This window comes from Pan paniscus, chromosome 17 (genome assembly GCF_029289425.2).
Source record: "Pan paniscus chromosome 17, NHGRI_mPanPan1-v2.0_pri, whole genome shotgun sequence".
Classification (NCBI taxonomy): Eukaryota; Metazoa; Chordata; class Mammalia; order Primates; family Hominidae; genus Pan; species Pan paniscus.
This window is the reverse complement of record NC_073266.2, coordinates 75041508-75173212: the sequence shown is the minus strand read 5'-3', so window position 1 is coordinate 75173212 and position 131705 is coordinate 75041508. Positions and strand designations below refer to the sequence as shown.

Genomic DNA, 131705 nt, shown 5'->3' with positions numbered 1-131705 from the left:
GCATGGTGGCGCATGCCTATAGTCCCAGCTACGGGGAGGCTGAGGCAGGAGAATCGCTTGAACCCAGGAGGCGGAGGTTGCAGTGAGCCAAGATCACATCACTGCCCTCCAGCCTGGGCGACAGAGCAAGACTCCGTCAAAAAAAAAAAAAAAAAAATCCAAGGTGCTCTGGCCAAGTTTAAGATATAGATTGTCTCACTCCAGATAACCGGTTTATGATTTCCAGTTGGAAAGATGTCAATATTCCTTTGGCCCCTGATGCTGTGAGACTATTGCAATTATTCTGGAAGGCTGTTGTAAGCCCTGAAATGTCTCCTTGTTTCTTTTCCATAAGAGGATTAAAGATATTGGATCTGGCTTGTGAAGTGAATGTGGGAGGGTTTTTTAGTCTAGCATTTCTCATCAGGAATCAATTCTCCCAGTTGATAAGAATCAACCTTTAGAATAGAGGTTGATTTGCCCACTGGGAGTCATCTTGCAGTTTCATTATAAAATGGTTCTGCTGAGCCAAGCTGCATAATGAATAAACCAGTCTATGGAAATGCTATAGGAGGTTTTCTATTACCATCCATTTGGGGGTTCCCACCTACCTTCAGCTTCCTTATTTAAATTTTGTGTGAACAACATAAAAACTTTGTGTTCATTGAAGAGTTTAATAAAAACAACACAAAGGACTGTTTCTAAAGGAGCTTTGAAAGTTCAAGATTCTAGAAAACTTATATCAAGATTTTATCACTGCAAACATCTTGAGTAAATAGAAACTCAAAAGGGCTCTTTTATATTTACTGTATTTGTCAAAGACTGAGCTATTTTATAGGATTTTGTGGCTTGGGGTGAAAGTATTTTTATGACCTGTTCTAACAGAAAAAAAAAAAAAACCCCAAACCTGATTAAGATATCATCAGCTGAGCTTCTGAGACCCCCCGAGACCCCTTAGGAGTCTCAACTCCGGCCGGGCATGGTGGCTCACGCCTGTAACCCCAGCACTTTGGGGGACCAATGCAGGCGGATCACTTGAGGTCAGGAGTTCAAGACCAGCCTGTCCAACATGGTGAAACCCCATCTCTACTAAAAATACAAAAATTAGCCAGACGTGGTGGCAGGCGCCTGTAATCCCAGGTACTTGGGAGGCTGAGACAGGAGAATTGCTTGAACCTGGGAGGTGGAGGTTGCAGTGAGCTGAGATCATGCCATTGCACCCCAGCCTGGGGGACAGAGAAAGACTTCATCTCAAAAAAAAAAAAAAGTCTCAATTCCTATAAACTGATACATGATCGTTCTTCAAACTAACCAAGAGGACTTCATTGCTTTTAGAGGACACAATTAATTCTGCTCTGAAAGTTTCCCCACCTCTATAGAGAAAATGTTTTTCTCTGTTTGACTCTGTCTTCACCTTTCTTAACAGCTATCCCAAATCCCACATCGTACCCAGATCAATTCAGTGAAAAAGCTAGCCTGGGCTAAAGTTAATTGTACCTTTAAAAAGCAATAGGGCTGGGCGCAGTGGCTCACACCTGTAATCCTAACACTTTGAGAGGTTAAGGTGGGCATATCCCTTGAGCCCAGGAGTTCGAGACCAACCTGGGCAACAAGGCAAAACCCCCAAACCCCGTCTCCACAAAAAAAAAAAAAAAAAATTAGCCAGGTGTGATGGTGTGTGCCTGTAGTCCCAGCTACTTTTGAGGCTGAGGTGGGAGGATCACCCCTGTCTCAAAAGAACAAATAAAAAATAGTCGGGTGTGGTGGTTCACGCCTGTAATCCCAGCACTTTGGGAAGCCGAGGCAGGCGGATCACCTGAGGTCGAGAGTTCAAGACCAGCCTGACCAACATGGAGAAGCCCCATCTCTACTAAAAATACAAAATTAGCTGGGCATGGTGGCGCATGCCTGTAGTCCCAGCTACTTGGGAGACTGAGGCAGGAGAATCACTTGAACCTAGGAGGCGGAGGTTGCGGTGAGCCGAGATCGCTCCATTGCACTCCAGCCTGGGCAACAAGAGCAAAACTCCGTCTCAAAAAAATAATAATAATAAATAAATAAAATAAATAAAAATAAGAAGCAGTGGTAAGCCAGAGCATACACAGCCTGGAAAGCCTGTAAGGATGTTGAGGTGAACCCTGAGAGCAAAAGGAAGTCCATGGAAGGTTGCTAGATAGAGAATGAAATGACTGTGTTTATATTTGTAAGTGTTCGCCCTGGCTGGAGTGTGAAGATTAGATTGGAGAGGTGTGGGGAATCCAGAAGATGGGTGGAGAGGTTAGCCAGAGGGAGGATGTGACTTGCATTGCACTAGAGGGAAAGGATGGATGCCAAAGCACGAGAGTTTGCAGGTTTCAAGGGAGGGCTGTCAGACAGCATCCATTTAATAGCTTGAAGCAAGAGACTGGTCATTTGCTGAGATTTGGGGCTGTGGGAAGGACCTACGGTTTGAGACATTCTGAAATGCTGACCAGAAAGCCCACTGTTGAGGGAAGACGGGTTTAGTGGGAAGGGCAAATTGAGAGACGAGGTCCACCAAGCAGCTCTCAGCAGTTTGAAGGCTTCAAGTTGTTACTCATGCATATCATGGAACAAAAGAATAACAATGATTAACCATTAATGCCATTTATATCCTAATTCAGAAAGCTTACTGGATGTCAAGTACATGTTAGGCATATTTTGGTATAGTTGATCTCATATTATCCTCACAATAACCTTCCCAGTGAAGGGTTATTATCACTTTATAATTGAAACATCTGTGGCTCAGAAAGGTTAAGAAACTTGACCAGGCTCACCAAGCCAGAAAATGAGTTCTGTGATCTATGGAACGTATCTGGCTTCATTCAGAGCTCTAACTGTACAGGAGTTACCATTGTTCACCCTCCTTAAAGAATGAGCATCCAGCGGGACTTTAAAATAATTGTAATTTTTTTTAGTGAGAGACAAGGTGCTTACAAGCAAGCAGCTTGCAATCACGAAGCCTGGGAATCACTGAAGCAAATCTAAGTGCTTAAACTTAACTACAGGAAAAGGAAAGTTAAGTTTTCGGTTCCTCAAATTAATATTTTCATTGTAATGATAATTTCCACTTTTAGTTTGCCGTTTACAAGCCAATTTTATTTTTTATTGCATCTATCTATAATTTATTTATTAATTAGAGACAGGGTCTCTCTCCGTAGCCTCAGGCTGGAGTGCAGTGGCGTGATCACAGCTCAGTGCAGCCTCGACCTCCATGGCTCAAGCGACCTCCCACCTCAGCCTCCTAAGTAGCTGGGACCACAGTCCCATGCCAATAAGCCCGGCTAATTCTTGTATTTTTTATAGAGGGGCGGGGGCGGGGGTGGCTCACCACGTTGCCCAGGCTGGTCTCGAACTCCTGGCCTCAAGCGACCCTCCACCTCCGCTTCGGCCTCCCAAAGTGCTGGGATTACAGGCGTGAGTCACCGCCCTCGATCTCATTTAAAATATAACTGAGATTTTCCAACTGCTTCACTGATTTGTTAACTAAGTGAACTCTGCTTGGACCCCTCCCCGATTCCCGGTACTGGGACAGGGAAACGAGCCCTAGAGGCGCCCGCAGTGATGTTTGCCTGTTCTCTTTCCGAAGCCTGTTATGAGGAGCAAAAAGCAGAATGTCCAAGAAGCCTCTTTGAAGATGTCTGTGAGTTTGCCTGGTGACAGCTCCTGGAAGGCGGTGTCCCCGCGACTAGGGCGAGCCCTGGATTCCCCATCATCCCGGACTCCCCAACACCCGGAGGCGCGGCGCCACGAACAGGACCAAGTAGGAAATGCAAGACCACGCGCCAGAAACGCGGAAGTGGCCCGGAGACAACATGGCGGCGCCGGCGTCAAGTGCCCTAACCCCCGGACCGGCGGCCTGGTACGGTGGCCTGTGGGGGACGCCACATTAAAAGAACAGAGACGCTCATCCTGCGCCTGGTAGAGCGATGTGGGGTCCGGTAAAGCGACCTTCAGCGCAAAGCTGAGGGGGCGCAGGGACCTAACAGCAAGGACCGCAGGGGGAGGCCACCCCTTGCTGGCCAGTATCAGAATGAAGAGACAGACGAACAATGCCGTTCATTCTGGCCGTCCCGAGTAGCTGGGACTACAGGCGTGCGCCCACCACGCCAGGCTAATTTTTTTAAAATTTTATGGAGACGGGGGTCCCACTATGTTGCCCGGGCTGGTCTTGAACTCCTGGCCTCATGTGATCCTCCCACCATGGCCTCCCAAAATGTTGAGATTACAGGCCTGAGCCACCGCACCTGGTCATTCAACTATTATTTTAAGCCACACACTTCTGGATAATAGAGCATGTATTATTAGTCAACTATTGCCACACTAAAGAGGTGTAACAAAATGCCTCCCAAACTCAGAGGCGTAACCCAACAATCGTTTATTCTCACTTATGCATCTGCAGGTCACTGATGTGGGCTGAGTTCAGCTGGACGTGTCTCCAAGCTGAAGATTGGGTCCCTGTCTTCTCCATGTCTCAGCTTCCTTGGACCAGTGGGTCAGTCAGGGCGTGTTCTTCTCATGGTGGTTGTTCACAGAAAAAGCGGTCTTGATCCAGACCCCAAGAGAGGCCTCCTGAATTACACGCAGGAAGGAATTCAAGACAAGTTGCAGGGTACGGTGAGAGTTTATTGAAAGCGCCTCCATTACAGAGTAGGGCGTCCTTAGGAAGCAAGCAAAGGAATGCCCCGTCTTTGTTTTAGCTTTTTCTTTTCTTTCTTTTTTTTTTTTTTTGAGATGGACTCTTGCTCTATTGCCCAGGCTGGAGTGCAATGGCACAATCTCAGTTCACTGCAACCTCTGCCTCCTGGGTTCAAGCAATTCTCCTGCCTCAGCCTCCTGAGTAGCTGGGATTACAGGCGCCCGCCACCACGCCTGGCGAATTTTTGTAGTTTTAGTAGAGACAGGGCTTCGCCATGTTGGCCAGGCTGGTCTCAAACTCCTGACCTCAGGTGATCCACCCGCCTCGGCCTCCCAAAGTGCTGGGCCACTGCGCCCGGCCATTTTAAATTTTTCATATATAGGCCGGGTGCGGTGGCTCACGCCTAATCCCAGCACTTTGGGAAGCCGAGGCGGGCAGATCACGAGGTCAGGAGATCGAGACCATCCTAGCTAACACGGTAAAACCCCCATCTTTACTAAAAATACAAAAAATTAGCCGGCTGTGGTGGTGGGCACCTGTAGTCCCAGCTACTTGGGAGGCTGAGGCAGGAGAATGGGTGAACCCGGGAGGTGGAGCTTGCAGTGAGCCGAGATTGCGCCACAGCACTCCAGCCTGGGAGACAGAGCGAGACTCTGTCTGAAAAAAAAAAAATTTTGATATATAGGGGTTTTGTCTATGTAAAGGCTAAACTAAGCTGTGTCTTTGTGCATGTGGGCTGACAGCATGACAAAATTTATTATTTTATTGATTTAAAGAAAACTCTCCTTGACATTTTAGTGTATAAGTACATTAAAGCATAACTATAATTATCTTGAAAGCATATATTACGGGTATTGGGACATCTGGTCTTTCTGTTGTTACAGGATTGTGTCCTTGCAGGTATCTTTAGGCTGTTTTCTCAACTGTAAACATCTTATGACCATGGGTTGTGACTGGCAAGGAGTGTGCCTTGTTAGTCTCAAGATGGAGCTGAACTTAAAATGGTGTCACTCTGGCCCTCCTAGGCCCCGGCTTCTCTAACAATGGCAGAAGCAAGAACACAAGTCCAACTGCACAAACACATTATAAACCTTTGCTTGCATCACACCTGCCAATATCCTATGGCCAAAATAAATGCACATGGCTAAGCCCAGCAGAAATGAAGCAGGGAAGTATATTCCTTCTGTATGGGAGAAGGGAGTGTGAAAGGAAAATATCTTGGACCCCCAAAATATTTTCCTTTTTACGAAGGAAAACTCAAGCTGGAAACTGCTTAAGACAAACCTGCCTCTCATTCTATTCAAAGTTATCCCTCTGCTCACTGAGAGAGATGCACATCTTATTTGCCTCCTTTGGAAAGCCTAATCAGAAACTCAAAAGAATGCAACCATTTGTGTCTCACTTATCTGTGACCTGGAAACCCCCTCCCTGCTTCAAGTCTTCCTGCCTTTGCTTCAAATTGTCCTGCCTTCCCAGACCTAACCAATGTAATTCTTCTACTGATTGATGTCTCGTGTCTCCCTAAAATGTATACAAGCAAGCTGTGCCCGACTACCTTGGGCACATGTCGTCAGGACTTCCTGAGGCGGTGTCATGGATGCATCCTCAATCTTGGCAAAATAAACTTTCTAAATTAACTGAGACCTGTCTCTGATTTTCTGGGTTCACAGAAGCATGTCTGATTATTTTAAATAATAATCTAACACAAAGAACATGGTTAGACCACTGAATTCCATAGGTATGAGCTCACTGTCACACTTCCTTTACTGAAAATGTGTCCTGGGGTGAGAGATGCTGAATACCATAAAGACACATGCAGCGTTCTGTAAGTCCATAGATGTGGGTGCTGCAGGCAGAGAAGGCGCATCCCTGTGTGGACTGAGTCTATACCTGGGAGGCATATTACTGCCTCCTCCAGGAGTCTGATCTAATTTACTTGCCATCAAGTGGCCAGCTGGTCTCCCTAAAGAATCGTGTCCTGGCCAGGTGCGGTGGCTCACGCCTATAATCCCAGCACTTTGGGAGGCCGAGGCGGGGGGATCACAAGGTCAGGAATTAGAGACCAGCCTGGCCAATATGGTGAAACCCTGTCTCTACTAAAAGTACAAATATTAGCTGGGTGTGGTGGCGGGCGCCTATAGTCCCAGCTACTCAGGAGGCTGAGGCAGGAGAATTGCTTGAACACAGGAGGCAGAGGTTGCAGTGAGCCAAGATCGCGCCACTGCACTCCACCCTGGGCAACAGAGCAAGACTCTGTCTCAAAAAAAAAAAAAAAAAAAAAAAGAGAAGAATAGAGAAAAAAGGAAAAAAAAGAATCGTGTCCTGTCAGTTTCTCAAAGTTGGCTTCTGCTGTTGGCAGGTTGGGTACTTAACAGTGACAGTGGCCAGCAAAATCAGCCAGGACGAAGGGCAGTTTATGAGGCTGAACACATGCATAGCCTCTATCCTGTTACTATAGCCACTTCACATATGGGCTCTTTGAGCAAGAACTGAGATGTTTTGGGAGGAAAAGTCCAACATCCACAGATGACATACCGAATGCCTTCTGATAGATGTTTGCAGAGGACAATAAATCTTCACATTCAGTGCCCATTCAAAAAGGTCCATCCACATCCCCAGCAGACCTCCTGTACCTAATCTTTAATCTTGTTCTTTCTTAGTCCCTGATCAACTGGCCAACCCGTGAGCCAGTGTCCATCAGTCCTTTTTTTGTTTGTTTTTTGTTTTTTTTTGAGATGGAGTTTTGCTCTTGTTGTGTAGGCCGGAGTGCAATGGTGCAATCTTGGCTCACTGCAACCTCTGCCTCCCAGGTTCAAGCGATTCTTGTGCCTCAGCCTCCTGAGTAGCTGGGATTACAGGTATGCCCCACCACACCCAGCTAATTTTTGTATTATTAGTAGAGACGGAGTTTCTCCTTGTTGGTCAGGCTGGTCTTGAACTTCCAACCTCAGGTGATCCACTTGCCTAGGCCTCCCAAAGTGCTGGGATTACAGGCGTGAGCCACTGTTGCCAGCCTGGTCCTTCAGGCCATCCCTACTTAGCTGAGAAGTGGAAGACCAGGCACAGTGCTCAGAGTTCCACCATCTGAGATGACTTCCCTTCACCACTTCTTTTTTTTTCTTTTTTTTCTTTTTTTCTTTTTCTTTTCTTTTTTTTTTTTTTTGTGACGGAGTCTCCTTCATGTCGCCCAGGCTGGAATGCAGTGGCGTGATCTCGGCTCACTACAACCTCCGCCTCCTGGGTTCAAGCGATTCTCCTGCTTCAGCCCCCTGAGTAGCTGGGATTACAGGCGCCTGCCACCATGCCCAGCTAATTTTTGTACTTTTAGTAGAGATGCGGTTTCGCCATGTTGGCCAGGCTGCTCTCAAACTCCTGACCTCAGGTGATCAGCCCGCCTCGGCCTCCCAAAGTGCTGGGATCACAGGTGTGAGCCACCTTGCCCACCCTCCCCACTGTCTTTTTAGGGCTTCTCCTAAGTAAGGCTAGAGTAGAATGGCTGTTCATGTCTGGCATGTGCCAGCATATTATGCAGATGTCAACTAGGCCCATTTTTTCCATCCTGCACTAACTTGACATAGAGAAATCCTATGAGTCTATAGGTGTAGACTGAGGCGGGGGTAGGAATTTAAATGACCCTCTTGTACAACCTGCTTGCACAGTCCTATATACACTTTTTATTTCACAACAGAATGTTGCTTTGTAAATTCAATTTTTTTTTTTTCTTTGAGACAGAATCTCACTCTGTCACCAAGGCTGGAATGCAGTGGCCTGATCTTGGCTCACTGGAACTTCCACCTCCCAGGTTCAAGCAACTCTCCTGCCTCAGCTTCCTGAGTAGCTAGATTACAGGAGCATGCCACCACACCCAGATAATTTTTGTATTTTTAATAGAGACGGGGTTTTGCCATGTTGCCTAGGCTGGTCTCGAACTCCTGGCCTCAAGTGATCTGCCCGCCTCAGCCTCCCAAAGTGCTGGGATTACAAAGGTGAGCCACCGTGCCTGGCCCGTAAATTCAGTTTTAACGATCAGATGAAACTAAATTCCCGAAGGGCAGTTCAGATGAATCTCTCAGTGCAACCTGGCAGGAGCGATGGCCCTCAAGTGAGGATGCAGCCAGCCTACAATGAGGAGCTACGGAAATAAGGACCCCAACCTCACATCCCACCTCTGTTCTTCCACAAGTGTTCCCCATTGGCTGCAGCTGACCAGGAGTCAGAGAACGAGGGAGTCCATTGATGTGGTTCACATGGGTCAGCCTCTGGGGCAGAGCAGGATGAAGTGGAGAAATTCATCTGGACAGGCTATGGTGGGCAGCCTCTAAGATGGTACCCAGTGAGCAACACCTCCTGGCATTCACCTCCAGGGCTGGTCTGTGTGACCAGTAGAATATGGCAGAGACAATGACATTTCACCTAACAAGTCAGGTTAGAAAAGGTACTGCAGCCTCAGTTTTGGTCACTGCAGTAGGGAGCTTTCTAAGACGGCCCATGATTCCCAGCTGCTGGCATCCATGCCAGTGTGTAATACCCTTCCTTTGAGTGTATGCTGGACCAAGTGACTTGATCCTAATTAATCGAATATGGCAAAAGTATTGGGATATATCCCTTGTGAGATTAGGCAACTAAAGGTTCTAATTTCCATCTTGGTTGCTGGCTTTAGCCAAGCAAGAGGCCCGTGTGGAAAGAATTGAGGGAGACCTCTGGCCAACACCCACCTGAGTGTGTGTGGAAGGGGATCCACTCCAGGTGAGACTTAAGAATCTCAAGTTAAGCTGACTGCAGCCTCCGGAAGGACTCAGCTCTGAGTCCTCAGCTAAACCGTGCCCAGATACCTATTCCACAGAAATGTGAGATAACAAATGCCATTTGATGTTTTGGGGTAATTTATTATAAAATAAAAGGTAACTAATATTCTCTCTCTCTGATCACTTGCTTTAGGTGAAGTCAGCGGCTGTGTCATTAGCAGCTCTATCGGGAGCCCACCTGGCAAGGAAAGGTTTTCTGACCACAGCTTGTGAGTGAGCCTGGAGGCAGATACCCACCCACCCAAGCCTTCAGATGACTACAGACCCTGCCCTCAGCATGATTCATGAGAGACCTGAGCCAGGACCTCCAGCTAACCCACTACCTTATTCCTGACCATCAGAAACTGTGCAAGGTAGGGCCTGGCGTGGTGGCTCAGGCCTGTAATCCCAGCATTTTGGGAGGCCGAGGCAAGCAGATCACTTGAGGTCAGGAGTTCAAGACCAGCCTGGCCAACATGGTGAAACCTCATGTCTACTCAAAATACAAAAATTAGCTGGGCGTAGTGGCACACGTCTGTAATCCCAGCTCCTCGGGAGGCTGAGGCAGGAGAATCTCTTGAATCCTGTAGGCGGAGGTTGCAGTGAGCTGAGATCGCGCCACTGCACTCCAGCCTGGGCGACAGAACTGAGACAGTCTCAAAAGAAACTGCTAAGGTAATAAATGTTCGGGGTTTTAAGCTGCTAAGATTTGGGAAAATTTGCTTTGTAGCAATTGATACTAATCCATGAGCCAACAGAAAACATTCAGCAAAGAGGAAAAGGGAAAGTTCATAAAATTGGGTGAAATATTCCTTAGGAATAGTATTTGGTACTTTTTTTTTTTTTTTGAGATGGAGTCTCACTCTGTTACCCAGACTGGAGTGCAGTGGCGCGATCTCAGCTCACTGCAACCTCCGCCTCCCGGGTTCAAGTGATTTTCTTGCCTCAGCCTCCTGAGCAACCGGGATTACTGGCGCGTGCCACCACATCCGGCTAATTTTTGTATTTTGAGTAGACACGGGGTTTCACCATGTTGGCCAGACTGGTCTCCAACTCCTGACCTCAAGTGATCCACCCGCCTCAGCCTCCCAAAGTGCTGGGATTGATAACAAGCATGAGCCACTGTGCCCGGACTTGGTTCATATTCTTGATGGGCCCTGAACCTATATATAGAGTTATTTTTTTGAGGACCTCTCATAAAAAAAAAGGGTTTTCTTTTGCTTCAGGGACAAACTCTGGTATTCCACTAAATTGAGAATGGGCTGGGCGTGGTGGCTCACGCCTGTAAGACCAGCACTTTGGGAGGCTGAGGCAGGAGGATCACTTGATCCCAGAAGTTGGAGACCAGCCTGGGCGACACAGGGAGACCCCTCCCCCATCTCCACAAAAATAAAAAGAAAATAAGCCCGGCGTGGTGGCGTGCACCTATAGTCCCAGCTACTTGGGAGGCTTAAGTGGGAGGCTCACTTGAGCCCAGGAGTTGGAGGCTGCAGTGAGCTATATGATAGCACCACTGCACTCCAGCCTGAGCAACAGAGAAGACCCAGTCTCCAAAAAAAAAAAAAGCCCACCAAAAAAGTAAAAAAAAGTTGAAAATGATGACAGACCCTTTATTAGCACCTCTTACATGCCCGGGCAGTGAATTTATATCATCTTTCACAAATAGAAAAACTGAAGCTCATTCAGATTAGGTACTTTATCTGAAGACACAGATAAACCCCTCTCAGCGCCTGACTCTCGGCGCAATCGGGATGTTTCGCAGCGGGGCAGGGGCAGGGCCCGGAGCCACCGCCATCGCAGCCCGGGGAACAACGGACTCGGGGAAGCCCAGCCTAGCCCTTCAAGTCTCGGGCCCAGCAAGGGCCAGGACCCTCCCTCCCTCCCTGCAATCGGTCCCCAAACTCGCTGAATGAAGCTCATTCAGTTTAGGTAATTTATCTGAAGACACACGGTTAGTAAAAGGCAGAACCCAGGTTTGTATTCCGAAGCCCTCGTTCTTTCCACCACATTATTATGGCCTTCCTAACGGTAATCCTTACAATTTTAAATGAACATATATACCAAAGCTCCTCTCCTGAACACCGAGGGACGTTGGCTCACGGAGGTTAGAAAGTTAACGTATCTGGCCGGGCGCGATGGCTCACGCCTGTAATCCCAGCACTTTGGGAGGCCGAGGTGGGCGGATCACAAGGTCAGGAGTTCGAGACCAGCCTGACTAACATGGTGAAACCCCGTCTTTACTAAAAATACAAAAATTAGCTGGGCATGGTGGCACAGGCCTGTAATCCCAGCTACTCGGGAGGCTGAGGCAGAAGAATCGCTTGAACCCGGGAGGTGGAGGTTGCGGTGAGCCGAGATCGCGCCACTGCACTCCAGCCTGGGTGACAGAGCGAGACTCTGTCTCAAAAAAAAAAAAAAAAAAGGAAGTTAACGCAACCCGCTGCGTCCCCTCCACCGCCGCGCACCCCGTCTCGCAGCTGGCGCGGTGTTTGCTGGTGACATGAACTCAACCAGCCTCCAGCATCTGGGGATCGGGGCGACATCGTTGGTCTGGTTTGCAAGAGGACCCGCACGCCTCCAGCTGGGGCGGAATTGGAAGATTCAGAAAGGAAAGCTGGGGAGGCGGGGAAGGAAGGGTGCAAAAGTGACACTGTGCTAGGGTCTCCAGGGCCGCGGAGCTCCGGGACAGGCGGCGCCTTCCGAGCTGCACAAACGCGTGGGGCGGGGCGTCTCTGGATCCGGAAGTTGCCTCTGCCCTCACCAAAGATGGCGGCCCCGGCGCCGCTCGCCCACCTCTCGTAACCAATGGAACCGCGGCGCTCGGCCGATTCTCGCGGGCGCCCTCAGATCTACGCTCTCTGATGCAACGCCGGAATCGGGGAAACCGCCGGTGCACGTTGGAGTCATAAGACGGCGTCGGTGTTGCAGTCTGTGTCCTTGGAGGTGACCAGGGCCACTGCAGGCATGGTGCTAGGTGGGTGAGACTCAGTGTGTGGCGCGGTGTTCCCTGCCTGGGGCAGGAACTCTGCTCCAGCCGGGTTCCGGCGCTTTCCTTAGTGCCTACCAGAGTGGGCGCCCCGCGAATGTTTGGGGACCGATTGCAGGGAGGGAGGGAGGGTCCTGGCCTTTGCTGAGCCTGGGACTTGAAGGGCCAGGCCGGGCTTCCCCGAGTCCGTTGTTCCCCCGGGCTACGATGGCGGTGGCTCCGGGCCCTTCCCCTGCCCCGCTGCGAAACCTCCCGATTGCGCTGAGACTCAGGCGCTGGGACGGGTTCAGACACAGGGTAGCCCCTACTCCTGCAGTTCTTCAAAGTGATCGTCAGGAAGGGGCTTTAGGATTCCAGTTGTTTTTCTCCCAGCCTCATTTTTTTATTGAGGTTTCCGGGGAGACCATACTGTGCAGTAGGAGAAAAAAAAAAAGAGAGACCTGGATGGATGTTAACTGTTCAGACCTACTAGTTGTGAGGCCTTCTGAAATTTTCCAACCTCAGAGCTTCTGTTTCCTTTAAAGACCAGAGGGAGCTGGTGTTTATTTGCCATCTCTACAAAAACTGGCACTGGGATATCTGATTTTTATGTGTTATTTTATTTCATCCTCAGTACAGCCTTTCAAGATGGGGATTGTTTTTCCTATTTTATAGGTAAAGAAATAAGCTCAGAAAGGTTAAGTAAATTCTCCAGAGTCACCCTGCCTTTTAAGGTACAAAATCCAACATTCCAGCGTATGTCTGATCAACTTCAAAGCCCATGTTTTATTTTTGGGTGCCCAATTAGATAGAATAAATATCACAAATTAAAATGATCAGAGTTCATTTTGAAAACCTGGATTATTAACTAATGTTTTTATGAGATGGATGTTATTGAAATGGAGTGGGGAAATAACTAGGATATTAATTACTTATGGACCTCAATAATTTTTATTAATCGATGCTTGTTCTGTTTACAAAGGTAAGGCATGAATAAAGTAGTAAGGTGACTAATAGTTAATGGCCAGACCATAACTTACCCTCATTTTGTCAAACAGCAGAGCTGTACGTCTCTGACCGAGAGGGAAGCGATGCCACGGGAGATGGAACCAAGGAGAAACCATTTAAAACAGGTCTAAAGGTAGAGTCTCTTCTCATTAGGAAAATGAGACTGCATTTATTAATGACTTATGTCAATTATCGTGTGACTTGCCAAGAATTTAATTTCAAACACTAGGTTCCAAAGAGAATTTTCAGAAAAGGGAAAGTAAGGAATGCATACAGATATGTGACTTTAAGATTGTTAGATGATCAAAGTCTAAACTGACTTTTTAACATTTTGAAAAAAGGTATCTTCTTTCTTACCACATGGCTTTGCTTCTTGGAATTTTTCTCTCCATTGAGTCAGATTGCTGGGTTTTCAATTCTTGTAAAGATAAAAGTTACCTTTCCTCAGTTACAGTGAGCTCATGACCAGGGGGCTCCTGAGAGGGCTTTTGGTGAATTTACCACAATCCAGAGTGTGATCCTGAGATTTGACTCCCAAGACCACCAAGAATGGATTCATTTGTCAGAGCTGACTCATGAGTCTGGAGCTTGAAGCTAGAATGCCAATTTATTAACATTCTGTTAATGAATTAACAGTGCTGTTATTTCTCAGGATCTAGAATCCTTGAATGAGTTCAGCTCATTCTCAAAGGGATTTGTCAAGAGCTCGGACTCAGGCCAGGTGTGGTGGCTCACGCCTATAATCTCAACACTTTGGGAGGCTGGGGCAGGTGGATTGCTTCAGCCCAGGAGTTTGAGACCAGCTTGGGCAACTTGGTGAAATCCTGTCTCTACAAAAAACATAAAACTTAGCCCAGCATGGTGGTGCGTGCCTGTGGTCCCAGCTACTCCGGAGACTGAGGTGAGAGGATTGCTTTAGCCTGGAAGGTGGAGGTTGCAGTGAGCCATCATTGCGCCACTGCACTCTAGCCTGAGACCCTGTCTCAGAAGAAAAAACAAAAAAAGGGCTTGGACTCATAACATGGGTGTTAGGTAGTTGATTATATCAGAGTAAAGTGTGGCCTAAGACAACCTTCTTAAAATAGACCATGGACTTAGCTGTTGAACTCATATGCTAGAATCCATTGGCTATAACTGCCACATAAGGAAGATGGTTAAAGGTTCCTTCCTTTGGTCTGGGCTTTGGTGCCTCACGTCTGTAATCCCAGCACTTTGGGAGGCTGAGGCTGGAGGACTGCTTGAGCCCAGGAGTTTGAGAACAGCCTGGGCAACATGATAAGACCCTCATCTCTACAAAAAATTTAACTTCTTAAAAACTTTTTAATAAATTTAATTTAAAAAATAAATAGAGACAGGATATTAACCCTCCCAAAGTGCTGGGATTATAGGAGTGAGCCATCACACTCAGCCAACTACCAAAAAAAAAAAAAAAAAAAAAAAAAATTAGCCAGGCATGGTGGTATGGTATGCACCTGTGGCCCCAGCTACTCGGGAGACTGAGATAGGGGGATTACTTGAGCCCAGGAGGTTGAGGCTGCAGTGAGCCATGATTGCATCACTGCTCTGCAGCCTGGACGACAACAACAAAAAAGTTCCTTCTTTGAACTGTATTAGGAAAAGCAGTGCCTTGACACTCCTTTTTCTGTGCATCCCCTTTTTTTGTTAACTGTGTTACAACATTTATAGTTACTATCAAGTCCTCCTAATCTGGGAGCATTCTCCTCTCTTTTAGGTCATACCATATGGTTATACTTTGGTGTGTCATACATGGGTACTTGTTTTTAATTTAACTTATCTATTTATTTTTTTTTCTGAGACAGGATCTTACTTTGTTGCCCAGGCTGGAGTGCAGTAGCGCATTCATGGCTCACTGCAGCTTCAACCTCCTGGGCTTAAGGGATCCTCCCACCTCAGCCTTCCAAGTAGCTCGGACCACAGGGGCATGTCACCACACACAGTTAATTTGTTTCTTATTTGTAGATACGAGATCTCATTATGTTGCCCAGGCTGGTCTTAAACTCCTGGGCTTAAGCAATCCTGCTGCCTTGGCCTCCCAAAGTGCTGGGGCTGCAGGTGTGAGCCACCACTCCTGGCTGGGTTTTACTTGTTAACCACTCTTAAGGGGAAATCTTTCATTTCTGGATTATCGGGTGCCTCATTTTGCAGCTCCTGAAAACTGACAACACCGTTTAGATGAACGTTTGCAGAATGTCACTGTTAACAACAGAATGTCACTGTTAACAAAAGTGTAGCATTCTGATTTGGGAACTGATAGTTTGGCTCTTTCAATTTCAGTGATACAAAAGGAGGGATCAGTACAGACTGTCAGGTAGTAAGTGAATTCCAAATGACCTACATGTATTCATGGGACCTTCTCTCTTGGTTTTGCATTTTCATCAATGGCTGTCTTTTTTTTTTTTTTTTTTTGAGACAGAGTGTTGTTCTTGTTGCCCAGGCTGGAGTGCAGTGGCATGATCTCGGCTCACTGCAACCTCTGCCTTCTGGGTTCAAGCAATTCTCCCTGCCTCAGCCTCCTGAGTAGCTGGGATTATAGGCACTCGCCACCATGCCTGGTTAATTTCTTTTCTTTTTTTTTTATTTCTAGTAGAGATGGTGTTTCACCGTATTGGCCAGGCTGGTCTCGAATTCTTGAGCTCAGATGATCCACTCACCTCAGCCTCCTAAAGTGCTGGGATTACAGGCGTGTGCCACTGCGCCTGGCCCCTACATGTATTCTTACAATGTCTAGTTGTTAAAAGGATGAACTATTGAATGTTTTCTTTTTTTTCTTTTTTTTTTTTTGAAAAGGAGTCTCACACTGTCACTCAGGCTGGAGTGCAGTGGTGCCATCTCAGCTCACTGCAAGCTCTACAGGCGCCCGCCACCACACCCGGCTAATTTTTTGTATTTTTAGTAGAGACAGGGTTTCACTGTGTTAGCCAGGATGGTCTCGATCTCCTGACCTGGTGATCCTCCCTCCTCGGCCCCCCAGAATGCTGGGATTACAGGCATGAGCCACCGCACCCGGCCGCTTTTTGTGTTCTTAACCATTGTTTTGTTGAAAGTTTCAAAAATGTCTGACACTTCTCTGATTTCTCACAGAGAACTAACCTTTTAGATGTCACTTGCAGTTGAGTTTTGCTGTCAGGTGTCTCTTCTGTTGTCCTTGTACCTGTGCTGGTTGCTACAGCCACTTAAGATCTGTTGCTTATAGTCTGCTTTTCCTGGGAACTGTATAGTGTATACCCGAACTTGCTGTAATTGTTTGTGAGAGGACCTCAGAGCTTCAGCTTTAACCAGTGTGCTTCTTTTTTTTTTTTTTTTCTCTTGAGACAGAGTCTCGCTCTGTTGCCCAGGCTGGAGTGCAGTGGCATGATCTTGGCTCACTGCAAGCTCCGCCTCCCGGGTTCACGCCATTCTCCTGCCTCAGCCTCCCGAGTAGCTGGGACTACAGGCGCCTGCCACCAAGCCTGGCTAATTTTTTTGTATTTTTAGTAGAGACGGGGTTTCACTGTGTTAGCCAGGATGGTCTCGATCTCCTGACCTCACCCACCTCGGCCTTCCAAAGTGCTGGGATTACAGGCGTGAGCCACCGCGCCCAGCCAACCAGTGTGCTTCTTAAATGTTCAACCAGTCACTGCGCCAATATCAGCTTTTGGCTGTTGGGGTCTTTATGCTTAGATTGTTCCACTTGCCTTATACTTGAGATGTTATTTTGATTTTAAGTATTGTACAATGTTCAAGAACTGTCTTTTTTCTCCTCCCTACCCAAGGCTTTGATGACAGTAGGGAAAGAACCATTTCCTACCATTTACGTGGATTCACAAAAAGAAAATGAGAGGTGGAATGTTATTTCTAAATCACAGTTGAAGAACATTAAAAAGATGTGGCATAGGGAACAAATGAAGAATGAATCCCGGGAAAAGAAAGAGGTGAGTCCTGACCTTGCCATCATGAACGTTGTTAAAGTTAGAACTCTGGAAACCATGTTAACAGACTGCTTCATCATTAAAATTAGGCAGAAGATAGTTTACGAAGAGAAAAGAACCTGGAAGAAGCAAAGAAGATTACCATTAAAAACGATCCAAGTCTCCCAGAGCCAAAATGTGTAAGTTTGTTTATCTTTTCAAATACCGTGGACTTGTCTACATCAGATCATTATTTCTGTGTATGAGGGGCATGTCACATGGTTTGTTTCTTTACATTTTGTTTTTACTTTCCTTTTATTTATTTGTTTGTTTATTTATTTTTGAGACGGAGTCTTGCTCTGTCGCCCAGGCTGGAGTGCAATGGTTCAATCTCAGCTCACTGCAAGCTCCGCCTCCTGGGTTCACGCCATTCTCCTGCCTCAGCCTCCCGAGTAGCTGGGACTACAGGTGCCTGCCACCATGCCTGGCTAATGTTTTGTATTTTTGGTAGAGACGGGGTTTCACCGTGTTAACCAGGATGGTCTCGATCGCCTGATCTCGTGATCCGCCCACCTCGGCCTCCCAAAGTGCTGGGATTACAGGCGTGAACCACTGCGCCCGGCCTACTTTCCTTTTATTTTTTATTTCTTAATTTTAAATTTTAATTTATTTATTTTGAGACAGGGTCTTGCTCTGTTGCTCAGGCTGGAGTGCAGTAGTGCAGTTTCTGCTCACTGCAACCTCTGCCTCCTGGGCTCAAGCGATCCTCCCAAGTAGGGGGGACCACAGGCATGCACCACCACACCTGGCTAACTTTATTTTTAATTTTTGTAGAAACAGTCTCCCATATTGCCCGGGCTGGTTTCAAACTCCTGGGCTCAAGGGATCCTCCCACCTCAGCCTCCCAAAGTGCTGGGAATACAGGCGTGAGCCACCATGCCTGGCCTACTTTCCTTTCAGAAGGGACATAGAGAAATAATGTTTTAGAGTTATGAGGCTAGTTCTTTAGGGGTTCATTTTATTACACAGTTGAGTAAATGCATGTTGAATGAATTCTGTCCCAACCGAATGCCAGCAGATGGGGGACCCAGGCCTGGCTACGCTTCATGATGTTGGTCAAGTGATTTAACCCTCTCTAGTGTCAGTTTGCTTATAAAATGAAGAGGTTGAAATCTATGATTTTCATGTTTTATTTAAATAGAGTAAAAGTTTGTGAATTGTGAAATTAGATTCACTCTTCTTCTGTTCTTTCTGGAACCCAAATAGATTGCTGGACTATGAATGAAAATGGTTTGATTTCCAGTAGTTCTTATTTTATTTTATTATTTATTTATTTATGAGACAGAGTTTCACTCTTGTCACCCAGGCTGGAGTGCAGTGGGGAGATCTCAGCTCATTGCAACCTCCGCCTCCCGGGTTCAAGTGATCCTCCTGCCTCAGACTCCCAAGTAGCTGGGATTACAGGTGCCTGCCACCACGCCTGGCTAATTTTTGTATTTTTAGTAGAGATGGGGTTTCGCCGTGTTGGCCAGACTGGTCTCAAACTCCTGACCTCAGGTGATCTGCCCACCTTAGCCTCCCAAAGTGCTGGGATTACAGGCTTGAGCCACCACGCCCAGCCAGATTTCCAGTAGTTCTTATTGCTGATGAATTTTTGTATTATTTCCTTAGTGATGGAGCTGGGGTTTTTTGGCCACATTCACCAGCCCCTTCCTCTACTCATCTCCTCTCTCCTTCATCCCCCAAACAAAAGCTAGCCTTTTTAGTACCATGTTCTGGAAGGTATTGAAGAACTGTGGGGTCACGGAAAAGGCTTCATGTGGACTGGGATTGTTGCCGTTGTGGGAAGCAAGTGCTCCACTTATGACAAAGGAATTCATTTATTAATTAATTTTATCTAGCAATATCTGAAATTCTTCTGGGTGTTTCTCATTATCAGTTTTACACTAAGAAAGAAGACTTGGATTTTTGTTTTGTTTTGTTTTAAACCATGCCAATACAGTGAAATGTGTTTGGTTCTGAGCTGCAGTAGAGGAGCTGTCTCCAGTTGTGCACCATTTGTGATTTTTAACACTTTACTACCGTCTGCCTAATATTAGTGAAAAAGTTGGTGTGTATAAATGACATTATTGAACAAATGTTGTTTATTTCAATTTGACAGGTGAAGATTAGTGCGTTAGAAGGATATAGAGGCCAAAGAGTAAAGGTGTTTGGCTGGGTCCACAGGCTGCGCAGGCAAGGTAAATGGCAAAGCTTTTCCTTCTTTTTAATTTTTAAATATCCCTGCTCTTAGATGAAGAAAAACATACAAAGATTTGCAGGGTTTTTTTTCTCACCCCCCTTTTTTCTTAGACACAGTCTCACTTTGTTGCCCAGGCTTGAGTGCAGTGGTGCTATCTCGGCTCACTGCAACCTCCGCCTCTCAGGTTCAAGCAATTCTCCTGCCTCAGCCTCCTGAGTAGCTGTTATTACAGGTACCTGCCACCACACCTGGCTGATTTTTGTAATTTTAGTAGAGACGGTGTTTCACCATGTTGGCCCGTCTGCTCTGGAACTCCTGGCCTCAGGTGATCCACTGTCTTGGCCTCCCAAAGTGCTGGGATTACAGGTATGAGCCGCTGCACCCGGCCCTCTTTTTTTTTTTTTTTGGTATGCTGGCTAGACTTGAACTCCCCCCAGCCATCCTCCTGCCTCAGCCTCCTGAGCAGCTGGGATTACAGGCACATAGCACCTCACTTGGCTTTAAAGGATAGAGTGATTTATATCTTAAATTTGTTCTTGTTTAAAATGACTATTGAAAGTATAAAAATTTTTAAATGCTATTTTAATGGTTAGCAATTATAGTGATGAAGATGTGTCCAGTAAATATTTGTCAAGTTGAGTTTTAATTATTTAGTGAAAATCAAGGGATGTTACTATAGGAAGTTTACATCTGAGTCTGAAACTTGGCCATAGTTTTGACTATTATAAACAGTATATTTGCATTCTCCCTTGGTTCTGACATTTTGTTTTCTCTTTCCCCTTTTATTATATATTTTATAATATATAAACATGTCACTTTTACTATTTATTATAAGGGATTAGCAAATCTTTGATTGAAAAGTGGGACAGGCCAGGTGCGGTGGCTCACGCCTATAATCCCAGTACTTCAGGAGGCCAAGGCGGGTGGATCGCCTGAGGTCAGGAGTTCAAGACCAGCCTGGCCAACATGGTGAAACCTCGTCTCTAATAAAAATACAAAAATTAGCCGGGTGTGGTTGTGGGCACCTGTAATCCCAGCTACTCTAGAGGCTGAGGCAGGAGAAGCACTTGAACCTGGGAGGCAGAGGTTGCAGTGAGCCGAGATCATGCCATTGCACTCTAGCCTGGGCAACAAAAGTGAAACTCCATCTGAAAAAAAAGCAGCGGTGGAGGGGACAAAAATACAAATGAAATGTTTTAAGTAGATTTCAGTAATTGGACCTTTAGGACATAAATAAGAAAAAGTGATTTTGTTCAAGAACATTTATGTATCACCCACTGAGTGCACAGTACTACCCCAGGCATTGCAGGGGACTCAAGGGTAGATAAGGCATAATCCCTTAACTCATGTTGCCTTCTGTCCTGCTTTCCCCTGGTTGTGTGAATCTTGGGGATCATGTAGGATTTGAAAGTCCAATACATTGAAAATAAAATATTTTACAAATACTGAGTAGTGGTATTACCAGTGGGTACTTCAGGGGCAGGGAGCCATGTGGGAGATCTGAACTTCAATGTTTAACCTTGGAGTTTCCTTTAGATAAGATTAAGTCATGGCTGGGTGCAGTGGCTCACACCTGTAATCTCAGCGCTTTGGGAGGCTGAGGTAGGAGGATTGCTTGAGCCCAGGAGCTTGAGACCAGTCTGGGCAACTCAGTGAGACCCCTGTCACTACAAAATAATTAGCCAGGTGTGGTGGCATGTGCCTGTAGTCCCAGCTATCTGGGAGGGTAAGGTGAGAGGTTTGCTTGAGCCCAGGACGTAGAGGCTGCAGCGAGCTGTGATTGTGCCACTGCACTCTAGCCTGGGTGACGAAGTGAGACCCTATCTTTAAAATTATATATATATATATATATATAAACTTTAATGCCTTGAGAACAGTCTGCCTAAATTATTATTTCTCATTTTTTAGGAAAGAATTTAATGTTTCTGGTGTTGCGAGATGGTACAGGTTATCTTCAGTGTGTCTTGGCGGACGAGTTGGTAAATATTTTCTCTTATTTATGCCTGAAAATTAGATGTTTTCAGTAGATTCCTTTATTGCTTTGTATACATTTATTTAAAACTTTTATTATGTCGACAGTGAATGTCAATGAATCAAAACATCACATTGTATACCATAAACATGCAATTTTTATTTGTTTATTATACCTTAATAAGGCTAGGGGGAGAAAACTTTTGTGGAAAATTTCCAGCACATTACAAAATAGAACCATATAAAAAATCCTCAAATGCCCATCACCCAGCTTCTGTAACTACCTATATATGGCTAATCCTGGTATGATACTGCCCCTCAGACATCATATCATTTTATTTAATTATACATGCTTATGCATCTCTAAGAAAAATAATGTGGCTGGGCATGGTGGCTCATGCCTGTAATCTCAACACTTTGGGAGGCTGAAGTGGGCAGACTGCTTGAGCCCAGGAGTTTGAGACCAGCCTGGCAACATGGTGAAATCCTATCTCTACAAAAAATACAAAAATTAGCCAGGTGTGGTGGTGCATATCTGTAGTCTCAGCTACTCAGGAGGCTGAGGTGGGAGGATCTCTTGAGCCAGGGAGGCAGAGGTTGCAGTGAGCCAAGATGATGCCACCACCTTCCAGCCTGGGCAACAGAGTGAAACCTTGTCTCAAAAAAAAAAAAAAAAAGATAATGTAGTCACCTACTATTATCACACCCTCCACCAAATTAATACAACTACTACATATCATCTAATATCCAGATTCTTGTTATCAGTTCGTACTGCCTTTTTATAGTTGATTGATTTGAACGAGGATTCTTAACAAGATTAACATGCTGCATTTAGTGATATGACTTTGAAATTTTCTTTATAACTCTGCTGCTGTCTTTGCATTCTCTTTTCTTTTGCAACCCGCCCCCCCTCCCCACCCATTACTATGTATTTCTTGGGAAAACCCTGGTGGATTGTCCTGTGGAACTTCTCACATTATGGATTTGGTTGTTTGCATCCTTGTTGTGTCCTTTAGCATGTTCTTCTAGTGTCTGCATTTTTTATAAATTGGAGGTTAGGTCTGATTAGGTTCAGTTTTTTGGCACAACTACTTCATGGGCAAAGCTGTGTTCTTTTAGTTGCATCACGTCAAGAGGCATGTAAGGTGTGGTTGTCTTTTTCTTTTTTTTATTTGAGACAGAGTCTCGCTCTGTCACCCATGCTGGAGTGCAGTGGCGTGATCTCAGCTTAGTGCAACCTCTGCCTCCCAGATTCGAGTGATTCTCTTGCTTCAGCCTCCCGAGTAGCTGGGACTACAGGTGCATGCCACCATACCCAGCTAACTTTTGTATTTTTAGTAGAGACAGGTTTTTGCCATGTTGGCCAGGCTGGTCTTGAACTCCTGACCTCAGGTGATCCACCCGCCTCGGCCTCCGAAAGTGCTGGGATTACAGGTGTGAGCCGCCGTGCCCGGCCAGTTGTCTTATTTATGACTAGTGGGTTCAGGTGTTGGCAGCCTGACTTCTTCCTTTTAAAGTTCCCCATCAGTTTTTTCCTAATGACTTTAGTAAGAAGTGATTATAGTGTAGATGGGCTCTGTATGGTTTTGTTTGTTTGTTTGTTGTTTTGAGACACAGGGTTTCTCAGAAAGAGTACAGTGGCATCATCATAGCTCATTGCAGCCTCGACTTCCCAGGCCCAAGCAATTCTCCCACCTCAGCCTCCCGAGTAGTTAGGACTATAGGCAAGAACCACCACACCCAGCCAATTTTTATTTTATTTATCTCTCCCTTTGTTGTCCAGGCTGGTCTTGAACTCCTGGGTTCCAGTGAGCCTCTCACCTTAGCCTCCTTCATGGGATTACAGGCATGAACCACTGTGCCTAACCTGTATGTTACTTTAATAGTCTAGATTTTTAAAAACAAATAAATAAACTGTCCAGATATTTTTAAGTGATGTGGGTCAGTGTCATTTATCCATGTATGTAAAATGTGTATTTACATGTATATGTATATATTTACATGTATATGTCTATATATAGATAAACCTCTGTCTTCCACAAAAATATCTATTTTAATATTAAGAATCAGTGGCCATCTCACTCTTTATTTTACTAGTATTTGATCAGATAACTTGTTTGTAAACAATCCCTTTAACTTTCTATATGGTAGAATTTTTAAATCAATGTGAATAACTAAATTTGAGCTTTGACCTTTTTATAGTGTCAGTGCTACAATGGAGTTCTCTTGTCCACGGAGAGCAGTGTTGCAGTGTATGGAATGCTAAATCTTACCCCAAAGGGCAAGCAGGTGAGTGGATTGAGTTTCGCACTGGGTGAATGAATAGTTTATTTATTGGTTTGTTTTCCAGTGTCTTTGTTTGTACATTTGGCATATGTATTAGGGTTCTTCAGAGGGACAGAACTAGTAGGATAGACGTATATATGAAAGGGAGTTTTTAAGGAGAATTGGCTCACAAGATCACAAGATGAAGTCCCACGATAGGCCATCTGCAAGCTGTGCAGCAAGGAAGCCAGTAGTGGCTGAGTCCAAGTTCAAAAGCCTCAAAAGTAGGGAAGCCGACAGGGCAGCCTTCAGTCTGTGGCCAAAGGCCCAGGAGCCCCTGTCAAAGAACTGGTGTAAGTCCAAGAGTCCAAAAGCTGAGGAACTTGGAGTCTGATGTTCAATGACAGGAAGCATCCAGCACCGGAGGAAGATGAAGCCTGGAAGACCTAGCAAGTCTGCTCTTCCACCTTCTTCCTCCTGCTTTTTCTAGCCAGGCTGGTAGCTGATTGGGTGGTGCCCACCCACATTGAGGGTGGGTCTACCTCTCCCAGACCACTGACTTAAATGTTAATCTTCTCTGGCAACACCCAGATACACCCAGAAAATACTTTGTATCCTTCATTCCAATCAGGTTGACTCTTAATATTAACCATCACAGCATATAAATACAATAAATGTGAAGTACATGTCAAATTCAATATGCCTTTTCCAGTGAAATATGTACATTGTACAACTCAGGTGATAAAAGGAATACAATGATTTCCAGCCTTACGGAATTCCTGAATCATCCTCATGGGCTATAATGTAGCCACTGTGCTGTAGATACATGAATTACTTTTCAGCCAGATGGAAATAAAAACTTAACAACCCACCTAAATATGTTCAGAGAATTTCTTATTAGAATTTGAGCCTGTTTTTATTGTTTTTTTTTTTTTTTTTTTTGGAGACAGAGTTTCGCTCTTGTTGCGCAGGCTGGAGTGCAGTGGTGCGATCTCCACTCACCACAACCTCTGCCTCCCAGGTTCAAGCGATTCTCCTGAGTAGCTGGGACTATAGGCGTGCGCCACCATGCCTGGCTAATATTTTGTATTTTTAGTAGAGATGGGGTTTTCACCTTGTTGGCCGGGATGGTCTTGATCTCCTGACCTCGTTATCCACCCGCCTCAGTGAGTCACCACGCCCAGACACAAATATCTTTTAAAAATAGAAATGCACAGGCTGTGCATGGTGGCTCATGCCTGTAATCCCAGCACTTTGGGAGGCCGAGGCGGGCGGATCACGAGGTGAGGAGATCGAGACCAGCTTTGCCAACATGGTGAAACCCCGTCTCTACTAAATATACAAAAATTAGCCAGACGTGGTGGTGGGCGCCTGTAATCCCAGCTGCTCGGGAGGCTGAGGCAGGAGAATCGCTTGAACCCAGGAGGCGGAGGTTGCTGTGAGCCAAGATTGCGTCACTGCACTCCAGCCTGGGCGACAGAGTGAGACTCCGTCTCAAAAAAAAAAAAAAAAAAAAAGATATTTGTGTGTATGTGAGTGTGTATTTATCCAGAAAGAACATTGGTAAAAATATCAATATAAAACTAAACTAAGGCTGAGAATTAGGAGGTTCTTAAAAATCTCAGCTTACCAAAACTTTGACATAAATTAAGATCCTCAATACTGTTAATTTTTTATTTCCTTTTCCCTCTTTCTCTGGACCCCACTTTTAAAAAATGCAGGCTCCAGGTGGCCATGAGCTGAGTTGTGACTTCTGGGAACTAATTGGGTTGGCCCCTGCTGGAGGAGCTGACAACCTGATCAATGAGGAGTCTGACGTTGACGTCCAGCTCAACAACAGACACATGATGATCCGAGGAGAAAACATGTCCAAAATCCTAAAAGCACGATCCATGGTCACCAGGTGCTTTAGAGATCACTTCTTTGATAGGGGGTACTATGAAGTAAGTATGCATTCGTCAGCTTTTGCAAACAATACATTTTTTGCCGTTTTGAAACTTGAATAGTGGTGCTCACGATAGCATTGATTTATTCCTTCTTTGCATTTGAACAGGTTACTCCTCCAACATTAGTGCAAACACAAGTAGAAGGTGGTGCCACACTCTTCAAGCTTGACTATTTTGGGGAAGAGGCATTTTTGACTCAGTCCTCTCAGCTGTACTTGGAGACCTGCCTCCCAGCCCTGGGAGATGTTTTTTGTATTGCTCAGTCATACCGGGCAGAGCAGTCCAGAACACGAAGGCACCTGGCTGAGTATGAAGTTGTCTTTTTGTTTTATTTCTTTCTAGGTAATATCTTTAGAGAAGAAATCTTATTGTAGGTAAATTATGTCTATGTTTAAAAAAACAAAAAACTGATATATTAAGTGGTTAATGGAAGAACATATAACAAAGTTTTGCCACCTTAGATCATAGCTAAGTTCTCTTTTTTCACTTTGACTTGATCTTTTATATATAAAGGAGCAAACAAGAAATTGCTACTCAGTGGAGAAGAGGGGAGTCCACAGCTAATTTGCAAAGTTGGGAATTGGTAGCATTGTTGGCATTTTATGGACAGCTTCCCAATGTTAAAAGCCTTGCTGGATAAAAAACCAGTGCAGGAGAAAAGCAGTGCTGAGCTATTGTCTCGTTCTTCAGGTACACTCACGTGGAAGCTGAGTGTCCTTTCCTGACCTTTGACGACCTCCTGAACCGGTTGGAGGACTTGGTTTGTGATGTGGTAGATCGAATATTGAAGTCACCTGCAGGGAGCATAGTGCATGAGCTCAACCCGGTAGGTGCAGTGTTTATGGAAAGAAAAAGTCACAGTCCTTTTTTGGAAGACAATGAAGTCTTCACCCTCAGTTTTTGTAGATTTGATGGCTTGGTGAGCTGAAATAAGTGACTAATTATTTTGAAGACTAGAATTTGATGTTAGTCACTGTCAATAATTTTATAATGTTTTCAGTTATATAAGAGGCTCATGTTTTCCATTTTAGGAATGTCTACATAGTTTTCTGGTCTGAAGTTATATATATATATATATATTTTTTTTTTTTTTTTGAGGCAGAGTCTCACTCTGTCGCCAGGCTGAAGTACAGTGGCGCGATCTCTGCTCACTGCAACCGCTGCCTCCCAGCTTCAAGCGATTCTCCTGCCTCAGCCTCCTGAGTAGCTGGGATTACAGGAGCTCACCACCACCCCCAGCTAATTGTTGTACTTTTAGTAGAGATGGGGTTTTACCGTATTGGCCAGGCTGGTCCCAAACTCCTGACCTCAAGTGATCTGCCCACCTCAGCCTCCCAAAATGCTGGGATTACAGGCATGAGCCACCACACCTCACTGAAGTAATACTTTATAATAGTTTTTTAATGGAAATTTTAGTGTTAATGTTTATATTTATGTATATATACACATTATATTTTTCCTTTCTTCTGTAGAACTTTCAGCCCCCCAAACGACCTTTCAAACGGATGAACTATTCAGATGCTATTGTTTGGCTAAAAGAACATGATGTAAAGAAAGAAGATGGAACTTTCTATGAATTTGGAGAAGTATGTATTCCTTTCTCTCATTGTTTCCAAGGTGGGATTGGGCTCCAATTCTTTTCTTCTGGTTAATGAACTAGTAACATGGGTGGCATCTGCCTGTCGTCAAATAAATGGTAACAGCAGAACCTGCTTCTTGGGTTGCCTGCAGATTCGCTGAGTTAACAGAGTCAGCCTTAGGACAGTGCCTGTTCTGTACCACCCAGTAAGCGTGAGTGAGTTTCTTTTTTTTTCTTTTTTTTTTTTTTTGAGACGGAGTCTCGCTCTGTCGCCTACGGAGTGCAGTGGCATGATCTCAGATCTCGGCTCACTGCAACCTCCGCCTCCTGGATTCAAGCGATTCTCCTGCCTTAGCCTCCCGAGTAGCTGGGACTACAGGCGCACACCACCATGCCCAGCTAATTTTTTTTATTTTTAGTAGAGACAGGGTTTCACCATGTTGGCCAGGATGGTCTCGATCTCTTGACCTCATGAACTGCCCGCCTCAGCCTCCCAAAGTGCTGGGATTATAGGCGTGAGCCACCGCTTCTGGACAAGTGTGAGTTTCTAAGCTGCCTTCATGTCTCATGCTTTGCCTCTTCCCTCTTCCTTCATTGTTCTTCCTTGGCCACAGCTTATAAGCTCTCTTTATCATTCTCTAGGCTGGTAGGAGTGCTTTAGAAGGTTGTGAAACCTTTGAAATCACATGCAAAATGTTGGTATATAGATATATATATATATATATTTTTTTTTTTCTGGAGAATGTATCTTGTGCTTTTAAAAAGAGGTTCATCCCCTCCCCCAAAACAGTGATTTAAAACTTCTTAATGTGGAAGGTGAGAAAGAAGATAGCCATTGGTTAAAAATGCAAAACCAAGAGAGAAGGTCTTGGAGAAGGTAGCCTAGTGCCCCAGATAAACTTAGCGTTTCGGTTTTGCCTGAGAACCACTCTCCCAGCATGCACTCGGGTTGCAAATTTTCTTTATTTGGGACAGCATCTCCATCTGTCGTCCAGGCTGGAATGCATTGGTGCGATCATAGCTGGCTACAACCTTGAACTCCAGAGTTCAAGTGTTCCTCCTACATCAGCCTCCAAAAGTGCTGGCATTACAGGTGTGAGCCACCATGCCCAGCTGATTTTTCATTATTTGTAGAGATGGCGTCTCCCTATGTTGCCCAGGCTGGTCTCAAACTCCTTGGCTCAAGCAGTCCTCCCACCCCAGCCTTCCAAAGTATTGGGATTACAGGCGTGAGCCACTGCATCTGGCTCAAGTTTCCAAGACTATGCTAGGCCCTCTTTCCTGTGCATTTAACCATTACTTACATAATATTTGCACATCTAATGGTTTTACAGTTGAAATGTGTGTAGCTGCTGCTAACTAGTTTTGGGTTTTAGAAGGAATTAATAGGTGAAACAATATACTAGGTCTATGTAAAGCACTCTTGTTTTTGTGAATTCAGTTTGGTTTTTTGGTTTTTTTTTTTTAAAGAGATGGAGGTATTGCTGTGTTGACTGGGCTGGTCTTGAACTCCTGGCCTCGAGCAGTCCTCTCACCTCGGCCTCCCGAGTGTTAAGATTATAGGCATGAGCCACACTGTGCCCAGCCTATGAATTCAGTTTATGATGTATAATGACAACATTTTGTATTGAGAACTTGCATACTTTTAGTGTACCTAATACTTAGTAAAATAGTGTAGTTGAGTGGAAAGAACACAAGCTGTGGAGTCAGAAGGCCCCCCCAGGTGGGCTTAGCTCCCACCTCTTTTCTTTTGTGCTGTGTAACTGAAGACCAGTGACCCCCTCTCAGGTTCCTTATCTCTACCTTGGAAGTAACATCTGTTTTGCAAGATTGTGGGGACTACCGGAGCTAAATGCCTAGCCAGGACAATGGCAGGGGGAGCCTGTCAGCATTTACTATACATTGCTATTGTTCCACACACATGAGGACACTAGAGTGGATACATGACCCTCAGGCTTTGGGGGGTATGAAATAAGACCTGTTTTCCCCTAACTAAATCTTATGCAGAACCCCGCTGTGTAAAGCAGATGCAAACTGAGAGACTAGAGCTCTCCCACTCATCTCCTGTTACCTCTCAGCGTCTCCGAGGACGCAAGAGCTCCAGAGCCTGGAGCTTGAAAACAGGTGTGCTAGGTGATTGCTACCTCCATTTCACTTCTTCATTAAACAAATCTGTGAGTCTTCTCCAGTTCTCTCAATCCATTTTTACTGGGACAAGAGTTGTCAGTTTTAACTTACGTGTTAACTTTAATTTATGTGTGGTATAGAAGGATGTTTTGAGAGAGAAACTGATGCACTTAAGTCATCATCTAATATTGGGTAACTATTCCAGGTGTGCTTACACTTACCAGTTTGACATTGGTTATTTGTTTTATGATTGCGTCTGTCATCGAAGGCATAACTGATTGATTACAACAGGAAAGAAGGGCAGATAACAGGAGAGTTTAAAGATAAGTGTCATTAGTAATATACTCTGTGTGTAGATCAATGATGTTCTGGAGCATTCATGATTACCGTATGCCTTACGGGACTAAGTGGACCTCATTTGCTTCAGAGCTAGACAAAACAGGCCACTGAGAAAAATACTGAGCTGTGTCTAGTCACAGCTTGGGGCTGGCTTTTGTTTTTTTTTTTTTTTTTTTATTTTCCTTCATCAAACAGCATGGTGCTTGAGATATGCTGTAAAGGGAGACAGATCTTTTATGCTTCATTAAATAACTGAGTTTTAAGAATATGTTTATTTCTTTTTGAAAGAAATTATTCTTTACACAAATGTGTATGGGTTAAGGGTAGGTGTGTATCCTCTACTCTGTTGAATTGATAGGAGGAAGGACTGGTACAGGGTGAAGGAGCTGCTTCTGTCTTGTTGCGATCCAAGTTGTAAATGTTAATGAAGTCTTGTTTGACCTCAGGATATCCCAGAAGCTCCTGAGAGACTGATGACAGACACCATTAATGAACCAATCTTGCTGTGTCGATTTCCTGTGGAGATCAAGTCCTTCTACATGCAGCGATGTCCTGAGGATTCCCGTCTTACTGAATCTGTCAGTTTCTGTTTCAAAGAGTATTAATAATTTTGCTTTTTAAGGGGGTGGGGACTGTCATCTGGAATCAGGTACAGCTCATGCCAAATATTTCATTCTCTATCTAGAATGACAATATTTAAAGACGTTGGGTTTTTTCACCCTCCCCTGATTGAAGTTGACATGCTTTGTTAAATTAGAGAAATGTAAATATTTGAATATTACATGATCATAGTGGCTCCTTTAGCCCTTGGAGCTTAATTGTAATTTTCATTTAAACTCTAGGGCAGTGCTGTGGCTGATCACTTGATAGTAATTGTGTATCTTCTTTCACTTGTATTTAAAGGTCGACGTGTTGATGCCCAATGTTGGTGAGATTGTGGGAGGCTCAATGCGTATCTTCAATAGTGAAGAAATACTGGCAGGTTATAAAAGGGAAGGGATTGACCCCACTCCCTATTACTGGTATACGGATCAGGTAAAACCAATTTTTTAAGCACTCAACATTTTTTTCCACTGTAATTGTTCTGTATATATTGAAATTTTTAAAAGGGGAGAATTCAGGGTAGTACTTTGGTATTTGAATGAGCTATATTCAGTTTGCAGGTTATAATGTGGTGTGTGAATATTGCCAGCTTTGTCTTGGCCAAGTTATATGTTAATTTCATTTGAAAACCTGTTTAACGGCTGGCTTGTTGATTGCAACTGAGTTTTAAAAAATTGATCCTCCAGTATCTAGTACCCTTCTTCATTTTCCTCTTATAAAGAGACATTGACTTATTTTAAAAGTTTTAAAAAATCTCTTCTTTCCAGGGTGGTACTTATTCCCTGGTTGATTTTTTCATACCAAATTATTTCTTTACATATGGTTCATGAAGGCATAGAGATTAAGTGCTGGGATTACAGGCACGAGCCACTGAATCTGGCCATAGTTGAATTCTTAACCACAGTGAGCTAACTCCTTTCACGGTGGAAAATTTTAACTATCTTAGATGAAAGTTTTAACTAAGTATTTACTCCTCTTTCTTTCTTTTTTTTTTTTAAACAGAGAAAATACGGTACATGTCCCCATGGAGGATATGGCTTGGGCTTGGAACGATTCTTAACGTGGATTCTGAATAGGTATCACATCCGAGACGTGTGCTTATACCCTCGATTTGTCCAGCGCTGCACGCCATAACCATTTTCTCCAGAAGCGTGGAGGAAAGATTATGAAAGGAACAGGCTCTTTAAAAAAGAAAACAAAGAGCCAGAATCTTCCTTTTTTTGTTTCATTGGGGTTTTCTCTTTCTGTTTTTCTTTCTACTACCATAAAAACTATCTCAAATCACCTGAACATCGAGTGATACTAAGGTTGTCATCTTAAGAAAAAATATCCATTTTTTTCTTAAGTTCGGGGAACAAAGTTCGGGGAAAATACCTGGCATGAAACTGTAGTTAGGGATACATTTCAGCATTTTACTCACTTTATCCAAGTTATTCATTTTATTCAAGTTATATGTATGTATAATTCAACAATTTTAGATTATGGTGTAAGATACTCCAGTAACTTACCTTTCTGTCCTTTTAAGTGTACCTGGAATTCTTTGATTTATTTTATTGCATCAATGAATTAAAACAAAAATCTTGGGGGAAGAAATTGGCAATATCGTATAAAAATCTGCTCATATTAGAACACAGTATAATTCAGCAGTAGACACTAGAATCAAATGAATAGCCTTTTGTATCAGTTATTAATCTTTTCTAACTCTGCTTAGCTGCTAATAATCCTGAGGCATAGAAATTGAAGAATTTGTAAAAATAGAATTGCCTTAAAGGATTTGAAGTAAGAACATAATTTTGGGGAGAGTTTTTTAGTGATTCACAATATCCCTCTTAGCATTAATTTAAGGTAAAGAGGCAGATTGATGTTCCCTCTTTCCTGGTAGTTCCTAAGTAATTAAGAATAAATAAGTTCCAAAAGAAATTGTAGCTGGAATCTTAATAACAATTGTGAGTGGCTGTTTGAGTTGCCCCCACCATGTCCTTAGATCTAATCTGTGCTACCTTATTAACTCACAGCAGGCTTACTGAATGGCTTCATTTCAGATTTAGTTGATTTCTCCACCAATTGCATGTCATGTATTCTCAATAGGCCGTATTCCCAGCAGTCAATAAATGAACACCCGTAAAAACTCTTTGCTGGCTTAATTTTCTTAAAGCTAAACATCTCTTTGTCACATTCGTTCATGCTTTTGCAATTATTTTATCTTTTTTATGATGTATGTATGTGAAATTAAGTACTACTAAATTTAGTAGATATTGCTAACGTTATATGGTAATGAGAACAAATGATTTTTTAACATTAGATATGTGGGTCATGGTTAAATCTTTTTTGTAATCTTTTTTGTGTTACTGTTGGACACATTAGATTTTATCCTGTTTTGCAATTAAGTGAAATGACAGGTCAAAATGAGGCATTTAGGCTGGGTGCAGTGGCTCACACCTGTAATCCCTCCACTTTGGGAGACCGAGGCGGGCAGATCACCTGAAGTCAGGAGTTCAAGACCAGCCTGAGCAACATGGTAAAACCCCATCTCTACAAAAATACAAAAGTTAGCCAGGCATGATGGCAGGTGCCTGTAATCCCAGCTACCCAGGAGGCTGAGGCAAGAGAATTGCTTGAACCCCAGAGGCAGAGGTTGCAGTGAGCCAAGATTGCACCATTGCACTCCAGCCTGGGCTATAGAGCGAGACTGTCTCAAAAAAAAAACAAACAAAACAAACAAACAAAAAAAAAAAAAAACAAAGGAAGAAATGATGCATTTATAATCTATTCAGCCTGCATCTTTAAATAAAAAATACTTGGAAGAGTGTGAATGAGCTGTAGATGACTTCAACTAAGCAATTCATTTTATCAGAATTAAAGTGAAGAGGTTAGGCTCAGTTAGCCTTAATTTTAATGGTGTAAACAGGTCAAAAGTTTTAAAATATTAAAGGAGAGCCAGAATATGGATAAGGGAGTTAAGGTGATGACCTCAGGCCGAGAGACTGAGCACGGTGAGCAGCAAACCTCACACGTGTGGACTTCACTCCCTTCGCTGTGTAGTTACTACCCTAATTCAGGTGTCACAGATGCCATCCCGCATTCCCATGGCTAGCTCACAGACACCCCTGCCCTCTCAGGACTTCCATCACGTGACTTTCTCATCCCTGAAACTCCCTGCTTTTCATACCAAAAACCCCCTCCACCTTTGGCACTTGTGTGACCTGCTCAGTTTTGGAGACAAACAGGAGGCTAATTCAATTGCTTAAATATCAACTTGCCCTCTTAAATGTCCTTCAGCCATTTCAAGCGACCCAGTTTCCCACCTTGCCGTTCAGCCCCTGCCACCTTGCTGCCTCGTAACGGTTCCTAAAAATGTTGTCCTTAATATGTAGAGTAGTTCAACTCTGTGAAAAGCAATCTTGGCAGCACAGTGGGATCATTTGGGGACCTTAAAAATAATGGTGTTTGGGCCTTCCAGACCAGTTGAATCTGAATTTCAGAAATGGGACCAGGGTATTTTTTAAAAGCTCCCCAGGGGAGGTTGTTGCACAGTGAGGTTGACAGTCGCCAGGTGGCTTCCTCCTACTTCTAAACTCAACCTTAGGCCTCTCTTATTATTGCTGTAGGTTCTCTATTGATTTTGTGTTAATCTCTGTAGTTGAAATGGGAACACTGAGGACTGAGAAACTTCAAAGCTTGAATTTTGAACTGCCATAGAATCAGTATATTTCAGCCAGCCCTTCTGGGAAAAAAGGGATATCATGATATACAAATACTGCAATTTCTAGTATTTGGAAATTGCTGGTTAATGACTCAGTTTCTTATGCTGAAAAGTTTCCTTCTGCCTTATGGATCATAACCAATGTGATGATCAGATGAAGAACATCTTTGAAGAGATACTGATAAACTTTGTTTGTGGGACAAAGACTAGTTTCTACAGTCAAAATCAACTTTGTATTGGATATAACTTGTCTTAGTACCCCAACTTACAGAAATGAAGGTGTTCAAAAGTTTTAGCTTTTTTTCAGTATTTACCTCCAAATTGCTAAATAACATGCTTATATTACTTTATTGATTTTTCAGTTTTAGGCGTTATTTATTGCCCTTCTCTGGCATATGAGGATTTCATTTCTTCCTTTTCCTATCCCCACCATTCGTGTTCACCCTTCTCATCTCCCCAGGTGTATTAAGCTGTTTTGGGGTTGCTATAAAAAAATACCTGCAGCTGGGTAATTTACAAAGAAAAGTGGTTTATTTTGGCTTACCGTTCTGCAGACTGTACAGGAAGCATGGTGTTGCTATCTGCTTCTGGTGAGGCCTCAGGAAACTTCCAATCATGACAGAAGGCAAAGGGGAAGCCAGCATATCCCATGATGAGAGGGAGCAAGAGATGGGGGAGGTGCCACACTCCTTTAAGCAACCATATGTGCTGTGAACTCAGTGCAAGAACTCACGTATCACTTCTTGAAGAGCACCAAGCCATTCCTCCCCATGACCACCACCTCCCACCAGGCGCCCCCTCCAACACTGGAGATTGCATTTCAACATGAGATCTGGAGGGGACAAACATTCAAACCATGTCGCCATATTTCCAACTTAGTTCAATTATAATTTTGGTTGGCTGCGTAGTTCACAATAGTTGTTTTCTCTTTCTGCCCAACTTTTTATTTTCCCTATACTAAATTTGTCTTATTTTTTCTTTAATAATTCAATCACAAAAGATGTTTGGATATATTGGGTTGTCTATCAGTTACTTCTTCCCATCTTCTGGAGCCTTTGCCTGCTTTAATCTGAACGAGTTGCCCTCGAGGAACATAGTTGTCATCTTGGGATCTTTCATTACCATCCTGTGTGTTCCCTTTACCTTTTTTTTTTGTACTGGACATCCTGTTTCCTGTTTTCCATGTTTCCTGATTTTTTCAGTTTACATCCTCATTTTGGTTGGGCACATCCTCCAGCAGTTTTTTTTTTTTTTTTTTTTTGAGTTGAGGCCTCACTCTGTTGCCCAGGCTGGAGTGCAGTGGCATGATTTTGGCTCACTGCAGCCTCCACCAACTAGGTTCAAACGATTCTTCTGCCTCACCCTCCCAAGCAGCTGGGATTACAGGCGTCTGCCACCACGCCCAGATTATTTGTGTTTTTAATGGAGACGGGGTTTCACCATGTTGCCCAGGCTGGTCTCAAACTCCTGACCTCAGATGATCCGCCTGCCTCCGCCTCCCAAAGTGCTGGGGTTATAGGCCTGAGCCACTGCACCTGGCTGTCCAGTAGTTTTTTGAGAAAGGGTTCATGGAAGGTAAATTCATCGAGACCTTGCTTGTCTAAAAATGTTTTAAATCTATCTTCACATACTCTCCATAAAGAATTGTGGGTTAGAAAGCATTTTCCAGCTGGGTGCGATGACTCATGCCTATAATCCCAGCACTGTGGCAGGCTAAGGTGGGAGGATTGCTTGAGGCCAGGTGTTTGAGACCGCCTTTTTTTTTTTTTTTTGAGACGGAGTTTCACTCTGTCACCCGGGCTGGAGTGCAGTGGCGCGATCTTGGCTCACTGCAACCTGTGCCTCCCAGGTTCAAGTGATTCTCATGTCTCAGCCTCCCAAGTAGCTGGAACTACAGCCATGAGCCACCACGCCTGGCTAATTTTTTGTATTTTTAGTAGAGACGGGGTTTTGCAATGTTGGCAAGGCTGGTGTGAGGCCCAGTCGCTACAAAAAAATTAAACTATTAGTTGGGTGTGATGGTGCACACACCTGTAATCCTAGCTACTTGGGAGGCTGAGGCAGGAGGATCTTTTGCCCTGAGGAGTTTGAGGCTGTAGGGAGCCATGATTGTGTCACTGCACTCCAGCCTGGGTGACAGTGTGAGACCCTGTCTCTAAAAATAATAATAAAAAGAAAGCATTTTCCTTCAGAATTTTGAAGTTTGGTTTTCTGGTGTTGTTATTGAGAATTCCTAAGCATTCTGATATATGGTCCTTTACATATGACCTGTCTATTCTGGAAGCTTAGTTCAATGTCTGATATTTCATGATGATATTTATTGAGAGTATCCATTCTAATTGGCCCTTTCAATACAGAAAGTCATGCCCTTCAGTTGTGAAAAAATTTCTTAAATTGTTTCATTGAAGGTCTCCCCTCTGTTTTTTTGTCCTTTCTACAACTGCTATTTAGATACTAGAAATCCTCTTTTCAATTTTCTTGTCTTTTTTTTTTTTTTTTTTTTTTTTTGAGACAAGTTATCACTCTGTCACTGAAGCTGGAGTGTAGTGGCATGATCATAGCTCACTGCAGCCTCGACCTCCCAGGCTCAAGTGATCCTGCCTCAGCCTCCTGGGTAGCTGGGACTATAGGTGCATGCCAGCTCACTCAGCTAATCTTTAAAATTATCTGTAGAGATGGGGTCTCCCTATGTTGCCCAGGCAGGTCTTGAATTCCAGGCTTGAAGCAATCCTCTCACCTTGGCCTCCCAAAGTGCTGGGATTACAGTGGAGCCACCACACCTGGTCCTTATCTTTTTATTTTATTTTATTTTACTTTATTTTATTTTTACACAGAGTTTTGCTGTTGTTGCCCAGGCTGGAGTGCAGTGCAATGGCGTGATCTCAGCTCACTGCAACCTCTGCCTCCGGGTTCAAGCAATTCTCCTGCCTCAGCCTCCCAAGTAGCTGGGATTACAGGCATATGGCACCATGCCCAGCTAATTTTCATAATTTTTTAGTAGAGATGGGGTTTCACCGTGTCCGTCAGGCTGGTCTTGAACTCCTGACCTCAAGTGATCCACCTGCCTCAGCCTCCCAAAGTGCTGGGAATACAGGCATGAGCCACCGCGCCTGGCCATCTTTTTTATTAAGCTGCTAATTTGGGGCGTTTTCCTCAACTCTTCCCCAGTCCTTTGAGTATTTTATTTCTGTTAACCATAGTAAAAATATATTTTTAAAAATTCTTATTCCGGTTTCAGAAAGTTCTGTCTTTAGTTTTTTATCTAAGTTTTCTAGTTTTCTTCCTGTTTCATTCCAGTTTCCTCCACGTTGGGTTGCTTTTTTTTTTTTTTTTTTTTCCTGCTTTGTTTGGTCTCTGGCTTTCCTGTTACAGGCTTTCTTGAGATGGCAGGTGCTGCTTGGTTATCTGCTGAAAATTCAGAGATAATTCAGGATAGGAGATTAAAATGTCCATTGGATGCTCCAAGCATGTGAATAGATGTGAGCCTTACTGTAGGCTATCTGCCCTAGGTGGATTAGCAGGGGAGGCCCATGCCATTGTCTGTTAGGTCTTTCTTCTTAGGCTAGTTGGGTTTCCTGTGGAGGGAAAAAGAAGAGGGCTGGGTCTCTGCACCTTCAGTTAGTACAGTTCACTAAGCTGTTTTCTGTGGTGGCCCTGCTCTCAGCTGTGCTTGGGATCTGCAGTCCATAGCCCTCTGTTACCTCTCCAGGAACCAAACATCTAGTTAGCTTTAGGGGTTTGGGGGGAGCAGTCACTCCACTGCAGGGTGGGAATCTAGGCAATCTGCTGCTTTAACAGACTCTTTTTTTATTTTATTGATTTTATTTATTTATTTATTTTTTGAGACAGGGTCTCCCTGTGTTTCCCAGGCTGGTCTCAAACTCCTGGGCTCAAGGGATCCTCCTGTCTCAGCCTCCCAAAGTGCTAGGATTATAGGCGTGAGCCATCGTGCCCAGCCTGCTTTAACAGACTTTCAGTCCATCTCATTCTAGCATCTCCTTTCATTCCTACTTCCAGTGGTACCTGCGACTGCCAGTCCTGAGCCCCCTAGTGTAATCTGGATGGTTTTTGTTTAATATGGATGGCCAGCTTAGGATTCAGTTTTCTTGGGTCTGCTAAAACATTAAGTATTTATTCATCTGCTGCCACTTTTAAAATTCTATTGTGGTTCACTTTTTCTTTTTTCCCATTATTTTAGGTTTGTGCTTAAAAACAAAAAATACCACCATCATGAACAAAACCTCTACCATCATTTCAGTGTGGTTTTTGGGAGAGAGTGAAACTATACCCTTGTGTTCAAGCCCCATCTTTACCCAGAGGTCATTACTCTGTATTTGAAGACCAATCAAAAGGGAGTGGGCATAAACAAAAGGGAAGAAATGATCTGTTATTAGCTATTAGGAAGGAAAAAATAGCAAGGAGAATGATGAATTCTCTGTAAATGGGAAAAAAGCAGTATATAACTCTGAAAGGTTATAAGTGAAATTTAACTGGGTTATGGGAATGGGTAGATAGATACCTATTCTCTGGCTATGTCTGTTAAAAAAGAATTTCCTTAGTGCATTCAGGTTCACGCACAAATCTGAATTCATAATTCAGTGCCTCTAACAAATCCGTGACATTGGTGACAGGAACACCTGGGTGAGTGGTGAGAACTCCATAGGCGCTCTCTGACCCCTGCGTGCTTTCTTTTTTTTTGTTTGAGACAGAGTCTTGCTTTGTTGCCCAGGCTGGAGCGCGGTGGTGTGATCTCGGCTCACTACAACCTCTGCCTCCTGGGTTCAAGTGATTCTCCTGCCTCAGCCTCCCTAGTAGCTGGGATTATAGGCATACACCACCACACCAGGCTAATTTTTGTATTTTTAGTAGAAATGGGGTTTTGCCACATTGGCCAGGCTAGTCTTGGACTCCTGACCTCAAGCCTGCCTCGGCCTCTCAAAGTGCTGGGATTACAGGTGTGAGCCACCATGCCTGGCCTGACCCCTGCTTTCTGTCACCTTTTTCTCTTGTGAGATGCACCCTGAAGGTATGGAGCCAGCCCTGGCTTGGGAGCCAAACATACCTGGGTCCAAATACTGGCTCTGCCCCTTGCTAACTGGATTCAGGCAAGTCAGGGGACCTCTGTGACTCTGTTTTCCTCATCTGTAAAACAGGGTGGTACCTCCTCTTTATAAGCCAGTTGCAGCGATTCCATGTCTGGCACTTAATAAATGGAAGCCATTACAGTTATTGTAACTCCTTTTCCTGCGGGCTAAATGTGAGTGTGACCCAGAAGCCTGTCTTAACTTTCCTTGTTGCAGCTACTCTAGTCTGTGGCATACAGGACCCAGCCCAGACCTTGACCGTGGCTCACCAGGCTCCCTGTGAGCCGGTCCCTGCCCACCTCCAGGACTCAGTACTCACCTCGCTAAATCCTTCAGATCGTCCCTTCTCACTGACCAACCAGCAGCTGCAGAACACATCTTGCTGTCACAGGGCTTGCTGCTCTCCTGACCTGCAAGGCCTGTCCCCCAGCAGCCGCCCCCTCTTCCTGGAAATGATGCGGGGCACCAGCAGCCTCTGCCTGGGGGCTGTCCTGACAGCCCTGCCCCTTGCCTCCCGCTGCTGTATGGAACCCAGAACAGACCTCTGTACCTTTTATTTCTCTTTGTTTAGATAGCTGCTTCTCTGCTGGTGTATAAGCTGCTTGTGGGCAGTGGTGGGCTATGCAAGGCACATAGCAGGCTCTGAAAAAATGATGAATGAATGGCTAGGTTCAATCACTATTGCTATATCAATGACCACTAAAACTTTTTTTAAAAATTTGGCCAGGCACAGTGGTTCATGTCTGTAATCCCAGCACTTTGGGAGGCTGAGGCGGGTGGATCACTTGAGGTCAGGAGTTTGAGACCAGCCTGACCAATGTGGTGAAACCCTGTCTCTATTAAAAATACAAAAAATTAGCTGGGTGTGATGGGAGGCACCTGTAATCCCAGCTACTCGGGAGGCTGAGGTAGGAGAATTGCTTGAACCTGGGAGGCGGAGGTTGCAGTGAGCCGAGATGGTGGCCAAGTGATCATGCCACTTGCCCTCCAGCCTGGGCAAAAGAGTGAAACTCTGTCTAAAAAAAAAAAAAAAAAAAATAGCTGTACCTCTTTGTCTTTTCTACTTCCTGCAGCATAAAATATATGCGGTTAGAAACAAAACAAAATGAGAACAGCAATGACAAAGAGCCCCCAGCTTTGTCTCAAACCAGCTCTGCTGCTAACTAACGTGCTTCTCTTTTTCGGCCTCATGAAGACCAGAAACCTTGGAGTTACTTGATTCCAGCCTGCTTCTTATCTTTAAGATGCCATAACCTGTGCCTGTCCTCTCGACTTCTCCATATCTTTTTTTTAAAAAATTAAATTTTTAATTACAAATTTTTAAATATATTTTTTGAGACAGGGTCCTACTCTGCTGCTCAGGCTGGAGTGCAAGTGGCATGATCACTGCTCATTGCAGCCTTGGCCTCCCTGGCTTAAGCAATCCTCCTGCCTCAGCCTCCTGAGTAGCTGGGACTACAGGTGCACACCACCATGCCCAGCTAATCTTTGTATTTTTTGTAGAGATGGAGTTTTGCCATGTTGCCCAAGCTGGTCTTAAATTCCTGGGCTCAAGTAATCCTCCCGCCTCAGCCTCCAAAGTGCTAGGATTACAGATGTGAGCCACTGGGCCTGGCCTTCTCCATACCATTTGCTCCTCTGCCATCTTCACTTCCATTGCCACTCTGCTCCACACCTCAGTCCTCATCTGTGGCCACTCTGTCCAGCTTGGTCTCCTTGCCTGGCCCCTATTACGTCTTATGACCCACACCCTGTTTGCTCAGTATTCTCCTCTGCCACAGCCCTGAGCCGCTGCTCACCTCCCTGACTGTCATGGCTCTTGATGCCTCTGCTGGCCTATGAAGGGCCAAGCCCTCAGTGCATTCGGGCTGGGACCCTAGCCTTTTCTCCTAGTCCTCGCCATACCCTGTGCTGTGGCCAAGTGAAGGTCTTGCTCCTGGTTCTCATGTGCTCTTCCACCTTCTTGCTGTCTCTGCACATTCAGCCTATCTCAGTCCTCTTATTGTAAGTTCAGACACCTCCTCGATGGAAAGCATTCCTTCATCTTCTCAGCCTGAAACCCTCTCTCATTTTTATCAGGTCAACTTCTGCTCACCTCTTGTTACCGCATTATAAACAGATTTACTAGATACATCTATTTGCCCTCAAAATCCTAGGTGAGAAAGGAACATCTCTGGGCATCAGAATTGGAGGGGAGGGGCTAGAGAGAATCTCAAAGTCAGAGCTGTTAGGTTAGGAATGGGGGCTCCAGGGAGAATTGAGCCCAGCCAGAGCCCAGCCAGATAAAGGCACCAAGGGGCCCCTTAAAAAAAAAGTTTCATTAAAGTATAACATTTATACAGAAAAAGGCATACATCATAAGCATGCAACTCCGTGAGTTTTCACAGTGAACACATCATGCACCCAGCTCCTAGAATGCCCATGCAGCCATAGGAAGGTGGAGCTAGGACCAGACCCCTCCATGAAGCAGGGCCGCAGAGGCCCAGCACTTCTGTGAAAAGTAATCCAGAAAATTGGCTCTCTAGCCCAGAGAAGCACAAGGAAGCCTGCCATCTTCCCAGGGCTCTGGGGAATGCCTACTCCCTGGCTGTGAATTTATACAACTGCAGGGAACAGGACAACCAAGTTGAGATATTCACACAAACTTGGTCTAAGACTGGTGGGACCCCTGGGTCCTGGAAGAAGCAAATCAGAAAGGCCTCTTAGGGACCCTTCCACCACCCAGGAAGCAGAGAACCCTGGAAAAAACACCCAGTATGAATGAGCTAAAAAAAAAAAAAAAATCACAATGGGCACTTTTTTGTTTTTTTTAGATGGAGTTTCGCTCATGTTGCCCAGGCTGGAGTGCAACAGTGCAATCTTGGCCTACCACAACCTCCGCCTCCCAGGTTCAAGCGATTCTCCTGTCTCAGTCTCCTCAGTAGCTGGATTACAGGCATGTGCCACCATGCCCGGCTAATTTTGTATTTTCAGTAGAGACGGGTTTCTCTGTGTTGCTCAGGCTGGCCTCAAACTCCCGGCCTCAGGTGATCCGCCCGCCTCAGCCTCCCAAAGTGCTGGGATTACAGGCATGAGCCACAGCACCCAGCCACAATGGGCACATTTAGTCATGCAGTATAAGTGAAGAATGGAGGTCACTCAGAAGACACAGTTTTTCATTACCTACAAAGTTCTACATCAATCCGCCTTGGTTCCCCTACCTCCTGCCGCCCCCCTACTCAAGCCATGTGGCCTCCCTGCTGTTCCTTGACAGCCTTGTTATGGGGCTGAGTTGTGTTCCCCCAACAGACATGTTGACATCCTAGCCCCCAGGTACCTGTAAACACGAACTTACTTGGAAACAGGGTCTTTGCAGACGCAGTCAGGTTAAGATGAGGTTATTAGAATAGGCCTTTAATCCAAAATGACTGGCATCCTTCCAAGAGGAGAAGACAGCCTGTGACTGTGGAGGCAGAGGATGGAGTGCTGCATCTACAAGCTGAGGAACGCCAAGGATTGTTGCCACCGCCATGAGCTAAAAAAGGCAAGGAAGGATTCTCCCTTACAGGTTTCAGAGGGAGCACAGCCCTGCTGACACCCTGATTTTGCATTTCTAGCCTTTGAAACTGGACGACAACACATTTGCCTGCCTGGTTTGTGGTATTTTGTTCCAGCAGCCCTAGGAAATGAATACAAGCCTCAAATGTGTTCCAGCGCTTGCTGGCCTCTCTGCTTGCAAGCCCTTCCCCAGACAACACCGTCACTCCCTTCAGGTCACTGCTGAAATGCCACCTTTGCAGAGAGGCTGGTCCTGACTGCACTACTGACCTGGGCAGTTGCGGCCTCTCTCCCTTCCTCCACCTCCTTTAGCTTTCTTCTGGTCCCTAGCCATACCTGACAATATGTTGTCTGTCTTTCATCTTTGTTGTAAAACGATTGTCTGCCTTGCCTTCTAGAAGGTACGTTCCATGAAATTAGGGACCGTCCGGTTCGTTGCTGCACACCCAGTGCCTGCCATGTGCCTGACATAGACTGGAGTCTCCCATACGCTTGTTTCATAAGCGAATGAGCTGTTTGAGAATGTTGTTTGTTTTCCTTTTCACTCTTTTATCCTCTACATGACCTAATGTTTTGCTCATGGTAGACGGTCAGGAAATATGGGCAGATGGATTAATAAACCTGTCACAACCATTGGGCTGAAGGCTCTGCGTGGTGAAGAGGGGCAAGTCAAAACGCATGGCATGTTGGCCTGGATTTGGTGGCCTCTTTGTTGTAAAATGATTCTAGGGACAATCGATCAGATTTCTCTGAGTAATCATTATAGCTTACCATTTGTTACATGCAGCCACTGTTTCTCTTGCCCTGAATGCCTCCTGATTCCTCCCTTCCCCAGTTCTTTTTCTGATTAAGGAATCAGAGTTGAATAATCTAAATTTAGTTTGTGTAGCTCAGAGGTGCCAATCATGGCAAATAATGAATGAAGAGATTTCCCACCCCTTTCCCTGAAGCACTGAGCTGAAACCAACAAATTCATTTTATTTAGGATCACAGGCTGCACTCAGAGTGGTGTCTGTGACAGGTGAGTGCTTTATTCACTAATGAAGTCACCAGGCCCCAGACAAACCCTCTCCCTCCTGGTTGGGGTGCTCCTTGTCTCCGTTAGCCCACACACTGTGCCTTTTTAGCCTTCTGTTTGCTAATGGAATTGGTGTGTCATTTTGTTAAAAATATGTTAAGTCAGAAAAAATTCATATTATGTATATCATATGGTTCCGCAAATTTCTTTAGCCTTTCAAGGGCTTTTCTGGTAAGACTGTATTTAGAGTTCACAATTTCTGGATTAAGGACTGTGTTTTCTACCAGTTTTGAAAAGGACCAACATAAAGCACATTTTATCTGCTTTCACTGCATAAGAACATAAAAATTTACTCATTGGAAAGCTGTTATATTCAATGTTTGTAAGAAATAAGCCATAGATTAGGAATAACAATTGTTATGGTACTCTCTGTTGGGGAAAAAGAATGAAGTTCTGTTTTCAGTTATAACCCATGAGTTCTTAATATGTGCACCAGGAGGTTTTATACATGAGGAATTTTGAATGAGTTTTTAAAAGTCAGTAAAGCACCTGTAATCCCAGCTACTCGGGAGGCTGAGGCAGGAGAATCACTTGAACCTAGTAGGCGGAGGTTGCAGTGAGCCGAGATCGTGCCATTGCACTCCAGCCTGGGCAACAGGGTGAGACTCCCTCTAAAAAAAAAAAAAAAAAAAAAAAAATTAAAAAATAAAAAAAGAAGTCAGTAAAAATGAAAGTGCAAGATGTGAATAAAAGAAATGAAATGATGCTGATTCATTAAAATATTTAATAAAGTATGTCTTGCTAGTTCCTTAATCATTTCTGGACAGAAATTTAACCCGTGCCAGCCATTGATTTTGTACTGGTGAGACTTGGCACCTTTATGCCTTGTCACTAATCATCAGCGTTTGCCTGGGAGGGACCAGAAGCCCCCTTATCTCTACCCAGCAGGAGGGCCCAGCACCCTGGATGGAGGGGATGACTTTCTCCAGGGCCTCCCAGAGGGGACAAGAAGAGCCTTCATAGCTCAGACGTCTAACCCCCCCGGCCATTTTATTCTCTGGCCTTGTCTACACGTCTGCCAGCACAGCATTGCGAGGTGTGCAGCCTTTCAATTTAGTTTCTTTAGAAGAAATGGGCTCAGGCCACGCATGGTGACTCACGCCTGTAATCCCAGCACTTTGGGAGGCCGAGGTGGGTGGACCACTTGAGGTCAGAAGTTCGAGACCGGCCTGGCCAACATGGCAAAACTCTGTATCTACTGGAAATACAAAACAAACAAACAACAACAACACAAAAATGGGTTCAGATTGTAGGTAGAGAAGTATGTTATTCATGAAGATCACCTCTTTACAGGGCAACTTAAGAAGACTATAATTTTTTTATGAGGGTAGAGAATTAGCCACATATATAAGGAAGGTGGGTTGATACCTGGAGCAGGTTTTACTGTGCTTTTCTCAGGACATCCGCTTGGATATGAAGATCATGTAGGTAATATGAAAGGCTATCCATTTAATTTGACATTTTGCATTGGGCTTATAACCATCAGGAGGACCAACTTTAATAAGAAATAAACTAATTCCATCAGTAGCACATATTTAAGCTACAGAAAACTGGGTTTCAGCTGAATCTAGACTCCATCTTCCCTGAATGTTCCATATGGCTTGCCCCCTTTGCTCAAATGTGTATAAGGCCTTTGCTCGAATGTGTGAGACTCTGACCCACCTGCTTCAAATTGCATTAGTCCCTTCCCCCACCCTACCCCATCTCTTTTACCTTGCTTCATTCTTCTTTTGTCCTGAGAGGGAAAAAGAAGAGGGGAGGCCGTGGAAGGGCTCCATCATTCAAAGTATTACATGTTGTGATTATTTTCTGTGTCTCCCCTAACCCCATGTAAGCCCCCGTCTACTCTTTTCACTACTGTTTTCCCAATGCACATAGTAGGTGCTCAATATTTGTTCAATGAATACCGATGCCTGAGACCTTTCTGTACCAAGGGCTGGTTTCCTGCTCCACAATGCACTGAACATATATAGGCAGGGTGGGCTGACGGAGGTGTAGGAATGAAATGTGCGCCTGTTCCTCCCCGTGGTCTCAGTGTGCGACCTTGGGGGCGGGACGGGCGGCTAAACTGGGAAGGTGCGCGGATATGATACAGACAAACATCATACCGTCCCTCCAAGAAATGCACTTGCCAGGCTGGCCTTCACTTTTCCTAATGCTCTTCAGTGAGTTTCACCTGTCAAATTCTGCTACACAGAGAGGGTGCAGAGAAACTGAATAATCCCTTTTTCTATTCTGAAAATAAAGCAAAACAAAACAGGATCTGCACACTTGTGTTGTGACTAGGCAGGCAAACTGGAGAACTGAGGCAAAAGCATCCTTATATCTAAATAATAGTAATGGAAACGTCGAAAAAAGTTATTTGCTGAGTCATGGCTGAGGATCCTGACTTCGCTAGTTTGGCAGATGCAAACAGGGCACGCAACTAGGAGTCCAGCAGGTTTTGCAGTGACCTGCGATGGTGGTGGGGAGCGGGCTTCTAGCTCAGCCCCCGGGCCCATTTTCACGCAGGGAGCGGCGCCCAGCTGGGGCGGGCTCTCCGCGAGGGGCGTGTCTCTGCCTGGCCTCGCCCGCCCCGGCCCGGCAGCGAATGAGCGGGCGCGCCGGGAGGGCGCGAGGTCAGGGGGCTGGGGACGCGCGTGGGGATCGCTACCCGGCTCGGCCACTGCTGGGCGGACACCTGGGCGCGCCGCCGCGGGAGGAGCCCGGACTCGGGCCGAGGCTGCCCCGGCAATGCGTTCACTCGGCGCAAACATGGCTGCGGCCCTGCGCGCCGCGGGCGTCCTGCTCCGCGATCCGCGTAAGTGGGTCTGTCGCGGCGGCCGCCAGGGCCAGGATCCCTGAGAAGGCGTGGGCAGAGCGGGCAGCTGGCGCCCGGGCCCTCGCGCCCGGGGGATTCCGGGAACGGCCTTGGGGGTGCTGCGAGCAACCGGGCGAGGGGCGTCGCGGAGAAGGGAGGGCTGAGGGCAGCACTCAGGGCTCGGGAGGCCGCGGGGAGGGCGCCCGGATCCAGGAGGCGCAGGTTCAAGTCCCATCGGTCGGCTGGGTGGCTTGGAGCAGTGGCTGGAATTTCCCAGAGCCTTGGTTATTGTCACCTGCAATAACCAGGCTGTTGAGAAGATTATGCGAGGGAAGGTATGTTATGGGCCTGCCATAGAGGACAGTAAGGAAGGCATCTTCATCATCACCACCATGGACATCTGCCCTGCAGTTCCCTCCCTGCTGAGGAAAGCCCATGGTCCTTGGTCCCTCTGTGCCCACTTCTCCTTAGCAGCGGGACCCACCGTGGGGCAGCCTGGGCTAGGGTTTTCTAGAGATATCTGGGGAACTTGTAAGACCCAGGAACAGCCTCCCACGTTTCTGATGCAAACCGTGAATAGGTTGTGACCACAGGATGAGCTGATGGGACTGTGGATCTCACACACCTGGCTGGGACAGCATTTCCAACTGTGACACCTTGAACAAGGCACCTAACCTCGCCAGAGCTTTGGTAAATGTACATTGAAATCCTAATTTTTTTTTTAAGGCTTGCCTTGAACATGAGCACCTTGCCTGTCATACAGTAGGTACACAGGCATCCTCAAGATGTCTAGCCATTCATGCAGAAGGCTGCCACAAATAAGATGCTTATTTAATGCATCTGAACGGTGACTGGACACAGACCGGACATATTTTTCTAAGACGTTCATCAGTCTGACACCTACTTGGAGTGGAGAGAATCCCCTCTGAACCTCCATATCTCATTAGAGGTGCCTTTGTTAGGAAAATAATAAGGACCCAGTGTACAATGAGGCTGGCTCACTAAGGGCGCTGCGGGACAAAGAGCATTGTTTTTTAAGAAGAGGCAGCACAGTGCCAGTCGTGGGGCTGAAAGAAGTATTGAACTAATCTTTTCTTTCACTGACCTTTCCTGTGGCAAATAAAGTCTGACAGGTCCTAGATTTGAGGTCGTGGAAGAATATGTGAAACTTTAAATTATTTGTAGTCTAGGTTAAAAGTGGAAGGATTCAGAAACTCTAGCAGAAGTAGATTTGGAGTCTATTTGTGTTACAGACTTTGATTTGAAGGTGTAGTTATAATACTTCATCATTTTGGTTGATAGGAAAAGATCAACTTCTGTGTGAGAAAACACTGAGGATTATTTCCGAAAATGAGTTCTGAAAGTAAAAGTGGAAAAGCAAAGTTTTATACTTTATGTATTTAGCATATTACAGAATTAATAAGAAGCTTCCGGGGGTGGGCCATATATTATCTGTCTGTTTAGCTATCTATATGAATTATTTTTTTCTTGGTGCCTTTTTCTTTCCAAACTTTAAACGTTTTGTTTCTTTTGTTTTTTTAAGAGATGGAGTGTTGCTCTGTCGCTCAGGCTGGTGTACGGCGGTGCCATCATAGTTCACTGCAGCCTTGAAATCCTGGGATCAAGTGATCCTCCCGCCTCAGCCTCCCTGGTAGCTGGGATTACAGGCATGATCTAGTGTGCCTGGCCCTCCAAACAGTTTTTTTCACTGAGCATATATTGTCTTATGTAATTAGAAAAACAATTCTAGGATAATAAAAGAGTTGTAGGGTTTACATAAGAGACATTAGAACATTTTGGCTCCATATCAGTAACTAACCAATATTTTGAAGCACCCACTATGTTTATTAATAGTTACAATATAGAACCTTATTTCTTTTGTTAATTTTAAAAACGGCGTATATTTTATAAGTACTTTTGAAGTAATCCTCATCTCCTATGTGATAGAAAAGTGCCATTATAGTTTTCAATACTTGTGTATCTCGCCCCCCACCCTCTTCTGCCTCACCCGCAAGGATCCAAAATATATTTGGTTTTGAAGAACCAGTTGATACTTAAGAACTTTTTTTTTCTGTTTTTCCTTTTTCTTTATTTCTTTTTGCAACAACATGAAGTCATAACTTAGGAACTTCTTAAGTCATAGGTATACTTCTGAATGATCACCTATTGGATTTGTCCAGGAATTACGAAGTTTGTTTTTTGAGAGTTTTTTTTTTTTTTTTGAGACCAAGTCTCACTCTGTTGCCTAGGCTGGTCTTGAACTCCTGAGCTCAAGTGAGCCTCCTGCCTCAGCCTTCCAAGTAGTTGGGACTACAGGTGTCCACCACTGCAGGAGTTATGAAGTTTTGTTTTCTTTTTTTTTTTTTTGAGACAGAGTCTCGCTCTGTCGACAGGCTGGAGTGCAGTGGCGTGATCTCGGCTCACTGCAACCTCCGCCTCCCAGGTTCAAGGGATTATCCTGCCTCAGCCTCCCAAGTAGCTGGGACTACAGGCACGTGCCACCACACCCGGCTAATTTTTTTGTGTTTTTAGTAGAGATGGGTTTCACTGTGTTAGCCAGGATGATCTCGATCTCCTGACCTGTGATCTGCCCGCCTCGGCTTCCCAAAGTGCTAGGATTACAGGCGTGAGCCACTGTGCCCAGTGAAGTTTCGTTTTCTTATGTCATCTTCTGTTTTGCTGCTTATCTGTCGGTTTGACCATTTTTATTGTTTGTAGGCCTTCTTTTTTTCTTTTTTTTTAATTAAACAAAATAGAGATAGGGTCTCTCCACATGGCCTAGGCTAGTCTCAAACTCCTGGGCCCAAGCAGTTCTCCCGCCTCGGCCTCCCAAAGTGCTGGAATTACAGGCGTGAGCCCCCATGCCCGGCCTGTTTGTAGGCCTTCTAAAGGTAGATCAGTTATCCATGTAAGGAGGAGGGGCAGAATTACTTGGTCTTAGTTCATAAATGGGCAAGTCTATACTATTGGATATTCTTCACCCCTTTGCTCAACCACATGCAGTGTGCAAGGCATTGTTCTTGGGGCTGGACATATTTTTCCCCTTTTATCTTCACAGCAGCCCTGCAGAAGTAGCCTTATCACTATTTTGCAGATGAGAAAAGTGAGACTCGCAGCCTCTCAGTGAGTTGCCCGGGCCCAGCCATACAGCCTCTTGGTCCCGTGTGGGATTTCTGCTCAGATCTCTCTGGTTTCCGAACACGTACTCTACGCCACGCAATGCTGCCCGTGCCATCAGATTCTCTTCAGCTGTGAGCTGAGTCTTTTCCAGAGTCTCAGTTGGCCCTTTGAATGTTTACTTTAAACTCCTTTAGCCCAGACGAATGCTAATTGTTTGGTAGGAGATGCTCTTCATTTTTCTAGAATCTTCAGATCATTAGGGGAGAGGAGTGTTTTGGATGAGTTCTTGAAGGGTGAGTGTATTAACGAACCTGAGTGGAAAGGGTCCCTTGGCAGCAATATCATTCTCCTCTCTGAGAATCTGGTGAACCATGGAGAAAATAATTTTGTAAGTAGGACATGGTAATAGTTAAGCAGCTTGAAAAGCTACTAGCTCCCAAATTTATTAGGAAATCCTCATCTACTAGTTGGAAAATCTAGTCCCTCCCCACCGCTTCCTTCTTCTTCTTTTTTTTTGAGACGGAGTCTCACTCTGTCACCCAGGCTGGAGTGCAGTGGTGTGATCTCGGCTCATTGCAAGCTCCACCTCCAGGGTTCATGCCATTCTCCTGTCTCAGCCTGGAACTACAGGCACCCGCCACCACGCCTGGCTAATTTTTTTTTTTTTTTTTTGTATTTTTAGTAGAGATGGGGTTTCACCGTGTTAGCCAGTATGGTCTTGATCTCCTGACCTCGTGATCCACCTGCCTCGGCCTCCCAAAGTGCTGGGATTACAGGCATGAACCACTGCGCCCGGCCTTTCTTTTTTTTTTTTTAACTCCTTAAATTTTGTGTAGAAACGAGGGTCTTGCTATGTTGCCCAGGCTGCCCCCAAATGGCTGGGCTCAAGCGATCCTCCCACCTCAGCCTCCCAAAGTGCTGGGATTACAGGTGTGAGCCACCACACTTGGCACTCCTTCCTTTTTTTAGGTTTGAAGGAGGAAATGTCATTTTATTACAGGTTGAGTACCCCTTATCCTGAATGCTTGGGACCAGAGGTGTTTTGGACAGATTTTTTTTAGGTTTTGGAATATACTCACTTACAGATTGAGCATTCCAAATCTGAAAATCTAAAATTCAAAATGCTCCAATGAGCATTTTCTTTGAGTGTCATGTCAGTGCTCAAAAAGTTTCAGGTTTTGGAGCATTTTGGATTTTGGATTTTCACATTTGGGATGCTAAACTTGTACCAGCAGTCAAATTGTGGAATGCCAAGGTTTTATTCTTATACCCCATGGAATCCGATACAATCTCACTCATATAAGGAATTAGGGACATTGCAGCATGATTAGGAACCTGGTTAAATCCCATGATGAAGTTCAGAATTAAACTTATGTAAAAAAGGAGATGTGAGTTGGTTTGAGCCTTGGAATTGAATTTTTTTTTTTTTTAAACACCAACTCAAACCAGATGGAATTGAACTTCTTTATGGAATCTTTGCACTTCCACTTTGAGTTGGTAAAGATTATTCAGCATAAGCTGACATAATTGGCTGTGCTGGGAATGTGCACAATCTGGGTGGTTGGAAATCTAATGGCCTGGAGATATAATTCTCTTATATTTTACAGACATGCTAGGTGATAAAATCAGAGCAGGTATAGTTCCCGTCCTCTAGAAACTGACAATTGAAACTAACACCAGTACTAATCACATGGTGGACACTGCAGAGCGCTTCACTCCTCTGCTCTACTCCTTACAAGAATCCCTGTAGCAAGATGTCATTTTACAGGTGGGGAAACTCAGGCTCAGGAAGACCTGGCCCCAGGTCACATTGCTAGTAAGTGGCAGAGCTGAATTCAGAGTCAGAGCTGCTTGACCCACAGCCTGAATTCCTCCTCAGGGCACCTTTGCCTCTTAGGAGGAGGAGGGCAGCAGGAGACTGATCGCAAGCTGGTTTCTAACCGGCTGGTTTGAGAATGGGGAAGAGGTCATGTGCATAGCACCGGGCGCCACAGTAACCACCGTCTCACATGGCCATCTTCAGTACTTCCTATATGGCTTCAGTTTCATTTCACTGGCTGTTTAAGGACCAGTACTCTTCATATGACAGCTGAGTATGGCACATGATCTCCTCAATTCAGGTGGGTTCTTCAGACCCACTGCCACCTCCTGTGGGGCCCAGGACAAGGGTATACTTGAAGGCACATATATGGTATGTGGGATATAGCAAGCTAACAAACTGGGAAATATGTTCTGTCCTCCTATGTTGACAAATAGACCTTGATCACAACCTGGAAGGGTGAGCTCTTGAACTCTCTGAGTTCCTGCAGAAATGTAGAGGCCTTTGGAGAGTTGCCTGTGACTGACATGGTTTCCTGCTTCTCTTCTTGCCGCCGGCTCTTTCTGGCCTTGTGGGGAGCCTCACACACAGCCTGGATGGACTCTCTGGTCCTCATGCCCAGTTCCACTCTTGCCCCTGCAAACAGCTATCCCTTGGCCACCATTCAGGTCAAGACTTGATACACTGATGGCACAATCTCCCTCAGGAGGATGGATCCGAAAAAATGCCTGCACAGACCCTGGGAGTGGGTGTGGAACTTGGGGGACAGGGAATCCTGGGGCGCTGGGAGCCTGGTCTGGCATGTGGGATGTGGACTCCTGGGGTGGCATGTCTCCTTGGTGGTAGAGACTGCATACCCTGTGGGGTGGGGTGCAGTGGGAGGAGGGCCAGAACAGGCCCTGGGAAGCAGAGGCCCCTTGTCAAGGTTCAAGGGCAGTACTGGGTTCTCAGCACCAGTGCTTTCCGAAGAAGGCTTGGAGGCAGAAAGAAGAACTGCAGCTATTTGAAAACTGGCCCACTTGCCACTCCCGAAATCGGCGGCTTTTCACTTTTCTGCAGCCCCTTCTCCTTCCACAGGAGCAGCACGCTGCTGTCAGTCATGTTGGTCTCTTGCAGGGGTTCTCGTGAGGGATTGTATCAAAATCTGCAGCCAAGGTGGGGAGAGGAGGTGTGTGTAGTTTCTAAAATGCTTCTCTGCAGGCTCTCATCGGCCATCCTAGGGGAGCGATCCTCCACCCCATCCCCTTGGAGAGGGCTTAAGTTCCTTTACCTGCCTGCAGAGAAATGCTAGGAAAATCATCTCTGCCATGGGATCTCTTTAAATTTTAAAGTCAGGAATTATGCTCTGAGGACCTCTTCAGAAGAAATTACTTTCTAGCTAGATTTCATGCGAGCACTTTAATTTTGTCACAGTGGTGTCCAGCAGCTGGAGGGTCTATCAGCCATGGAGGTGGAAGTCAGTTGCAGCTGCAGCGGCCGCCACCACAGAAACAGCCCAGCATGCCCAGGGTGCAAAACCTCAAGTTCAACCGCAGAAGAGGTATGAGTCTAACATCAGGTACAAATAAGAATTTCTCTTTATCGATGCAGACACCAGTAGACACAAGCTGCCTAGGAGGAAAGGTGCTGGGAAAAGCCAGTGTGGAAGGAGCTATTTTCTTGGCTTCCTTTCAACAGCTGTTAAACCATAGATTTTACACCCTCCTTCCCCACTGGATCCTTCCCTGCAACAGGGCTATTGTTAAAAGACACAGAGTTGAGTACAAACAGTCTGCAAATTGTGTTAAGAATTTGGTTCTGGAATATGTCACATAACACAAATTATATATGCTGGAAATGTATTTACGAACCTAACATAATTATGCCTATGAAATGTATGTTCTGTACAGGATAACGAATAACTGATCTACCAAGAATTTCTATAGGAAACCAGAGTATTGTTTTTCATCCCTTAACACAGTGAACGTAATTATAAAGGAAGTAACAGGATTTATCGTCTATAAATCTAAAGAAGTGAAGTACACGTTTCATACCTCACCTCTTCTGTTGCTGGTGGCTGGCAGCAGGCATGGCATTGTTGCAAGGGTCCTCTTTAGTAACAGGAGTCACAACTGCTCCCAAGTCTTCCTCTGTACAGAGGCAACAGAAGACTCTATAAAGGGAAGTTATAAAGGGAAGTTATCGAGATGAGTACCTAGGAACAGCACCCTTTAACATCAGGCAGAGTGAGAGAAAGTAGCTGGGACCTATTTAACTCCATGACCTTTCTGCTAGATCACACATTGATGAAAATTATACAGGTATGAAAAAAAATATATATATATATATACACACACACACATATATATATATACACACACACATATATATCTTTTTTTTTTTTTTGAGAGAGTCTCACTCTGTCTCTCAGGCTGGAGTGTGGTGGCACAATCTCAGCTCACTGCAGCCTCCACCTCCCGGGTTCAAGCAATTCTCATGTCTCAGCCTCCCGAGTAGCTGGGATTACAGGCACACACCACCACGCCTGGCTAATTTTTGTATTTTTAGTAGAGACGGGAATTCACTATGTTAGCCAGGCTGGTCTCAAACTCCTGACTTCAAGTGATCCGCCCGCCTTGGCCTTCCAAAGTGCTGGGATTATAGGCATGAGCCTGTAATTTTATTTTTTTTTTTGAGAGGGAGTCTTGCTCTTTCACCCAGGCTGGAGTACAGTGACTTGATCTTGGCTCACTGCAACCTACACCTCCCAAGTTCAAGCCATTCTCCTGCCTCAGCCTCCCAAGTAACTGGGATTACAGGTGCATGCCACCACACCCAGCTAATTTTGCATTTTTAGTAGAGATGGGGTTTCACCATGTTGGCCAGGCTGGTCTCAAACTCCTGACTTCAAGTGATCTGCCCGCCTTGGCCTTCCAAAGTGCTGGGATTATAGGCATGAGCCTGTAATTTTATTTTTTTTTTGAGAGGGAGTCTTGCTCTTTCACCCAGGCTGGAGTGCAGTGACTTGATCTTGGCTCACTGCAACCTACACCTCCCAAGTTCAAGCCATTCTCCTGCCTCAGCCTCCCAAGTAACTGGGATTACAGGTGCATGCCACCACACCCAGCTAATTTTGCATTTTTAGTAGAGATGGGGTTTCACCATGTTGGCCAGGCTGGTCTCGAACTCCTGACTTCAAGTGATCCACCCACCTTGGCCTCCCAAAGTGCTGAGATTACAGGCGTGAGCCACCGTTTTTATTTTGAGGAGTGTAGCTCTGTCACCCAGGCTGGAGTGCGGTGGTGTGATCATGGCTCACTGCATCCTTGAACTCCTGGGCTTAAGTGATCCTCCTGTCTCAGCCTCCCAAGTAGCTAGGACTACAGGTGCACACCACCACACCCAGCTAATTAAAAAAAATTTTTTTTCTTGTAAAGATGGGGGTCTCACTTTGCTGCCTAGGCTGGTTTTGAACTCTTGGCTTCCGGCAATTCTGCCATGGCTTCCCAAAGTGCTGGTATTACAGGCGTGAGCCATGAGCCACCGTGCCTGGCCAGAACCAAAATTTTCTTATTGTATGTTTATTGTTTTTTGCTATATGATCATGGGTATGATGACTGAGTGCTGTGTAACCTGAGGTTAGTTGGGGATGGGCATTAGATACCTTCTTCATCTGGCAGCCTGCCAAGCAGGGCCCATTCCATTTCTCCTTGCCCCTCCCAGCCCCTCTCCCCACCTCAGCCATATGCACTGAGGGTTGGGATTTGATAGAAACTGAAGAACTGATTCAGTTTGGAAACGTAGAAGAAAAATTATTTCATTTGTGTGTTATTCTAGTGGCAACTCATTAATATAAGTAGGCTTAATATTATTAAAATTAAATGAAAGTCTTTAAATTCTACTAAGAAACTTTAGATCATATTTACATAAAATAAATGGGATCATTTTAGAGAATACGGATAGGCAAAAAAAAAAACTTAAAACAGTATGAATAATCTTACTACCCAATATTTTGTCTCTCTCTCTCTTCTTAAAAAAAAATAGAGACGAGGTCTTACTGTGTTGCTCAGGCATGTCTTGAACTCTTGGGGTCAAGCAGTCCTCCTGCCTCAACCTCCCAGAGTGCTGGGATTACAGGTGTGAGCGACCAGCCAGGCCAATTTTGTCTGTATGACCATTAATATTCACTCTGTATGTATTTAGCAAGATGTGACCGTACTGTACATCATTTATTTATAATGCCCTCTTTTTATTTACTTTATCATCATATAAATATTTGTCTATATTATTTTAGTAACTGAAGAGTATTTTATTAAGTCATAAACTACCCTGTCCAACATTCTGGGACACGTAGGTGATTTCTAGTTTTTTAATATTAGAAATGGTGAAGCAGTGAGTGTCTTTGTGGATTCTTCTGATGGCAGTCATTATGAAGGCATTGTGCTGCTTAATGCTTGGGCTGGACTAGACTGCAATACTAGAGTAGACACTACACTAGGCTAGGGGTTGACATTAGTTCTGTAAAGGGTTAGGTAGTAAATTTTTCAGGCTTTGTAGGCCAAACTCTGTCTTTTGCTGCTATTCAACTCCGCTGTTGTAGTGTGAGAGCAGCCATAGATATTACATAAACAATGAGGGGAGCTGTGTTCCAGTAAAACTTTATTTACAAAAACAGGCAGTAGGGGTGTATGTGTGTATACAGATTTAGTGCATGGGCTATAGTTCACCAAATTCTGTTCTAGAGGCATCATAGACCCACAGGCCAATCATGTCTTAGAGGTTTAATGAAGAGCTGGGATCGTATTACTTTTTCTTGAGGCTGACCATATAGAGTAGAATAGAATTATTGTTTATTAATTGACAAGCTTAAGTTTCTGTTACGTACATTTAATATTTCACGGAAAAACCTTGTATTTTGAGAGTCCTGGGATATAAAAATGGCAAAATGTTGAAACCTTTCCAAGTGAGAAGTTTTAAATATATTTTGCTGTATACACTTTTATATTCAAACAAACGGAACATGAACGTTCAGACCTTGGTCTCAGGTGTGTTCTGTCTGGAGGGAGAGGAGATGGAGACCCTTGACTAAAGCTTTCACTTCACATTCTGGAATAGAGGGGTGTCAGACTGGGGCTTACTAATGCGCTATTCATCATGCACAACACAGTTTTGAATTAAGTGCATGTGTATTTAGGTATTTTCAAGTCGTGTGCGTCTCTTTCATGTGTAAGATCAACATGCGTTTGCAAAACCATGAGCAGGGCAGAGTAGCATCCCCTTTAAAGCCACTCTTGTTCTGAGCTCAGGTATTATAGATGAAAAACAGCTCTAAATCCCGTTTGCACACTGATACCGTCTGTGGCTTAGGTAAGTCTTTTAGCCTGAGGTTTTTTTAACTAGTAATCTGTTAACTGGCAGCAATCCATGGGAAAATGCACTTAATTTATTGTGAGTCACAGATTTTGAGGGTGAAAGACAGGATCCCAGGAGAAGACTAGTGGTCTAAGTAGAAAGATTAAAGGAATATTAGTTTCACAAAATAATGCATCTGGAATTTTCAAATATCAAGGAAAGAAAACTCAACACACCCGTTAATGCAGTTGTAGGACTCGAGCATGGAAGAGTTATATAACAACCACATCTTCAGTGCAGTTGCTTGGTTGTTTTAGAAGGGGATTAAGCCCTCTTTCTCTAAGACAGTGATTCTCAATAGGGGGAAGGGGGCATTTTTGCCTCCTGGGACAAATTTGGCAATGTCTGGAGACATTTTTGGTTGTCACACTGGGGTGGGGTGTGTGCTATTGTTGTGTACAGGTAGAGGCCAGGTATGCTGCCAAGCCTCCTGCATTGCACAGGGCAGTCCTCTACAACAAAGGACTCTCCAGCCCCAAACGTCAGTAGTGCTGAGGTTGAAAAACCCCGGTCGAAGGCATTGATGTGAAAAGGGACCTTAGTTAATCTTTATAATGGGGTCTAAATGAGAAAATCCCTGACCTCATTGTAATGCCATATTTCTCCTTCCCCAGGAATTGATTCGTATTCTGAAAAAGTAGCTTGAGAATTCAGATTTTTACCTCATCCACTTATATAACAGGTTTGATCAAGAAAACAGTTTCCACCTGTTTACATTTGACATACCTGCTGCCTTACATTATTGCCAAACGTTGTTAATAATTGTTTAAAAATTGCCCATTAAGATGTCACCGTAAGCCTGGGGCAATGGCTCACACCTGTAATCTCAGCACTTTGGGAGCCTGAGCCAGGAGTTTGAGACCAGTCTGGGCCACATGGCAAGACTCTGTCTGTATAAAAAATTTTAAAAGTAGCCAGGCATGGAGGCATGTGCCTGTGGTCCCAGCTACTCAGGAGGCCGAAGCGGGAGGATCACTTGAGCCCGGGAGGTGGAGGATGCAGTGAGCTTTGTTTGTGCAACTGCACTCCAGCCTGGGTGACAGAGTGAGACCCTGTCTCAAAAAAAAAACAAAAACAAAAAAGATGTCATCATAGTATCATTAGTTTTCGAGCACATAAAGAATGTTTTTCTATACAGGCTCTGTCTCAGCAGCATTGGTTTAGTCACTGCAGTAGTCAGAGGTAGTCTGGTGTAGGAGATTCAGGAAGTAGACCTCTCAGCATTCATAATAACGGTGTTTAGATAAACTTCAGGCTGGTTATTTTTCAGCTGCTTTATTGAAAGTGAATAGAGGGTATAACCATATAATGAAATATTATTTAGCAATAAAGAGGAGTGAAGTGTACTGATTCATGCTACGACATGTAGCATGAACATTTTATGCTGAGTAAAACCAGACAATCATGAACATTTTATGCTGAGTGAAACCAGACACAATCATGTGATTCCATTTCTATGAAGTGTCCTGAATAGGCAAATCTATAGACCCAGAAAGTAGATTACTGGTTGCCAGGGGTGAGAGGGGAGGGAACAGGGAGTGGCTTTAATGGATACAAAGATTCTTTGTGGGGTAAAGATGTCCTGGAGTTAGATAGTCGTGATGGTTTCCTGCCTTTCCTTATGTATTAGAAACCTCTGAATTGTTCAGATTATGGTGAATTTTATGGTATGTGAGTTATATCTCAATTTTTAAAAATGAAAAAAAGATGAATGAATGAATGGAAGAAATGCTCCTTGATCTTTAGTTCCCCAGTTATTGCCATCCCATGGCTACCTGTTCATGGGGACACACAAGGTCTTCTGGTGGCTCCTGCCAGCGTGCCAGAGGCACCTGGTCCTGCTCCGACTTCACCTTGCCCTCTGGCGGGGCTTAGGAGTGGGGAGCTCCTGGCCTGGCTCACTTTGGGCTGTGTTGACTCCGGAGCTTGATCTGGATTTTAGGTTTACATTTTTGCATAGTGCTTTGTTTTTTTAAGTTTCCAGAAGCTGCTTGACCTAAAACTTGTTATGGAGCTCTGCTTTCTTTTTGCTTCTTCCTGCTTATTCAGGGGTTGATTCTGTAGCCTGGGACTAATTTGAATGTTAGCACCGGTTCTTGCAGGAATTATCTACACAGTGAATTTACATGCAGGATGGAGAGGAGAAGTTTATCATAACAGGAGCCATGGATGAAGGAATAGAGGGAGGTCCTGGAGAAGGAAGCAGAGGAGCAAGCAATAACTTAAGTCAGTCCTGGTGTGGTGGCTCACACCTGTAATCCCAGCACTTTGGGAGGCCGAGGCAGGCTCCTGAGGTCAGGATTTTGAGACCAGCCTGGCCAACATGGCGAAACACCATCTCTACTAAAAATACAAAAATTAGCCTGGGTGCGTGTAATCCCAGCTACTTGGGAGGCCGAGGCAGGAGAATTGCTTAAACCTGGAAGGCGGAGGTTGCAGCGAGCTGAGATCGCACCACTGCACTCCAGCCTGGGTGACAGAGTGAGAATCCATTTCAAAAATAAAATGTAAAAACTAATTTCAGTCAGTAGTCATTTAATTTAATAATTGACTAAAGAGACAGGAGCAGATGCAAGAGTGGGGATGGGCTGGTATTAGACTGTGGAGGTTTAAAATTATGGGGGAACCCTGCTCTGTGTAGAGTAGAACTTACCATGTGCCAGCACGTGCTAAGTGACTGAAGATGTTACCCACTGAATTCTCAAAACAGCATTTTGAGTAGGTGGTGGGTGCTATGTTTTCCAGATGAGGAAACCTGAAGTTGGGAGAGGTCAGGTAACCTCTGTATTCATATGGCATTCACACATACAGGTGCTTTAGCTGCAGGACAATTTTAGATTTCTACCTTGACTCCCAGTCCCTAAAGATTCTATCTCTGTTCAGGCCGAGACTTTAAAAGGGAAACATTTCCAGCGGAGTGAAGACTGATATCATGAATTAAGCCAAAAGACAAAGGTCCAAGTCTGAGCTGGGACCATGGGGAACTGGAGGCCACAGATGTCCCCGAATAGGTATCCGTGTGATGGCAGTGAAAAGAGCCATAGTATTTACCTTTGTATGGAACAGATTAGAGTTTGCTGGCTGAACCAAGATTCCACCCTGGAAGAAAATAAGAAGTGTGACAAATCAACCGTTGTATTTTATTTTATATAGGAAGCCGAAAACTGGAATATTAATGCTAAACATGGGAGGCCCTGAAACTCTCGGAGATGTTCACGACTTCCTTCTGAGACTCTTCTTGGACCGAGACCTCATGACGCTTCCTATTCAGAAGTGAGATATATATAAACACCTTGATTATAACCTTGGCACTACATTGACATGTGTCTCTCAATTCTGTAGTTTCAAACCAGTAAATAGTTTTAATGCGTATCTGGTAATGGTTAAACAGCAGCATTGTTTTCTGTTGGATATCAGAAGGATATGATATCAGAAAATTGCAAGGGGAGAGAGCAAATAAGTTAGTGGGGATTCTCCTTGAGCCCTTTGCTCCCCAGAGCCCTGGAAATTGCAGTTGTCTTGACATAGCCTAAGTACCTTTAAAGATTTTTAAAGATATATTTGTACTTGTCACTTAACGGCTGATTAACACTCAGGGAAGCAATGATTATTATTCATTTGTACTATAAATATGGATTGTTGCTGCCCTTCTTTTCCTTTCATCCTTCTTTCCCTTCTTCCTTCTCTCCTTTTTCTTTCAAAATAGATTTTTATTATGAAAAATTAGTACATGCATGTGATAAAAACTACAAATAGTATAAAAGTAATTACAGTAAAAGGCAAGTGTCCCTTTCACCTTGCACTCCCAGTTATCCACCTGGAGGAAAGCGCTGTTACATCCAGAAATAGTCCGTGCATATCCAAGCATACACATACATACACACACACACACGCGCACATACATACATACACACACGCACACCCCCCCCCCACTTTGTTACACAAATGTGAAGGTACTTATGTACTATATTTGAAACTTTCCTTTTTTTTTTTTTTTTTTTTTTTACATACGTATACATGTGCCATGTTGGTGTGCTGCACCCATTAACTTGTCATTTACATTAGGTATATCTCCTAATGCTATCCCTCCCCTCTCCCCCCACTCCACGATAGGCCCTGGTGTGTGATGTTCCCCTTCCTGTGTCCAAGTGTTCTCATTGTTCAATTCCCACCTATGAGTGAGAACATGCGGTGTTTGGTTTTTTTGTCCTTGTGATAGTTTGCTGAGAATGGTGATTTCCAGCTTCATCCATGTCCCTACAAAGGACATGAACTCATCCTTTTTTATGGCTGCATAGTATTCCACATTTTCTTAATCCAGTCTATCATTGATGGACATTTGGGTTGGTTCCAAGTCTTTGCTATTGTGAATGTGTAAACTTAACACTGTATCTTGTTTCATAACGTTATATCAATATATAGGTCTGGCTCATTTTTTGATTACTATTTAGAATTGCATCATATGGCCGTAACTTAATTTGTTTAATCCATGCTTCATGATGGACAATTAGTTTGTTTACAGTGTTGCAGTGAACATTCTTGTGCATACATCTTTGCTCCTATATGCAAGTGTATCTATAAGATTAATAGACTTTATTTTTTAAATTAAGAGAAATGTCTACTTCATTTGTCTTATATCCTAGTTCTCGTTAGGTGTGGGATCAAAATGTGTTACGCTAGTAGCTAGCACACATCCAGGGTTCTCTGCATGAGTGTTGTGTGTCCTGAATCTTCAGGTGTGCTACTGGAACAGCTTGTGGAGCACAGCTGGGTATTCCTCAGAGAGGGTATAGCTTTAGCTCCTTATTCTACAACAAGAGAGCTGGCTATTGTCAATGACCTCAAGCTTCTGTTTTAAAGGCTTAATTTTGTTAGGCTCTCTAAAATTTTGCTTTTTTTTTTTTATTGAGTAGAAAACATTTCTCAGGTTGCTAAGGTGGAATAAAATCCACTTACCTGTATGTTAAATGATTTAGTAAGCTGGCACCATTCATCGCCAAACGCCGAACCCCCAAGATTCAAGAGCAGTACCGCAGGATTGGAGGCGGATCCCCCATCAAGATATGGACTTCCAAGCAGGGAGAGGGCATGGTGAAGCTGCTGGATGAATTGTCCCCCAACACAGGTATGGTGTTTCTTCATTAACATGTAACTAGATTAGTTCTTTCGAAGTAGTTATGAAATTCAAAAGAGTAGTAGATGCTAAATGCTTCATATGTACTGGCGACTCAATTTATGGTGTTTCTACATAATACATGGTCACTTAATTTAGGTCTCCAGGCATTATCCCTTGATCTTTAGCCTTTGCTATGACTTCCTACATTACAAGTAAAAAAAAGCTAAGGATTTGGGACATGAGTTTCAAAAGGAAGTTCGAGATGTTTGTTAAATTGCTAGAGTATAAGGCATAAGCAACATACCATGAAAGAAAGATGCATGTATCATTACACTGGAAAGAAATCTTTGGGAAATGGATTGAGGCTGCTGCTATTGCCTTTTCTTTCTGGTTGGATAGCTGATTAGAATATTTAGAGCAGTATTAGCTAGCTATCATGGAAGCCACAAGACACTAAGCAACTCGCAGTGATGCTTTCAGCTCTCAGAATATCACCATTGTAAGGTATTGAAGGTCCTCGTTGGACGTGGCACCAAAAAGAGGATTGTGCACATCTGAGAACCTCTATCCAGAATAATAGTGTGCAGAATGAACCACTAAATGCATGGATGAAGTAAAAATGCTGTATTAAACACATCGAAGACACAATTCATTGCAGGACACCCTGTTTTTGTATAATACTAAGATACAAAAGCACTACCAGTTAATTTTAAGACACCATCTATTGTAGACTGGACTGATATGAGAAATGTTAAAACCAAAAAAATGTACATCTTAGGACACATGAATTACATTCATTGCAAATATATCTTAGAGCTTTGGGATTAGGATAGGTGTGTGACACTGGGAACCCTCAGGGAGAACAGCTCCACTAGGCAGGATCAAAAGGAGCATTTCACTCTTTTCTGACATCACTGAGCAAGCATCCACTCCAGCTGCTCTCAGAATCCACTGGTTCCCATGGCACAAAGTAACAAAGGGCCCTGGCCCCTTCTCAGATCACCTCACTTCGAAAATTGTTCAACTGTGCCTCTGCATATTCGGCTTGCTTCCTGCTTAAAGCTGTGGCTCAAGGGCATTTCTTATGCAGTTCCTCCGTGCATGCCGCAGTGCATCTTTAAAATGTCAGCCCTCCATTCACACCTACTTACTAGAGAACAAACTCCAGTCATTAACAGTTTATCATGATCAGAGGTTTCTTGTGGGCCTGGCGCAGTGGCTTACGCCTGTAATCCCAGCACTTTGGGAGGCCAAGGCAGGTGGATCGCTTGAGCCCAGGAGTTTGAGACCAGCCTGAGCAACATGGTGAAACTCTGTCTACATACACACACACACACACACACACACTCATACACAACAACAACAACAACAGCACCAACAACTAGTCAGACATGGTGGCACACGCCTGTAGGCCCAGCTATTTGTGAGGCTGAGGTGGAAGGATCGCTTGAGCCAGGGAGGTTGAAGCTGCAGTGAGCCATGATCATGCCATTGCATTCCAGCCTGGGAAACAAAGTGAGACCCTGTCTCAAAAAAAAAAAGGTTTTATTATGAACCAGATTTGCAATTGCTATGCTGTCTCTCGTGGGAAGAGGAGGCAGAAAGGTTCCCATTTTTCCTGTTTTTATGTTACTGTAGTACCCATCATTATAAAGAGCCCTAGTGAGCATGGGGGTGTAGCACACCCCAGCAGTTTGGGAGGCTGAAGCAGAAGGATTGCTTGAGCCCAGGAGTTAAAGCCCTGGTAGAGTTGTCAGACTTGAAAAAGCAATACAGACAGAAGGGCATCCTTCCCGCCACCTCCTGTCTCTGGTGAGGCTGCTGGGGTACCTCTTCATCTCCTTCTCATTCCTCTTCCCTTCTGATCCTTTCTTTCCTATATAGTTGTAAAGTTTACTTTTGAACTATGTCTATTGATTTATTTCTATTAAGAAAAATTCTCTTTAGGCCAGAAAATGTGATGATTGCAAACAGATAAACATGTTTCATGCTGTCGTTTTTTAGGGAAGTGGTTGTTGCTTGGTAGCCAGTGCGGACGTTTTGAGACTTGCACTGGTTTCATAGAATTGACCAGTTAACTAAGACAGTGAGTTATATCAGGAAATGGTTTCATGTAGTTACATTGCATTGCAGAAATGTAGAGAATAGATACGGAAATAGATGAGAAGTGTAATCATGTGATGGAAAGTCTAAATCTCAAATATGCTTTGCAAATTATAGTTTAACTGTTTAGCTTGTAACTGCTTTTAGCGAAGCTATAAGTAAGGGCTGCTCATGAAATAATTCTGTTCTTTCCCGGATGCAGCGTGGATAGGAGTATGGGTTCCTTTCTCTGATGGTGTTGGCTTCCCTGCTCTGGTTCAGGCAGTTTACTTACTTCACTAAGCCTCAGCTAGAAAATGGGGATGGTAACAGAACTCAACTCCTAGATCCTTGTGAAAATTAAATGAGATAATCCTGAAAGGCATTAACATGACAAAAGTTCAATATACTTGAGCTTTTTAATTCATCATTGGCCCAGGGTTCATGATCTGATACAAATTAAGAAGCATTTGCTACATATTTCAAACTTTTCTTTCAAAAAATCATGTACAAATCGGACATTTGAACTATTGTACATGCTAAATTAATGAAGTTTTTGCTGTTTAAAAATCTAGTTTCTCTGTCTTTTAGTAGTTCTTGCTGAAGACTGTTCATTGAACAGCTGCTCTGAGGGTACGTAGGCTAGGCCAGTGAGTGATGTGTTTTGGGCTCACTCTGGCCAGATCTGCCCACGAGATGTGGCACTGGTTAACATCGGAGAGGCTCCTTCCCATCCCTGCATCCTTCCAGGGACAGCCAGCTGCATTGTGAAACCCACCCTGATGGACACGGGTCCTTCATGAACACTGTTTTTTGGTTCCTCAGGATAGGCCCCGTTGGAGAGTACCTTGCCGCTTTTTCTCCAACATGTGTTTACAGGTTGTCTTTAGAAAGCATTTAGAAAACATTATCAGTTCTTTCCAGGGTATTTTACTCTGTCGCACTTTAAAATGTGGCCACCTGCCCTGTCTTTATCTGCAGGGGCAGCCTTTCTACCTCTTAGTATGCATGATTTGAGGAACTCCCAGACCCTAGGCATTTAGACCGTAACCTTCAGATACTGGACAGGTGAAAAGAAAATGCGAGAAGCCGGTTGACCTGTAGCACTGGGGATGTCATTCTGATCATCGTATTGTTTCAAAGTAGAATCGAAAGCAGTTTCTACTTGCTTGCTAAACCTCAGCTCAAATCACCAAGAGTTGCTTCAAGGGATTTGATGGTATTGTAATAGTTGGCGGTTTTTAGCACAAAGCGCATATTCTTTGAACAATCAGTCATTTGGAGTTTGCTTATGGGATCATGTTCTCTGATATGTTTTAACTGCTAGTGACCATTTCATGCAAGGCAGCATGAAATTGGGGGCCGGAAAATGGACAGAGCGCTAAAAATGATTCAGTTTTACTTCCTTCTTCTTTTTTGCAGTACCCAACCAGAGAATACTGAGTCCGACCAGCCTTTCTGTGCACACATGTGCTTCTCTCGCCTAATGGCATTCTGCTTCCCCCTTGGGAATGTGTTCCACTGGCTCTTAGTTCTCTGGGTCAAGTTAGGAGGAATGTCATCCTTGTATATATCTAGGTATAAATGAGATAAACTCCCATCTTTTCCTTCACTTTAACCTAAATGTTTCTTGTGGCAATTTATGTCACATTCATAGTTGCAGCCCCTGCTAATGCTTTGGACAGTAACATTATCATGGTCTTATTATTTATTACCTGACACTCATGTAGTGATTCTCACTATCATCCTTGAGTGTAAGTTATGTGTAATCCTATGAAAAGGCAAGGAAACAAGACTAAGTAAGTTTAGGAAACTTGTAGTTTTATGACTTTATACATGCTTAAGCAATTATGTGGTGTGGATGTTTTTGAACTACAGGAAAGGAAGATGCAGGAGGATAAAGAAGATAGAGGAGGGTATTCGTGAAAGGACAGGGAAGGGACAGGGAAAGAACATGAGGATATACAGCAGGCGTGGGCCATTTAGGTACCAAGAACAATGGCTTTCAGTCCCATGTGGCACCTCCAAATTAAGCACTGTTTTATATGTGTAATGAGGAGAATCATTTTAATAATTCGTTATCAATGAATTTTTTTACGTATCCAAGAGCTCTTGCATTTTTAAATATAAACGAGGTGGCCTGGGGGTTCGGGGAACTGGGTAATAGGAGCAGGGTGAGGTGGGGGCCTGGGAGGAGTGAGAAGCATGGGTTGGGAGACCCAGGCTCTAATTCCAGCTCGACCACCTGCAAGGTATGACTTTGGGTAGTTCAGTTAACCTTCAGAGTCTCTGTTTCCTTATCTGAAAAATCAGGTTTAAATGATTAAAAAAAACAATGCCCAGTGGCTACCATAGTATCTGGTATGCAAGAGGAAGTTATATTTTAGAATAAGTGTTGTTTTTTCCTCCTTTCTCTTGAGGCTCTCTTATGCCAGCCAAGAACAGAGAATTAGGAAGAGAAGTTTGAGTTTTAAAAACCACTGTGCAGTAAAGGTGTGTGGGTGGGGTACTGATCCTAGAAAGTCATTATTAAAAGTCCACATACCAGCTGAAGAGTGGATAAGATCCAAGGAATATGCTAAACTTGCCTTCACCGTCAGTGCCATAGGAAATTACATGAACTGTTCTTTGTTCTGGGCATTGCATTATGTTTGTTGACTCTGAGGAATCTATATAAGGATTAACACTTTCTCCTTTCCACATGTGCTTCCTAATAGCCCCTCACAAATACTATATTGGATTTCGGTACGTCCATCCTTTAACAGAAGAAGCAATTGAAGAGATGGAGAGAGATGGCCTAGAAAGGGCTATTGCTTTCACACAGTATCCACAGTACAGCTGCTCCACCACAGGTAAGGGCATCTCTCTGACAGTGGAAAGGTAGATACGGTGCTGGCAAAAATAACCAAGGAGTCTAAGTACTGAAGGGAAGGATGAATTATTTGCAATTTGAATGGCAAATTCAACCTGTCTTCTTTAAACACGAGAGTTCAGGTCAGTCCATTTGAAATCTCATGGTCCATCTGTCCCTTGAATTATTGGCCACTTGGCTGGTAATTACAAATGGTGTGGGTGGTAGGCAGTGGCTGTCAGTGTTCAGTGCTTTAATGCCATTGTGTAATGGATCAGTAATGAACCTTAAGGCTCTTTCTAGGTTTGTGTGATAAACCTTTTTATGGCTACCCAGATTTTCTTACTGATGTAGCAAAGATTGTAACTGTTTGCATTTTGAAAGCAAAGATGCCCATACAACATGGGAAATACTGATATTTTGTTGCTGTTGTCGTTGTTTTGCTTCAGTTATGAGTTGGTTGCTGGTAAAACTAAAGCCCAGTTTGAGGTTCCCTTTGCAGAATTTTCTGTTTTCTTGATTTTGGAAAATGTTACTGCTTGTTGTTTTCTATATATTTAACTGGAGCTGGGGAATAATCGGTGTTTGGCAATCTCTGTATCATTCATTGTAGGCAAAGCTGCTACTGTCACCCACAGATACATTTGTTTGCATTCCATTGCAAGGATTGAAGTCAGCACATTCTTAGTCCCAAATTGCTTTTGGATATTAATGTTTATCACTTCTATAACCATAAGGAGAATCAAAAGGCTATTGGAAAAAGTCAAAGCTTGTTATTTGCCTTAAATATTTGTTCAGAGAACCCATTAAAATGCCTGAGTTCTCAGATACCCTCAAGAGTTTGAATTATCATTTCTTTCTTTTTTTTTTTTTTCTGAGATGGTATCTCGCTCTGTCATTGCAACCTCCATCTCCCGGGTTCAAGTGATTCTCCTGCCTCAGCCTCCTCAGTAGCTGGGATTACAGGCATGTGCCACCACGCTCGGCTAATTTGTGTATTTTTGGTAGAGATGGGGTTTCACCACGTTGGCCAGGCTGGTCTCAAAATCCTGGCCGCAAATGATCCACCCGCCTCAGCCTCCTAAAGCACTGGGATTACAGGCGTGAGCCACCGCACTCAGCCTGAATTATTATTTTTCTTTTGGAAATGCACCACTACAACTTCAAAATGTCTGGTCACATGTTACTGGAGAAGGAGTCAGATTTTATGAATTTTTAAGCTCTACTTTTGCCTTGTTTTAAGAAATATACCTCAATATGTAAATGGCTGCTCTCACAATTAGATAAATTAAGAAGATTGTTATTTACATGACAGAAGATTGACTATGGTTTTTATTTCAGGGCTGGCTCTACCAAGTGACAGTGTATGCAAAACTTCAGTGTATGCTTAGTTTTTCTTGAATGTATCTCATGTAAGGACAGGTACATCCGTCTATCCCAGTTGTGGAAGGCTTTGGGAAGTACGTTAATTCTTCGAGGCCACTCAAATGCTGTTTATCTGTTGTATCTTTTAGACATGCACTATTGTGGCAGAGCCAGTGTGTGTCTTTATCACAAACACATTTCTCGGTCACATTTTCTCCTTCTTAATGACTTCTTTGGGTTGTTTGTTGAATGTTTCCACACAACCTGAAAGAGCTAATGTAGCTTCCAGATGCCCCCTTGCACATATGAAAATGATATCCACCTGTGAAGTGCGGTCTGTAATGTGAATATGGTGGTGACAACTTTTTGATTTCTGGAGAGATTGTTTTTGAACCTTGAATGGAGTCCCTTTGAATTCTTCTGATTCACTGTATTCTACTCACCAAAATTGAACCTGTTTATCTTTTTGGAAGTTGAGTCTTAGTCTGAGAGTATATGTGATTTAAAATATGCTCTCTCCTGACTAACATTTTCAATTGGAAACCTAACTAATAGTTCTTATAGTTAGAGAGCCCAGTGGATCGGTGATGGAAAGCATGGAAATGTTTTGGGACTTGCCCTATGTTAAGACTGAGGAAGAGGCTGTGTGTTAGACTTGGTTTCATAGGATTCAGGTGTGACCCCAATGCTAACTCCCCTAGACAGGAAAAAGTTACATTGGGTTGACACCATCTGCCTTCCTTTAGGCTTTGAGTTTTCGTGATTTCCATCTCTCTCTTAGAAATATAAGTTTATTAGATTACTTATAAGGATTTGGTGTCCATTTAGCTTATTCTAGGGAATGAGAACTCACAGAAACCTCAATAATTTTCTCTCCTTATCATGAGGCCATTAATAACAATAGTTATGCTGGGCGCGGTAGCTCACCCCTGTAATCCCAGCACTTTGGGAGGCCCAGGCAGGCAGATCACCTGAGGTTGGGAGTTTGAGACCAGCCTGACCAACATGGAGAAACCCTGTCTCTACTAAAAGTAAAAAATTAGCCAGGCGTAGTGGCATATACCTGTAATCCCAGCTACTTGGGAGGCTGAGGCAGGAGAATCACTTGAACCCAAGAGTTGGAGGTTGCGGTAAGCTGAGATCGCGCCACTGCACTCCAGCCTGGGCAACAAGAGCAAAACTCCATCTCACAAACAAACAATAGTTACAAAGCTTTTATCGTAACATGGAAAATATTTATTTCATAATATTAAGTAAAGATGCTCAAAATACTCAGCATGCAGAATTGCATATGTATTAAAAATTACAACTTTGTAAAACAAAACATCTATAAAGAAAAAAGAACCATATTAGAGTAAAGCAATGACTGTAATTAGCATGCTGGGATAATGGTCAGTTTCTTTTTTCCTTTCTTCCCCATCGCATACATTTCCTATAATGGGATTGATAACCTTTGTAACTGGAAAAAAAATAACATACTTTTTTTTTTTTTTTTTTTGTGACGGAGTTTCGCTCTTGTTGCCTAGGCTGGAGTGCAATGGCACGATCTCGGCTCACCATAACCTCCACCTCCTGGGTTCAAGCGATTCTCTTACCTCAGCCTCCCGAGTAGCTGGGATTACAGGTGCACCACCATGCCTGGCTAATTTTGTATTTTTTAGTAGAGATAGGGTTTATCCATGTTGGTCAGGCTGGTGTCAAACTCCCAACCTCAGGTGATCCACCAGCCTTGGCCTCCCAAAGTGCTGGGATTACAGGCGTGAGCCACCGTGCCTGGCTGACATACTTTGAATTGTAAGACTTGGTCCCTGTAAATATGACTGCTTATATTTCATAACTCTACAGCCATCTTGTTTTTCACTAGAACTGACATCAATAATCTTTGAAAGTCCATTGAAATTGATTGCTTTTTAGGGATCTTCATTTGCAGGGTAGTTAAATCTATATGCATTTTAGAGTATTGAAATGATTGTAATTAGACTGATTCAGTGTAGAAGCAGTTACTGGCTTTGAACTTATATATACTACCTTTACGAGTCTGTTTTTTATTTTCACCATAATCAAAGTGCATCTACTAAGTGGCCTCTGTATATTTCAGGCAGCAGCTTAAATGCCATTTACAGATACTATAATCAAGTGGGACAGAAGCCCACGATGAAGTGGAGCACTATTGACAGGTGGCCCACACATCACCTCCTCATCCAGGTAAGCCAGTGCTTGCCAGCTGCCTGTCACCCCAGCATCTAGTGTGAATCAGCTTCTCATCCCTTCTGGGTTTGTGGATGTCCTTCTGAGCCTTACCGTTCCCTTGCTTAAATTGTGTGTTTGGGATTAAATAAAAGTATTATATTCTTGATTTATTATGAAAAGAGAAAATACATTTAAAGATTAAAATGACTAGACTCTTCTTTCTTCGGATTAATGCTATTAGTCCCAAACCATAACAAAACGATATTTTGAGTTTTGTGTTTCCTATGACCAGAAGAGCATTAAAGATTGTGCATGGTGTTTCAGCTAACTTACATTTGTAGGTTGAGTGACTGACCAATGAATTAAATTTTCTACTTTCTAAATCCTTTAAAATGTCAAGCGATTTTAATAATGTAAAAGTAATATATCTACATGTTCTGAGACATGAAAATAAATTGAACATTTCGATTGAGAAAGTTTCACATATTAAAAGAAATTTCATATTTCTTCTATGCAATTTACATTTATAATATTTTTATTAACAGATGCTTGATTTTAGGAGAATAAGTTAAAATTACAGTTCTAAAGTTAATAGCTTTGAACTGATGTTACCATATTCTTTTCTGCCTGTCAAATATGAGAGGGCAGTTGGTAAAATATTGCCCTAAATTATGCAAATATAATTTTGTTCTGCTAGTAGAAGTTTCTGCTTTTGAGTTATTTTAGGTAGGGGAAATATTAAGTCATTTAGATTTGATCCATTTTATTTTTCACTCCTTGAACGTTTTCTGACTCCCGGCAAAAAACCCTACTAACAACTTCTTTAGAAGCCTGGTGTCATTTAAATCTGTGACCACTAGATGGTGCTAGACATCATTGAAATCAGGCCAGCTCTCCCCAGAGCAGTGTTCCTTAGGCATGTAAAGGGTTAACACTTGGGTTGAAATCCAATTTTAAGTAAAAACTGAAAAGAAGGAGCTTACCCTTAGGGGTGGGTGTAGTTGTGGTCTCTGTGTGCACCACTGACGGCTGTGTTGCTGGGTCCAGCCAGTACTGCCTGAAGCACCAGCAGCCTGGGTTTTGCTTTGGGAGGCCTGCGATTGGAAAGGAGGGGGGTTTCAGATCAGCATTGACATGTGGTAGCAGGGAATGGAGGGATCTGCACAGCATCTGCCTGCCCTGATCAAGTGAGTAATTAGATTTGCATTAAAATTCAGCCCTTTGAAAAGGAGGGAAGCAAAACGATGGAAAGGTCTCTTAACTGAGGAAGTCTCTGTTCATAAAATGAAAGGGAATTTTAGAGGCATTTATCTGCCCTCCTAGATGGTGTGATTGAAGGCTCTGAGAGGCTCGGTGCCTCTTTCATTCTGCAGAGAGGTTGGGAGTAGAAAATACCGCAGATGGGTTTTAGGTGATTTAAATAGCACTTCTCCTTGCCCATGGCGCCTCAGTTTTGAAGATGGCTTAGAGGCTGTTGCAAGCCATGTGATTTGTGTTTTTACTTGCAGCTTTGCAAGCTGAGAAAAGAAAAACACTAGGCTTTGGATACGATATGACATTTTTGGAAACCAGAAAACAAAACCCTAAACTAAAATGAAAAATATAGTTTAAAACTACAAATTCTGTTTTGAATCCACATTTCTACTTGGCATAGGTAGTAATTGCTCCAAATAGCCATTTTATTACTGTTTTCTCTAATATTGGTATTTATTTAGCTGTTGGGTTAATTGGAGCAAATTTATCTTCTAGGCTCCTGTATAAACCTTGCAGTGGGCCTCCTTATCTAGGCTGAGGTCCAAAAATAATCCTTTCTGAGCATCCTTAGTTTCCAAACACTGCAAAGACCAGAAAATATTGGTTTCATTTGTATCTAATCCTATCACATTTGCTGAGAATTTACATTATAAATTCTGAAAAGGGAACTTAACTTTAGGTACCATTTTATGCCTTAGGATATTTATTTACCAAATTTTGAGAGTTCTGGAAAGATTAATAATATCTCAATATTTATTAGGGAATAGTTTGCTTATCCCATAGTTTTCACTGACCACTGATATATCAAAATACCAACAAGTGCAGATTTACATGTTTCTGATAAATTGTCCTTTATAATTTTTAAAAAGTTACAAAGGACAATTTAGAAATAATTTTAGATATGCAGAAAAGTTACAAGATTAAGAATAGTATAAGGAACTCTCATCTACTCTTTTACCTATATTACTGTATTATTATTATTATTTTGAGGCAGGGTTTCACTCTGTTGCCCAGGCTGGAGTTGAGTGGAACGATCATAGCTCACTGCAGCCTTAACCTTCTGGGCCCAGGTGATCCTCCCGCCTCAGCCTGCTGAGTAGCTGGGACCACAGGCAGGTGCCATCACACCCTGCTAATTTTTAAAAATTTTGTGGAGATTAGGTCTTTCCATGTTGCTCAGGCTAGTCTTGAACTTCTGGGCTCCAGCAATCTTCCCACCTTGGCCTCCCAAAGTGCTGGGATTACTGGCGTGAGCCACTGCGTCTGGCCTATTGATGTGTTATTAACATGTATATACCACTTGCTTTATCATTTACACGCCCCGTGTGTGTGTATGTATGTGTGTGTGTCTGTGTTTGTATAAACATGATTTCTTTTTCTGACCCATATGAGAATAAGTTATGCATATATCACCATCCTCTACACCTAAACACTTAAGTGTGTTTTCTAAAATCAGGAATATTCTCTTACATAACCACAATACAACATTCAACTTCAGTAAATTTAACATCAGTATTTAAACTTTTTATTTACATTCATATTCTGATTTTGTCAGTTGACCCATTTGTGTCTTTTGTAGCATTTTTTATAAGCTAAATGACAGAGAATGATTAAAGTATAAGATGAAAGAAAGCCCCTTCAGTTCTGGTATTTCAGCACCTATTGACGTGAATCAAAGTGCCGGCTAGACGAAGGGAGCTCCCTGGTCTGGTGGACAGAGATTTGGAGGGGGAGGCAGGAACCATGTTCTTTCCCAAGTTCCACAGATGTGACTGAATGGGCCCCTAAGTTTACCACATCTTTCCCCGCTCTGTGAATTTAATGGGTGTGTATCACCTGTCATCTGTTGTTGTGAAGGTTTTTATAAAAATTGACTTGATGGGGATATGAGGCTCAGAAGAAACTGTTATAAAAATAGAACAGTATTTTCTTATTTCCCTACTATTCCTGACTAATGTATTTAATGTGGTACGCCTGAAAGCCAAACTAAGGAGGCTTTAGAAAGACCCTGTAAGCTGTTTTCCTGCTAACGGAGCAAATGAGAGGTCTTAAAACAACTTCTCCTTCCCATCTGTGTTTCCTTTCCATCTGGAAGTGTGCCCTGTCCTTCCCGAGGGGAAGCAGATCCACAGCGCGCATTTGCAGTGAGCCATTAGCGAGCTTTAGAAGTTTCCCAGCAAATTCCCTAGGCCCCTGAAACTGTTATGATCCATTTTGATGATAAACCAATGCTGAGAGGCTGGACTGTTTGCAATTTTTTAAAAAAGACAGTTCGGATTTTTGAGGGTTGCTCTGAGATTTTTGGTGGAGGCTTCATTTTAAAATTATTTCTTTTTCCTTCCATTTCTTTCTTCCCTTCCTCTTTATCCTCCTTTCTTGTTACTCACTCAGTGCTTTGCAGATCATATTCTAAAGGAACTGGACCATTTTCCACTTGAGAAGAGAAGCGAGGTGGTCATTCTGTTTTCTGCTCACTCACTGCCGATGTCTGTAAGTAAGAACATTTTCTTGGATGACCTAGTGATAGAGGATTGGGTGATTTCATTTTCTAAATGTGTAAAATGGGTCCAGCTTCCATTATGTCCTAAGCCCAGTGCAAGAATGAATTCTCAAATCTCAGACTTGGTGCTAACTAGCCTCACTTCTTAAAACCTCGTAACAATGAATTCAAATTATAATGTTGTAAATAGATCTTTTCCTCTTTTCTTTTCTTTTTTTTTTTGAAACAGAGTCTTGCTGTGTCACCCAGGCTGGAGTGCAGTGGTGCAGTCTCAGCTCACTGCAGCCTCCGCCTCATGGGCTCAAGCAATTCTCTTGCCTCAGCCTCCCAAGTAGCTGGGATTACAGGCACCCACCACCATGCCTGGCTAATTTTTTATATTTTTAGTAGAGACTGGGTTTCACCATGTTGGCCAGGCTGGTCTCAAACTCCTGACCTTAGGTGGTCCACCCGCCCAGGCCTCCCAAAGTACTGGGATTACAGGTGTGAGCCACCACACCCAGCTCCTCTTTTTTTTTAAATGATAACTTGAAGATATATATAAGACTTTCTAATAAGTGGGACAGTTAAGAGAAGGCTGCTTTTGCCTGCCCTGTCGGCAGAGCTCAGCTTGATGTTTCTGTGTGTTGAGTGGGAGGGTCTCCATTCAGACAAGCGCTCTCAATCCCATGCTTTTGTCCTCAGGACTTGTTAGGCAGCCATTGCAGTTTGCTAAGACTCAGGACCACATTTTTGCAAGTGAATATAGAGGATCAAGTTGGGATCTGGCTGTTCCTTAGTTCATCATATTACACTAGGCTATTCATCCAGATGCTACAATCTGTGCCATAGCTGTTGTATTGTTGGAAACAAGAATGACCAAGCTAGTGTACTGTATGATATATAGAAGTGCTTGGAATAAGCAACCAGTTTCATCTGCTCAGAACTAGCATTGTATCCTAAAACCAGTGCTTTCCAACCCGGAGAGGTGGATAATTACATCTTCACAGGGGTGATTGAGGTTTTAACAATGTCGGGAATGGAGTCAGCCTCAGCGTCTGGGCCACTCTTGTAACTGGGCCTTACCGCCCCCTGGTGGCTACTAGGGCCAAGCCTCTGCAGATTTTCCACTCCGTCTCTGCTGGGCCTCGTGTGGGCGGTAGGAGGCTCTGAAGATAAATTCCTCTCTTCTGGAAGCCTGCCTATTTTAATGGGGTTGCTTTTCCTTTTCTGGTGTCATGCAATCCTTTTCACATGTCCATCCTCCTGCCACTTCATCCTATGTAAGGTGAGACCTCGCCTGAGATGCCAGAAGGGAGGCCCTTGAACCAGCCTGGAGCAAACACATTTGCTTTGCTTTTTTTTTGAGACGGGTCTCGCTCTGTTGCCCAGGCTGGAGTGCAGTGATGCGATCACAGCTCACCGTAGCCTCCACCTCCTGGGTTCAAGCGATTCTCCTGCCACAGCCTCTTGAGTACCTGGGACCACAGGCACACGCAACCACGCCTGGCTAATTTTTTGTATTTTTAGTAGAGACGGGGTTTCCCCATGTTGCCCAGGTTGGTCTCAACCTCAAGTCAGCCACTCACCTTGGCCTCCCAAAGTGCTGGGATCACAGGCATGAGCCACCGTGCCTGGCTGAAACCCATTTTTGTATGTGGGGATTCCGGTGCTGCCTTGCCTCCTCTGACCCTGGCCTCGCTTCCTTATTCTTTCACCTGGGGATGGAGCACGCTGCTTCCAGGTTTGGCTGCTGGAGCGTCCTTGTGGGACCGGGAAATGCCACAGTGTCATAAGGATAAGTCAGGTATGGGGAGGACATTGGAGAGTTGAGAAAGAACACTGATCTAGCACACTCTTCTCTTCCCCTGCGTTCCCTTCTGACAACTTTTTAAACTTTATTTTGAAGAAATTTTTAGACTTACAGAAAACTGATTAAAAGAGTACAGAGTTAAAAGAGTACATATACCCTCTACTCAGCCTCTCCCAGTGTTAACATCTTACACAACCACTGTACAGTTACCAACGCTGAGAAACCAGCGCTGGTACAATACTATTAACTGCACTCCAGGCTTCATGTGGATGCCACTTGCGTTTCCAAAAATGTCCTTTTTCTCTCCCAGGACCCAGTCCAGGGTCCCACACTGTGTGTGGCTGTGGGGTTTCCTCAGCATCCTCCAATCTGTGACAGTCCTGATACTTGGCTTGTCTTTCATCATCTTGATTTTTTTTTTTTTTTTGAGACAGGGTCTCACTCTGTCACTCAGGCTGGTGTGCTGTGGTGCAGTCACGACTCACTGTAGCCTCGACCTACCAGACTTGGGTGAGCCTCTCACCTCAGCCTCCCGAGTGACTGGGACTACAGGTGCACACCACCACACCCGGCTAATATTTGTATTTTTTGAAGAGACAGGGTTTCACCATGTTGCCCAGTCTGGTCTCGACCTCCTGGGCCCAGGTGATCCACCCACCTCAGCCTCCCAAAGTGCTGAGATTGTAGGTGTGAGGCACCACGCCCCACCACACGTTGATATTTTTGAGGAGTCATTTTTAGGATGTCAGTTGTTTTGTGGTGCGTCCCTCCATCTGGGTTTGTCTGAAGTTTTCTCATGATTAGGTTGAGGTGATGCATCATTGGCAAGAACCCACAGGGGTGCGGGGCCCTGCTCTGTGCATCACACCCGGGGGTCTGTGATGCCAGTGTGCTTTTCTACTGGTGATGTGATCCCTGGTCACTTGTTTAAGGGTGTGTCTGCTGTGTTGATCCATCCTAAAATTACTATTTTTCTCTTTGTAATTAAAAATATCTTGGAGGAGATACTTTAAGACAATACAGAGATTTTGTTATTTCTTAGACTTTGCCCCTAATCTTAGCATCCATGGGTAGATCGTGTTTGTAGTAATTACCACATTGCTGTCCTAATGGCAACTTTGTGTTTCCTTCATTCCATCTACATTTATGCCTCCCATGGCTTTTAAACAGACCAGTAGTAATAATCATAAAATAATTTGTCGGTATATATATATAATTTTTTGTTTTCGAGATGGAGTCTTGCTCTGTCACCCAGGCTGGAGTACAGTGGTACAATCTCGGCTCACTGCAGCTTCCACCTCCTGAGTTCAAGTGATTCTTCTGCCTCAGCCTCCTGAGTTGCTGGAATTATAGGTGTGCGCCACCACACCAGGCTAATTTTTGTATTTTTAGTACAGACAGGGTTTCACCATGTTGGCGAGGCTGGTCTCGAACTCCTGACCTCAGGCGATCAGCCCACCTCAGCCTCCCAAAGTGCTGGGATTACAGGCGTGAGCCACTGCGCCCCACCTATCAGTATATTTCATTTCACCAATATTTATTGAGCACCTGCTATATTCCAGGCACTGTTTCCAGCCATATCATAGGATATGGGAATGAAGAAAACAGAGAAAAATCTTTGTCTGCAGAGAGTAGGGAGAAAAGATAATAAACATAATACATATGAAAATGGTATGGTAGATTAGCAGGCAATATATGTTATAGAAGAAAATAAAGCCAGGTGAGGGCTAGGGAGTCAGTACACAGTAAATATTTAAAGCATTAAAATTTGCATTGAAAATTTTCAAAGGTATTAACAAGGGATCATGTATGAAACATTTGCTGTGCACAAAGTGTTTGCCTGTTGTCCATTGTTGCAGGAAGAGTGGGGAGAGAGGAAGTGGAAGGTGCAGGTCACACTCTTGGAGGTGCCTGTAACCTGCAGTGATGTGCTGCTGCTTTCCTCCTCTAATTCCAGCAGGGTTTACCATAAATCCAGCAGTTCTGTACATTGTCCATGCAGCACTGTTTCAGTTCCTGTTGTGAAATCAACTACACACATGACCACCAGGGTAGAAGTTCCCATCCTGCCCAGCTTTTCTGTGTCTTCTTCATATATTGGATGAGGGAGAGAGAACCATCCTCTTTAGTTAGATCTTGTGAGTCTCCCATGAATAACATGGAACATGGAATTCTCCACCCTCTTAGGGACCTTAGAGATGATTGACTGTGGTGTTTTTCTTTGGCTGATGAAGAAGTGGAACTAAGGAAGTTTGGTGATTGAACTCAGACCACATGATCATTGGTGCAGGAGACAGAAAGGGAGGGCTTTGTTCCAGGGCTCACACCGTGTCAGCACATAGTCAGAGGCTCTCGGGGCCTTCCCAGTGTTAATGACTGAACACCCATTGTATCTCTGCTGCAGGTGGTCAACAGAGGCGACCCATATCCTCAGGAGGTAAGCGCCACTGTCCAAAAAGTCATGGAAAGGCTGGAGTACTGCAACCCCTACCGACTGGTGTGGCAATCCAAGGTAGGTGGCTTCCACACTGGTGGGCAGCCAGCTCTTATTGGTAAAGTTTATTTTATGAGTTATAAAATGGTTAGATTTGGCTCTTACACATGGACAGGCTCTTCCATAACCTGATTGCTCACCATGGGCAGAAAGAACTCTGCAAGCGAGTAAGATAGAAGGGGAAATCAAGTGACTCGTGGAGCTCCATTGGTTTAATATTTTGCCTTTAGCTGCAATGACAGAAACTGTTATTTATTTATATTGAGGCAACTTCTAGGATTCAAGTTTCCATGTGAAAATATCAAAATCCATTCAAGCAGGTGTAAAGAGTGGCTCTTGCCCGCAGTGGGCAGTGCGTGTGCCTAGGGGGGCAAACAGGGGTACTACAGACCGTCAGGAGGCATAGTCCACTTACGCATTCGTCTATCTTTCTCATAGGTTGGTCCGATGCCCTGGTTGGGTCCTCAAACAGACGAATCTATCAAAGGGCTTTGTGAGAGGGGGAGGAAGAATATCCTCTTGGTTCCGATAGCGTTTACCAGTGACCATATTGAAACACTGTATGAGCTGGACATCGAGTACTCTCAAGTTTTAGCCAAGGAGGTAAATGCACCCATCTGCCTTTATCCTATCATGACTTGTTTTAAAAGGAAATTTTCTCTGCAACTAACTAATGTATCATTCAGAAATATTGTTTACTGTATTTGTTTGCATGTATGGTGTCCTCATTCTCCTGAATAATACTTCATCTGAGTAATAATCTCAACACATTGAGTTAATTCCATGCAGTGGGAGGGGAAACCTGTGCTTTCCTTAAACCAGGTGCCCCAGGGATCACTGTGGCTGACATAATTTTGTTTAGTTTGAGTTACTGGGCTACTTGAAAGTAATAACAACTATACTTCTTTAAGAAAAAAGAAATGTACTTCTCACTAATTCCAAAGGAAAACATTTTATTGTTTTATAATTTCTTTTCTTTGCCTAATCATGACCTTTACTCAGGGCTATTATTACGTGGCTTCTTGTTGAGTGTCAAGGCATATAGGAGTCATTGTCATTTAAAAGAAGAGCATGAAATGAACATGGAAGCAATGTGTGGTGTGATTTCCTTGACCTCTTTTATGCACTCACTTAATTAGCTGTTTGCTGCCATGTTGTGATCAATCTGATTATTGAAATAACAAATACCATCTTTGGTGTCTTGTAATACGAGATAGATGTGAATTGTCATTCAGGGAGGAGAAAAACTATTGTTCATCTATGTCCTGGCTTTTGAGAGCCAGCCTAAAACCTATTCCAATATATAGCTTTATTTTTATGGGAAGTGTGGAAGCGTTGGGACCCAAGAAACCCTTTCCTCCCTCTCTGCCAGAGTTTCTGGCCCTGGTCACCCCAAGTATGATAGATGGAGGCCCATCCTGCAGGAGACTTCACCCTCTCTGGGACTGGGCAGCAGGTGTAGGGCAGGGTAGAGAGTGGGTGGGGGCAGAACTTGAGCCAACACCTGATCCCCGTGGAATTTGAATTTCCATGCTGGACATCAATCAGACATGGGTGAAGTTAGGGAGCACCTAAGTTTCTTGTCAGTGGTTCTGACACAGGATTTGCAGGCAAGTTGTAATTGGCTAAGAAATGGTTGCAGCATTGTCTATGGATTTTGTTTAAAGATGCCTTCTGTATCTCACTATGAGCTTGGCTAATTGTGAACTTGCTAAAACTTCAGTGAAAATATAGTTTATACCAATATGTTTGGAAAACAATTTTTTTATTTTAAATTTATTATGATTTTATAAATTTGCTTAGAGATGAAATCTGGCTCTATCAACCAGGCTGGGGTGCAGTGGCACAATCATAGCTCCCTGCAGCCTCAAAATCCCAGGCTCAGGTGATCCTCTCCTCAGCTACCTGAGTAGCTGGGACTACAGGTGCACATGGAATTTCAGTGTTGGTATATATTTTTCTAGTCAGTGTATCGCTGACTCTTCCATCAACATTGTTGGAGAATGCCCTTTACCAACGCTGGTTATTCTGTTGTAACTGACTTTTATCTGAAGTTTGAGAATACAGCCTCTTCAGTTGAGATCCATGTGTTTGCTGAATCTCAACGTTTTTCCCATGCCAGTCTCCTGATGTTAATGCTAATCTAAAAGATCAAGTAACTGAGGCCAGGTGTGGTGGTTCACACCTGTAATCTCAGCACTTTGGGAATCCGAGGCAGGTGGATCACCTGAGGTCAGGAGTTTGAGACCAGCCTGGCCAACATGGTGAAACCCCATCTCTACTAAAATACAAAACTTAGCTAAGCGTGGTGGTACGTGCCTGTAATCCCAGCTACTTGGGAGGCTGAGGCAGGAAAATCACTTGAATCTGGGAGGTGGAGGTTGCAATGAGTTGAGATCGCACTACTGTACTCCAGCCTGGGCAACAGACCGAGACTCCCTCTCAAAAAATAAATAAATAAAATAAAATAAATAAAAAATAAAAGATCAAGCAATTGAAAAGCTATCAAAAGAAAAGGGAAAGAGAAGAATCCTAACTACCTGAGTAAATCATAATTAGACCATTTTCAGTTATTAGGCAGTGGATATTTTTGGAGCCGGGAACAGGGATGGTACAGAAACAATCCTCCCATTGTTTTTCTTTAGATTTTTCTCCAAAAGAATATATTTCAGGCCAGACTTGGTGGCTCACACCTATAATCCCAGCACTTTGGGAGGCCGAGGCGGGTGGATCATTTGAGGTCAGGAGTTCAAGGCCAGCCTGGCCAACATGGTGAAGCCTTGCCACTACCAAAAATACAAAAATTAGCTGGGCATGGTGGTGCATGCCTGTAATCTCAGCTACTTGAGAGGCTGAGGCAGGATGATCCCTTGAACCCGGGAGGCAGAGATTGCAGTGAGCCGAGATTGCGCCACTGCACTCCAGCCTGGGTGACAGAGCAAGACTCCATCTCAAAAAAAAAAAAAAAAAAAAGAATATATTTTAAAACCCAACTCTGAATTGGTTCCAGTGTAGGTCCAATACACATTTTATAGTCGATAAGTTAATTTATCTCATTTTGGCACTTGGGATCAAAACAAGTATGAAACTATATTTACAGTAACATTCTACTTAGGAAGAGTCTGTAAAATTATGCACTAGCAAAAGAGAATAAAAAAAGAATGGTAAACAGATTTAAATTGCTTGAGAATTTCATCAAGTGTAACCACAAAAAGGATTTGCAAACAAACCACCTGTAGGAAGGTAATGGGGAAGGGGAAGGACATAAGAATTGAGGAATAATTTATGATAACAGAATCAACATACAGCCCTGCCCCATGAGTATTTTTCATTAATGAGCAGTCTGTGAACAGTTGAAGTCAGACTTTGAATTGTGTGTGTGTATCTGTGTGTATTTATTTTTTTGTAGCAGTTTCTTTGAAAAAAAAAAGGAAAATAAAATATGTCTGTGTTTTTCCTCCCTTTTCTCATTTGATTTCAGTGTGGAGTTGAAAACATCAGAAGAGCTGAGTCTCTTAATGGAAATCCATTGTTCTCTAAGGTATCTACAGTGTTACAATTGTTTTAGTAGAACATACCAGAGAGTAATCCTCTGAGAAACTCTTGCAGAATATTGGTTTTTCTCACATATTAGAACATTTGGAGTTCCAATTAATTACAAAAATAAAATCGAATTCCTTATCTGCTCAGTCTTTTTTCCTTCAGATAGCCCCAATTTTCTGATTTCTACCCACCTATAACTATGTCTGATTTAAAACCTACTTTCCAGAGAAAAGGCCTAGTGGGTAGGGTAAGAGGTTTTCATCTCCTGAAATCTCTGTTTTAACTTTCTGTAAGCTGAGGATTCTCAGGAAAGGAAGATGCTGTAGAATTTGGTTCAAAGGGCTCACCACTCGGATGAAAAGAAACCCCAAGCCAGAGCCCTGACCTGGGCAGCTGGAGGAGGGGGCGTGGCAGACGAGCAGACCCTGTGCTTCTCATGCGTCTTTGCCTCTTGTCTGTCTTCCAGGCCCTGGCCGACTTGGTGCATTCACACATCCAGTCAAACGAGCTGTGTTCCAAGCAGCTGACCCTGAGCTGTCCGCTCTGTGTCAATCCTGTCTGCAGGGAGACTAAATCCTTCTTCACCAGCCAGCAGCTGTGACCCCCGCCGGTGGACCCCGTGGCATTAGGCAAATGCCCAACCTCCAGATACCTCCGATGTGGAGAGGATGTTATTTAGAGATCAAGGAAGGAAGTCATCCTTCCTTGATATATATACAGCCTTTGGGTACAAATTGTGTGGTTTCTTGAGGATTGGACTCTTGATGGATTTCTATTTTTATATAACTATACAGTAAGCATTTGTATTTTCTCTCTCTAGGTATAAGTTACTAGTTTGGAATGTCCATTAGGACCTTTAATAAATGAGTTAAAAATTTGTCTTATGAGACACACCTATTTTAAGTACAGATTTTGGCTTTATTGCCCAAAACCCTCCTGAAAGGGTACGGAGAGTCCCCTCTGTGGGCTGGCAGTGTGAATGAGATCTGTTTAGTCTCGTGCATATAGTTGCTGTTTTTTAAATGAACATAGTTGAGTATTTGAAGTGAATTTGAAAAAGAAATGTTACTTAATCTTTCCCTAAGCCCATGGGTTACAGAATGCTAGGGAGGCAATTTGGTTACCTGCAATGGCTGCTTTTGCCAGCGAGGCCACCATTCATTGGTCATCTTGGTATTTGTGTGTGAATCTCACTTTCCTCAATGTAAAAAGGAATCAAGTATGGATTTCAGAAGTGCTCTGAGATTCCCCATACACCCAAGGGTAATAAACGTGTACAAGTACAGTGTTCATGATACGTGCCTTGGTGGGAGTCCGTGGTGCCACAGGGAAGGGGCTCCCACTGCTTCTGGTCTCCAGGGACAGTGCTGCTGGAAAGGCTGGTGATGAGCTTACCCTGGAGCTCCTCCCGGGACCTTGCAAGCCTCTCCATCCAGCATCTTCTCTATCTTAGTTGAATGCCTTCTTTCTGAACATTTGTTTTAAGAATTATTTTATAAAGTCAACAATACTTTGCTTGAATTCTTTCTTAATTTACGATTTTTTATTATAAAAATGTATAGTGATACAATGGGACATGTGAAGAATACAGAAAAGTAACCACTTTAATGCAATAACTGTTATCATAATATTGTATTTTGTGGTAGTCCTTTCCTGTAGATATTTTTAATGCCATTTAATGCCATTGTCACCTTGGATTTATGCGTGAAAAGTGTTTCTAAAAATAGAGAAATAATGTCAGATCAGAATCTGATCTTCTATGTTTGTATTTAAATGGATTAAAAGATCCCGGGTGGTTCCATGAAGAATTTGTAAAGATCACTTTCTCTTTCCTCCAAGCCCTGAAACTTTGTTCTTCAAAAGAGCGTTTCTTTTTTTTTTTTTTTAAGCCAGTTTATAAAGTGGAAGTATTAGGAGATTCATAAATCTTCTATATTGAGAATTGGCTATGTTAATAAATATTACAACATCATTAAGGTTTTAGCTAAGTTTGATTCATGCTATCTGTTAAATCAAAACTGATCTAAATCAAAATTATTAAATGTGAGGAGCTTTTTTAATACAGGAAAAGAAACATGCCATCCACTTGAGTTAATAGTTTTCCTACGTTGATGACAGCCCTCATGAGTAGCATCCACATTTTTAAAATTTCAAATTGGTTTCTCTATTAGTAGATTGTGTTTCTAGAGAAAGATACAAGGCATAGGTAATTGTTTAGGATTTTCCTCTAGCCTTTGCCATTACCTTTTTGGGGATTAGGTTCACAGTAGACTTTGAGCGACCGTCCCACCATGAAGTGAATTCTCTGAGTTGGTGGTGTGGTGCTGGAAGGAAGGTTATTTTTGGAGCCACTCTCTCTCCTTAAGGAAATTTCCCAAGGGTCTGCTTCAATTCTTTGATGACTTTAGAGGTGAAAAAATATTTTTATGGAGATGATGCAGAAAACTCCAATTCAGGAGCCCTTGCGAGTATATCTGAAGCACTTATTTGCTAAGGAAACCTGAATTGATAGCAGTACTGTGCTGTCTGGAATAATGTCCTTGATACTGAGTTGGGACCAGACTGGCTTTTATAGTGATAGGCAAAGAGGGATTTATTGAGATCACTGCTCATGGCATTTGTTGCTGTAAGAAGTGTTGCCTTTGATTGTTACTAACCATGGATGGGTAACGGTCATACATTAGGCTAGTGTTTGGTAGGACAAAATCTTTTTAGAGCTTTGAGAATTGTCATCCTGTTGGTCAACTTTGAAATACAAATGTTTGCCCTGGTAATTAGCAATGAACTGCTGGCAGTTTCTTCAGCTGTGTATGTATGGATCTGGCTTTTAATTGATGAATCAACTTCTACAGAAACTTTTGCAGGGACAGTGTTGATGAGGCAGTTTAGCTTGCCAGGGTGATGATAAAGCCCAGGTCCCTGCATGTATAGTGCTCTTCTAAAGAATATGCATTCTTGAACTACTTAACTTTTTAAAAATCACAATAAATTTTTGCACTCAAAATTTGCTTCATATCAGGAGAAATGAACTCATTGTTGTTTTTTTTTTTTTAAGATGGAGTCTTGCTATGTCACCCAGGCTGGAGGGCAGTGGTGCGATCTCGGCTCACTGCTACCTCCACCTCCTGGGCTCAAGTGATCCTCCCACCTCAGCCTCCAAGTAGCTGGGACTACAGGAGTGCTTCACCACACTGGGCTACTTTTTTATATTTTTTGTAGAGATGGGGTTTTGCCATGTTGTCCAGGCTGGTCTTGAACTCCTGGGCTCAAGGGATTCTCCTGCCTCAGTCTCCCAAAGTGCTGGGATTACAAGGATGAGCCTCTGCACCTGGCCCTGAACTCATTATTAAAAGCCCTTTAAATGTGAGGCTGGGTGCCATGCCTTACATGTGTAATTCCAATACTTTGGAAGGCCGAGTTTGGAGGTTTGCTTGATCCCAAGAGTTCAAGACCAGCCTGGGCAACATAGGGAGACCCTGACTCCACAAAAAATAAAGTAAAAATTAACTGGGTGTAGTGTCACATGCCTGTAGTTCCAGCTACTTAGGAGGCTGAGGTGGTAGGATTGCTTGAGCCCAGCAGTTTGAGGTTGCAGTGAGGTATGATTGCACCACTGCACTCCAGCCTGGGTGACAGAGGAAGACCCTGTCCCAAAACTAAAAAAAAGAAAAGAAATACAGAGACTGGGTCATTTACAAAGGAAAGAGGTTTAATTGACTCGGTTTGGCTTTCTGAGGAAGCCTTAGGAAATTGATAATCATGGCAGAAGGGGAAGCAGATGTCTTACATGGCAGTGAGTGAGAGCAAGCAAAGGGGAAGAGCCGCCTTATAAAACCATCAGATCTCATGAGAACTCGCTATCACAAGAACAGCATGGGGGAACTGTCTCCATGTTCCAATCTCCTTCCACCAGGTCCCTCCCTCAACACGTGGGGATTATGGGGATTACAATTTGAAATGAGATTTGGGTGGGGAACAGAGCCAAATCATATCATTCCACCCTGGCCCCTCCCAAATCTCATGTCCTTTTTACATTTCAAAACCAATCATGCCTTCACAACAGTCCTCCAGAGTCTTAACTCATTCCAGCATTAACCCGAAAGTCCAAGTTCAAAGTCTCATCCAAGACAAGGCAAGTCCCTTCTGCCTGTGAGCCTGTAACATTAAAAGCAAGTTAGTGACTTCCAAGATACAATGGGAGTACAGACATTGGTAAATGTTCCCATTCCAAATGGGAGAAATTGGCCAAAACACAGGGGCTACAGGCCCCATGCACCACTGCACTCCACTGTGCAAGTCTGAAACCCGGCAGGGCACTCCTTAAATTTTTTTTTTTTTTTTTTTTTTTTTTGAGATGGAGTCTCGCTCTGTTGCCCAAGCTGGAGTACAGTGGCACGATCTCGGCTCACTGCAACCTCCGCCTCTTGGGTTCAAAGGATCATCCTGCCTCAGCCTCCGGAGTAGCTGGGCTACTCAGGCGTGTGCCACCATGCCCGGCTAATTTTTGTATTTTTAGTAGAGATGGGGCCTGACCATGTTGGTCAGGCTGGTCTCTAATTCCTGACCTCGTGATCCACCCACCTCAGCCTCTGAAAGTGTTGGGATTACAGGCGTGAGCCACCATCCCCGGCCTACTCATTAAATCTTAAAGTTCTGGAATAATCTCCTTTGACTCCATGTCTCACCTCCAGGTCATGCTGATGCAAGAGGTGGGCTAATCTCTCTCGTAAATTGCGTATTTAATTCAAGAAACCATAACTTAAGGCATGTAAAAGAGATCCTTTGCTCAATGTGATGCCATTGTGCTTATCCAAAGTATATTATTATTACCCACAAAGGGTGAGAGATTAGGCTGCAGCCATACCCCAAGTGGAGTGAGCAGCAAGACCTGCCCCCTGCTCAGAGTGTAGATGACTGGGGGCACCTGCATTCCTAGGGGCTCTGCCATATGAGCTCCTGTCGATGCGGCAAAGGACCACCTTGCCCAACGACAGCGGGAAGGCAGAATTTAAAGCTGGCAGCTGTAAGCGAACGTCTGTGTGTGCGCACGGGGGCACGTGAAGGCACAGGTGCATCAGCCAGGAACCTCCAATTCACCTCTTAACCTTCTCACCTCACCTGAAACCCCTTCTGCCAGAATCCTGAAGGTGGCCCAGGAACATGGCTCCTAACGTTAGGTGGAAATGGGAGATTCATTGAGATGTCACAAGCTGGAATAAGAAAATTCTGAGCTCACCCGGAAACTAATGCCCTAAATTAAGATTATTCAGCTTCTCAATTTTTAATAGCAAAATGGAGACCTGAGTGTGGATAACTTTTAGTATCTCTGGGGTATCCTGGAACCAATTCCCTGCCAATATAGAAGGACAACTGTCTACAGTACTTGAAGTATTATTAACTACATTCGCCATGCTGTATGTTAGATCCCCAGAACATATTTATCCTGCATATCTAAAATTTTGATCATTTTACAAACTTTCTATTTTTTTTGTCAATTGTCTCCAGCTAGACACTTGTGCAATACGGCTATTATCTGATGTTTGCCTTAAATGTTGTGCTTCTTTTCCATATGCACGTATTTTGCAAAATATAAAGTGTGTAGAGCTATGTAGCACTGAGCCAAGTGGTGGGTACCTGCAGGTGCTTCAGAGAAGTAAATTGATGCTGCTAATATTTGTTGAATGGCACGAATATGATGAGCAATAGCAGGTGGTGCCCTTCAGCCAGACCATCGCTCCGTGCGTCTGATGCATCTTGCCAAAGAGTAGTTCTGGGAGGTGGTTGCCTCTAGAGAACACATTCCTCCTATTCTGGGGTCCCGTGAGAGAAAGAAATGCCTTTGCTTTTGATGTGGGACTCTTACTAAGCCTTTCTTCAGAGAAAAGGAAGTGAAAAATGCACCCCATGATAATCAGTTTCTTACAACATACTGTGATAGTACCGGCTTCATTGTTTTTAGCTGGGATCATTAGCTTCCATTTTTAGAATAACAGCTATTGGCTAAATTAGGCTACAGTAGGCCATTAAGACGGATGTTGGAATTAAAAACATTTTTGGAAAAAAGCCTGCTTTGAGCCTTTGTTATAAGCCCTTGGGTAGAGATCTGGGTCCTGTTTCTGATTTCTTGTGAGCCTTCACTCTGACAGTTTTGTTTCCAGAAACACCCTCTTAACCTGCTCCTGAAATGGGAACAGACAGGCCAACTTCCCCTCTCCAGTCTCCCCTGCGGGTCAAAGCTTTACTTTCCTGTCATGTTAAGAAAGAATAGATTTAACCTTGATAATCCATGTAGTATTCTGTATTTTTACCTTTTCCTTATCTGAAAAAAAGTGTATATATGGCGTGGAATTGATTGCACAGGCACATGGCATGTTGGCTTGTGAACCAATTGTTAAAATTTCAAGTTAATCATTAAAATAATATCTTTCAAATTAAGTTATATTAAAAACAAAGGTAACATTCTAAATTCATTACTTTCTAATTATTTCACCCTTTTTTTTGTTGTTGATTATTTAGACTTAAGAAAGTGATGGGAAAAACGTTAATAACACAGTATATAAGTTGTTTCTATAGCCAGTACACTGTGATATTCACAAACACTTGAACACTTGAATAGTCTTCCATTGTTTGAAAACTATTATTCAACTTATCCAAGTGAAGTATTGGCATACAAAGAAGTTGTTTCATATTTGCATTGCTCATTAATGTAAACAAAATGTCGATATGTGTGAACTATACTTGTTGATCAATTGCAACCATAGGTTGGCTGCAGATGCAAGAGCTTGGTAAACATCAACAAAAGCATTCTCTGAGAATGAATTGACTATATGGAATTTGTAGGAAAGTGTATTGTGTATTTTATTATTATTTGTAAATTGTGTATTCCACGTCTTTTAGATTAGTAAAATTTATAGTAAACATACTCTCACACCTACATTATATGCATAGACTGTTTTTCAGATTGCTGGTTAGTCACCATTTACCAGCACACTGCTGCCTAAAAGGGAACTTTTCTGGGACGGTGGAAATGATATCTATGGATTGCATACTTGTATTATTCTCCACATTCACGATATAGAGCGGCAGCTCTCTCTATAATCACTGCCTATTTGGAGCAAAAGTTACCCCCACAGTGACTAGGGGTATAAGTCTTTTTAGTAGGATTCCATTTGTCTCCACCAAAAACCCATGGGCCTGTAGTACTAACTGAATCCATGGAAAGTGATTCCCAATCAACAGTTTCAGCCAGAGGGCTAAAAGGGACAAAAACTTTCCGATGACAAAGGTCTGTCTGAAAAGTACATTTTGTTTTACTTGTCATCTCATCCGGCCCTGAAAACTTGTCACAGGGGAAGACCAACGCAGCAGTGGGTAAGGACCCACTTCAGCGGAGCATGAATTGCTCGTTCTCAAGATTAGGCAGTGGGGAACAAAGTGGTCTCTTCCTGTCTGTTCCTCTGGGAGGGCTCCATGTTAAAGTGTCCATGACTACACTGGAGAGAATGAGATGGAACCCTGTGTGCACAGCTGTAGAGCTCCAGCTGGCTCCTGAAGGCAGCCGACCTTTTCACTAACACTGGTGAGACTCTCTCACCAATGTGTCCCCATCATACTCTAGAGCCTCGGGTTGCATGGGTCCTATTTTTCCTGAAGCAAAGTAATCTTTTCCCGAAGCTACACTCTGCAGACAAACAGCTTCTTTTATTTGTATCTTTCTCCTGTCAATTGCATGACAGAAAAGAAAAACTGTGTCAAATAGTGAATTCTAACCCCTTCCTATGCCTCAGAGCTCGACAGAAATAAAGACAGCTGCTCTGTGCAGCCACTTCACCTTTTTGTGTCCCCCAAGCCTCTCCCTGGGCCTCTTCTGAACTCCTGGTTCACTCTGTGTTTCTGCGATGCTTTCTCCTGTTTCCAGTTGTGGTATTACCCTTTGCTGCAATCCCTTGATCCTCAGGAGCTAGGAATATATTCAAGGTTTTATGCCTGATCCCTTCTGAATCCCCCAAAGGCCAAGTACCGAGCCGAGCCGTGGTGGTATCCAGCAGCAAAGGCTAGCCTGGCTTTACCTTCCTAAGTGCCGAATGTCTCTCCAGGAGCGTGATCAGACATCTCATTGCAGCTGTATAACATGAGGTAGCATTTTGAGGCTGTGTGGCTGCTTGGTTACATTCCCTTCTCAAAAAAATTTAAATGGGTTTCCCTAGACTAAGGATATGCACAGCCAAATGCTCCTGCCTGCATTAGAGCCATCTGGGCCAAATTATCTCCTGATCATGTTTCACTCCCAGCTGAGTCGTCCTCAAGTGCAGCGTAGAGATTGTTCAGGAAGCACCAGTGAAGACGGCCCAACGACTGGGAAGCCGGAGGACAGGGGCAAACACGTTATCAAGCCTTTCGGCTCAGCGAAGTCTGACTTCGGGGCAAGACTGGGTTGTCTGACACAGACGTGGGCACTGCCGTGGTGAGCAGGACATTCTTCTGTCCCTGCTCAGAGCTGGGCTGTTTCAAACATTGTTTGGGTCCATCAAGTTTATAAACAAAAGAACTGTATTAGGTGGGCTTTCTTTGACTCTGGGGGAAACACAGCAAAAGGAAACAAGTGACCTCAAGGAGGGGTGGAGAGTGGGCAGATTGGCAAGGTTTGTCAATACATAAACAGTTTTCTGAATAATATGTTATTTTAAAACAACATTCACAGTCTGCTTAGTCTGTGGAGCTGTAGTCCTGCTTAATTAAAGCAGGGGTCTGGAGGGATTAACCTTCATTTGAATATACGACTTTTTCTTTCTGAGACTGCATCCAGTGGTGTGCTGATAAACGTTTAACAACGGGCTGTCTGGGAGAAAAAGGAACCCTGATTTGTAGCATTTGCTGATTTTCATGGTGTAAATACTACCACTGCTGCTGGCTCCAAGCTACCAACATGGCATTACTGATCATAGAGTTGGGAGGAGTTGTTAAAGATTGGCTTTCCTGAGCCAGCATGAGCCAGCTCCTGCACATTGCTGACTCTATTCCTTGTCAGAGGTCTTACTATGTATTCTGGAATGTTCCCCCACCTTGCTCCCTTCCTGCAGTGAACAGAGCAGAATCCTACAGAACCTAAGAAGTAATGGGAGTATGGGGAGCCCAAGGAGTGATAAGTCAGATTATTTTCACGGCAGTTGGAGCACCCCCACAATGAACATTGGGAGCCTGGAGCAGACACCCCGTGGACCACAGCCAAGGGCAGCCTCTTTTCAGAGAGGCCTGAGTGTGCCTGCCTGTGGGTCACAGGGAAAGCCTCTTGGTTCGATGTATTACTCTCTCTCTCTCTCTCTTTTTTTTTTTTTAACAGATGGGGTCTCCTTTTGTTGCCCAGGCTGGTGTGCAGTGGCGCCATCATAACTTAACTCACTGCAGCCTAGAACTCTTGGGCTCCTCCTGCTTCAGTTTCCTGAGTTGCTGGGACTACAGGTGCATGCCACCACACCAGGCTAATTTTTAAATTTTCTTTTTGTAGAGATGGGGTCTCCCTATGTTACCCAGGCTGGTCTCGAACTCCTGGCCTCAAGTGATCCTCCTGTCTCTGTCTCCCAAAGTGCTGGGATTACAGGCATGAGACACTGCACCCAGCCTTTTAATTATTTTTTGTATGCTTAAAAATCTTTAGCATTATAAGCCATCTGCTCTGCCCACCTGAAAAGATGGTGTGAGAATCATCTGAGACAACATGTAAAACCAGAATGTAGACTAGAAAGGGCTTTGTATCTGTAGTGGGCTATTATTCATTAACATCTATGAATATTTGGACATAGCACCTAGGTCATAATTTTAAAATATATTTTTCTTACTAAAATTTATTTTAAAATGTAGAAAGTAAGATACATAAAAAAGGGGAAATTACGCATGATCTTATGACACTTTGATGAAACTAACCCCACATATTTTCTGCATACTTTAAAATTATAAAAATACTCATATGTTTCTTCTATACTCTGTATTGCTCATTTAACATCTCATGGACATGTCTTATTTGTCATGACATATTACTAAACAATGATTTTGACAAATATCCTTATAGACAAAATCTTTGGACATATCCTTGATCATTTCCATAGGAAAAGTTCTTGGAAGTGTGTTGTCTGAGTCAAAGGCTATTCTTGCAGATTTTTTTTTTAAAGGATGAAATGAGATCACATATGTAATGTGTTTAGTACAGTGCAGTGTCTGAGATATATGTGTGTGCATGAGTGTGTGTATGTGTGTTGAAGGCCCAATAAATGGTAGTCATTATTAACTTGTATTAATTTGGTTAGCACACTATTGCTGTATTGTTCTTAGTGGTGTTATAGTTTTTTTCTGGGAGTATTATGAAGAGAGTGTGATGGCAGGAATCTAGGGAATCAGTTCTCTTGTCCTGTTTTGTTTTTGTTTTTTGAGACAAGGTCTTGCTCTGTCACTCAGGCTGGAATGCAGTGGCACAATCCTGGCTCTCTGCAACCTTGACTTCCTGGGCTTAAGTGATCCTCCTGCCTCAGCTTCCCAAGTAGCTAGGTGTATAAGTCGGTTTTCACACTGCTATAAAGAACTACTTGAGACTGGGTAGTCAAAGTCAAAAGAAGTTTAATTGACTTGCAGTTTCTGCGGGCTTAACAGGAAGCATGACTGGAAGGCCTCAGGAAACTTAGAATCACAGCAGAAGGCGAAGGAGAAGCAAAGACCTTCTTCACATGGTGGCAGGAGAGAGAGAGAATGAGAGAGAAGTGCCATATACTTTTAAACCATCAGATCTTATGAGGACTCACTATCACGAGATCACCAAGGTTAAATCTGTCCCCATTATCCAATTACCTTCCACCATGCCCCTCCTCCAATTCTACACGAGATTTGGGTAGGGACATAAATCCAAACCACATCACTGGGACTACAGATGCACCACCATGGCCAGCTAATTCTGTGTGTGTGAGTCTGTAGAGATGATGTCTCCCTATGTTGCCCAGACTGGACTCAAACTCCTGGGCTCAGGAGATCCTCCCACCTCAGCTTCCCAAAGTGCTCGGAAGCCACCACACCCGGCCTGTCCTGCTCTTTCTGTTCCTTGCTACCATTTACTTTTTGGTCACTTGCCTTGATAGGGTTATAGGAAGAATGGGATTGATGGGCATAGGAAGAAGAGACAGATGACAAAGCCATTTTTTCTTATTTATCAATAACTTTGCAAAAAGTCTGAGTGTTAAGAAAGTTGAGTTTCAGGTTAGAACAACTTGGGGGATTATGTGTGGATTTTACTTATCCTTTGCAGGTCTATAGGTACCTCAGTATTGCCTGTGTGTGTCCTGAGTGCCCTCCTGTCCCCAAACAGCTCTCAGCAGCCTCCCAGAGGGCAGAGCCATCCATCAAAGCTGGGCAGGTCTCCAGCTCAGGTAACCACCGCACTTACACAATTGTCCCTTACGAAAAGGCAGCGGGGAATGTGTTCTTCCTGTTTCTGCCCTCCTGAAGGTTTTCATGTCCATGCTAACCCACTGTGGGCCTGGGCCAAGGCCAAGTTGCCCATCAATATTTTAAAGTAGTGGTGTTATAAAATTTATGGAAGACGCACAAAGAACAATCCCCTGAAGTGACAAGCCCGCTGAGGAGGGATATTGGCTAAAAGGAGATCTCCCACTTTGAAACAGTGTGAGATCAAGTGCCCGAGCTGGTGAGGCCCTTTGTATGCATAGGGCCTGGAGCTTGGTGGAAAATCTGACCTGGTTTCAAATCCCACCTACAACTGTTAATTTATTTGGTTATCTATTAACAGTCTCCTGGCAGCTTACTTTTATGTTTAAAATTAAGTGCTGGATTGATTATTTTCTAGAACAGTGATGGGATGTTGTTCTATACTTAAGCCAATCCATTAGTGGGCTCTCTCATTCCTGATCTCTTTTCCTTCCTTTCTTGGTTCATTTTGTGTGTGTGTGTGTGTATGTGTGTGTGCGTGTGTAAGCACACGTGCATGTGTGTGCACCCGAAGTTTGTGGGAGTCAGAGGATGGAGGAAGAGTCTTTATTCTGAAATCAGAGGAAAGTAGGGCTTTTATATTTCTTCCAAACTATATATTTACAAGGATTTTTCAACACCCAATGAGAGGTAGTTATTTCTTGGCATGACTCATAGGTGGAAGCAGTGTCTGACTCTATTCCTTGTCAGAGGTCTTACTATGTATTCTGGAATTTTATATTATGGGAATTTTATATTATGGGGATTTCATTTTATCAAAAATCTTGCATAAGCTGCTATTTTTGAAACCCTCTATTTTCCTTTTATCTTCTTTGGAGGCGTCTTCAAATATTTCCATATTTCCAAGATTTGCTTCTGAGGATTAAGACTCAATTACATTTTTTAAAAATTGGGTTTATTAAATATGGGCTAGATAGAAAAAATATGACATATGTAACGCAGAGCTCCTGACTCTCGTGCTTGGGCAGGTTCCTCGGTGTGCTTGGAACTTACCAGTTTCTTCAGCCTGGAGTGTAGCCAGGTGTGGCCTGAGCTCCCAAGCAGGTCATCTCTGGCCACCAGAACAGTGCTGTCTGGGCTTCTGACAGCAGCATGAGCAAAGGAGGATCTGACCTCTGTTTTACCAGGAAAATATTTGAAAACACTGGAATCAAGTGTCAAGGATGACAATTAAAAACATTCATGTCCCCAGTTTACAGCCTGAGAAGTAGTCTGTGCCATTCCCTTAAAATCTGCCCCTTAGTTAGGGCAGATGCTCGTTCCAGTTTATAGATGAGAAAAGTAGGTACACACGGCTAATTAGGAACAGTCAAAACTGAAGCACATGTTCCTCCATTCCCAGCCTGTAATAATGGCTACTTCCATGTGTGTTCACGCCAGTCCAGAGAACTGGCTTTTTACACGTCAAGTCTATTCATCTTTACAATAAAGCTGTGGGTAGATGTTGCTATTCACATTCTCAGACTGGGCTTCTAGGATACAATGATCCAGAGAAGAAGCATTCAGTCCATCAGTGCTGAAGTGATGAAGCATCCTCATCTCCTATCTGCCTGCTGGAATGTTCTGTCTCAGAGCCAGCAAGTTTCAATAAGGAAGCCCAGCCACCTCTGTCTTTGTAGTCTTATAACCCAAGGATCCATTGGGAACAAGCAGGAAGTCTGTACTATGGAACTTGCTTTACATAGAAGTGTGTTTCTGAAAATGTCCATTGAAATGGAACGCATTAGTCTCTTTTCATACTGCTATAAAGAACTGCTTGAGACTGGGTAATTTATAAAGGAAAGAGGTTTAACTGACTCACAGTTCGACATGGCTGGGGAGACCTCAGGAAACTTACAATCATGCCATAAGGCGAAGTGGAAGGAAGGCACCTTCTTCACAAGATGGCAGGAAGGAGAAGTGCCAAGTGAAGGGGGAAGAGCTCCTGACTCTCGTGCTTGGGGAGTTTCCTCTGTTTGCTTGGAACTTATCAGTTTCTTCAGCCTGGAGTGTAGCCAGGTGTGGCCTGAGGTGGCCTGAGCTCCCAAGCAGGTCATCTCCGGCCATTCACGTGATAGTGAATGACAGCTCATTCACTATCATGAGAACAGCATGGGGGAAACTGCCCCCATGATTCAATTACCTTCACCTGGTCTGTCCCTTGACACATGGGGACTGTGGGGATTATGGGGATTACAATTCAAGATGAGATTTGGGAGGGGACCAAAGCCTAACCATATCATGGAAGTTTTAAAAATCTAATTGCATTGAACATGTATTTGGGAGGGTTAGGATCTACAAGAAACCTTCACTGAAGAATCTTTCCCCAACACACACCTGACTTGGACAATTTATCAATCTAGATATTTGACTCAGGCTAGACTATGTCTTGGCTCAATTGCCAAATCTTACTAAGAGTAAGGAACTGGGTTCCACTGGGCAAAAGGCCTTCTGTTCTTAGGAGCTGTGTAATGGTAAAGAGCACAGCTGGGGCTGGGGCTGACTTGCCAGGGGGCTATTCAGCGCCCATTCTTACCAAAGTGTGGAGATTTCAGTTCTGCAGAACCTAATGCCTTGGCCTCAGAAGCCTAAGTACCCAACGACTCTCATGCTATGCGGGCCTACAAAGCTTGAACAAGAGATATTTATTCTCTCACAATGCTGGAGCCCAGAAAGCCTAAAGTCAAGGCATCAGCAGGGCCAGGAAAGAATCTTCCTTGGGTCTTCCAGCTTCTTGTGGCTCCAGGCATACTTTGGCTTGTGGCTGCATGGCTCCATCTCTGCCTCCATCTTCACATGGCCTTCTCTCCTGTGTCTGTGTCTTCTCCTCTTCTGATTTTATTTTTACTTTATTTTTAATTTTTATCATAGCTGACTGCAGCCTTGTACTCCTGGGCTCAAGTGATCTTCCCACCTTGGCCTCTCAAGTAGCTGGGATTACAGGTGTGAGCCACTGTGCCCGGCTCCTGCTCTGTTTTTTGTAAGGATGCTTGTCATTTGGGTTAGGACTCACCTGGATAATCCAGATGATCTCTTCAAGATATACTTAAACTAATTACATCTGCAAAGTTGCCTTCTCCAAAACAGGTCCCATTCAGAGGTTGTGGGGGTTAGGATGTGTTAGGATCTCTTTGGGGGGCACCATTAAACTCACTGCATGCCCCCTTCTTCCCTTCCTCTGAGACTGTTCCCACTCAGGTTCTGTGGACTCATCATCTCCTGTGTGTGAGGCTTCACGCTGTGGCATAGAGATGGGGTCTCAGGGCTGAGGTGGGTGCTTACAAGTACAGGCCTGGAATCAGACAAAGCCTGAGCCCAATCCCGGCTCCTCATGTATCAGCTGTGAGATTTAAGCAAGTAACTGAACCTCCCAGGACTCTAGCACCTCATCTCTGACATGCAATAGTAACATCTACCCACAGTTTTGTTGTAGGGAAGGGTAAGAAGCCAGTGCCACGGCCCAGTGTGCACTGGGGTAGCTGTTAGTGTGTGCCGGAGCTGGAGGAGCTTGAGCTTTGGTCCTGACTGTGCCTAATTAGCCCTGTGACCTCTGGTGAGTGTCCCCTAGCCCCTGTCCAGAGCACGCGTGGAATGTGTAAAGAGGTCGAGATTAGCCAGGATGATTTCCTAGTCTTTCCAGCCACAATAGTCTTGGGCCAGAAAGACTCTGAGACCCTGGTTAATCTTATTTTTGAGCAGCTTAAGCAGCAGTCATATATATTCCTTAGACTGGGCTTCCAAAATTGCATGGAGAATTTTGCAGAACATTTTAACATTATGTTTGCTGCTTAGGAATCATTTGGAAAATGGGGCTTCGTCCACTGGGTTACATTTTGCCTCTCCTAAGTAGGAAACAGGTTGTGAAATCCCCGAGTTAAAGAACGGGGGTAGAGGAGGAGCTGTTTAGTTCATTCTTTTGTGTCTAAGTAAGACGTCCTGGAAACAGAGAAGTCATGCAGTGTTAAATCTGACAGGATAGAGGTTATCCCTGCACCTGGGCAGGACCTGTGCAGAGCAGGCCCTCAGAAAGCACCAGGACCATTCAACTTTCAGAAATGGGAGCTCAAAGAGATAAAGCGACTTGACCGTGGTCACACAGAGTTAGTCTTCCAATTCTAAGGCCAGGATTTTTTCTTTCTAGGGTCCTTTCTAGGATTCTTATTTCATCTGAAATTGCTTTGGGGTGCCACTGTTGAAGGCATATTTTTATTAGACACAGCTGTGGTACTGTTCAGACAGAGTTTAAAAATATTCATAGCTCCCAGAGACATTAGAATCTGGTGCAAAGTTAAAAAGAAAGGAGGAACCTGGATGAGATAGAGCAGAGATTCTTCCAGATGCAACATCCATGATGAAGATCTAGATGCACCTACACAATTTTTCAGTTTCACTGTAGAAGACACAAAGGCCGGGCACGGTGGCTCACACCTGTAATCCCAGCACTTTGGGAGGCTGAGGCAAGAGGGTCACTTCACGCCAGGAGTTCGGGACTAGCCTGGGCAACAAAGTAAGACCTCATTGCTACAAAAAAAATTAAAAAGAATAGCTGGATGTGGTGGCATGCACCTGTGGTCCCAGCTACTTGGGAGGCTGAGGCAGGAGGACTACATGAGCCCAGGAGGTCGGGGCTGCAGTGAGCCATGATTGTGCCACTATACTCCAGCCTAAGTGACACAGTGAGATCTTGTCTTAAAAAGCAAACAAACAAACAAAAAACAAAACAAAAAAAAGGAAAAGACAAGAAAGAAGACACACATTTTAATTGCAAATCCAATCTTCATTTAAAAGGGGATCTCTTTTTCATACTCCACGGTTCTGGTCTCTGAACATTTGCTACTACAGACATACTTGGCAGACTTCTCAAGATCTATTACCCCGCATCGGCATGTTATCTAGACATTTAGAAACACACTTAAATATTTCTTTTTTAAAAAACCAAAACTTCAATAGTCATGAGAAACAGGAGCACCTCCTGCTCAGCTCTCTAACTATTTGAACAGTACTTCCTCATCAATTCAGAAATTAGTCTGACCTTTGCCCTGGGGACATGTGTGCCAGGTATTAAGGACTGTTGAGGGACAATCTGTGTCATAGGGGAGGTGACATCTGTTCTACAGAATGTGGCCTTCTTTGTGGGGTCAGCCTTTTACCTGTATGGCAAGTCCTCATCTTCCTTATCTGGCTGCCTGCCCTATGGACTTTCTGCCTGTCTCTGAGGATGGTTCTGGTGGCCAGGGAGGAAGCTCTTGGCCTTCAGTTGCTCTCCCATGTCTGTCCATGGTAGACTTAGCACAGGGCAAACCTTTGGAAAGGAAAATGCTGAATTTCCCTGTGGTGCTGTGGTATTGACCAGCGTGTGTGTGAGTGTGTGTTTGTGTGTAGACTGGGTGGGAGGAGGGGAGGAAACAAATGTATAAATCACATTTTGCAAATCCTTCCATTCTTAGCCAGCTGTAAACTCATGTCTTTGCTTTTCTCAAGCTTTGATTTATGTATTGGGATCATGGGGTTTGTGTCCCTTCTTCTGGCTGTAAGTTTGGATTTAGCAGGGTGCTCCATAAAAATGTTACGTGATTTGCATGCTCTGGGCTGATTGAGTTGCATTCTTTATAGGATCATTTTTTAGATGGATGGTCTCTGTGGGCCTCCATTCTTTTGTTTTCTGGGGTTCAAAGGTCACATCAAAAACCTCCCGGCCTGCTGCCTGATGTGACCTTTGAACTCCAAAGGGCACAAGATCATGAGGCCATAAAATAAGGCACAAACACTAAAGGTGTCATTCTGATTGTCCTCAAAGGACGGGAGTTTAAGGCTTGGCCACATGATTCAGGGTAGAGGAAATACTGAGAGAGCAAAATGCAGGGAGCATCAAACAATGAAATCTCAAACCATAGCCAGGAAGGATGTAAAATTGCCTCTGGGGCTGGACACTGGGCTAATTGCTAACAATGTCAGCCACATGTTTCTACAGCGATTTCTGGTAAGACAGCCCCGGAAAGCTCAAACATGCCGACTGCCAGGTTATTTTTTTTCATTGCATCACCATCAGTGGGTCCCTGTTTCTGTACACTGCCTGCCCTGGCCCGCGTAAGGCCAGCAGGAGAGTGTTGGGAGGGCCTACATGCTGGCACAGCGGAGTTCAAACTCACAGGAAGGACATCAGGGCAAGGCTGAAATCTGAGACCTGCGACCTGGTGGCTTGGAAGGAAGAGCTCTATCTTTGCTGTTGGTTTTTTAAAAGGGGAAGAAGCACTGGCTCGGAGTTAAACCCCCGAAGAGTGTGTCATTGGGAAGGGGAAAATCTCTTTGGATAATGATAAAGGACTCCTTGTGGCCGGGTCGAATTTCAGGGCCAGCCAAAACAAACATGCATGGGAAATGCAGCGGAGCCCTACAGGGCCCAGTTTGGAAGTTGAAGGCTCAGGCTCAGGATCTTTGACACTAGATAAATTAGCCAGAATATTCTGAAACCATAAATGAACTTCTACTGATTTATGCAGAGGTTTCCAAGGTCTTTCAAAAATGCATGTGAGGAGCATTTATACTCCCTAGTGGCATGGAAAATCTTTCACGGCAGCAGAAAGAAGCAAAGCGAGTGTGGCTGAAAGCCTACAGCTGCAAATAACCTGCCGTCCTGGAAAAAGCTCATACTCAGGATGGGGTGTGTGCGGAGGGTCATCCTTAGAGAGAGGGCACAGTCCACTCTCTATTGCACAGAGGGGAAACCAAGCCCCAAGTCGGGATGATTCAGACACACCTGTCCCCAGATGTTATTCTCAAACTGAGTAGAGGGAAGTGATGTTTTAAAAGTGGATGGGTAGAAATCCGAGCTCCCCCAAAGGGCAGGAGAAAGGGACACTCCTGGCCTGAAACTCAGACCCGAGGTTGTGGGTTTGAAAGCTTAGCAGTGCCAGGTGGAAGTTCAGGAATTGCAGGCCGAATACTTGGGAGTTGATTGCAGCTGAGGAATAAGGGGTCCTGATAGGGAGATGCAGAGAGGGAGAATGGGAGGATGAAGGGATCAGCCGAGGGAAAGAAGAAGAGACTCAGACAGAAGACGGCTCACGGGGTGGCTAGTTCCTCTAGAGCTGGGGAGGGATTTGTGAATATGGAAATAGAGGAAAGACATTTGCTTTGAAATGACTGGGTTTTATTTTATTTTATTTTTAAGAGACAGGGTCTCACTCTGTTGCCCAGGCTGGAGTACAGCAGAGCTACCATGACTCGCTGCAACCTTGACCTCCTGGGCTCAAGCAATCCTCCCACCTCAGCCTCCCAAATAGCTGAGACTCCAGTTGTGCACTACCACACCTGGCTAATTTTTGAATTTTTATTTTTTGTAGAGACAGCGTTTCGCTATACTGCCCAGGCTGGTCTCGAACTCCTGGCCTCAAGCGGTCCCCTCACCTTGGTCTCCCAAAGTGCTATGATTACAGGTGTGAGTCACCACGTCCAGCCATGACTAAGTTTTATTCTTAGTCCAGGCCCTCAGTATTTAGGCTTAGCTCCTGGGAAGAGTGAGCAGTGAGTGCAAAGCTCTTCTCCATCTCTGTCTCCCTAGAGCAGCTATTTTAAAGAAGGGGCACAGTTTGACTGTGAGTGGATCTGGGTTCCAGTGTTTGATGCACCTGTGTCTTTGAAAGGTAGCATCTGTGCAGGGGTGAGTCCAGGTCTCCTGTCTCCCCTAGTTACCCAATCAACCCCTTTGTCTCCTGATACCTGCTTTCTGAGAGGTTAGAGGACCTCACCTGGGTCCGTACCCATGCTTGGACTTGGGCCACCATGATTAGTTCAAGCTTTTGAGTTTCTCTGGTTTGCTTGAGTGATAAAAAATTAACTCTGTGGGGAAGGAGGAGGACACAGCCTGAGGCTGTGGCTGAGAACGCCTTCTGATGGGGCCTGTTCTGCACACCAAGTGCAGAGGATGGCTATCCTTCAAGCACCTACAGAGCTGGTTACCCTGGCCCATAGGCCTGTTTGAAACTCACCTTTCTTCACAAGACCAGGTTAAATGCCCCCACCTTCAGGAAGTCTTCCTGGACTAGCCCAGCCCAGAGGAATCTTTCCTTTCTGATCGTATGCAGTGCCGTTCTTCCAGTGTGTATCATGCTTGGTTTACTAACGTTAATCAAGTAGACTGCCACGTGCATTCATATTTATATGTGTACATACCTACATCAACATCTAAAGCCCTCTCCAGCTGGACTAAATGCTCCCCCAGGCCAGGAACCTTGTCTTTCCTCTTATTCATCTCTCTTCCTAAAAATATTTCTTGGTTAATTGATGTATTGACTTCTTGGGTGCACTGCACATCTTCTTTTGATGGACATTCATTTTATCAGAAGTTGAGTGGGAGACCATTGATTTAACACGCTCCCCCTGGACCAGGCACAGTGGCTCACACTTGTAATCCCAGCACTTTGGGAGGCTGATATGGTTTGGCTGTGTCCCCACCAAATCTCAACTTGAATTGTATCTCCCAGAATTCCCACATGTTGTGGGAGGGACCCAGGGGGAGGTAACTGAATCATGGGGCTGGTCTGTCCTATGCTATTCTCATGATAGTGAATACGTCTCGTGAGATCTGATGGGTTTATCAGGGGTTTCCACTTTTGCTTCCTCCTCGTTTTCTCTTGCCATTGCCATGTAAGAATTACCTTTTGCCTCCTGCCATGATTCTGAGGCCTCCCCAGCCATGTGAAACTGTAAGGCCAATTAAACCTCTTTTCCTTCCCAGTCTTGGGGATGTCTTTATCAGCCGTGTGAAAATGGACAAATACAGAGGATGGCTTTCAGGCCAGGAGTTTGAGACCAGCCTGGGCAACATATTGACACCATGTCTCTACAAAAACATTTTTTAAAAAAGTTAGCTGGATATGGTGGCTTTAGCCTCTAGTCCTAGCTACTCAGGAGGCTGAGGCTGGAGCGTTGCTTAGCCCCAGGAGTTGGAGGCTGCAATGAGCTAAGAAAGTGCCACTGCACTCCAGTCTGGGTAAAAAAATGCTCCCTCTGGTAGGAAGTAGAATTATAGTTATCAGAGGCTGGGAAGTGTTTGTGTGTATGTGGGGGAGGAGGGGATGAAGAGAGAGTGGTTAATGGATACAAATGTGCAGTTAGACAGAAGGAATAATTTCTAATGTGCAATAGCAGAGTAGGGTGATTGTAATTAATAACAATGAATTGTATATTTCAAAATAGCTAAAGGAGCAGACTTGAAATGTTCCCAATAAATGATAAGTGCTCAAGGTGATGGAGATTCTAAATATCCCGACTTGATCATTACACATTCTGCACTTGCAACAAAAGATCATATGCACCCCCTGCAAATGCACGAATGTTATGTGTTAATTTAAGCATGCCCCCTCCCTGTTGCTGTGCTCCATGACTATATGTGTGTGTGGAATATCCACAACAATCATAGCACAGTCCTGTCACTTCTACACAGCAAAAAGGGACAGGGCCAGAGGTGATGCTCCTGGAGGGGGGACGCAGGCCCAGGACAGTTCACTTTTGTGGGTGTGAGGAGTGAGTCAGGCTTGGGACAGGAGCTCGGACACCTGGGCCCCATCCTCAGAGATTCTGATTGAAGTGGTCTGAATTGGGACTCTGGCCTCAGTATTTCTTAAAAACTCTCAGTGACTCCACTGTGCACCCAGGGTTGGAGATCACAGATATACATACGGTGAAGTCATACTGTCTCCTGGCTCCTGTGTTTACCAGCTGCTGTTCCCACCAGCACAGGTCTACCAGTCTCTGAATCGCAATCCCAAATTAGTGGGAGAGGAAATCTGATTGGCTGAGCTTGGGACCATGTGTCCATCTTGGTCCAATTAGCCACCGCCAGGGGCATGGGCCATGGACTATAAAGCTGGCCAGCCACTGAGGAGCCCACCCCTTTAGATCTGGGGTGTATTTCCCACGAATGGGAAGGTTGTGGCTGGGCAGACATCCCCAAAGGTGACTGACACAGCTTGTGCCATATGCTATGAAACTCTTGTTTGTTTTGAAGTCTGTGAAGTCTTTAAGGGCAGACATCATTTTCTGAAACCCCATGTATTAACCACGTTTTCGTTTTCTGTATTTTAGGATGCTTTGACATCTTGGGGCCCTGTGGACCCAGGAAGGGACTACCCTTCCCAGGGTTGGCTATTTCCTACAGGTAGCAAACAACTTGCCTGCAAGATGCCTTTGATATGCAAACCAACTCATCCCAAGTCCATTCCCCAAACTGGCTCCTTTCATCAGGCTTAGGAAACCCTAGATGTTATCCTTCTGCCCAAAATCACCCTAGGGCCAGATACCATTCAACTGGGGACCACCCTGATAGCCCAGAGCCTGCTGATGTTATTCAGCCTATCCAATCCTAAACTTGCTCAGTGGCTTACCCTGCCTCGCCCGTTCCTTCCCTTGAGAACCACAAATGAAGGAAAGACTTTGCCCATGCTTTTCCCTCACTCCTGCCTCCTGACTCGACCTGGTGCCTCCCTGTGTGGCTCTGAATGGTGTGGCGTGGTGTGTCCCCTTCTCTTGGGAACCGTAAGTAACAAACTATCTTTTCAGTTGTGGTCATCTCCTAATCTGCTGGCCTTACCATATGATATTGTTTGAATATTTGTCCCCTTCAAATCTCCTGCTGAAATGTAATCCCCAGGATTGGAGGTGGGGCCTGGTGGAGGTGTTTGGTCATGAGGGCGGGTCCTTCATGAACAGCTTAGTGCCATCCCCTTGGTGACCAGTGAGTTCTGGCTCTGAATTCATGTGAGATCTGGTTGTTTAAAATAGTGTGGTACCTCCCCACTCGCTTTCTTGCTCCTGTTCTCACCCTGTGAGATGCCTGTTCTCTCTTCATCTTCTGCCATGAGTAGAAGCTTCCTGAGGCCATCACCAGAAGCAGGCAGTATGCGCCATGATTTCTGTACTGTCTGCAGAACCGTGAGCCAATGAAACCTCTTTTCTTTATAATTTACCCAGCACAGGTATTTTTTTTTTAGAGTAATACAAGAACAGCCTAACACACCATCCCTGAATAAGAACAACCTCCTGGGTATGTTTTTAAAAAATCCCAGCATCTGGCACAGTACCTGTTACATAGAAGGCAAGTGATAAATACTTGCTGAATTAAATATATGGATGGATGGATGGACAGACAGATGGACAGATGGGTGGGTGGATGGATGGATGGATGGATGGATGGACGAGAAGGCCCTTGAGAGTTTAGAGGGGGCATGGTATGAAGTTATATGCCTGATCCAGCCCTGGGTGATGGATGCCTAGGCCTGTCTTCCCATGCTTCCTCCTCTGTCTTAGCAACCACAGGCAATTACAGTGGGATAACCGAATGGAAAGGCCAGGTGATTCCCTGAAAAATAGCAATCAGACCAAGACCTGCAGAAGAAAGGGTGTGGGTTCAGTGTCCCGGCTCTTGTGGGCACTGTGTTTGTAGGTAGAAATGATGAATGGATGTGCACTGACATTTATGTCACTGTGCTGAGAGTTGCTCTCTCTTCCCCTCACAGTCTCTCTCTATAGGATAAAAGATTCTGAGCACCAAAGAATTGTCCCATCTAGTCAAACTGGGGCAAACTGACAAACTCCATCTTGGTTCATTAGACCCATGGATGAATTATGGGATGTAGAGGGAAACTGTGCCTGGCACACGCTTAATGAACCCAGGGTCTCCAGTGATGGATGGATGGATGGAAGTGAACATTCGTCTACTCTCACTTGCTCCAATGATGTCATTTTAAACCAACAGTGAATTTCAGCCAGAAACCAACCCGGACACGGAGCAGAGATAAGGAGGGTAAGAGTGCCTCAGGAGGAATGTTAATCAGATTCCAGAAGCCTGCCAATCCGTCCTGCTGCGAGTTCATTTAAATGCTCAGTTTAGCTCTTGAATTAAAACAAGACAGTGCTAAAACTTTAATCAATCCAGTTCAGCTGCCACACTCAGGCATGAGCAGAGAATAAAATGAAGGTCACAGGAGAAGTCTGGGAGAGAGAATTTGACAGTCTGCACAGATGAATGAGGTTATGGCAAATGGCCTTTGAGATGAAAGGGAGGTCGAGGCCGGCAGTTCATTTAGAACAGGAGTGGCCATCTGTCAATAGCTGGGACCAGATTCCTGATCCTTGCTCTTCTGGAGCATGCAGGGGTGTGTTGGTGTGCATGCGAGTGTGTGTGTGTGTGTGTGTGTGTGTGCGCTCACCTGCCAGAGTGGAGAAATAGGTAAGAAGCTGCTAAAAGGAAAAACTCCTCTTCCATGTTCATCTAGAGATTTATCTTGCTTAGCAACTAACTTCCATGGAGGGTTCTTTTCTTTTCTTTTGTTTTCTTTCATTCCTTGCTTTTCTTTCTTTTATTTTTTTTAGAGTCAGGATCTTACTCTGTTGCCCAGGCTGGAGTGCAGTGGTACAATCATGGCTCACTGCAGCTTCAACCTTCTGGACTCGAGTGATTCTCCCACCTCAGCCTCCCCAGAAGGTGAGACCACAGGTATGTGCTACCACACCTGGCAATTTTTTTTTTTTTTTTGAGAAGGGGTCCTGCTATATTGCCCAGGCTAGTCTCATACTCCTGGCCTCAAGTGATCCTCCTGCCTCGAACTCCTAAAGTGTTGGGATTACAAGCATTAGCCACCATGCCTGGCCTTAACTCATATTTCAATGTACATGTTACTTCTTCACATAATCAGTTGACTTCAGCCTGAATTCCTGAGCTCAAGGAAGGCGTGGGGATTTTGAAACTGGTGCATATACATGATGGTGGGCCAAGCCAGCGGTAGTGTGGCCTTAAGTAGGAGCAAGGATGCTGCATTACTCAGGGTTCTTTTGAGGGACAGAACTAATAGGATATATGCATATATGAAAGGGAGTTTATTAAGAATTGACTCACGGGATCACATGGTAAAGTCCTATGAAAGGCTGTCTGCAAGGTGAGGAGCAAGGAAGCCAGCTGTGGATCAGTCTGAGTCCCAAAACCTCAAAGATAGGGAAGCTGATGGTGCAGCCTTCAGTCAGGCTGATGGTGCAGCCTTCAGTCTGTGGCCAAAGGCCCGAGAGCCCCTGGCAAACCACTGGTCTAAGTCCAATAATCCAAAAGCTGAAGAACTTGGAGTCTGATGTTTGGGGGCAAGAAGCATCTGGCACAGGACAAAGATGAAGGCTGGAAGACTCAGCAAATCTGCTCTTCCATCTTCTCCTGCCTGTTTTATTCTAGCCTTGCTGGCAGCTGATTAGATGGTGCCCACCCAGACTGAGGGTGGGTTTGCCTTTCCCATCCCACTGACTCAAATGTTAATCTCCTTTGGCAACACCCTCACAGACATACCCAGGAACAGTACTTTGCATCTCTCAATCCAATCAAGTTGACAATATTAACCATCACAGATGCAAAGCAGGGGAAAAAGGGATGCCAGGGTCCAGGAACCAACTTCTCCTCCGAACTTTGCTCGGCACCCTGCAAGCAAAGGTACGGGGAAAGCCAACTGTCTGCTGTGGCTTAGAAAAGGCCCAGAGGTAGGGAGTGGAAAGTGGACATAGAGGCTAGTGGTGCGGAGCCAGGAGGATGCGGTGGAGGCCTCGAGGACCATCAACCACATCCAAACACTGTCCCCCTGGGCACACTACTCTAATTGCCTTGACCCCTCAGTGCCTTCTGGGACTTAGACACCATGCTGGGAAAGGAGGAGAGAGGCCCTGTGTTAACCAAGACTGCCTCCATCCTGTCTGTCCAGACAGCCCATCCACTGTGCCTTGGCCTATCTGCTGTCTCTCTGACTTTCTCCCTCCCACCGTCTTCTTCCTTCTGTCTCACATGCTCCAGCCACACTGGTCTTCTTATAGGTCTGGCAATGCCAAGACACACTTCTGTCTCGGCCTTTGCACTCGCTGTTCTTACTTCTTGGAATGTTCTATGCCCAAATATGCTCAGGGCTCCCTTCCCACTTCAACTGCTCACATATCATGTTTTTAGAAAGGCCTTCTCTGACCACCTTATTTAAAATAATTCCACCATCCACCACTCTCTGTCCTGTTTTATTTGTCTTCAGAGCACTTATCACCACTGACATCGTATACATATATGCGTACACCATACACACACACATATATATATCACACACAGGCACAGACACACACACACATATATATGTGTGTATATATGTGTGTATATATATATGCGTGTGTGTATATATATATATGCATGTCTCAGAGATATTGTGGGTTTAGTTCTAGACCTCCACAATAAAGCAAATATTATGATAAAGTGACTTGCACACATTGCCCAGATCCATCAGAGGAATCACTATGGCACCTATATAGCCTTATAAAATGTATTTCTTAAATAATACAACTTGAAGGTCAAAATTACTCCTTGATCCATGAGCCCCAGAATAGATTTTGTGTTAGCAGGCATGAAAATGACATTAATCGTCTTGTATATCTCCATCAGAGCTCTTGGGTGCTTAGATGCATGGTCAATGAGCAGTAATATTTCGAAAGAGTTTCTTGTTTGTTTGTTTGTTTCTGAGCAGTAGGTCTCAACAGTGGGATTAAAATGTTCAGTAAACCATCTATAAGCAGATGTGCTATTAGCCAGGCTTTGTTGCTTCATTTACAGAGCATAGGGAGAGTAGATTTAGCATCATTCTTAAGGGGCCTAGGATTTTCAGAATGGAAAATGAGCATTGGCTTCAACTTAAAGTCACCAGCTGCATTAGACCCTAATGAGAGAGTCAGTCTGTCCTTTGAAGCCTTGAAGCCAGGCATTGACTTATCCTCTCTAGCTATGAAAGTCCTAGATGGCATCTTCTTCCAATATAAGGGTGTTTCATCTACATTGAAAATCTGTTAGTGTGGCTGCCTTCATCAATAATCTTATTTAGATCTTCTGGATAACTTGCCACAGCTTCTCCATCAGCACTTGCTGCTTTACCTCAAGTGCTGATGTTTGTGGAAATGGCTCCTTTCCTTAAACCTCCTGAACCAAACTTTGCTAGCTTCCAACTCCTCTTCTCTTCCTCTTTTCTTCTTCCTTCTTCTTTCTTCTTTCTTTACTCCTCCTCCTTCCTCTTCCTCTCCTCTTCCTCTCCTCTTCCTCTCCTCTTCCTCCTTCTCCTCCTTCTTCTTCTTCTCCTCCTCCTCCTCCACTCCTCTCCTCTCCTCTCCTGTCCTCTCCTCTCAGTGTTTATAGAATTGAAGAGACTTAGGGCCTTGTTCTGGATTAGGCTTTGGTTTAAGGGAATGCTGTGGCTGGTTGGATCTTCTATCCAGACCAACTACAACTTTCTCTACATCAGTAATAAGGCTGTTTCGCTTTCTTATCATCTGTGTGTTCACTGGAGTGGCACATTTAATTTTCTTCAAGAACTTTTTCTTCGCATTTTCAACTTGACTAACTGGCACAAGAAGCTTTGCTTTCAGCCTGTCTTGGCTTTCACTGTGTCTTCCTCACTGTTTAATTACTTACAGCTTTTGATTTAAAGTGAGAGTTGTGTGACTTTTACTTTCACTTGAACACTTAGAGCCCATTGTAGGGCTATTCATTGGCCTAATTTCAATATTTGTGTGTCTCAGGGCATAGGGAGTCCAAACAGTCAGAACACATAACATTCATCTGTTAAGTTCGCCATCTTGTATGGGTGCTGTTGGTGGTACCCAAAAACAATTATAATAGTAACAGCAAAGATCACTGATCACAGAGCACTGTAACAGACACAATAATAATAATGAAAAAGCTCAAAGTATTACGAGGATTACCAAAAGGTGACACAGAATCATGAAGTGAGCACATGCTGTCAGAAAGATGTCCCAGACAGACATGATCCATGCAGGGTTGCCACAAACCTTCAATTTGTAAAATACACAATGTCTGTGAGGCGCACTGTAGTGAAGTCTGCCTGCGTATTTGTTTATTTGTTTGTTGACGTCTATTTCCCCCATTAGAACATCATTCCGCAGAAGCAAGGACTTGGTCTTTTTCATTCACTGCCATATCCACAGTGCTCAAGACAGCATCTCTGCAGGAACCCCTCCTGAATGAGTGGCATTTGCATACAGCCTTCTCCACTGTACCACGTGGACATGAGCAGTGTAGGGGATGCAGCGTCCATCTGCCTCTTGCTGCTCCTGTCGCAGCCTTCTGCCTTCAGGACCCACCATTTAAGCCTCTTCTTCCTTCTCTACCTCTCCACTGCCTCAGTCCAGGGAAACTTTATCCAGCCTGGGGCAGGGCTGTCTGGCTCTGACTGATCACATATTCTTCCAAATCTATTATTTATGCCTGAACCGTATGCCTTGAGTCTTTCAGGCCTGAGGCTTCTTATGCTCAAAAGCCAGGCTTTGAAATACAGAAAGCTTCTTCCCCCCTTAAAACTATGGTCTCTGCTGTGAGTTTCCAGAAGCCTATTTTGTAACGCAGAAGTGAAAGCTTGATTCCTTTTACTGTATTTTGCAATGTCATCACTTCACTAATGCGAGGCGTGTGAATGTCCCTGCGGCTGCCTATATCAGAGGGCAGGCCAAAGGGTGAGTAAGTAGGGTGAGGTTCGTAGATCAAAATATTATCTGCCACATACTCTATAGTATAGGAACTCTCACTAAGTATTGCAAGTGTAAATGACCTTGGAAGCACTTTCTAGTTGGTGCCACAGCATTGGCAAACAAAGCTAAAAATAATAAAACCCAGTGTTGCTGGAGATGTGGGAAACACCATGTATTGGGGATGCTGCACTCATTTGCTCCAATATTTCTTGAAAGCAGTCTGGTAGTAGTGTAACCAGAACTATGAACATTATCCTCCGATAATGCATTGGTAATGCCACTTTGGGAAATATACTCCATAAGCATAAGCCAAAAGGAGCAAATGAAAAACCCTAATTTTTTTCAAAGATAATCATGGCATTATTTAGAAACAATGAAAATATCCAAGAAGGGAAAGTGGTTAAGCACTATGATCTGTCAAGACAATGGGATAGTAGCTAAGTCTTTGGGCTTAGGGTAGGACAACTACTTTAACAAATAACCACAAACCTTGGTGGCTTAGCACAATGAAAGTTTATTTCTTACACACATTGCAACCCAATGTGGGTCTGTTGGGGAGAGAGGTTTCTGTATGCCATCACTCAGGGACCTAGGCTTCTGTGTTTAGTGGCTCCACCATTTCCTCCCTGTATCTGATAGATCTATGAGGGAAGAGAGGGAGAACAGAGGATTGCAAGGGAAGTTTCATGAGCCAGATTCAGAGGTCTGGAGGCAACATTACTTCTACCCACATTCTAGGAGTCAGAACCCAGTCACATGGCCACATCTAACTACAAGGGAGGCTGGGAAATGTAGTCTTGCTATAAGCCCAGGGTGGAAGGGGAATTGTTTGGTGAACACATAGCAGTGATTGCCACACTGTCAACAAGTTACACACGTTGACTATGCTGACACATGAGCACTTAAATATTAAATCATATTAAATAGACAAAGCAAAACACAGAAACACTAATTAGGATTGATTACTAATAACTATATACTTGCAATTATGTATATTGATCAACTCAGAAGTGATTTTAAAGTATTGTGGGCTTTGTAGTTGTATGTTTTGTCCTTACTGTAAAATGAAAAATTCACAGGGCAGAAAAAACTGTGGTTATGGATTTATGTGACCAGATGTGGAGTTCCATTATGATGTTTACCTTTTTGAAACTTTTTCATTGAAAACAGAGAAGCTTGTTTGCAGCAACATGGATGAACCCGGAGGTCACTGTGCTAAGTGAAATAAGCCAGATATGGAAGGACAAATACTGTATGATCTCATGCATTTGTGGAACCTAAAAAAGTTGAACTCATTGAGGCGGAGAGTAGAACAGCAGTTGCCAGGGGGTGGGGGCTGGAGAAAACAGGGAGACAGGGTCAAAGGGTTCAACCTTAGTTATAAGATGACCAAGTGCTGAAAATCTAATGGACAGCATGGATGGTAATTGATGTATTAATTAATTTGATTGTGGTTATCATTATACAGTGTCTACGTATATCAAATCATCACATTGTACACCTTGAATATATTCAATCTTTGTTAGTTAAATATTTTAAAATAAAAAATTTAAAAACATAAATGGAGTATCAGTATAAAAAATAAAAAGAGGGTTTTCTCAGTTCTATTTTTCTGATTATAAAATAAACACCTGTTATTGTAAAAAATTAGAAAAGCGTTTTTTAAAGTATGTACTATTCTTCAACTCACTGGTAAACACTGTTGATACTACTTTAAGTTCTTTCTCCTAAGCATATATTTATATATTTGAGATACTATAGACTATTTTGCAGGCAGCATTTGTCATTTAACACTATTGCATGGGTATTTTTCCTTGCCACTAAAATTATTTTTCAATTTTAATGTCTTTACGATATTTCATTATATAGATGCACTATAATTTAAGCCACTCTCTGGGTGAGGGACATTGTTCACATATTTTGCTGGTATAATTCACTGTCTAAGGATTATCTTTTACAAACAGCTTAGCCCACATTTCTAATTACTTTTTAGGATGAAGTCCTTAAAAAGGAATTACCAGGTCAGAAAACACGAGTGTTTTCAAGGTTCTTGATAGACATTGCCCAAACTGCCTTCCAGAAAGGTCATATAATTTATATTCTTCTCTCACTTCACTTTTGTAGCATCCGGTACTATTAATATTTCTATTTTTTTCTGATTTGATAAGCAGGAAGCTATCTCTGGTGACTTTATTTTTAATTTTTTGGATTCCTTTTGTGGCTGAATAGCTTTCTTATGTGTATTAGCCAAACATTTGTATTTTCTCTTTTGTAAATTATCTATTCATAATCTTTACCCATTTTTCTGTTTCTTTTTCTTATTGATTTGTATGAATGCCTTGCATAGTAAGAATATTAACCTTTTGCCTGTCATGTATGTGGCTAATATTTTTTCAGTTTATTGTTTGCTTTTAATTTTTTGACATCTAGATGTTTACAATATTTGTGTAATCTGTTAGTCCTTTCCCTTGTGACTTCCTTCATTATTTTATACTTAGAAACTTCTTTCAATGCAAGGATTAAATACTTATCTACATTTTCTTATGGTTTTCCATGTTTTTCAGGTATTATAATTTTAATATGTCAGTTTATTTTATTTTATGATGTGAGATAAGGATTTAGATGTTTACACCACCAAGAGAGCCAATTTCTTCCAAATCACATTCAAAGAATTCATTCATTTCTCACTGACTTGTAATATACCTCCTTCATTAGCTATGAGGCTCTTATGAAAGTGCAGATTTTAGAATCTGTAAAGCGAAAAATAACAATCTGTCACTGACCACCCAGCGTTGTCATGAAAATATACTATTTATTTTTAGATAAATCTATAAATCACATGTATAAATCTATGTGAATAGAATGAGATAAATAGGTTGGGCATGGTGGCTCATGCCTGTAATCCTAGCATTTTGGGAGGCTGATGGGGGTGGATAGTTTGAGCTCAGAAGTTCAAGACCAGCCTAGGCAACATGGCAAAAGCCTGTCTCAACCAAAAACACAAAAAATCAGCCGGGCGTGATGGTGCATGCCTATAGTCCCAGCTACTCAGGAGGCTGAGGTTGGAAGATTGCTTGAATCTGGAAGGTGGAGGTTGCAGTGAGTCTACACCACTACACTCCAGCCTGGGCGACACAGTAAGACTCCCTCTCAAAACAAAAATGAAAACAAACAAACAAGAAAAACCCCAAACAACAACAAAAAACAATAAATAGATGCCACTTTTGGGGTAGGGGATCAGTTGAAAAAAGCAGATGAAAAAATGACAGCAGTAGGTAAGTTCAGATTAAAAATGAGAAGGATGACCTCAATTCAGGTTTAGGTCTGTTTTCCTGGGGAGCTGACCTGACCTGAACGAAGTTCTCCCAAGAAACCTTTGCCCTGGGGGCAAAGGCTGCAGTGAGCCAGGCACTGAGGCTGGCATGGAGAATGTGAGTCATGGGCAGATTTGTTTTTCAATTCCTAGAAAGCTCTTTCCCATGAGCCAAAACGTAGGGATGGAAATGGGCTTGGGTTGAGAAGGTAGGGAAGGAAATGGGGAGGAGACATGGAAAAATGGCTGCACATTTTTGTGGCATTTTCTTTCAGCATACAGACTATTAAATGACAGCCGGGTGTGGTGGCTCACGTCTGTAATCCCAGCACTTTGGGATGCTAAGTAAATGGGTAGATTGCTTGAGTCCAGGAGTTCAAGACCAGTCTGGACAACATGGTGAGACCCCGTCTCTATAAAAAATACAAAAAACAATTAGCCGGGCATGATGTTCTGCGCCTGTAGTCCCAGCTACTTGGGAGGCTGAGGCGGGAGGATCGCTTGAGCCCAGGAGGCAGAGGATGCAGTGAGCCAAGATTCTGCCACTGCACTCCAGGTGGGCAACAGAGTGAGACCCTGTCTGAAAAAATAAATAAAATAAAATAAAATAAATGAATAAATAAAGAAATAAATGAAAGTGTTTTTCAGAAGTTGACATGTTCCAAATGTTTAATTAGATCTGGGGTGGTATACTCTTGCCTAACGCAATCTGAGGTTTTTCTGGAATTTTGGTCTGACTTTGGTTTGGACAGTGCCTCATAAATAGAAGATCCTTTACACTCCACTTTCCTATGGATTTGACCACATCTATAGGCTGTAAAATAAACCCCAGAGTTCCACTGCTCACAGCCTTCTGTTTTCTCAGCTTTCCTTTTTCCATTTGAAAACAAAACTAAGTCATATTGCTCAGTATTCAAAAAGCTATGAGTCTAGATGGGGGATTATTAAGTGGTTTTTTTTTTTCATGGAGGACAATGGTAAAAGATCTAATATCCATACCACATAGCCCTGGGTAATTTTTTTTTCTGTCATCTTTAAGAATGATGCACAATGTGTGAATATGGCCCACAGTTGGGACCTAATTATGATTCTCCAGCAAGCGCGCTGCATTTTGGAGGAAGTCTTCAACGAGCACTTAAGCAGTAATGCCTCTGAGTACACCACTGTGGATCTGGAAGAGGGCTTTGATTCCTGCACCCGGAGCCGCCGACGCCCACGCTGCTCCCACAAGCACTTTTATCACCAAGTTATTGGACCATTATGGTCTACGATTGTCTTTTACCGCCTTTGATTTTTTTCTGTTGTCAGACGTGAGGAAAGTGATGTGTAATACGATCCAAAATACTCTTGTTTGTTTTAATCTGCTGTTTTAATATATTATGGCTTCCTGCCATTACCCTTCTCTACCAGGGCCCTAGGGTCCCTTGGAGACAGTGGGAGCCTGGAATGTGCTGGGCACTTTGGGGATTTGGTGCAAAGCTGTGGCATGTGTGCTCCTGCCAGGGGGGACCTCAGAGCCGGGAGTGGAGCTGGCAGCTGGGTCCAGAGGCTTTGGAGGTCACTGTAAAAAAGAGTGGCCTGGGGACTGGGCAAGTGGAACTTGCTCTCCAAGAGATCTCTTCCAACTGTGAGTTCCAGCAGGTGTTTGTATGGATTTGGGGTCAAAGCCTTCTGGGGCTTGAGGTGGGTTTAGGGCGGTTTCCCAAAACCCAGCTTCGCAATGGTAAGAAGAGATACCCACTCCAGGAAGTGCTTCAAAATGGAGCTTTAGGGTGAGGTATGGTCTTGGGTGATGGCATCTGTGATGATTACACACAAGTACAAAACACTCTAGTCTTGGCTCTGTCACTAACTGAGCACATCCTTTCCCTCTCAGAGCCACTTGGTCCCCCATGTCTACATGAAGAGTATGAGATTAGGCCCTTCATAGTCCCCAGCCTCCCATCGGCTCCCTGGCCTTCCTGGTGTATTAACATAGGCAGCTGTTCCTGTTTCTCTTCCATCGTATGAGAAACCGTTGGCTTCTCAAGGCCAGTGGCCAGCAAGCTGGGGAAGGCCATGAAGAGGGCTATCTTTGCTCTAAAAAAAGTTTTAATTGACACATAATAATTATATATATTTATGGGATACATAGTGATGGTGTCATATATATAATGTACAGTGGTCAGATCAGGGTGATTAGTATATCTTTGCTTTTGCAGTGACCACCAAAATCATCCTGGAAAGATCTCTGGGAGAGATGGCAGAGCTTGATCCACTCTGCATGCCAAGCTGGCTGCTGGCAAGGAGGTTGATCATCTCTGATGGCCTTCAGCCACAGAGCAGCCACAGCCTTAATAAGAGACCCCTGCCTTGAACCCTTCGTTTAATCAATGAACGAATACTCAGTGAGTACTGAGTATGTGTCAGCACATCAGCTCTTTTCCTCTTCGTATCAGCCCTGTGAGACACGCAAGAAGAGTGTTTATGCCCTCTTTACAGATGAGGCGACTGAGGCACAGCGTTGGGGGCCATCGCCAGAACTGAGAGTGACTATGCAGATACTGGAATCCACTTCCCTTCACCATTAGACCAGTGTTTTCCCACTCTATTGTAGATGGAACATTACAGAAAAACCCTCACTTCTCAATTCTACCAAACCACTGATTATTAAGGGAGAAGACAAGAGTTGGCCATATCTCTACACATCTCATTAAAAAATGTTTCAATTTAAGAACTCTGGGCTGGGCACGGTGGCTCATGCCTGTAATCCCAGCATTTTGGGAGGCCAAGGTGGGTGAATCACTTGAGGTCAGGAGTTCGAGACCAGCCTGGCCAACATGGTGAAACCCCGTCTCTACTAAAAATACAAAAATTAGTCAGGTGTGGTGGTGAGCACCTGTAATTCCAGCTACTCAGGAGGCTGAGGCAGGAGAATTGCTTGAACCTGGAAGGTGGAGGTTATAGTGAGTTGAGATTACACCACTGCACTCCAGCATGGGTGACAAAGTGAGACCCCCGTCTCAAAAAAAAAAAAAAAAAAGAACTCTGGAGAGGAAAATTGGAACATACCCATGTACTTGGGCTCTGTTTAAATTTCTGTTGAGATGGATCACTATTTGTCAGTGTAAAACACTGTGCTTTGGACACAAGTAGCAATAGAAATTCTAGCATGAAAATAAAATTCAAAAGTCAAAACCTTGTTCATTATCTAATAGGTAACAATGGCTTTAGGGGAGGAAGAATAGTTCCCTTAAAGGTAATTGATCCATTAGTGCAAGATGGCAGATGAACACAAAATCCCAGTGAAAGGACAGTAAAGACACCTAAAAAGGAAAAATCCGTAATGGCACTAAGAATGAAAGTAGGGACAGCATCAACAGCCCAGAGATTCCAGTTTCTGTAAGAGATTCAATTAATAAATCACAACGGAGCTGTATCTAAGAATGAACTGAGCTGCCTAGAGAAGGCTAGAGCTCCCTGTGTGGATGCTGGTGCCCTACTGATATGGTCTGGCTCTGTGTCCCCATCCAAATCTCATCTTGAATTGTAATCCCCGTAATCCCCATGTGTCGATGGGGGGACGTGGTGGGAGGTGACTGGATCATGGGGGCAGTCTCCTCCATGCTGTTCTCATGGAAGTGAGTGAGTTCTTACGAGATCTAATGTTTTTATAAGTGTTTGACAGTTCCTCCTTCAAACGATATCTCTCCTGCCACCTTGTGAAAAAGGCGCTTGCTTCCTCTTTGCCTTCTACCATGATTGTAAGTTTCGTGAGGCCTCCTCAGCCATGTGGAACTGTGAGTCAATTAAACCTTTTTCCTTTATAAATTACCCAGTCATGGGTATTTCTTTATAGCAGTGTGAAAACTGACTAATACACCTACTATAAAGCCTTTTTAAATTTGTGGCCCTGGGTTGGGGAAAAGGGTGTAAGGAGGTACCAGCTCTCAAGAGCTGAGTTGACTGTCAGCCACCACAACCATCCCAATTCAGATAAGAGGTGAGGTCATGTGTGGAAATGTATACCTTCTTGGAGGAAGCCCACCATGGCTTCCCATATTAGTCAACTTAGTGTTTCATTCATGCAGATGAATGCATAGTAGACAATGTTGCCAACCCAAGGACAACAGACAATGAAGGAAGCAAGTTGCACACAAGAGAAGACTAACATTAACATGAACAACAAAACCCAATGAAAAAATGTATTTCAGGAATGGAGAGAATTTTAAAAATCTTACTAGACTCCTCAGAGAGATCCAGGATCTTGAACAGGCTACCATGATATTGAATATTCCCAACACAAAGATGTTAAGTGTTTTAGATGATGATATGCTAATTATTCTAATTTGATCACTGTATTGCAACATCACTATGTACCCCATAAATACATACAATTATTATGTGTAAATTGAAAAATATTTTTTTGGCCAGGTGCAGTGACTCATACACGTAATCCCAGAACTTTGGGAGACTGAGGCAGGACAATCACTTGAATCCAGGAGTTTGAGACCTGCCTGGGCAACACAGTGAGACCCTATCTCTAAAAAAAAAAAATTTATTGGGCATTCCTGTAGTCCCAGCTACAAGGGAGGCTGAAATTGGAAGATTACTTGAGCCTAGGTGGTCAAAACTGCCGTGAGCTGTGATCATGCCACTGCACTCCAGCCTGGGTGACACAGGGAGACCTTGTCTCAAAAAATTTTTTGTTTAAGAAGGAACCAGAAGTAGAAGGAAAAAAAAGGAGCAGGCTACTATGAAAAAGAATCTCCAGAAGACAAAAAAGAATAATTGGAAATTAAAGATATAATTGCCAAAATTAAAAAATATAATAAAATGACTGAAGATGAATTTGATAAAATCTCTTACAGCACAGAGCAAAATGGTGAAAAGATGAAAAGCATGAAGTTAAAATTAAGAGACAAAATATTATTCCAGGAGATTCAGCATTCAAGTGATGAGAGAAAGAACAGGAGGAAAGAGGAAATGAACACATAAATTGAAGTAGTGTGAGCTTAACAATTAAAGAAAAACACAAGATTACAAATTCAAAAGGTGCACTGATTTCTGAGCAGGAAAATGAAAACAGACCCATATCTGTAGGTGAAGCAACGCACCACAGAGATAAAGAGACGATTCTGGACTGGGCCTGTCCAACAGAGTAGCCAGGTGTCATGTGTGGATACCGAGTGCTTGAATGCAGCTGGTCCACATTGAGATGTGATGCAAGAGTAAAACACCCACGGATCTCAAAGTCTTAGGATGAGAAAAGTAATGTGAAATATCTAAATAATAGCTTTAAAAATAGTGATTACAAGTTGAAATACTATTTTGGATATACAGAAATTGGTTAAATAAAAATACACTATAAAATTAATTTCACCTGTTTCTTTTTACTTTTTTAATGTGACTACTAGAAAATTTTAAATTACTTATGTTGCTCACGTTATGTTTCTATTGTACATTGCCATTATAACAGCATCCAGAGAGAGAGAAAGACAGGAAAAGAGAGAGAGAGACAGGAAAAGAGAGAGAAAGATAGAGAGAGAGAGATGATCCATAAAAAAGAATGAGGGTATGATCGATTTCAGGTTTCCCATCAAAACACAGGACAGAAAATTATAGTATTTATTTATTTATTAATTTTTTTAAATTGTAGAGTGATATTGTTTGGCTCTGTGTCCCCACCCAAATCTCATCTTGTAGTTCCTATAATTTCCACATGTTGTGGGAGGGACCTGGCGGGTCTTTCCCGAGCTCTTCTTGTGACAGTGTATGGGTCTCACGAGATCTGATGGTTTTAAAAGTGGGAGTTTCTCTGCACAAACCCTCTCTTTTCCTGCTGTTGTCCACATAAGATGTGACTTGCTCCTCCTTGCCTTCCACCATGATTGTGAGGCCTTCCCAGCCATGTGGAACCGTAAGTCCAATAAACCTCTTTCTTTGGTAAATTGCCCAGTCTTGGGTATGTCTTTATCTGCAGCATGAAAACCAACTAATACATAGAGACCCAGGCTATGTTGCACAGGCTGGTCTGGAACTCCTGGCCTCAAGCAATCCTCCTGCCTCAGCCTCCCAAAGCGCTGGGATTACAGGCATGAGCTGAAGTGCCTGGTCAAAAAATTATAGTCTAAATTTATTGGAGGAAGAAAAGATCTTAAATCTAAAATTTAATATCCAGCCAACCTGTTAATCAAATATGAAGGTGAAATAAACACTTTTCCAGCCATGCTGGATTCTGAATGAATTCAGGATCTTTATTTACCAATCATCTAGACGTAGGAGAGAAAGAAGCAGCCATGGTCCAAGAAACAGTGCCATGCTTCTAGGTGTGAAACAGAAAGGAATCTCGGGGGACACTTCCACAGCAGGTCTAAAAACACGGCTCGAATCAGAATATGAAGTCAGAAGACTCTGAATGAAACTTCAAGCATAGAATGGGGATCAGTTAACAGGCAGAACAATGAAGAAGCTGGAAAATCTCATCCCAGTGGGAAAGAAACAGGTGTATTTTTCCCCCCTCTATTCAAGAAAGAAGAAGCACAATTTGAAATGCCAAGGAAAAAAATGGAAAAACCAGAGAGAAAAAAATAATGGAAAAACCAGAGAAGAAAGGTTTGGTTCAAATATAAAACCACCAAAAATGTGGCCTGGTTTTGAGCAATTGATGGAATGTAAGAAAAGGGAATCCATTTGACCTTCTCCTGGGAACATTCTTCGAGAGAGAGTCAGCTAGCGACATATATGATCATATTTCCTTTTCAGTGGGTCTGATCATACTCTTTCTATAGTGATCAATAATTACATAATCACATTTACATAGTTATAACTAAATGCTTGCTAGTTTCAATTTTTATAATCAAAACAGAAGGCAATTATAGACTAGAATGTGCGTCTAACAATTGACACTGTGTAGGTGATGCCCAAGCTAGGGGAATTCAAGTTGTGAGCAGGAAGGGGAAGGGCAAGTGTAGGTGCAATTTTCTTCATTTGACTTTGGGATGAGACAAGAGATATTGTGGAAAGAAGATGGGACAAAAATAAAGGATTATGTATATTATTTAAAAATAAAAAGGTCACTACTCGAAGAACCAAATACAATAATATAATGAAACTCAAAATCGAGAGAGATGATTGAAAATATTGCAAGTGAACTAAATTCCACCTCTATTAAATAGTGCAGATGACTTGATATTATCTAATCATGATAAGCCAAAAAATTGAAATCTATGCATATTGTTTAGAATTATGGTGGCAACTTATCAGAAGAACTAAAAAAAAAAAGCTTAAAAGAGTTTCCTAAAGGACTTGTGTGGGAGACAGCAGATGGGAGTTTGCTTTTTATTTCATACCAGTGTGTACAGTTTAAATGTTTTAACCTTTTGCATATATAATGTTATATTATTTTTGAAAATACACTTATAAAAATTGGTGTTAACAGTAGGTATAAAGAAGCCCTAATTAAGGACTTGTTTGTCTCTGCTGATGACATTTGCTAGCTTGGGTCTTTAGCTAATGATATATCTCCTTGTCCTTTGTGGGTCCCTGGTCTGTGGCTGAGTTCCTGTTCTGTACGCTGACACACTCCATCATTCTAAATCAACATGTGCACTTAACAGTGCTATTTAAGCCTTAATAAATATTGTATTATCATTCATGGGGGGTGGTGCAGAGAGAGATGGCAGCTTATATACAAGAGAGGGACTTTTCTTGTCAGGGCCATTGTGTATATACATGTCAAAGAGATGGACACAGAGAGGAAGCAAATTTTCACTGAGGCTTTTGAAAATGGAATAAGGAAATTTATAGCATCCTTACTCATTTCTTCGGGGAAGGGAGGAAATTCAAGGGCTCTCTAGGCTGTCCAGGACTCATGCTTCTGGTCCGAAGCAAATCCACCTTAATGTGTTGGTTCGTGGGCTCTGCATATTCTCAGCAGCATGAGCACTCAGTGGCCACGGTGTCTGGGCATGTCTCAGAGCTTTCCCATGAGAAGGGGCATCCTTGCTCCTCCACCTCACTCATCATCAGGCCTTGTCCTCTGCAGGGAATGGTAGGCCCCAGAAAGCTAGGTCTCCAAGACTCAAAACAGAGGCTCAGGTCCCCACTTCTCAAGAGTCCTTGGACAATGAGCTGGCTAGTTCCAGACCTCGTTGCTCTTTGTGGGATGGTCCCTGGATCCCCTCTCCCTGGGATTGACCCTTCCCATTCTCATGTTTCCACCTGCCTCTAAACCTCATGCTCCTTCTAATTTGGGGGCTTTTTCCATAGAAACTCTTGCCCTTTCACTTAGTTCTTGTCAAATGGCTGGAATAAATATTTGGTTTCCCAAAGTAGCTACTATGAAAGAATCAATACACATTTGGATGCATGAATTCTTTTTTTTTATTATACTTTAAGTTCTAGGGTACATGTGCACAATGTGTAGGTTAGTTACAAATGTATACATGTGCCATGCTGGTGTGCTGCACCCATTAACTCATTGTTTAGCATTAGGTATATCTCCTAATGCTATCCCTCCCCCCTCCCCCCACCCCACAACTGTCCCCAGAGTGTGATGTTCCCCTTCCTGTGTCCATGTGTTCTCATTGTTCAATTCCCACCTATGAGTGAGAACATGGATGCATGGATTCTAATCTGTTGGCTAAAAAATCAGAGTTACTGAGTTTTTATGTTCCTTACAGTCAGATCTATCAGTGTTCCAGTGTCTTCTGATCATCTATACCTTGTTGCCGATCCCAATACAAATTAGTGCAAGAGCCTTCATATGTAGAATTTCTCATAGAAGTCTCTTGTATTTGTCAGGACTCTTTTTTGTTCCAAGCCACAGAAATACAAATCAAATTAGCTTAAGCAACAGAAGGAGTTTATCGGCTATTAGCCAAGGAAGTCAAGGTGGATATGTGTTCAGTCATAGCTGAATCCAGGGGTTCAATGTTTTCAGGGATTTGTCTCTCTCACCAACCCTGGTTCTGTTTTGCTTTGTGCACTGCCCCACTTTCACGTGACTTTCACCATGTGGGATGGAAGATGGTTTCTGGAATCACCAAGCTTATACTTGTATAGTGTGTGATACAAAAGGAAATCTAATTATCTCTTATTTTCTTTGTATATTAAATCTTTTTTTTTTTTTTTTTTTGAGATGGAGTTTTGCTCTTGTTGCCCAGGCTGGAGTGCAATAGCATGATCTCAGCTCACTGCAATCTCCACCTCCCAGGTTCAACTGATTCTCCTGCCTCAGCCTCCCAAGTAGCTGGGATTACAGGCATGCACCACCATGCCTGGCTAATTTTGTATTTAGTAGAGACAGGGTTTCTACATGTTGGTCAGGCTGGTCTCGAACTTCTGACCTCAGGTGATCTGCCAGCCTTGGCCTCCCAAAGTGCTGGGATTACAGGCGTAAGCCACAGCGCCCAGCCTAATTTTTATGGAAGATTAGCACCACTTGGGTCATAAGCCTTTGTATTAATACTCTATATGGGGAATAAGTAACGTGATAGCCTCCTTGAGCCATGTGCTCCTCTCTGCAGGCAGGAACAATCACTGACAGCTCCACCAGCATTACACCTCAGTATTCTTTTAGTTAGTTCATTTCAACTAAATTTACTTCAATATGTATTTCTTGAATGTGTATTGTGAGCCAAGCCCTGTTCTATGCATTGAAGATACAAAGATGAATAAGCAGAACACCTTCTTTCAAGGTGTGCAAAATACAACTGGGAAAGTAAACACTTGAACAATTAATTATAGCACAATGGGATAAACGGTATGGTAGAAATCAAAATAAAGTATGAAGAGAGCACTGGATTGGCGGGAGGAGATAAGGGATTGTTAGGGAAAAAGAGGCTATCTGAGCTGCACCTTGAATGATGAATAGCTCTTCAATTTGTGCCCCCTGCTCTGTGTTCCCTTTTTTTTTTCCTTTCTTGCCTTCTTTTGGTTTATTAATACTATTGTTCCATTTTTTTTTCCTTATTAGTTAAGAAGTATTCCATTCTTATTTTCTATTCATGAGAAGCTACTCTATATGCACCCTTGAGTTATCAAAGACTAATATTAGTTTCTGGTTTTGCCCCACTCCTGGAGAAGCTTGGTTATTTTGACTGTGTGCTGAGCAATGTGTTTGAAAGACTGTTTATAGAAATATTTATGACCTCATATGATGTTATCTTCCCCCGGAGAGATGTTTGTTTGTTTGTTTCTGCCACCATCCTTGGGGATGCTAGCAGTTTTGGCCAGCAAACTTGATGCACATACAAGTTTTGACACTTTCTTGGCTGAACAGATGACCGCATGTGGACTGATTTACTTCCAGGTATCTAAATGCCTGCGGTGCAGTCCTTAAGCATCCTAGCCATTGGTAGGCCACCAGTCTATCTTTTGTCCCCTTAACTTTTGAGAGACTGCCAAAAGCACATCCCAGCATCTCAACTCTTCTGCATCAGTACAGGCTCCCAGGTGAAAGCTTCCCCAAGCGATGTTTATCTCTCTAGGTGCCTGGCCCCTCCCACACTTTGGTTAGCAGTTTTTCACCATCTTATTAGGTCGTTGATGCTTTTAATACAATATTTCTGTATTTCATCCAGATTTCCTCATTATTTCCTGAGGAAGGATTTATCTGAACTACCTAGTCTTCGTTTACTGATAGTGAGTACCTCAACAGGCAGATGGGATAGAGAAGGATATTCCTAGGCATTTTCCAACATGGAGTTGGGAAAGTGCATGGGAGTTCTTGGGGAGAAGTAAGTGGTGACACATGGCTGGAGCAAGAAAGAGGGAAGTGGGATAGGAGGCTGGGAAGCAGGAAAGATGCCAACTTACGGTGTTTACACTACTCTGTAGCCAACTGAAGAGACTTCAGGTTTTCAGAGCAAGGGAACGCCATAATCAGACCCGTGCTTTGTCATTTTAATTTTAGCTGTAGTATGGATAATGTCTTAGGGGAAGGGAGGGAAGATGAGAAAGAAACAAGACCAGCTAGAAGATGAATGTCCTAAAGTTTGATGAGGAGGGAGGGGAAATGAGGTCAGAAGGCAGTAGACAGAGTCAGGAAAAATCTTGGGGCAGAAGCCATGAGACCTGTTGACGTTCATAAAATTCCTTGTTGAACTTTATACATTGACGTACAGTCACCATCGAGTCCTGTTACAGACATAGAGCAGGAGGATGAATTTATCAACTTACCTGTAAGTAAATCATCCTGGCATCTTGAATGGTCAGAAAATCAGCTCTCTGGAGCTCTAAGATCTGCAGAAAATCAAATAACCATAGGGGAGTGAGAAGGTAGGTGGCACACATATACTCATCCTTTGTCTCATGTTGATCTTCTCTGGCAAGTGTGGAAGGTTCCCTACTGTGACAAAGCCTTTCCTACCCCCCCATCCTTGTGCTGAGGAAGCCTGAGCAAAGTAAGTTTAGGGTTCTGTGATGAGGCAATCATCCAGCTCATATAGCAAAAGGCAAGAATCAATTGGAAAATTGCCTGTCATGAACTGGGGCTTAGTCACCTTGACTCTAGAAAGAATCATCTTTACCCGACTCTCAACTTTCCTTGCTGCTTTTGTTTTCTCAAACGGAGGTCCTGGGAAGCATCATTCAGCAAAAGTAATTTTAGATGATAACTTCAGTGCTCTTGAGGGGCTGTTTGTACCTGATGGCAAGAGCTGCAAATAGCGTGACGTCATCAGTAACCAATAATGCAGTCATTGGTGCAGTCTCTTACCAGGGAGAGAAGGCGGTCCTGGGAATTCTTCTCTTGGAATTGCCTTTTGAAAGCTTGCAGCCCACTATGACTTGGGGCAGGCTACTTAAACTCTTTGTGAGCCATCTGTGAAATGGAGGATAACAATAGTTCCTCTCTCAGAGTTTCCTGTAATAATTAAAATGAGATACGGCTGGGCACAGTGGCTCACACCTGTAATCCCAGCACTTTGGGAGGCTAAGGGCAGATCACTTGAGGTCAGGAGTTTGAGACCAGCCTAGCCAACATGGTGAAACCTCGTCTCTACTAAAAATACAAAAATTAGCCGGGCATGGCGGCACATGCCTGTTATCCCAGTTAGTCAGGAGGCTGAGGCAGGAGAATTGCTTGAACTTGGGAGGTGCAGGTTGCAGTGAGCTATAATTACACCATTGCACTCCAGCCTGGGTGACAGAGTGAGACTCCATCTCAAACAGAAAAAAAAAAAAAAAAAGATATACTACACATAAAGTGCCTGGGACAGTGCCTGGTGCATAGTGAGTTCTCTACAAGTATTAGCTATTATTTTCCTTTTGAATGTCCTCGTGGCATCAAATCTTTTACTTATGCAGCAAACACTTTTGAGTACAGTTATGTGGAAGACATCATGCTAGAGTCTGGGGATATGAAAAGGAGTAAAATTCAGCACTTACTTCAGAGCAACTCACAGTGCAATGAGGACGATAGCAAGTCAAGGGGTAGATCCCCAACTGGAAGGATCACGGAAGGGCATAGGAAAGACCTTCAATCCAGACATAGGCCTTAAAAGGTGAGTAGGAGTTCATCAGCCAATGAAAAGTATTCCAGAAAGAAGGAAGAGGGTATATAAAGGGCTAGGGGCAAACAAGTGGATGGAGCCTGTAGGTACCTGCCAGTGGCTCTAGGGTGGGAGGCTGGATGGTAATAGGTGAGGCTGATGGACAGATTTCAGATCAAGAAAAGCCATGAGAGACACACTAAGACTTTGGACTTTATCCTAAAATGTTTATTGGAGAACTATTGGAATTGTTTTAGAAAGTGACAAAATCAGATTAATGATTTAGAAAAAGTGATCTGGCTGCAGTGTCGACACCGATTTGGAGACAGACCATCTTGTAGGCAAAAAGATCAGTTAAGACACTTTTTAAAGATCCAATATTGCAATGATGGATGAGGGTCCTTGAGCCGGGGCAGTGGCAGAGGGACAGAAAAAGAGGCAGATCTGAGAGATATTGAGCAAGTGAAATTGTCACCAATCATGTAAAGGATGAGGGACAGAGAGAAGCCAAGGAGAACTCCCAGTTTCTGAGGACCTGGGTGTAAAGCCAAGGAGGCAGAAAGTGGAATGAATCCTAGGGTGGGGTGTTTCCATGTGTGTGGAATGGAAGCCCACAGAAGCAAAGGAGTTAAGAGCTTGGGCAGAGTGTCACTAGAGATTAAATTCCATGCTCTAGACTGGATAGAAATCAAGATGGCAGGAGGCTGGTGGATTGAGAATGAAACAGGTTGAAAAATACTCCTTTGAGAATGGATATTATTTTGATTACAATTTAAAGTCATTTCTAGTCAAAGCTTAAGAAAGTGGGTGATCAAATAGGAAGGTATAATATTAAAAGCAACCACAAAACCAAGCTCTAACATTGAAATAGACAAGCTGGTTTTCTTTTGTGATTGTTAAACGAGCACTGGAGTTAACCCTATGAAAGGTCCATTGATCGGATCTTTCATTAATTGTAATTGGATGGTTCATTAATTGTAACAAATGTACACATTTTGAGCCATGGCAGTACTGTTGGAATGAGGGCTTGTCCCATAAGTTGACTACTGTAGATATGTAAGTCCTAGAGTACTTATTTCAGACATATTCACACTACTTTAGAATGTTATTTAACCATATTATGTGTGTACCTTGACTCCCAATTGGATTACGAGCTTCTGAAGGAAAGTGGATTATCTTAAACTTTTTGTGTGTTTTTGGCTGTTAACATAAATGTTGGGCCCAAATGAGAGTGCTCATAATTATCTGTGAAAAGAATAAAATGACAGAGTGCTTATCTCGAGAATAAATAGACAGTAAATGCTGTGCTGTCTGGACTTTTCTCAACAGGAAAGCTTTGGAAGTGGGCATTTTTGATAGCCTCTATTGCAAATCATTGAATGCAGTCATTGAAATTCAACTGCAGTGCCAGCACATTTGAAAGAGGCCTGATAAAAATGCAAAGTCTATGTTGTCTCCAATGACTTCAGCCAAGTAAAATAAGCCTAGAGGGGAAAATAAACCTTTTTCTAAAACTTCACACAGGGAAAAAGTTGCCTAAGTTTTTGAGAAATGACTAGTATTTCCAAAATGGAGTTGGATTGGGAATGTGAGAAGCCAAAAGTAACCACTATGAAAAATAACGGGGCAATTGGGAAGCACAGGTTACCTTAATCAGGCTTGGAAAGGGAGTGATAGAAATGTAAATCTAAAGCTGCCTCTAGATCCCCTGGCTAAATAGAAACTCCTAGAAGCAGAATCAATTTTTCACTGTTCGATGATGACTGCGTTTTCTATAGGTTGAAAGCACAGAAGTAGAAAAGTTTCAAAGTTCTCAAGAAATAACAGGTGAATGAATAAAAAATCATTGCTTTTGCCAACCCACACTCCCTGGCCTCTTTCTTCCCCTAGAGAGAGTTTGGTGTCTCCATCCCGCTCTGCCTGTCCTGGACACAGTTTGCAATCCCAGCTACTAATTAGCTTGTTATTGTTTCCCAGTTTAGGAAGGAGGAGAGGCAAAGAGATCCAGGGCTACTGGAGAACAGGCCAGGATGGGGGCTTTCATGGGGGACCTGTAGGGAGAGCCTGAAAAGGCAAGAGAGAGGACATCAAAGATTAATTCCTTCTGCTTCAGAATTTTGCGGAGGGTCTGCTCTACATCACACTTTGTGTGTGTGTGTGTGTGTGTGTGTGTGTGTGCATGCACATTAATGATCTGATGAACTTTTTCTTTTTCTTCCTGAGTTGAGGATTGAAGCATATTTAGGGAATGCTGGACCAAACTGCTGAGATTGGGACATTTGTAGGAACTCTGACACTATTGTCTCCATCACAACGGGAGATATAGAGACAGGTAACTTTTCTCAAAGATGGGGCTGCTCCTCCTGAGTCCAAGCTTGGCAAGGCCAAAGAGAGGAAGGGAAGCAGCTTGCAGCTCTGTGTCACTGCAAATGAACTCTTCGCCCCTGTCTAGGATTGAGCTGAGCTGAAGATTTTGAAAAGATGGGAAACGTGGGACAGAAAGTGGAAAAGAAGAAAGACAGCCCACTCTTTAAGTGTGGGCTGCACATAGTGACTTCCCTCCAAAAAGGACAATATGGAAGGGGGGTGGGGAAAGAGTAACTTCACAGTGGAGGAAACGGACAAGCACTACCTCAGCCAGGTGACCCAGGTGACTAGGTCAACATCAACAATGGTAAGTCATGTCAATAGTGTATGCCCCTGATATGATGTGATAAGAATGGGACTTTACTTCCATGGTTGCCCCCAAACCCATAGCCTTAGTCTAATCATGAGAAAAACATCAGATAAATCCCAATAGGAGTACAGTCTATGAAATACCTGACTGGTACTCCTCAAAACTGCCCAGAGTGTCACAAATAAGGCAAGTCTGAAAAACTGTCTCAGCCTAGAGGGGCCTAAGGAGATAGGATGCCTAAACATAACATGGAATGAACAGGAAAGGACATTAAGTAAAAACAAAGGAAATCTGTCTGAAAAAAAAAGGACTTTAATTAATAATAATCTGCCATTTTTGGTTCATTAATTGTAACAAATGTACTGTCCTAATGTGGGATGCTAATTATAGTGGAAAGTGGTTATGGGGTATGTGTGAACTCTCAGTACTATCTTTGCAATTTTTCTGTAAACCTAAAACTGTTTTTTTTGTTTGTTTGTTTGTCTGTTTGTTTGTTTTGACAGAGTCTCACTCTGTTGTCCAGGCTGGAGTGCAATTGTGGGATCTCGACTCACTGCAGCCTCTGCCTCCCAGGTTCAAGCAATTCTCCTGCCTCAGCCTCCTGAGTAGCTGGGATTAAAGGTGTGTGCCACCATGCCCAACTAATTATTTTGTACTTTTAGTAGAAATGAGGTTTCACCATGCTGGCCAGGCTGGTCTTGAACTTCTGACCTCAAGTGATCCACCTGCCTTGGCCTCCCAAAGTGCTGGGATTACAGGCGTGAGCCACCGCACCTGGCCAAACCTGACACTGTTCTAAAACATAAAGTTTATTTTAAAAATCAATGTCCACATGAAAATATGCTCAACATTATCAGTCACTAGGAAAGTGCAAATGAAAATGAGAATGAGATATGGCTTCACACCCATTTTGGATGGCTATAATCAGAAAGACAGACAATATCAAATGTTGGCAAAGATGTGGAGAAATTGGAATCCTCCAGCGTTACTGGTGGGAATGTAAAACAGTGCAGCTACCAAGACAATGCATGGGGAAAGAACAGTCTTTTCAACAAATAGTGCTGGGAAAATATGCAACAGCTAGATACCTCTACCTCATAACATATACAAAAACTGAAGTGGATCAAACATGTACATGTGAGGGCTACACCTATAAAACTCTTCGAAGAAAACATAGGTGTAAATCTTCATGATCTTGGATTAGGGGATCTTAGGTGTGGCAGCAAAAGCACTAGCAATCTAAGAATGTGAACTGGGGGGGAGAAAAATGAGTGGGAACTCCGTGGATGAGCTGGAATCCACATCTGTCCCTCACTGCCTCCTGACAGTCAACTTTCACGATGCTGTTGCTGCAGAAAAAGCTGGCACCCTTCATGGAGCTGCTGTCACCAGCCCAGGATTTGGAGCAGCTAAAGGAGGAGCAAGGGCAGGAGCTGTGGGGTGGACTGCTGCCCTGCACCAACAAGGGGATCGGGGACAGCACGTGTAATCTGTGACAGCACCAGTCACCGGTGCCCTGCACTGTGCTTTCTAGGATTTAAAAAAAAAAAAAGCCCGTTGATTTACTTTTGATTTCCAGTTTCTTGTGCAAAATGTCTCTTATGTTCATATGAACCCGCAAATAATCAGGGAAGAAAATTCTGGGAACTCAAGGTCTAAGTGGACAGAGCCCAAAGCTACCACAGGCCATAGCATTTCCTCATTTCTTCTTCTTTTATTTATTTACTTTTTTCGAGACAGGGTCTCACTCTGTCACCCAGGCTAGAGTGCAGTGGTGTGATCACAGCTCACTGAAGTCTTGACCTACCGGACTCAAGCAATCCTCCCACCTCACCCTCCTGAGTAGCTTGGACTACAGGCATGTGCCATCATGCCCAGCCAATTTTTATATTATTTATAGAGATGGGGTCTCACTATGCTGCCTAGGCTAGTCTGGAGTTCCTTGGCTTAAGTGATCTGCTTGCCTTGGCCTCCCAAAGTGTTGAGATTATAGGTGTAAGCCACGGGACCCAGCTTTTCCCCTTCCCTCCCCTTCTCCTTCCCTCCTCTCCTTTCCCATTTCCTTTTCTTTACTTCTTTTCTTTTTTCTTTTCTTTTCTTTTCTTTGCTTTGCTTACAGGATCTCACTCTGTAACCTTGAACTCCTGGGTTCAAGTGATCCTCCTGCCTTGGCAGCTTAAAGTGCTGGTATTATAGGCATGAGCCACTGTGCCCAGCAGCATTTCCTCTTTTTTACAGCTTAATCCCATTTACAATTCCCTGCATCACCCCAATTCTCTCTTCCAGGCCTTTGTTTCTTCCACTGCCCTTATTGTAACTTTCAATTATTATTCTACATACTTATTTTTTTAATGGTTTCTTATTTGTCTCTGCACTACTTACCTACAAACTCCCTGAAAGAAAGGACTTTGTCTTACGTACATTTGAATCCTCAGAATCTAATAATCATGATGACAATTATGATGATCAACAATAAGAATAGCAATCACTTGTAGAGCTCACACTGTGTGTGAGGCCCAGTTGTAGTAGTTTATATATATTACCTTTTGCCTGATTGAACATCAAGTCCAATACCTCGCAGAGAGCAGGTGTTCTGCCTCTGGCCTGAAACTCCCAGGGGGGTGGTGCTCATTGGGAACCCCAGGGCTCAGCTCAGTTGCCTAATGACCCATGGGAGTGGATAAAAAGGGAATTCCTAGTAGCTACTCCTTGTTCTGAGGCGAAAAATGTATTAGAGGCCGGGCGCGATGGCTCACACCTGACATCCCAGCACTTTGGGAGGCTGAAGCAGGCTCAAACTCACTTGAGGTCAGGAGTTTGAGACCATCCTGGCCAACATGATGAAACCCCGTCTCTACTAAAAACACAAAAATTAGCCGGCGTCGTGGCACATGTCTATAGTCCAAGCTATTTGGAAGGCTGAGTCAGGGGAACTACTTGAACCCAGAAGGTGGAGGTTGCAGTGAGCTGTGATCGTGCCACTGCACTGCAGCCTGGACGACAGAGTGACACTATGTCTCAAAAAAAAAAAAGTATTAGAAAGTAATGGGGTTTTGCAAAATCCCTTTTCTTACCTGAAGGAGCTGTTTATTCTAGAGAAGATTTCGTCCTGACCCACCTCTGAGGACATTTGGCCCTC

General features: G+C 43.6%; 2 protein-coding genes across 5 annotated transcripts; both read left to right on the top strand.

Moving 5' to 3' along the window:
• The first annotated feature begins 11589 nt into the window (after positions 1-11589).
• Positions 11590-32504, top strand: NARS1 (asparaginyl-tRNA synthetase 1). 2 transcript variants are annotated; one of them, XM_003827247.4, is made up of 14 exons: positions 11590-12394; positions 13444-13526; positions 17167-17325; positions 17412-17501; positions 19463-19541; positions 21452-21522; positions 23717-23803; positions 25501-25722; positions 25833-26032; positions 26416-26551; positions 27198-27311; positions 30217-30348; positions 30674-30805; positions 31376-32504. In XM_003827247.4, the coding sequence occupies exons 1-14, from the start codon at positions 12385-12387 to the stop codon at positions 31505-31507; spliced, it is 1647 nt and encodes a 548-aa protein (XP_003827295.1). In that variant the 5' UTR covers positions 11590-12384; the 3' UTR covers positions 31508-32504. The 2 variants fall into 2 exon arrangements, with proteins under 2 accessions (XP_003827295.1, XP_008950878.1); XM_008952630.4 differs by having other exon boundaries at positions 11843-12394; positions 13447-13526.
• Positions 32505-46370: 13866 nt separating this feature from the next.
• On the top strand, positions 46371-84068 carry FECH (ferrochelatase). 3 transcript variants are annotated; one of them, XM_003827249.7, is made up of 11 exons: positions 46371-46575; positions 52928-53072; positions 60059-60178; positions 61882-62030; positions 66821-66955; positions 70418-70524; positions 74155-74253; positions 78460-78567; positions 78988-79152; positions 82031-82090; positions 82559-84068. In XM_003827249.7, the coding sequence occupies exons 1-11, from the start codon at positions 46509-46511 to the stop codon at positions 82691-82693; spliced, it is 1290 nt and encodes a 429-aa protein (XP_003827297.1). In that variant the 5' UTR covers positions 46371-46508; the 3' UTR covers positions 82694-84068. The 3 variants fall into 3 exon arrangements, with proteins under 3 accessions (XP_003827297.1, XP_003827296.1, XP_034799700.1); XM_003827248.6 differs by having other exon boundaries at positions 46373-46575; positions 52928-53054; XM_034943809.3 differs by lacking the exon at positions 52928-53072 and having other exon boundaries at positions 46387-46575.
• Positions 84069-131705: the final 47637 nt, after the last annotated feature.

What these genes read in the sequence shown, in the direction of transcription:
- NARS1 (XM_003827247.4), top strand. An exon ending in ACACGAAGGCACCTGGCTGA is followed by an intron (nt 26,033 to 26,415) that starts GTATGAAGTTGT and finishes CTCGTTCTTCAG; the next exon opens with GTACACTCACGTGGAAGCTG. An exon ending in ATTCCCGTCTTACTGAATCT is followed by an intron (nt 30,349 to 30,673) that starts GTCAGTTTCTGT and finishes TTGTATTTAAAG; the next exon opens with GTCGACGTGTTGATGCCCAA.
- FECH (XM_003827249.7), top strand. Translation starts at nt 46,509, where the DNA reads ATGCGTTCACTCGGCGCAAACATGGCTGCGGCCCTGCGCGCCGCGGGC. An exon ending in CTCAAGTTTTAGCCAAGGAG is followed by an intron (nt 79,153 to 82,030) that starts GTAAATGCACCC and finishes ATTTGATTTCAG; the next exon opens with TGTGGAGTTGAAAACATCAG. An exon ending in GAAATCCATTGTTCTCTAAG is followed by an intron (nt 82,091 to 82,558) that starts GTATCTACAGTG and finishes TCTGTCTTCCAG; the next exon opens with GCCCTGGCCGACTTGGTGCA.